The sequence below is a fragment of the Crotalus tigris genome, unplaced genomic scaffold (assembly GCF_016545835.1).
Source record: "Crotalus tigris isolate CLP2741 ecotype Arizona unplaced genomic scaffold, ASM1654583v1 scf7180000024339.11422700, whole genome shotgun sequence".
Lineage (NCBI taxonomy): Eukaryota > Metazoa > Chordata > Lepidosauria > Squamata > Viperidae > Crotalus > Crotalus tigris.
Window position 1 is genome coordinate 2,909,146 of NW_024100509.1, and position 129,937 is coordinate 3,039,082.

The 129,937-nt window shown below is 40.1% G+C and overlaps 2 protein-coding genes across 10 annotated transcripts; both read right to left on the reverse strand.

The window, feature by feature from the left end:
- Nucleotides 1–2,842: 2,842 nt before the first annotated feature.
- KIAA0232 (KIAA0232 ortholog) lies at nucleotides 2,843–86,902 on the reverse strand. 9 transcript variants are annotated; one of them, XM_039326053.1, is made up of 13 exons: nucleotides 86,748–86,900; nucleotides 86,192–86,270; nucleotides 53,019–53,060; nucleotides 47,008–47,145; nucleotides 44,041–44,107; nucleotides 42,771–42,855; nucleotides 37,625–40,865; nucleotides 36,280–36,388; nucleotides 9,313–9,411; nucleotides 9,007–9,081; nucleotides 8,556–8,654; nucleotides 6,567–6,664; nucleotides 2,843–5,447 (listed from the first exon to the last, which is right to left on the reverse strand). In XM_039326053.1, exons 4-13 carry the CDS (start codon nucleotides 47,053–47,055, stop codon nucleotides 5,268–5,270), a joined length of 4,101 nt encoding a protein of 1,366 aa, XP_039181987.1. In that variant the 5' UTR covers nucleotides 47,056–47,145; nucleotides 53,019–53,060; nucleotides 86,192–86,270; nucleotides 86,748–86,900; the 3' UTR covers nucleotides 2,843–5,267. The 9 variants fall into 9 exon arrangements, with proteins under 9 accessions (XP_039181987.1, XP_039181984.1, XP_039181981.1 ...); XM_039326050.1 differs by having other exon boundaries at nucleotides 86,146–86,270; XM_039326047.1 differs by having other exon boundaries at nucleotides 52,554–53,060; nucleotides 86,146–86,270.
- A 9,910-nt stretch (nucleotides 86,903–96,812) lies between these two features.
- Nucleotides 96,813–111,870, reverse strand: ECSCR (endothelial cell surface expressed chemotaxis and apoptosis regulator). The gene is made up of 7 exons (XM_039326079.1): nucleotides 111,198–111,870; nucleotides 109,428–109,475; nucleotides 105,268–105,390; nucleotides 104,506–104,604; nucleotides 102,283–102,319; nucleotides 99,099–99,181; nucleotides 96,813–98,901 (listed from the first exon to the last, which is right to left on the reverse strand). The coding sequence occupies exons 1-7, from the start codon at nucleotides 111,253–111,255 to the stop codon at nucleotides 98,891–98,893; spliced, it is 459 nt and encodes a 152-aa protein (XP_039182013.1). The 5' UTR covers nucleotides 111,256–111,870; the 3' UTR covers nucleotides 96,813–98,890.
- Nucleotides 111,871–129,937: the final 18,067 nt, after the last annotated feature.

Sequence of the window (129,937 nt, forward strand, 5' to 3'; positions counted from 1 at the left end):
TTCAGTTTCTATTCAGGCAAGGAGATGCAGAATCAAACTCCATGTAACGTCACCAAACAGCAACTAGCTATGTAGTAACACTAGCCATTCACACTAGCTTGTGTACTTTCAAGTATCACTGCCAAGTTAGCACTTGCAGCTATTTCTCTTTTCTGTCTACAAACATAATTGTTTATATTATTCATAGACAGAAACTGATAATCACAAAAAATTTTTAAGGTGCTCAATTTAGTGTGAGAAAAGGTGGCATGAAATTAGCAAGTTTTATTTTTATGCTCATTTTGGACTGCTTTGTAATTGACACATGTAAACTGTTATGATTCAATATGAGACAATAAAGGATGCAAACCACAAAATTAACTGCTATGACCATTCAGGTTTCCTAGACGCTTTGAACCTTTTTAGTTCTGTCTATAAAACCTCTTTAATACAAGATATCTCAGTTTGGGAACCGAGTTGTGTTTTTTTTAATACTGAAGTGTTTCTTGATTTTCTTGAGTTAACACAAGCATAAGGTATGTGCATTTGGAAGTAAAAGAAATAAAAGGAACTTTTCATTTATTTGAATGCTTAGCTATTCTATATACTTCCTTCCCAAAAAAGCATTATCAGCTTCAGTTTCTATTCAGGCAAGGAGATGCAGAATCAAACTCCATGTAACGTCACCAAACAGCAACTAGCTATGTAGTAACACTAGCCATTCACACTAGCTTGTGTACTTTCAAGTATCACTGCCAAGTTAGCACTTGCAGCTATTTCTCTTTTCTGTCTACAAACATAATTGTTTATATTATTCATAGACAGAAACTGATAATCACAAAAAATTTTTAAGGTGCTCAATTTAGTGTGAGAAAAGGTGGCATGAAATTAGCAAGTTTTATTTTTATGCTCATTTTGGACTGCTTTGTAATTGACACATGTAAACTGTTATGATTCAATATGAGACAATAAAGGACTTTCACTGAACATACAGTGAGGGAAAAAAATATTTGATTGTCTGCTGATTTTGTACGTTTGCCCACTGACCAAGAAAAGATCAGTCAATAATTGTAATGGTAGATTTATTTTAACAGTGAGAAACAGAATAACAAAACTATCCAGAAAAACGCATTTCAATAAAGTTATTAATTTAATGAGTGAAATAAGTATTTGATCCCCTAACAATTAGCAAGATTTCTGGCTACCAGGTGTCTTTTATACAGGTAAAGAGCTGAGATTAGGAGCACTCTCTTAAAGGGAGTGCTCCTAATCTCAGTTTATTACCTGTATGAAAGACACCTGTCCAAAGAAGCAATCAATCAATCATATTCCAAATTCTTTACCATGGCCAAGACCAAAGAGCTGTCCAAGGATGTCAGGGACAAGATTGTAGACCTACACAAGACTGGAATGGGCTACAAGACTATCGTCAAGCAGCTTGATGAGAAGGTGACAACAGTTGGTGTGATTACTCGCAAATGGAAGAAACACATAATAACTGTCAATCTCCCAAGGTCTGGGGCTCTATGCAAGATCTTACCTTGTGGAATTTCAATGATCATGAGAATGGTGAGGAATCAGGCCAGAACTACATAGGAGGATCTTGTCAATGATCTCAAAGCAGCTGAGACCATAGTCATCAAGAAAACAATTGGTAACACACTACGCCGTGAAGGACTGAAATCCTGCAGTGCCTGCAAGGTCCCCCTGCTCAAGAAAACACATATACAGGCCCGTCTGAAGTTTGCCAATGAACATCTGAATGATTCAGAGAACTGGGTGAAAGTGTTGTGGTCAGATGAGACCCAAAATCGAGCTCTTTGGCATCAACTCAACTCGCTGTGTTTGGAGGAGGAATGCTGCCTATGACCCCAAGAACACCATCTCCATTGGCAAACATGGAGATGGAAACATTATGCTTTGGGGGTGTTTTTCTGCTAAGGAGAACCTCCTTCCCTCAGTCAGCGCATTGAAAATGGGTCATGGATGGGTATTTCAGCATGGCAATGACCCAAAACACACAGCCAAGGCAACAAAGGAGTGGCTCAAGAAGCAGCATATTAAGGTCCTTGAGTGGTCTAGCCAGTCTCCAGCTCTTAATCCCATAGAAGATCTGTGGAGGGAGCTGAAGGTTCAAGCTGCCAAATATCAGCCTTGAAACCTTAATGACTTGAAGAGGATCTGCAAAGAGGAGTAGGCCAAAATCCCTCCCAAGATGTGTGGAAACCTGGTGGACAACTACAAGAAATGTCTGACCTCTGTGATTGCCAACAAGTACTTTTGCCACCAAGTACTAAGTCATGTTTTGCGAAGGGGTCAACACTTACTTCACTCATTAAAATGCAAATCAATTTATAACTTTTTCGAAATGCCTTTTTCTGGATAGTTTTGTTATTCTGTCTCTCGCTGTTAAAATAAACCTACCATTACAATTATAGACTGATCATTTTGTTGTCAGTGTACAAATGTATAAAATCAGCAGGGGATCAAATAATTTTTCCCTCATTGTACACTATCGCAAAAATTTGATTTTACAAACCAGTTTGGGGTAAAGGTTGTCTGTTAAAAATGAATTTAACTGATAATTTATATTACTTATATAATTTACATAATGTGCATAGTTCTGTTATAATTATCTTTGTGTTTTGTTCAATTTTTAATTATTATTTTAAAAGGAATTAAAATAAATTAAAAAATTAGGGAAGTGTTGAGAAACCAAAAACAAACATTTATCTACTTAATTTAAAGGCAACTAAAAAGTGGTCCATAAACTTGAGGTTTGCTGTACTGTACAACGTTCTCTATTTGCATAGTGCTATTTAAAAAGAAATTTTGCATATTGAACAAAGAAAACACAATTTAATTATTTTTTTATTTTTTTTATTTGGTGTTAAGTAACTCCACAAAAAAACAAATTCAGTTACTCTGATGTATGTGAAATCAGAACGATACACCACTTGAAGCGAAAAGGTAGAAACAAGTTCAGCCCAGGAATGAAAAACTGATACTTCAGTGCTATGGATATGCAATGTGCTTCATACCACAGTGCATTTCAGCATTTCCACTTTTAAATTATCCTTGCAGAAAACAGAAACACGAACTCACACATCCACTTTCTCACTGAAAAGCTTCAGAATTTTACCCATTCAGTTATGAAACAAATAAATATTATTTGTTATTGCCCACACATGTAACATACACATTTTCAAAGGTGTTAGAATATTGAATCATAATAAAATGAGCCATCCTTTCACTGAGATAAAAGTCCAAATAAGCTGAATTTTTGAAGTGTGAGTTCTTCCCTCCCCAAATATTCCCATTTGGCTTTTCATATTTCTAACAATAATTCTTTACATTAACCACTAAGATTTATCAGTTTTGTTCTTTGCTTTCATACTGACAATAATATCCTTAGTGCATGTGCCTATATAACATTTTAAAGGAAGCTCCAGAAGAAAGTAAATATTTAAACACATATCCAAAATTTCAAATAAGAAAAAAAAACCACCGTAAAGATTTGTAGTATGGATGCTAAAATAAAGTAGCTTAAAAGCCATTATTAATGTTATTAATGACATTTCCCTGGAAGGTACAAACCAAGCCAATGGAGTTGGAAGTTTCAACTGAAAGGATGAGATACAACCCGTACCCTAGATCTTAAATCTTGTACTATCAATTAAAAAAAAGGCAAAAAACTTCATTCAATTCAATTAAGCTCACTAGCACAGAATAAAAATTTAAAGCCAGTTCAGCTTACCATTTGAAACAACTATAATTGTTAACAAGTTTCTTGCCTATTAAAATTAATGGCTTAGCATTTTCAAGTCAACAGTAAGCTTTCTGTTCTTTCTGGTGTCTTAAACATGCTGCTATTGTATAGTTTTTTAAAACTATGAAATGGTATAAACCAATATTGCTCCTCCTGACATGATTTGCATAATACATTATTAGCACAGGGAGTTGATAGTCTTGCACAGTTACATTTTGACAATGCATTGACTATGTTAAAATAAATGTTAAGAACAGGTCACATAAAGCAACAATCACTACTGCAATCACACATGTAAATCATGTTCCCATTCCCTCCCACAACACACAACTTACTTCTAACATTCTCTCAGGACACGAAGTTAGCTACAAATTTTACTAAATTACAGCTATAATAGTAGCTAACTGCAGGAGCCATTGGATTTGAGTGATATATTAATTCTCTGCATAAAAAATATTCAACATTGACTCTTAAGATTTCTTTTGTTGTTCAGGCCAACTATATGAAGCTCTTTACGAAGTTCACTGTTCCATAATTTCCCGACAATGCAATCCTAAGTACACTTACAAGTATGAAGTAAGTGTGCTTGGTTCAGGCTGTAGTGTCACTTGTTGAATCATCTACTTTTCAACACTGAGTCCTGAAAAAGAAGAAAATACTAAGCCCTGAAAACAAGAGGGGGAAAGGGGGAATGGTCATTTTTCTTCCTCCTTATCCCTGCAAAAACGCGCAGCTTTCTCAGTTAGTAACAAACAATTGTTCCAACTCTGTTTCTATGCATGTTAGGAGAAGAGATTCTAGAATTGAAAGTACAGTTTCTGAAAGTCTCTAAAGCTCAGCCCTAGTATTTCTAATCCCAAGTTGTAAGAGCTTAAAAGACAGGACAAGCCATACATGCTTTCCTCTCACATTCAGAAAGGCACTGATAGATTACAGCAGTGTTTCCCAATCTTGACAATTTTAAGGCATGTGGACTTCAACTCCAAGAATTCCACAGCCAGCAAAGCTGGCTGTGGAATTCTGGGAGTTGAAGTCCACATGCCCTAAAATTGTCAAGATTGGGAAACACTGGATTACAGTGTTAAGTATTTATCTCCCAAATCTTAAAAGCCTAAATGTGCTAAAAGATAAAATCTCTGAATAGTTGTAGACACTGCAATGCTAGTAGGATAGTAATACTGATACAGCTGCAGTTGAAAATAAAAATAACTGCAACTAGGATGCAAAAGAGCAGTGATACTATTAAGACAATCACATGCACATCCATTCTTGATTTGACAACACAATCTACTCTAGGTCCAAATAGCCAAGGAGCTAATAGTTTGGAGAAAAAGGGGAAAAAAAGCTTCTAGCGGGGCCGTAACCCACTATTAAAAATAAAATACCAAGAAGAGAAAGATAAATACACTTCTGAATCCATTATATGAAGGAAGAACTCAATTTGTTGCTGAGTTACGAGCCTTCTGGAAGAGTTTGCCACCTCATGTTATTCTTCAAGCCATCCTTTTATTCTATAACTTTATAAGTGAGTTCGAGAAAAAAGCTCTTCTTCACAAGGATCTGTCCATCCATTTCCACCTTCTGATGCTGCACCTTCAGAACTGTCACTGTCACTGGAGTATAACTTCTTTCTAAAGCCATTTGATTTTATTTCAGAATCTCTAGGATCTGCACACCTTGCTTCATGCATGGAAGAAATCTATAGGATTACATTTAAAAACATTATACATTACAATTTTGTAAAAGGAGAAAGTATTTAAAAATCTTAAAAATCAAAATCATTCACATTTTCATATTGCAATTACAAAAAAATGGATTCAAATTTATAGTAAGCAGACTTCTGTTGGCACTAGAGAAAAGGGAGGAAGATGGCATTCATAACGGCTCTTTTCCGTGCAGCCCTTAGTGCCAGTTTGAATTTCTACAGAACCCTCTGGGACAATGTGGTGAATTATTCTGTCAGAAAGGGAGAGAAATACCTCCCTCATCTGTTAGAATTCAGCTCATCCACTCTGGGAAAAGGCCTTCTTATTCAAAGGAGCAAGGATGGGTCTAATCCATGGGTCTTCAAACTCGGCTCTTTTATGACTTGTGGACTTCAACTCCCAGAATTCCTCAGCCAGCATGCCTGGCTGAGGAATTTTGGGAGTTGAAGTCCACAAGTCGTAAAAGGGCCAAGTTTGAAGACCCCTGGTCTAACCTACTGTTAAACCTGCTTTCAGGTTTTGATTTATCACTATCAATCCTGAAATATATACAGTGAGGCCTTCTATCTTAGTCTGTTTTTCATTAAAGCACCTTTGCTCCTCTAAAGGGCTATGATGAAAAGAACTATAAAAAAATCTGGCCCTTTAGTCTGGGCTTTTCGTTTGGTTTTGTCACAATGATGAATTGTAAATTCATGAGTTATTTGATTGTTTGCCTTTAAAATAGAGATAATCCTTGTTTAGCAGCTGCCTCATTTAGCAACCATTTGTGTTATGATAGAGATAAAAAAAGTACTTTGTGACCAATCTTCGCATTTACGATCTTTGTAGGTCTACAAAGCAAAGGAAAGCTAAAATAAGATTTAAGCATAGTCACGATTTCACTTAGTAACCTTTCGGTTAATGAATGAGTCACTGGTCCCAACTGTGCTTGCTAAACAGGGATTATCTATGTATCTCTATCAGAAGATTTAAAATTAAAAACTGTACCCAAATTCAGACCTAATTTTCTCACAAACTTAATAAAGAATCATAACATGTCTTCTGTTCTTTAGCAGACATTTACATATTTTAGATGAATCTACCTTACCTGGTATGTTTTTTCAACTTACCATATTAAAATCTTGAAGATGCTCTTCACTGTGTAGTAATTCTTTCATATCTGTGAATTCTTCATCACTGTTCTCCCTCTTGATATTTGTATAGCATTCTTTGAAAGTTTGGTTTCAAAGTATCAAAGCAAGGATGAGGGAGAGAAAAAAAAGACTTTAAAAATTAAATTCACAAGATCTAAGCAAAAAATCTCTAGTTATAATATTTGATAACCAAAAGGAAGCTCCAGCTGGTGAAAAAAACAGTTTCAGAAGTCAGGTTAATTTATTTTAGACAATTAAACTTTTATACATATTATTTTTGGGGGGAAATTAAGTAGATGAAGAGATTCTTTGGTAAGTCAGCCCCAAGATTCTCCTATGACACTGCTTTTACTTTCTTCCTATTTACTATTCACTTTGCTCTCCAACAAGTATTTTTAATGTTCTGAAACTAAGGCAACCTTCATTGGTGTAACACCCTCAGATGTTTTATTGTAAATTCAGATTACCTTCATACTGCTAACAGAAGGCCCTATGTTGGGGAGATTATGCTACATAATTTACGCAACTCGTGTGTCTAATATTTTTGATCTGATTCTGAAAAAGTTGTTTTCGAACAGAGAAACAGAAATGCAACATGTGCAGTGACTCAATAAAGCAAGTGTGTTTACTTCAAACTGCGCTTATTCTATAAGGTCATTCAAATTCCATATGGTCCAAAGAAACTTTTTGACCTGAATTTAAAATGTATAGCCCAGTAGGCTGTGTGTACATTATACTGGTATCTTTATGACCTTCATCTTGAAAGAGACTTGGTTAACACACTCTGAAATTGTTCCATAGCAAAGATCAATGCAGTGGTTAATAGGAAATACAGCTTTAATTTCATGGCTGAATAAAGAGCAAGTATGGAAGTTACAATGCAAAGACAATTCTTTGAATGTAGACAATAAATACTTTGGATGTATCTTAATTCTGTAGCCACAGGATTAGACAAAAAAGCAATTCATTATGAAACAATTGACCTGTAGGGTTAGCACAACAGATATTCCCTTTCCACCTATGTGAAGAAACTCAAGAAATCCCAGCACCACAGCCCAACAGAGAAGACCTTCTTGAATAGCTGTGTCCTAAGTCTGGGGTCCCCAGATTTGTCTGTTCATTACCCTCATGAAATTTCAGATTGTTCATCAATCTCTCCCAACATTCATTATATGAAAATAATTTAATAAATACTACTTTAATAAATAATACTACAAATAACATTAACTCCTTGGATAGTCCCATCAACCTGTTGGATTGATACTGACCATTCCAGGGAATCTTGAAGAACAGCACACTCAGGATATATAAGAGGACATAGTGCTATCTTGACATGATAAGCTGGTAACAGCCTACATCCCCTCTCCTGCCCTGTCATCCAACTTAATACAGCCACTTAAACAGACACTGATTCTTGAGCATTTTGCCTAACTCATTCCTGCCTAGGTCACAAATTGTCATGTTTATCTTCCACATTCAGTTCATAGCAGCTTATGTTCTTTTTTCATGTTACTGCATTAATTCTGCTCAATTTATTGTCTTAGCAGTAACTGAAGAAAGAGGAATAAACACATGAGATTGTTGAGATCATCTCTTTGACTCCAACAACAAAGCTCTGAGAAACTTAATTCACTTGGCTCTGGTCATCTATGATGAATAACAGTTGTTAACAGTTGTAAAGCAAGGGAAAAAGTCACCACATTTATTGAGAGTTTCAATTGTGGAGAAAGTTTAGACATCATTACAGGGTAAAAATGGCTCCTACTTGTTCAAAAGGACAATTGTCCTTCTGAAAGTTGCACAAAAAAGGAGCATATTGATGCAGTTTTCCCTAACACTACATTCATGTGCCATGAACAGGTGCCCCTACTGCCCCATGTACTGTATCTTACAGCTTTTAAACAGACAAAAACCCTCTTGGAACAAAATGGTGACCACCCCATATAGAAACAGTTGTTTTCTCACTGGCAGCTGCTGAAGCTGTAGATTTTCCTTGTTGTCTACATGACAAGCTGTGAGAAGAATATCCTTTCTTCTGTGTATGTTGAATGTCTGCCTGGTTACCTGTGGAAAAAGAAAAAAAGGCAGATATTGTACAAGGTCTGATATATATAAAACACTTCTCTGTAACTTAGTCAATGAACAGTAAGATGTAAGAAAAAGAGCCCTCACTTAAGAGGCTTCCAGTCCACATCTTCTCCCATTATCCCAACAAGTATGCATTCTTGTGGTTTGGGAGTATGAGAGGTATTGTTACTCTGGATCAGGGGTGATAAACTGCGGGCCCACGGGCCGGTTTCATCATACCGGAGCCGCGTCCATCCCATTGCCGGCAATGGCAAAAAAGCTCCAATATGTTGCGCGACGTCACGTGACGTCGTGAGTTTGACATGTCTGCTCTGGACGGAATACTTACTCGTCAAATGTAGGGAATCGCACCGGAACTCTTTGTCCAACAGCTGTTCTGTTCCAACATCAACCATTTCTGATTCTGAAAGAAAGAATATGTCACAAAGTTTGGCAAATACAGTGTCACTGTCATGTTCTAAAAAGTAGCGGGTTGTTATTTAGTTAATACGGAGTTTCTGAAGTTTTCAGAAGTAATGGGGCAAAATAGTCTATGAATACATTGCTTATTTTGAGAGCGCTTAGAAGGGGAGTTTCACGTACACGCTTCCCTAGTGTATACTCTTCCCTAGTGTATAGCTCCCCATTTGATTACCTATGTGAGGTGCCTTGTCTTTTAATCCCCAGTTACAGCAATGGGGTTCCTGGTGCACATGCATGCCTGGAGTCCAGAAGCAGAGTACCTGTAAGGGGTCTAAGAATACAAAAATTATTCATCTGCTATTCTTGTATTTACTGTTAGCCTTGGCTATTTGTGATTTACACAAACTCCTCCTTTGATAAAAATTGCCAAAGCCATAGCTTTAATGAACACATGATATAGATATTTATAGAACACTATTGTCTCCAAACAGAAAATGTAACCATACATTTATGCCATATTTTAAGCTAATTTTTCATAGGTGTAACACTACATTAGCATAAGGGGAAGGAACAATGTTCAGAGAGAAAAAATCCAATCGTCCTATTTCTCCCCTTCTACCATTTCAATTCCAGATGGTGGCACTGTGATGCAGATGAAACACTATTCTGTCATCCTTTTCTATTGGTTAAAGTGACAAATTCTGTCCTCCAAGTATTTATAGAAACTGCACTTTCAAATCTATCCTGAACAAAAAAATGTCCAAGTCCAGTGCTTTTTGGAATTGTGCAATGTAATCTTTATATCTCAAAAATTGCTTATATTAGGGAGAATTGCAAGAAGATACACTCTAGAAAAAGGCCATAGAATATCTAAGAAATTCTAGATCAACTTTTATTTTACAAGCTCAAAACTATGCAAAAATACACTAAAGGTAAACAACTGAGAAAATGAAAATGAATAAAACCATGATAGGTTTCTCTATCGCTAGTAATCGTCTTTCAATAAAAAAGGAATGTAAGCATTTGATTAATCCCTACAGCTAGCCTTATTTCTATTAGCACTGAGATATATTACAGTAATTAATTTACAGACAGAGAACAGAAAATGCTTACTGTCCTACCATGAAAGTAACCTAGTCTCAATACGTGTCTTAATTCCAAACATTAACTGTTTCTCAAAATTCTGATTATTCTGTGGTGGATGTCAGAGAATGTGGTTAGATTCCAATTAAAAACTCATGAATTACTAGAACTTGCCCACATTCTCACATTCCTTCCAAACATTCTGCCCCATGCTCACTGTTATCTTTTCCTACTGTAATGAGACTTTTTCATTATAGCTCACAAAGAGGACATCAGCATACTCATGAGGTATATCTCGAGATTCTCTTAATAATTAATTCAATCCCAGGTGAGAAAAGTGACTTGGCTGAACTGAAACATACTGCACCTTAAAAAAATCTTTTCAAGCACCTTTTAAAGTTGCATTTTTCTTTGTTCCTACAGCCACATTCTCCAACAGGTTAAATGTTCACAACACACAAGATAGAAAGTTTATAAATTTACATTAATAAAAACTTAAGATCAAAACAAAATTGAAATAGGTGTAATTAGAGAGTAATTTTTGTTTTGTTAGAATGCATATAAAGGTTAACAAATTATGTTCTTATAATGAAAGCAGGTGCAAAGCAGAGAACTTGGAGCAACAGCTATGAGAAGGAGAAAGCAGCCATCAGATGATGGGGAAAAGAAAAGGCAATAAAGATCATAGTACAGACAAAAGGTATCTAGTAACTCCTCATGACACACTAAACCATCATTTCACAATTAAGTATAGAGTAGTAGTTTTGTTGGTATACCTGTTTGAAAAGAAATAACATATTTGGGCTGTGCAAAGCATTTTAAATAGGTGGTTCGGAAGGTGCGTTAGCAGAAAGCACCTCTTCCAGGCAAGGCTTGCTCAACTGCTTGGAAGGCTGTCTCCTCATCTGTGTGCATGCAGAGCCACCACACGCCACTGGTGGTCCCAGGGTCTATGCATGCTTTCAAATTCTAATTGCAGACAGTCGAGTTTAGCTAAAAAATGAACCTCTGTATCTTCATCAGATAAGTTTTCAGTTTACTATATAAGTCCAAGTAACATTTTAAAAATGGAACATGTATATCTTCAGGAGAACTATATATCTTATCATCCCCATCTTTTTCATCTCTTTTTTATTTTCACTTCAAGCGGTTTGCCAAGATCCTACCAGGTCTGGATGGATTTCCTGTGGAATGGCATAAAACATTTATTGATATACTTGCTCCTAAAGTCTATAAACCATACAAAAATGGTGTTTTATCTTCAGTTAGTGAAGCATATATTACAATTATATAAAAACCTGGAAAAGATCATACATTATGTTAACTGCAATCCTACTTCACTGATTAATTAGATATTTTGTTTTGGCTAATAAATTTCAACAAGTAATTTTTTCAGTTGTCAAGTAGGATGAAATGGGCTTTATTATACATGGATCACATAATATTTGGTGATTTGATTGATTTGAACAAGAACAAAAAAGACAAAGCTGCAATTCTGTCACATTATGAAAAAAAGCTTTTGATTAAATGTGTAAAACGTATATGTTACTTTAGCCAAAAGAGGATTTTCAAAGGATTTATAAAATAGGCAAATACTCTATGCAATTCCCAAATCTAAAGTGAAGATCTTTTAAATCTACTTTCCAATATTGTGTTGAACAACATTTGGTAATTAACTGTCAAAACCCCAAAGTAATAGTTGCCAATAGATCCAAAGTCCATATAGAGCAGTGGTTCTCAACCTTTTTAATGCCACGACCCCCAACCGGTTGAGGACTACTCAACCGGTCGTAAGTCGAGGATTACTCAACTGGTGCACCACCATTTGCAGAATGGGACTTTTGGCAGGCTCAGCAGGGCAGAGACAGCCTGGACAATTCCTATTGGCTTTTGAAAGCCAATAGAATTAGACTCTAAGGAAAAGGGGAAAAAAAATAGCGGACTGCATTGTTTGGTGACCCCCGTGAAATGGTCGTTCGACTCCAAATGGGGTCCCGACCCACAGGTTGAGAACCACTGATATAGAGACTATTAAAACCACCATTTGAATAAAAAAATATATATAACTTGGCACTGTATTTAAAAATAGGTGGATCACATTGCAATGCCACCAATTGTTTTCAAAAGCATTACAAATACAAGTACAGAAATCACTCCTAAGCATGTTCCAAATACTGTTTTCAGTATTTACCAGAGCCTGGATTGTTAACTATAACGCATCTTGGTGGACTGCTTATACATTTCAATCCACTTGGAAGAAAGCCCTAATGGAGAAAATGGTGTATCTATTCAGTTGTATATTTTATATTGGGACCAGGCTAAAGAACTGATACAATTCTAGACGCAGTATAGTTAAAATTTACACACATATTTGATTTCCTAATTTTTTTCAAGGGAGAATAATAGTCTTTATATATGACCCAACCTAATTGTAATTTTGCTTTGACGACGATGTGCACCAGCATCTCTTATCCATATTACTGCGGGGTAGGTCTGCTCAAATTCCTATAATGCACAAATTGTGCATACAGTACATGGAAAAGGTTGTATAAAATATATAGAGGTTTTCTTGTCTATGGAAGTCCTTAAACCCTATCCTTGGAATACATAGTTTCAGCATGAATGTAATTCTAAGTTATTTGATATTTTGTAGTTTTAGTTTCCTGAATCTTGACTTATACTACAGGTAATCCCCGAGTTATGAGCGTTCACTTAATGCTCGTTTGAAGTTACGTGAAAAGCGCCTAGTCTTTACGAGAAAACCCCAAATTTATGAATGTTACAGCACCACAGCAGGGAACAACGAGCTCCTGGATGCTGTGGTATCGCACAAGTTCCAGCTCCCATGCTCTTTTGCAGAGAACGGGTACCTGAACTCTTGCAAGATCATGGTCCCCAGAAACTTTCATTTTTGGCACAAACTCTATGCCTGTCTCCTGCTCATCCGCCCAACTCCTTTGGTTCCTGCGCCCTGCCGACTCCAATTCCACGCTTTTCCCCATAGGCAAGGAAATGAAGTAATCAGTTCCCCCCCCCCCGAATGGAAGCTTCTGGGGGCCATGATCTATTTTGATCTCACACGATATTATAGCACCTAGAAGCTTCCATTGTCGGCGTGAAAAGCTGACTCTCCTCTCCCTCAAAGGCCGCAGCAGAGAGGATTTTTGCAAGGTAAGTGAGTCCGGTGCGGCAGGAAGGGAGGGGGAAGCATGAGGTATCTTAATGGGTCGGGGAGGCCTTGGGGGCTAGTTCCATCACTAGGCCCTCCATGGTCTTCCCCACCCTGAGATACCTAATGTGCACTTAACAAGCCGCATGCATCTTAATGAGCAGGGAGTGATCTCGTTCGAGGTATGAGATTCACTCCCATGAATTTTCAAGTTAGGAATGGAATGGGCAAGCTCCATTCCATTTGTAACTCAAGGACTACCTGTATTATATATACTTTTGACCTAGTACCAAAATTTGGATATGTTCATTTTAGCATAAATTTTATTTCCTATTTCTTTGCAATATTCAAATGTGAAAACTTTCATTATTTTGACTATTTTGACTCAAAAATATCTTATGTCATTATCATAACAAACTGAACACTTTGATATCTTTTTTTAAAAATCATACTTGATCTCTTTTTCTCATGCAAATTAATGCTATGGTGTAATTCAGACCTTAATATTGAGAGAGATATTATAAGGAAAATCTGGATGGAACCTAACATGTTTAGTTTACAATGAAGAAAAAATTATTTGATCCACTGCTGGTTTTGTACATTTGTCGACTGACAAAGAAATGATCAGTCAATAATTGTAATGGTAGGTTTATTTTAACAGCGAAAAACAGAATAACAACAAAAAAATTCAGAAAAACGCATTTCAATATAGTTATAAATTGATTTGCATTTTAATGAGTAAAATAAGTATTTGATCCCCTAACAATTAGCAAGATTTCTGGCTCCCAGGTGTCTTTTATACAGGTAACGAGCTGAGATTAAGAGCACTCTCTTAAAGGGAGTGCTCCTAATCTCAATTTATTACCTGTATAAAAGACACCTGTCCAAAGAAGCAATCAATCAAATAATATTCCAAACTCTTCACCATGGCCAAGACCAAAGATTGTAGACCTACACAAGGCTGGAATAGGCTGCAAGACCATTGTCAAGCAGCTTGGTTAGAAGGTGCGATAATTTGCAAATGGAAGAAACACAAAATAACTCTTAATCTCCCATGGTCTGGGGCTCCATGCAAGACCTCGTGGAGTTTGAATGATCATGAGAACGGTGAGGAATCAGGCCAGAACTACAGGGGAGGATCTTGTCAATGATCTCAAGGCAGCTGGGATCACAGTCACCAAGAAAACAATTGGTAACACACTATGCCATGAAGGACTGAAATCCTGCAGTACCTGCAAGGTCCCCCTGCTCAAGAAAACACATATACAGGTCCATCTGAAGTTTGCCAATGAACATCTGAATGATTCAAAGGAGAACTGGGTGAAAGTGTTGTGGTCAGATGAGACCAAAATCAAGCTCTTTGGCATCAACTCAACTCGCCGTGTTTGGAGGAGGAGGAATGCTGCCTGTGACCCCAAGAACACCATCTCCACTGTCAAACATGGAGGTGGAAACATTATGCTTTGGGGGTGTTTTTCTGCTAAGGAGACAGGACAACTTTGCCGCATCAGAGAGATGATGGACAAGGCCATGTACCATAAAATCTTGGTTGAGAACCTCCTTCCCTCAGCCATGGCAGTGAAGATGGGTCCTGGATGGGTATTTCGGCATGGCAATGACTCAAAATACATGGCTAAGGCAACAAAGGAGTGGCTCAAGAAGAAACACATTAAAGTCCTGGAGTGGCGTAGCCAGTCTCCAGACCTTAATCCCATACAAAATCTGTGGAGGGAGCTGAAGGTTCAAGCTGCCAAACATCAGCTTCGAAACCTTAATGACTTGGAGAGGATCTGCAAAAAGGAGTGGGACAAAATCCCTCCCAAGATGTGTGGCAACCTGGTGGCGAACTACAAGAAACGTCTGATCTCTGTGATTGCCAACAAGTACTGTCATGTTTTACGAAGGAGTCAAATATTTATTTTAATCATTAAAATGCAAATCAATTTATAACCTTATTGAAATGCATTTTTCTGGATTTTTTTAATCTCTCGTTGTTACAATTATAGACTGGTCATTTCTTTGTCGGGGCAAACATATAAAATCAGCAGGGGATCAAATATTTTTCTCTCTCACTGTACATCTATTTGATGACAATGATTTTTATCATTTTAATCATTTTCTTTCTTAAAATCATTTTCTTTCTTAAAAGAACAATATTATTTGTCCATCACTATCCACTGGCAGTATTTATAATATTTAATGACATCTCAGTGGACTAGAGACATTTTCAGCCTCAGAGTTACCTAAATTGTTAAAAGTGATCCTACAATCCTTGGATAGATAAATCAGTAAGATATACAATTTTAAAGATGGAATCGAATAAGGAATTGAGGTACTCATTTTATCTGAACAAATAGAAATTGTTTTAACCTCAGTATCAAAAACTTTAGTACATTTTATATTGGACACCTTATGCAATGGAAAAAGATGTTTTGGAATTAACACATCCAACTGCATTTGCATAGAAAATATGAATACATGAATAAATCCTCATGCTATTGGAGATGCTTTGACATAAAATGTCTCGGTGATCATCTGATGTTAAATTTTAGGAAGAAGTAATTACATATTTTAATTTGACATTCAGATAAAATTTAATATCCATTACGTTTTGAAATATTACAATGATGGTTGGACAATTGTGAATTTGCTAAGAGATTTAGTCCTTCAGCACAGGAAAGGTACATTTTATGACCCCAAACACTCAATGAATTTAATTCCTCGTGTTACTTGTGACAGAGTTGCTCATCAAGACTATCGGGTAAAACTGTGTATGTGTGTGTGCATGGGAGAGAAAGGGAGAGTCTCCTTAATTTATTTTGCTGTGTTCCTTTTAATTTTGCTTTGCACAGTCCCATATTATATTACATAGAATATATTATGTACTTTTTATTCATACAAAAAGGAGGTGAGTAGCAGGATAGAGACTGAGCTCTGTTCTAATTCACTATCTTTATTAGGAATGTCTTCTATTTATATCACCTTACTATTTAAATGATATATTTACAATATGTGCTATCACTGAATCTGACAAGAAAGTACTAACAGGAGGCACTACAGAGACGGGAAATAAAAATAAATTTAGAAAACAAGGCAGGATAACTTCTAAAAAACTATTGAACAAAGTGTAAAAAACAGTGAAAATGAACTTTTGCTGACATTTAAAGCATTCGTAAATATCTGGAATAATTTAAATTTAGGTCCAATAGTCTATTATTAAAAAAGCAAGCTGAACACAGATACAGTTACAGTAATTATAAATTAGTCTCTGTTGCAACCCAGAGAAACTATGAGTGATTTATTCATATCTAAACAGTGCCTTGTGCTTTCTATTTTTGAACACACAGATAATATCTACAACAAATAGAAGAACTAAAGAAACCTTTTGATTTAAGCATTCAGACAAGTACAGAAATCACCTAAAAGTCAGAATCAGAACAAGTTTGGCGATACAAAAAGTAAAATGCTGAGTGACTTTAAAAAAGAAAGCCAGAATAAAAAATTCATAAAAAAGAGGAAAGCTAGAAGAGAAGAAAGAGCAGAATGATATCAAGCTCAAGGTGGTAATGAACCTTATCTACCCAATTAAACTTCCTTCAGGGCCAGCCTGGTAGCACCTTTTAATTAGTAATGAAGTGAGTTGAAGCTCCCAAACCCTTGTGCTTTTAATAAAATTTGTTAGTCCAAGAAGATACTACCAGACTCTTCTAATTTTTTGCTACTATAGAGTTACACAGCTCTTCTCCTACAATATTTAGAACAATTCAGGTATTAAATGAGTTTTCCAATAACCAAGCACCCCTGCAAATGAGAATATTAATAGAATGAAATGGAGCTCAGGTAGAGCAATTCTAAATTGGGACAACTGATGTAATCCCAAATCTACCCTGTTGATATGGGGTTTATATAGAATGGTTGTCATTTTACTGTGATGGTATCAGAATTATAATAGCATTTAAGAAGGCTATCTTTTTTCAATGCTACCTGGGAAATAAGGCCGGAGGAAGTGGAGGAAGGGGGGAGGGAGGAGGAACCAACAAGGAAGAAACCACTGTTACATGAGCTGCGCAGGCTGCTCATCTGCTTCCAGGTCCAATTCAAGGTGTAGATTATTACCTTTAAAGCCGTCTGTGGCACGAGTCCAGGATATCTGAGGAACTGTCTTTCCCCAGTGAGATCAGCCCACCCCACTCCTTCTGCAGAGGAGACATATTGTGGACCCCATCAGTCAAGAAGTTTCAGCTGATAGGGTCCAGAAGAAGAGCTTTTTCTGCCGTGACACCCAAACTTTGGAACATCTTGCCTCCAGAGGCGAGATCTGCCCCCTCTTTGGCCTTCAGAAAAAGCCTTAAAACTTGGCTATGCCAGTTGGCTAGAGGTGATCAGTGCAGAAACAGAATGTACTACCACTGCTCCATTCCAAATCTGTGGGGTTTTTTTAGTTTGTTTTAATTCTTTGTAACTTTTATCTGTTTTTATATTTATAATAATTTTTATATCTATATGTTTTATTACACTCTAAGCCTCTCAGAGTTGCTTTGAATGGTGACATAGGGGACATATAAATTTAATAAACAAATAAAGCATGCCATTTTGAAATGCCTGTTTGCAATTAGAAAGTCATCCTCTTGCGGACAATTCACTGGATATAGCCACTACCAAATCAAAAGAAATTAACAGAAGCTATTCTCCAAGAAAAGCTATTCCACAGATGCTATTCTTCAAGAATTGAAGAAAGGCCATCTGACCCCCCCCCCCAAGACAGAGAAGTCATTATCACAAAAAGAGATGGCTGATCCTCAGATTGCAGGAAGCTGATAACTGCTTTCATCTCACTCTCCTTCCTCGCTGCTCTAGAATACCACAGGATGGAGAGCTATGGTAAGAGATCCAGACTGTATCAATCTTATAATTAATTTTGATTTTATCTTTTTACCAGAAAAATGGATGAAAGAACACCAACATAATTTCATTGGGCTTCTGTTGGGAAAACAGCCAAATAAGAGACAGACTATACTAATTTCCCCGAAACTTAAAATAAACTATAGCACAATAGTGCCATTCAAAGCAATGGCAACAAGTTAATTTCAAATTGCATTCTCTTCATATTATGTTTACTTATTCCACTAAGCATAAAATCTCAGAATAACAACAAAAATACGGAGCGTAGAAAATTATGCTTCCAAGTTGACAACTAATCAACCTCAAATTCACGCGATGCTGGTTATTAATTTTAAATGCAAAATTAGGTTCAAATAATCTGGCCTTTTGTACCACCCCCAACTCCAGAAAGTAATTTGTTTCTACCATCAGAGTTACATTAGCTTTGGGATGGAAAATGCAAGTATGCTGAACTTTGCCTTGCATAGTGTATTGCTAAAATAAATAAAATATAATAAAATATCATATCTTAAATGGAGCAACCTAGGGAAACAGACTAATAAAATTTACTTTCTAGGCAGATTCCATAGTTAATACAAATAACTACATAGCCTTTTCATGAAGTTTCCTAAAGCAGACATGTCAAAACAAGGCCCGGGGCCAGATGCGGCCCGCAACGTGGTTTTATGTGGTCCACAAAGCCATCCTGGAAACAGTGAGAGAATGGCCCCCGCTACCTTGGCCCCAGCCCAGGTCACCCGGGAGCGAATGTACAATTTTGTAGTGGCCATCTATACTGAAACCCATTCAGGCCGTCTGGAAACAGCAAGGGGCCGGCCCCTGCCGCGTTGGCCCCATCCCCTGGACATGCACTAGGGAGGTGTCAGCCTTTGTGAGGAATGAAGAAATGCACCATCACCTGGAAGTGGCCAGCAAATGGCCCTCGCCTACTTCACGTATCCGGCTAGATGGGCTCCGGGGGAGGGGTTTCAGCAGGCAGTGGGACGCTCTCCTCACAGCGCCGAGACGCTGAGCCAGGCGGCGCGAATCCAAAAAGAAGCATGTCGCCACTCAGCCCCCAACCTGCCCGATTTCAGCAGGCAGCAAGGTGCAAAGCTGGTGAGCTTCGCACTGCCAGGCTCAGCCTCTCGGCACTATGAGGAGAGCGCACCACTGCCTGCCGAAACCGGGCAAACTGGAGGCTGGGTGGCGTCACGCTTCTTTTAGGATTCGCGCTGTCTGGCTCTGGGAAGCCTGCGGCACCATCCAGCCCCCCCTCGCATGGCCTGAGAGGAACAGTGAGGCTCTTCCAGTGGACCATGCCTTGGTGCTTGTCCTGGTCCCACCCCCTTCTGCCAGAGACCCTCAGATCTGTCCCACTCCTGCCCAGGCCCCCCTGACGTGAACGACGAAGAGCTGGTCATGCCCACCTAGCAGGCCACACCCACTCCAGCCACACCCACCAAGTAGGCTGCTCCCACCCTGGCCACAACTACCCCCCCCGAGGACAACCGCAATGCTGATGTGGCCCTCAATGAAATTGAGTTTGACACCCCTGTCCTAAAGCATCTGAAAAAAATTACAATTATTACTTTTCGAAGTTATGCATGACTCTGGAAGGACTTTCGATTATCCCCAACTAACAACAGGTCGAAATGGAGATTATCTTACACATACAAATACACTAACCCATGAAATAACACTCAGGGTTTATGAGTATACAATATATTCTTATTTAAAGGGAATACTCTCCCAAATATAGCAGTGATTTATAGACTCAACTCCAAGGAAAAAAAATCTTTGACACAAACTTAAATCCTCCACAACAGATAGATAACTCATCATCCTCTTCTATAGGTACTCAACGTATGACCATAATTGAGCCCAAAATTTATGTTGCTAACTGAGACATTTGTTAAGTGAGTTTTGTTCCATTTTATGACCTTTCTTGCCACAGCTGTTAAACAAAACATTGCAGTTGTTAAGTCAGTAACACGGTAGTTCAGTGAACCTGGCTTCCCCACTGATTGTTTCTCAGAAGAGCACAAAAGCTGATGACCTGACCCTGGGATATTGCAGCCATCATAAATATGAACCAGATGCAAAGTATCTGAATTTTGATCATGTGACCTTGGGGATGCTGCAACAGTTGTAAGTGTGAAAAATGCCGTTGTAACTTTGAATGGTCACTAAATGAACTGTTGTAAAACAAGGATTACCTGTATACATTTCATAGGAACAGCAAACTGTAGGTGAGATGCAATTCACCAGGCCTCTCTAAGAGGTACTGCCAACTAGCAAAGGAATTAAGCAAGGGTATATACAACTACTACTTCTTCCTCTTCTTCTTCCTCCTATTATTGTTATTGTTGTTGTTATTATTATTATTATTATTATTATTATTATTATTATTATGTTGTTGTTGTTGTTGTTGTTGTTGTTGTTGTTGTTGTTGTTGTTGTTAATCTTCAATTCATTTCACTGTCCAGGACTGGTAAAAAGGTAACAGTTCAAGTCCTAACCAAGGAGTTAAGAGCTGTTAAGGTAGCGTCTGAGTATATAGGCAGTTCCAAGTAAGGTGCAAAGTCAGGATATTCAATTCTAATAAATTCAACATTTCCATGTATCCAGGCAACCCTTTGCGTATTGCTCCAAGGGCTTCTATTACTATAGGTACAACCATTGATTTCTTCCTCCAATTTGCAAATCATTATATTTTGTTATTTTTTCTAGCTGTTTCTCTTCAATTCGTGCATCACCTGGTATTGTAATAACAATTAACCAGCCTTTTTTCTTTTCCACAGTAGTGATGTCAGGCGTGTTGTGGGCCAGATCCCACAGGATCTTTACTTGCTCATTTTCAAGAACTTCGTCAATTTGGTGTTCCCAGTTAATTTTTGCTGCGTTTGAATCCAAACCTCTGGCAAAGCTTCCAATGTATGATTTTGGCAACTCAATCATGGTAATCAGTCTATGAGATTTTGCTGCACCCACTGATAAGCTGATCCACTGTTTCATCTTTCTCGCATAAGCAAAATTTGCTGCTGTTACTGACATGTTGAATTTTTGCTTTCATGAAATTGCTCTGCAAGGCTTATTCTTGGGCAGCCAAAATGAAGCCTTCAGTTTTTATTATTATTATTAATTATTTTTTTTAATTTTAAATTGTAATATTGTAATATATTTCTGAACTGTAAGCCAAGCAGAATCATTGATTGAGATGGGCAGCCATAAAAATGGAAAAAATAAATATTCCTAAGGAACCACCCATAGCTAAAGGTGGGCTGTTGAGGATTGAGACAAATGGGTAGCTATTTTCAAGTACTAGCTAAAGATTAATCTACAAGTTGAAGGTTTCTCATCTCTTATCTTGCTAGGCAAATTCAAATCCATCTAGATATAGTAAATTACAGAGAGAGTTTAAAAACTGAGTTTTGCACCAGAGACACAGGGACAAGATCAGACTATGGCAGTTCTTAGACAAAGGATATTGGGTTTAGAACTGCAAACACTATACAGCAAAATGCCAAAGAACAACTGGGATCTAGTAAGTTTCACTTCAAAGTGGCCTGGCTTATGAATAATGAATTTCATAGGGTCTTTACTCAGCTGCATGTTGCTGTATTTCACAAACTACACTGGTCAAAAGACTGAATAAAAATCAATGGTGCCTATTTAAACCACTTAAGATTTGCAGATGACATTCTCTTCTCACAAGACCCAGAAAACTTAGAAAGATACATACAAGAGCTGCACAAAGCAGGAGAACCATTTGGCTTAAAAATAAACCTGAAAAAGAGCCAGGTTATGTTTAATAAATTCACCAAAGAAAGAAAAAATATATATTTGGAGAAGAACTAGATGTAGTAGACCACTACAAATATCTTGACCAACAGATCTCAATGGAAGGTGATACAATAAAGGAAACAGAACAGTGTGTTAAACGTGGTTGGCAGGCATTCGGCAAGCTTAAGTTTAATTTTCAAGAACCTCCCCCTATGCCGGAAGAGAAAAGTTTTCAATCCGTGTGTGCTATCTGTTCTAACATGGACACTAACCTCACAATTGATACAAAAGCTACGAATGGCACAAAGAGCCATGGAAGGGGCGTTGTCTTACTTGAACGCCTTTTCTCAGCACGGAGATGGATAATCCACCAATGGGTTTAGGCTGTGTTCCTGCCCAATCAGATCAGTCAGTCAAAGTTGCATCGCCTGTCCTGGGCTAGCGTCTCCCAGTCTCGACGCAGGCGAAGCCCTGACTGACAGCAAGACGTGTTGGCTCATAAATCTAGCCCTAGGCCTAAGCAACGTACAAGGGCGGGAGTGGATTATCCATCTCCGTGCTGAGAAAAGGCGTTCAGGTAAGACAACACCCCTTCTCCAGCACTGGAGATGGATAATCCACCAATGAGACATACCAAAGCCTATTATTCCTGAGGGAGGGGAGCAGGCCGGTCTGGCGTCACACTTTGAGTTATGACCTGCTGGAGCACCCTCCTACCAAAGGAGGCTTCTCCAGAGGCAAACCTGTCAATCCTATAATGCCTTATAAAAGGGGATGGTGAAGACCATGTGGCTGCTCTGCAAACGTCCTCAATGGACGCCTGAGTGGTCCAGGCTGCGGAAGTAGCTGCGCTACGGGTTGAGTGTGCCATTATCCGCCGTGGAACTGGCAATGATTCAGCCTGGTACGCCCCCGCAATACATGCCCTAATCCACCTACCAATCATGGAAGAGGACACCTTCCGACCCTTAGAAGAAGGATGGAAGGAAACAAAGATGGCCTCAGAGTTGTGGAAGGCAGCTGTCCGTGAGATGTAATAACAGAGTGCTCTGCGGACATCCAGAAGGTGCCATTGCCGTTCCAGGGCATGAGATGAGTGAGGACAGAAGTCCGGCAGTACGATTTCTTGAGCCCTGTGGAAGAGAGAATTGACCTTCGGGAGGAAGGTAGGATCCAGATGAAGGACCACTCGGTCCTGATGAAAGAGGCACAAGTCATCCCTGACTGAGAGTGCCGCCAGTTCCGATATCCGTCGTGCAGAGGTGATTGCCACCAGGAATGCGACCTTGTGTGATACATACCGTATATCACATGTCTTGAGGGGCTCAAAGGGCGGTCTACTTAGAGCCCGGAGGACTCACGGTAGGTCCCAAGACGGAAACCTGTGCACTACAGAGGGCTTGGTGTTAGTAGCCCCCTTGATAAAAGATCGGATCAAGGGATGATGACCTAGGGAAACCGCTGAGTCACAGGTAAGTACAGTGGAGAGAGCGGCGACCTGTCTGCATAATGTGTTTCAGGCCAAGCCCCTCTCAAGGCCCTGTAGAAGGTAATTCAATATGTGTGGAATTGTCAAGTCTGGAATGGTCAAGTGATGGGTCGAACACTACAAACAGAAGTTCCTCCATGTGGAATCTGGTTGGTAGAGGACCAGCAGGAGGCCTGGATTATGGTAATGACCACAGGTGAGCAATACTCCTGTGACAGGATCGAGCGCTCAAGTACCAGATGGCTAACTGGAGCCATTGGGGGTCTGGATGAAGAAGGGTCCCCTGGCTGAGTGAGACCCACTCTGGGGGAATCCTCCATGGGGCCCCTAGAGAGAGGTTCACTAGGTCAGCGAACCATGGTCTCCGTGGCCAATACGGGGCCACTAGAAGAACCTCTGCCTGCTCCTGAAGAAGCTTGCAGACAACCACCAGAAGAAGAAGAAGAGGCGGGAAGGCATAAAGCAGTCCCTTCGAAGAGCATCTGCTCGTTCTGCCCCTGGAGACGGAAAGTGGGAGAAGAATTGCCGTAGATGAGCGTTTGTCGGAGAGGCAAATAGGTCTAGAACTGGTAATCCGAAGCAATGGCAGATCTCCCTGAATATCCTCGGGTGTAGGCACCATTACGAATGGTCCACCGTCGCCCGGCTCAGGAAGTTGGCCTAAGTGTTTGCTTCCTCTGAAATGTGGTCGGCCTTGATGGAGGCCAGGTTGGGTGCCCCCTTGCCGGTTCACATGTGCCTTGGCAGCCACGTTGTCTGTGAGGACCAACACATGACGCTTCACTACTGTGCTGTGAAAGTGGCGCAGGGCAAGGTGTACTGCCCTGAGCTCCAGCCACTTGATATTGCGCCGAAGGTCGGAGTGGGACCAACAGCCCTGGGCCCACAGTGAGCGAAGGTGTGCTCCCCAGCCTAACAGGCTGGCGTCGGTTGTAAGGGTGAGTCGATCGGGCTCCTTGAAGTAAGACCCCTTGAGCATGGCCGACGAGAGCCACCATGTGAGGGATCGCGAGACCTGAAGCAGAAGTCTCACCCTTCGATTGGAGGAACTGATGTTCAGTCTCTGGAAGGGAAGTAGGAACCACTGGAGGTTCCTGGAATGGAGCCTGGCCCAGGGTACAATGCAATGGCCGAGATCATCTTCCCCAATAATTGGGAGAGGCTGGCCAACGTTACCGTTCGACCCCTGCGGAATTGAAGAATCGACTCCCTGATGCTGTCCTGGCGTTCCTGGGATAAGTAGACCCGGCATTCCACCGTGTCTATAATGGCCCCTAGGTGCAACACCCTTGTTGTGGGGATCAAATGGCTCTTGGGGAAGTTCACCGAGAACCCATGATTCTGGCGCAGCATTATCACTAGTTCGAGATCTGCCTGAGCAACCTGGATCGACGATGACTGGATTAAAATGTCGTCCAGGTAGCACTGGACTCTGACTGGCACCAGTCTCAGGTGAGCTGCTAGAACCGCAAGATCTTGGTAAAGACCCTCGGAGTCGAGGATAGGCTGAACAGCCCTGTACTGATAATGGTGTCCCCTGTGGGCGAATCTTAGAAACCGGCGGTGGGTGAGAGAGATGGGGATGTGGAGGTATGCCTCTGTGAGGTCGATAGACGTCAGGAAGTCACCCCTTCTTATGCTTCCCAAGATGGACTGGAGTGTTTGCATCTTGAATTTGCGGTATGCAAGATGATATTTAATCCTTTTAGATCCAGGATGGCTCTCCATCACCCAGACGCCCTGGGGACGACAAAGAGGATGGAAAAAAATCCCCGACCTCTCTGATCCAATGGCACCGGTTCTATGGCTCATATGTTTAAGAGGTGAACAATGGCCTCTCGCATTAGTTTTTTCTTTGCTGGATTTCGTAGTTGGGGACAAGAAATGAAGCGATTCGGGGGTTTGGAGATGAACTCCAGGGACAGTCCGTGACACACAGTGTTTAGGACCCATGCGTCCATGGTGGTGGCTTCCCACTGGCGTGCAAAGAGGGACAGTCTGCCCCCGATGGGAGGATCCGCCTGAGAGTTATCTGGATTGGCGGAATGGGCGGCCGCTCCCACGAAAGGGCCGTTTGCCCTGAAATTGTTGTCTGCGTCTGGAAGCCTGTCTATCCGACTGTCTGTCCTGTCTGATAGGGAAAGAACAGTTGGGCTGGGAGTAATTTGACCTGGCTCCAGTGCGAAAGGGCTGTCTCCGTGAATAGGTATTGGGACATTTGTCCCACCGTTTAAGGAGGTGGTTAAGTACCTTACATTTATCCTTATTTTCAGTGAGGTAAGGATTCAGAGCTTATCCAAACAATTTCCCTCCCTGATAAGGAGCTGCTGACAAGCGCCATTTGGACTTGGCATCAGCGTGCCAGTGTTTCAACCAGAGCATACGGCGGTCGGTAACGTTGGATGCCATGGCTCTGGAGGAAAATCTGGCGGCCTGGAGGGTGGCGTCGGATACATATTCCGTAGCCTCCACCATCTTACTTAGATCTTGATGTGTGCAGATGTCATCCTCCGGTATCCTGGCCTGAAGCTGTCTAAGCCAGCGGAGAGCAGACCTGTTAAAAAAGGATGCAAAGGTAGCTGCTCTGATAGCCCATGCCGCGGCTTGATGCATTCTACGTATAGTTCACATTTATGGTCCTCAGCCTTGAGGGCCTCCGACACATCACCAGTAATGGCAGTTGGAGACACAAGGGGTCCTAAAGGTTCATCTACCGCGGGTACCTCCAGAGCTGCCTCCAGGTCCTGGGCCACGTTATAAAGTCTTTTTTCATTACTACTTGGAAGGGAAAGGAAGGCTGGGATACCCATTGCTTTCGGACCGCGTTGAGAAACATGGGGGGACAGGGAATCTGGTGTTGTGTTGTTACTGGTTCAGTGAAATTCGGATCCGCCTCCGAGTCTGGAGCAACTGAAGTTGTCGGCATGGAAGGATTGGGTCCAAGATGTGCCGTGAAAGTGGCCTTGCGAAGCAGAGGAACAAAAAAGGCAGGGTTAAAGAGACCTGCGAGTCCATAAAGTGATGGTGTCTCGGGGGGGTTTCCTCCTCCTTGGAATCGGAATCTTCAGGTCAGCCTCGTATTCACGAGATGACGAGTTCTGCGAGTAAATGGACTGCGACGGGGAAGAAGGCGCGTGATAGGACTCAGTAGCCAGCTGGTGAGTGGGTTGAAAGGTGACCGCAGCTGATCTAGTCGCTTGAGACCTGGTCTCAAGAGCGCGCTCTACCGCCTGTGCGATCATCTGAGCCAGGCAGTCCTCCGTGGGGAGGGGAACCAGTTCACTTGGCCTAAGCCCGGCTGCCGTGGGGGTGAAAGTAGCTTTGGGGGCCACACGTTCAGCCCGTGAAGTGGGGGGCTGAGTGATGGGATGAACCCTGTCTGTATCCCCCGATGCGAGAGATGGAACGGGTTCCTCTGTTGACCATATCCCCAGTGGAGAAGCACAGGGCCCCAGGGGCAGATCAAAAGAAGACACTTCGGCTTGTGAGGTCTCCAGTCTGGCTAGCTTCTGTGCTTTAGAGAATTCCTTCTCTAGGGCTTGGTGTCTCCTGGTGGCCTGTTCTTCGGCTCCCTTGGAGGCCTTTGGGGTAGATTGTGCCTGGGCCTTTGCCGAATTCCTACCTGCAGTCTCTTGATTAGTGGATTTATGGCGTCTGGCAGTCGAGGAGGACGGGGGGCCTAGTATCCTCCATTCTCGGGTAACAAGGGGGAACAATGGGGGGTCCCTGGTATCCGGAGACTGCTATTGGTTGGATAAGAACAGGCACACTATAGGGGACGCCTGGTATCCAGACCGAGTTATTTGTGTGGATAAGAACAGACACACGATAGGGGGTGCCTGGAATCCAGATAGGGTTGCCGTGTGGATAAGAGCAGGTACATGACAGGGGACGCCTGGAATCCAATTAGAGCTATTAATATGAGTAGGCCTAGCATCCCAATGGGGAATCCTGGCTTTCAGGAAGACCTGGAGACACCAAAACACCCAGAAATTGAATCCAAGGAAGTTAAGCGCACTTGAAAGAATGAACAAACCATATAGAGACAGACTAGCTATGAAGGCTGAGAAATGGGTATAGCACAGACCAGAGTGACTGTGGAGGTGAATATTAACTGAGGCCTGGGAGGCCTGAAATAGAGTTTAAGGTAAGAATCTGAAATGTGGTCCTACATAGGGAATAGAAGCCTATCAGCTGTGTGAGTCACAAAATGGCCACCCCTGAGGAAAAAGGGAATATAAAATGACAGCTGCTATAAAAATGGCGACCATACACTCCCTGAAAATCTCCCCTAGATTTCAGCCCCCTGAGTGCTTTAATCTGGAATCTCTTGGGATGCTAGAGAAACGAACTGGAATGCTTGGGGGAAATGGAGGAAGGAGTCTCTTCCTCTGTTGAGTTCGTTTGCAAGCTCTTCAAAATGGTGGCCACATGAGGGAAATGAGGCAAGACCCGAGCGCAGGAGAAGTAATACTGAGGCCCTGCGGCCCAGAACGCAGCCGGCAGCAAGCTTGGGGTAATTAGATGCTAACGATCTCTCTGCGCCGTTCCTTGGCGAAGGAGACTGCAACCCCCCTATTTTTTGGCGCACCTCTTCAAATAGCTGCCGCACAGCTGATTTGCGGCCACCCGAGGGAAGCTGCGATCTCGCTTAAGAGACTGTAGCTAGTTAACTCCTACCAGTGAGGCAGCAAATAAATGGGCTGTCCTGATGTCCAGAGCTGCAGCTGCAGCTCTGGAAAGCCAAAAAAGAGGAAATATCCAAAAAACGGAGCTTCCGGATGATGCCGGCTCCAAAGGGCTTCCCTCGCCTGCGCACACGTGTGGGGACCGGAGCTGCAGCCGCAGACTCCGGTAGGATTAAGGGAAGCAGAAGGACGAGTAACAAAAGAAAAAAATCTTTTGGGGACCTGGAGCAGCCCTGATCCCAGAGCTGTTCAGGAATGAGCAGGGAATGAGGGGATGGGGGTGGGGAATATTTTCCTCTGTTTCGAAATGGCACGAGGGGAAAAGGAGAGAGGTTTTCCCTCAACCAGGGTAAATAATAATAATAATAATAATAATAATAATAATAATAATAATAATAATAATAATAATAATAATATCATCCCAGGTCCTGGGTAAGGACTCGATAGGTAGACAAAATGCCAAATCCAGTCTGAACATCTGGCTGATTGTGCGATGATCGATAATAATAATAATGAAATGGGAAAAGAAACAGAAAACTGAATACCAGCGCTGATTTCAGCGCTGCTCAGAAAACTGTGTCTATAATGGAAAAATCCACCAATGGAGACTATACCTGCCTAAGAGCCAAACTTGCATGTCTGTTCTGGGCAAGATCAGTCGAGACTGGGAGACGCTAGCCCAGGACAGGCATTGCAACTTTGAATGACTGATCTGATTGGGCAGGAACACAGTCTAAATCCATTGGTGGATTATCCATCTCCAGTTCTGGAGAATGATACATGCTCAGAATCACAAGAGAAGATAGAAAAACCTGCACATGGATTAGTGAACAAATGAAAGTATACAATATCATCAGCAAATATTGCGGACCCAACTGGCAAAAGAAAGCTCAAGACTAGATTGGTTGGAAACAGAAGACTTGATCCTGCAGTGGATAGAATGATGATGATGATGATTTCCCTATTTTATTGCATTGTAAGCTGTCTAGAGCTGCTCTCAAAGTGAGATAGGTGGCATATAAATTTAATAAATAAATATATTTTTTTATTTGACTGAATTCTATTTTTATTGCTTTTGATATGCTTGGTGCATCTGCGACTTAAAATAAAGTATTTCAATTCTGATTTCTCTATATAATGTTATTATTAAATTTGTCCTCTTAGTGAATACAAGAAAAAAAATCACCCCATCCACATCTAAGGTAAGGAAAAAGGTTAAAAAAACACAATATAATGTACAATCAAAATTCTATATGTAAAGTTTAGTATCGTTTTGGGATAACGACTACAATGATTGGAATGGGAATGTGTGGTTTGGTCTATTCTATGCATAGTATTTATGTGGTGCCTGGTTATGTGTGCTTTAGTTGTTGATTAGGGTATTGATGGCTGGCTATTAAATCATTGGCTGTTGTTTCCCTATGCTGCCAAGTCCTTGGCTCCTAAATACCTGATAAACTGATGGTAAATCAACACTTCTGTGGCCTGGCAAGGATCCTGTTTCCCAGGCTTCAATCATTTCCCATTCTGGTAGAGGAGAAGTTCCCCAAGGATGGGCTCCAGCATAAGTCCGAAAGCTCGGAAGATTAAACCAACCCAGACTGGATGTGAAACATTATCCTGGGACATATATATATTTGCCCTCATTAATAACTAAGTTCTGAAAGGATATTTATTGTTAAATTGACTTGAAATAGATGCCAGATTTATTCAAAAATCAGAAAAGGAAATTGATATAATTTTGCAATACCAACCAGCTCAATCATTATATTTCACCATTCATCATTTTTTTTCCTAATAAATTGTGGTTTCAACTTTAATTACTGCTACACTAACATCTTAATCTAGATACTTATTTTCCTAAATATTCTACATGGCTGCAGATTAATTACAAATTAATGTATATGTGATATTCATCATTTTGTAATTAGGTTCTTTGTGGACAATTTTTTGCAAAGGAGTAGCAAATGCTCAATCCTTCTTTTGCCAACCTGATTTCTTGAAAATGCCTTTTCCTAATAACCCAGGCTCCATTCCAACCAGGAATGGAGGGTTAAGATCTCTTTTTTAATCTTACATATATAGAGTTAATCTCAACTGCAAGTGGGAAAACTATGATGGGTACTAAGAAATTAAGGAGATATCAGGACAATACTTTTCCTAAGGAGGTATCAGGACAATACTAACACCTGAATGCAATTATTTTCCTAGCACTTCAGAATGACCTTTTACAAATGAACAAACAAAAAAGTGAATATACTTGTTTTGCTATGGGTAGGAAAAGGGATTAAGACAGTGGTAGCTAATGAGTTCTATATACTCTTAAGTAAAGCTGATTATAGTTTCATGTTAATTGGCTTTCATTCTAGTTTTGGGAGAGAATCTGTCAAGAAGAAAGATGGAGCTAATCTAACCCTGTTGTTTGATTTGGACCTCTCAGTCTCATTCAGTAACATCTACTAGATTTTTGTAAATAAGCTGGTCTCTGTAAACACCAATTTCTTGTTGGAAATTTCTCTTAATTTCCAACAAGCTCTCTGGCTATTCAGAATTTTATTAGAGTCCTATAAAATATTCTTATATAAGAGTATTTAAATTCATACACAATGATAAATGAAAAATTAACCTAGAGTAAAGAAAAATACTAGTCTCTAATTTGCCAAAAATGATTCTGGCCTTCACATAGATTTGTATGTTTTTTATCTAAAGTATCAGCCCAAATAAAATACGTCTAAACAATAATCTGGAAAACAAACATGACAGAATGCTGAAACATGTATCTTAATTATTTATATTCAAATGAGCATGGTATATTGAAGAATTGAAAATAGTCCCATAAATGTTAATATACAAGAAGCAAGTGAAGAAAATGAATAACAAATTATGACAGAATGTTGAAAAATATTAAGGTGGACTTCTGGGGAAGGTGAACTTAAGATGGCACTCAAAAGTGGAACCAAGAACAATGGCAAAGACCAAGGAACCAGTGAGTAGACCAATTCTTTGGAATCTTTCCAGATGAGGACAGCTGCTTCTTGTGAGAAGACCACAGGATACTTTTTTCTCACAGGTTTGAGTACCAGGAGACAGTGAGATAAGCCATCTTGCTTGCAACCTTGGCAGAGGCTTTTAAATGCTCTTTAAACTCTAACCCTTTTCAAAGATCTCTCTCTCCCCCCCCCATTCTCTTCTCTTTCTGTAAGTATAATTTGTATACGTTTTTACCAGTGTAATTAAAATTCTTAATAAAAATATTCAAAACACAAATATTAAGGCTGCAGATCATGCAAGTGGAGTAATGTTAAGTTATAGATGTGTCTCCTTTAGCTGTGTAATTTGTGTCATTTATCTGTGAAAAATAGCACCTGTGCCCAAAGAACAGAAGATATGTTATTGCTTCCCTATGGAATAGGAAAGAAAATGAATGCAAATTTACAGGTGGATTAGTTAAGCATGTCTATAAAGATATTTAGCAGAATTCTGATGAAAATAAAATAAAAGATGCCAACGAGCAAAAATTTAGAAGTACAATTCAGCAAGTGATTGCAAAATGTATGAATGTATGAATTATTACAAATGCATGAATGTGGGAAGAAAAATTATTGGATGTCTTCTGATTTAGAGAAAGCACATAAGCAAATTAATTTACTTATAGAATGTTTAGGTAAATACAAAATTCCGAGTTGTTGCTGAATATGACATGAGAGAATGAAGGTATTTTTAAATAAAATGGAATGTTTCTGATGAGAGAATTGTCAAGTTTAGGGATGTAAATGTATGTGTACTTTTGCTGACAGATGATGTTGTATTGATTCCTAAGAACCTAAACTATATTTGACAAATGTTTGATTGTATAATACAACAAGTATGGAACTGAAAATTTATTTATTACAGAAAAAAGTTGTACTATGTTTCCCTGAAAATAAGACCTGGTCTTATTTTATTTTATTTTTTGTATCCAAAAGAGGCACCAGATCTTATTTTCGGGGGATGTCTTACCTGCTTACCTTAGGACCACCATAGCCAGGCCTCCCACGCCACGATACCTGTTGTGCCGCTGCCCGAGTTCTTCTGTGGCCACATGGTGCTTTATGCTGGTGCTGCCGCTCGTGGTAGGACGCCACATGGCTCATCGTGCTGGTGCTGCTGCTCATGGCAGGAGGCTGCATGGCTCGTCACGCTGATCGCACCAGTGTTGCTGCTTGTGGCAGACCGTGTGGCACGTCATGCCATGCCATGCCGCCAGTACCACTGCTTGTGGCAGGCTGCATGGCACAGCACGTGCGAGTGGCAGCATCAGTACAATGAGCCACAGGGCCTGCTGCAAGCGGCAGCACCAGCACAATGAGCCAAGTATCGTGCGGCTGAAAGTGGCCAAATTCAGGCAGCAGTGTGACAGGTGCCAGGGCGTGGGAGCCTGGCTGCAGCAGTCCTAAGATAAGCAGGTGCGGGGCACATGGAGCAGCTCCACCCCTCACCCCTGTATGCGCTTCGCCCCAAAACTAGGGCGTATTTTGGGAGTAGGTTTTATATTAGGCACATACGTAAAAATCACGCTAGGGCTTATTTTTGAGATAGGTCTTATTTTCAGCGAAACACGGTGTCTGAAAGGGAAAGTAGAGTTATATATAAAAGGCAAAACAACTCAGACCAAATAAATTAATTTATATACTTTGGTATCCGAAAGGTGCTTTTCCACAAGGCAAGTGGACTTTCTTTTTTCTCTTTGAAGACATTTCACTTCTCATCCAAGAAGTTTCTTCAGCTCTAACCGGATGGTGGGGAATGGAAGAATTTATTCTCCTTGCAGACAGCTGATCATTTGCATTATTTTAGAGAGTCGTTGATGTCACCTGGAGGCTAATCTGTGCCCTCAGGGTCACCTGAGTAGTGCAAATGGATGTGCAGCCTTCTTGGAACTGTTGAAAGAACTGTGTTGGTTAGACTGAAGATAGATGATGTTGTATCCCTTCCCTTCTGTTGAGAGGGCTGTTCAATTTTGACATAAATGACCTCTTTGACCCCTCTTTCAAACCAGCGTCCCTTTCTGTCCAAAATGTGGACTTTGTCTTTTAAATGCAGATGGACCGCTGAATCTCGTCCTGATGGGTTTGTTCTCCTATGTTGTGCCATACGTTTTTGAAGTGGTTGTTTTGTTTCCCCAGTGCAGAGATCTGCACATGGCTCACTGCGTTGTACTGCATATACCATGTTGCTCAGCTTGTGTCTGGGTGTTTTATCCTTGGGGTGGACAAGCTTCTGCCTTAGGGCATTCTTGGGTTTGAAGTGTGCATGTATGTTGTGTTGGCTGAAGATCCTCCTGAGCTTTTCGATATTCCTGCAACGTATGGAATGACTATGTTGCTTCGTTTATTGTTTTCTTCTTGGTCTTTTATGGAGGAGCTCCTGCTAGGTCTTTTTTGGGATTTGAATAAGGCTCACTTGGGATATCCACAAGTTCTGAGGGCTTGCTTGATGTGTTTTGTTCTTTTTCTTTTCCATCTTTGCTGGTAGGCAGGCCTTCAGCTCAACAGTGTAGGGTTCTGATAACTCCCATTTTGTGCTCCAGTGGGTGGTGAGAATCAAAATGTAAATATTGATCTGTAGGGGAGGGGGTTCTGTAAATTTCAATGTTAAGGCTTCTGTCTTCCTTAATATATACTGCACAGTCCAGGAAAGCACAGTAATAGACAAAGAAAAAAACAATACACGAAGCAATGTAGTCATTCCATACGTACAGGAATATCGGAAAAGCTCAGGAGGATTTTCAGCCAACACAACATACTTGCATACTTCAAACCCAAGAACGCACTAAGGCAGAAGCTTGTCCACCCAAGGATAAAACACCCAGACACAAGCTTAGCAAAGTGGTATATGCAGCACAATGCAGTGAGCCATGTGCAGATCTGTACACTGGGGAAACAAAACAACCACTTCATAAACGTATGGCACAACATAGGAGAACAACCCATCAAGACAAGATTCAGCAGTCCATCTGCATTTAAAAGAAAAAAACCACTCTTTTGAAGATGGCAAAGTCCACATTTTGGACAGAAAGGAATGCTGGTTTGAAAGAGGGGTCAAAGAGGTAATTTATGTCAAAACTGAACAGCCCTCTCAACAGAGGGAGAGGATACAACATTATCTATCTTCAGTCAAACCAACACAGTCCTTTCAACAGTTTCAAGAAGGCTGCATACCCATTTGCATTACTCCGGTGACCCTGAGGACACAGATAAGCCTCCAGGTGGCATCAACGACTCTCCAGCTGCCTGCAAGGAATATAAATCCTTCCATTCTCCCCATCCGATCAGAGCTGAAGAAGCTTCTTGAATGAGAAGTGAAATGTCTTCAAAGAGAAAAAACAAAGTCCACTTGCCTCGTGAAAAAGTATTTTTGGGGCAACCATGACCTGGATGACTGAGAATCTTCATAGACATATACCTTCGTATGTTAACATATTTACTTAAAATGGGAAAATGGAGAAATTGTGGGCAGAGAGATAGCAGGTATTATCTGGTCAAAGGTAAGAAATGAAAGAATTAAAAGGGGCCATGTTTCTACCCATATTACATGAAAATGAGAGTTGAGTATGGCAGGAGAAACATGAAGTGGAATATGGTGGAATTGAGACACTGTATTTAAGCAAAGTTAAAACAAGAGAAGCTTGCGTCAGAATAAACTGATGGATAAAAAATTGAATACAAAAGTGAATGATCAACAAGAAGGAATTATATCAAGTGTATGTGGTCATACAGGGTGAATGAAAAAGAACTGAGTTGTGAAATAAATAAGAAAGAAGAATGAATGGACAAAAAGGAAAAGATCAAGAAAGTCATAAATGGATAGAGTTGATGCAACCCTGAAAAAGAGAGATTACAACTTTTAAAAAGAAAAGGCAAGATACAAATCTGCGTACTGATGTAATTAAAAAAAGGAGAGTTTGCAAAGGCATAAAAATATGAAATTATAATGAATGGTGTTGGTATAGTTTTTAGATCATTTCCTCATAGTTCCCATGATCCTAAGGAATCCCAAAGGTTTGGGGATGGTTCTTAGAGCTTCTCCAAGACCTGTTGCCAAGTTGTAATGTTTAATATGGCAGAAAAATGCAAATACTGCACCATGTTAGATATAATGCAGAAAGTATACTTAACTCAAAATAATACTGCACAATCATTAACGTGGATTTACTGTTTGATCAGATTGTGCCTATGCTTCATTAGCTGTGCTTGGCGCAGCCCAGTTCAGTTCCTCATTCAGAATAATTTAATCTTAAAAGCTGTACAACTTGAATATATCAGACATTTTACTCCATATGCCTTTGCCTAGAAAGATATTTTTAGCAGTGGGGCTCATGTTCATGCAGTGCATTTTGAAAAAGGAGCTTCATTCTTCAGAGACTTTTGGCAACCTGTGAAAGTAATCTCAAAAAGGTTGTCAAGTTACTAAAAGTCCATGAACAATGATATCTTAATCAATGCAGGGACCTGCTGGTTTGACTTTATGCAAAACAAGTTAAATGTTTTTTTCACATTTGAGCTGGAAAAGGAGAGATGGGAAAGGAAAAGCAGCCTTCAAAGGTTGAAAAAGAAGATGGCTATTTAAATACTAGAATGAATCACCTGTTAAATGTTTAAACCTATTAGAACCAAGAGTTCATTGAACAATATTTTTACTGATATATGCATGTAATATTAGAGTACCCAAGCAGGACTACACTTCACAGCTGGCTAGCAGAAACTAATGCAATTAACTACAGCTCATTCCCTGCCTGCAAAGCCCAGAATCCCCCACACAGTAATACTGCCACTCGTATTTCTCAATTGTCTTATTCCTTTGCACACCAAAGGAATAATGACTATTTGATAATAGTTAAGAAATAATTTATCAAAGTGTATCCATAACCACTTGATTAATTAGCATCCTCCTGCCATGGGGAGAAACATGGTACTGATGAGAAAACAATGGAAGCAAATGAATGGGACAATTTTTCAGATAATTAAGTGGCTTCCATTTGGAACATCATCGCCTGCATTCGTCTTTTATCTAACTCAGCTGTAAAGTTTCAGTCCATTACAAAGAGGTCAAAGATACTGCTACCTTCATACTGTGATGTAGGAAAGAGTGGAGTATAAAGAGCTTTCTCCCACCAGCACTGTTTTGCTTGATTGTAGCTTATTTTCTGAAGATCATTACTCAATACAGGAAACTGTTTTGAGAAGAGTTGTGTTTTAGTTCAAAGACAATAGAAAGTAACCCTATACTATGCTACTTATTCTAGAGAATATGCATCCTAACAAAATGTGATATTGTTTCAAGAAATTACTAAATGCTTCCATACAAACAGCTGGTTTATGCAAAGCATAAACGTATATGTTTAAGTCAACTAAGGTAAGTCTGCAGGGAGCTATTACTGCAGTATAAAAGTTTAGTTTTAAAATTTCTAATATACGATTTCCACATAAACATTAAATATTACGTAAGTATTATCTTCTTGTACATTTTATGTTCAATAACCTCTTTTTCATCTTTCCTCTGAAAATTAAGTATTAATGCCTATTTTGACTAGGGAAATAAGTGCAACAGGGACAATTGTTACACATCCCATGGACTGCAAAAATCCAAAACAAGTCCTAGACTGAGCCTCACCAAAATATCATTCAAAGCCAAGATTGCCAAATAAAGGCTATCATATTTTGGCCAGGTCATGTGAGCTGACTCACTCAAAAGTCAATCATGCTGGGAGTGATCAGCGGAAAAAGGAGGAGGGGATGCCCTAACACCTGCTGGGTGGACACTATAAAGCAGTGTTTCCCCAAACTTGACAATTTTAAGGCATGTGGACTTCAACTCCCAGAATTCCACAGCCAGCGTTGCTGGCTGTGGAATTCTGGGAGTTGAAGTCCACATGCCTTAAAATTGTCAAGTTTGGGAAACACTGCTATAAAGGATGACACCAGCATGACCCGTGGAGGTGTGAGACAAAGGGGCATGGAGAGTGCTAATCCACAGAGTGGCCAAGACATGACTGAATGGCTGACGACACTGAATAAGTGCATAAAAGCAGCGATATATTTTATTTGCAAGAAAAGGAGGAGGACTCAATGTAATATAACCTCTACCAGCTAAAAAATGTCTCCTCCATAGAAACTACTGGCAGTTTCTCTTTTGCCTCCTATGCTCATTTTCAGAACAGAATTATATCAATTTTCCCAGGCACCTGAGGGCAGATGCTCAGTTAGAACACTATTTTGTTTCAAACATTAATTTTTGTGCAGAAGAAAAAAAAAATTAAGATTGCACAGTAGCAACTTGGATTGAAAAAGGTTACTAATTCTTGTGAATTCAGGAATATATCTTCCTGATATATTTTAAAGGCATTAAAATCCATTGAATTATGTATCATTTCACCTATCTATACAATGTACAATTCTCAAGGACATACCTCTTTCAGTTGCACCGATGAGCTTTCTTTACAACTGCAAGACTTGTCTTCCTCTTCTTGTGGCTCCACAACAGTGCAGCTAGCTTCAGAATTTTTCACAGCCATTGTATCTTGCACATCTTTCATGCCGCATTCTAAGCAAGAACTCTCATTTTCTACCAGCAATATTCCAGATGATTCTTCCTGGGAATCCAGAGATGTCTGCGCACTCTTTTCCATCCCGCACTTTTTTAATGTAGGAAAGAACTTCCCAGACTCAAGTTCTAATTTACCATAATAATGTCCTTCTTTTTCTGCATCCTCTTCCAGTGGTTTGAGATCTGCTTGTGGATCATCAAAGGATTCAGCTTGAGCAGAGACAAGACTAGTCCCCTCATCTTTCTCAGATTCAAAGTCAGATTCACTTCCACCACATGGAGAAAGTTCAGAGGCAGAAATGGGGCGAAAGTGAGTCCTAGGAGAAATCCGTATTGCTCTGTACTGCGTCCTCCCAGCACCACATATTCTAGGGCGAAAAGCATCTCTGTCAGAATCAGAGCAAAGGATTGATTTGGGTTTAAAGCAAGGGCTGAAGGACGTAATTCCTTCTGGTTCAAATGTACATTCGACATGAAGAACTTGTGAAAATGGATTATTTAAATCAAAGGAAGAGAAAGAATATTCAAGACCAGACTCTTCACCTTGAAAATTACTGCAAGCTTCTAACAAGTCTTCGTGGAAGATAAAAGAAAAACCTCTATTTAATCCATGATCACATTTCAAATGCTCACTCTGCTCAAATGATACGAAAGGTCTCCATAATTGTCTGTGACCAGGAGTAAAGCTATTTCCTGGTGTCATGAAGACATCTGTACCAGCTATTGTGACTACATCAGAAGCTGCACACTGTAGTAAGTTTCCTTTTGGGTGATTTGGGGGCACTATGGCCCATTCTGCATCACTGTTGAATGTTTTCAGTTCCCCGTACACACCACCAAGAATAAATGAATTTTCTTTATCTTGGTTAACATCCCACGATTTGGAGGGTGTAGTATAATCTCCACAATCTACTTTTGATAAATTGGTTGAAGCAAAGCCTCTTTTCTCTAAATTTTCTTTCTGACCTTCCCAAAGATGGTATTCTGATCTTTGCACTGCTTTGTTTGGACCTTGAAGAATTTCTACCTTTGCATCATTTAAGCAGCAACAATAATGATTTACATCAGTTGGAAACAGTTCCTCTTCTATTCCTTCTATTTCTACAATTGCTGCAGAATTTTCATCTGTCATATTTGTCCAGATATCTTTCATAACTCCCGAGCCATAGTCATCTTCAGGCGGACTACTGTCGCTACATACTTGTGGAGTCTCATATTCTTTATCTTCTGTTTTTTGTTCTAACTGAATACCACAGAGAGATTCTAATTTTGACTTCTTTGTGAAAATTAAAGTAGGTATTTCTCCTAAAGATCTCGTCTGTTCTTGGCAGGTTTCCTCCTGCAAAAAATCTACAATTTCCTCATCTATATAACTTGAAGATACCCTAGGAACTATATAATTAATATCATCAGAGTTAAATTGAGGGGATTCTTCAAATGGAATATTTAAAGTCTCATTGTCTGAACGTGTTTCTTCAGAATATGACCATGGACTACAAGTTCTTGTTGACAGATTAGAACAGTGTTCATTTTCATCAAAGGCACTATTTTTGGTCCATATTAACAATCTTGACTGTGTTTTCCCAAACATACCAACATTGCTACTAGAATCTGTATTTTCATTTCCCAAATTTAGTTTTTCAAAAGAAAATGGTAAGACAGAATTACTGCATTGCACTTCAAACACTGAAAAAGAATTTAAACCAGATCCTTCATTAGTATCTGAAAACAGCTCTTGATTGCCTGCAAGCATGTATGAATTAAGCATTGTGCTGTCTAAGGTAGGGGAAAGTCTAACAGGAGAATCTCCTCCAAAACTTTCCCCATCTGCATCGCCAGAGCTAGAAGATGAACAGCACTCCCAAAATTGAGCTAAATTACTAAGATCTTGCAAGAACCACCCTTCAGCACCAGAAGTGGCCGAATCTGCCCATATTGCACTTTCCCCTTTCAATTCCATTCCATCAAACACTATGCAACATTCTGCCTCAAAATCAGTTCCTTCTCTGCTTTTCTGCCGAATCATATTCAAAATCCGACTTTCTCCTTGCATCTTGCCTGAGGCACCAGAATCCAACATGGATTGATCAATATCCACTTCATAGAAGTGTGTTAGTTCTGACAGATGTACACCATCTAAATGTATATCGTCCTCTGGTGGAGAACATATTGAGGTCCTAGTGAGGCCGATATCCTCATTTAAAACTGCAGGCATTTCCACAAAATGACCATCAATGAAAGTACCTGCTGCGAGGTATGTTTTATTAATATTATTGTTGTTACTAATGCAAAGACCTTGCACTGATTCAGCTAATTCTTCTACAACCTCTGATGTTGCATCACATACATCTTGCTTGTTGCGGTATGTCGTCTCAAGCTTACTTTTTCTACTCAGGGGAACAAAATATTCTGCAATTGGCTCAGTATACCACAGAGGCTCCTCCTTATACTCAGTTTCATTCCTGCTATCAAAATATAGCTCTTTTCTCTCGTGGTTTCCACCTTCTTTTCGTCTAATTTCTTTTAATGGCCGTTTACCTCTTTTACATAGTTGCTTGATGGATCCATTGCTGCTGCCAGGAATTTTCCTTTCAGTTTTTTCACCAGCTTTTGGCAAATACTTACTTTGTCCATTCCATCCTTTTTTACCCCGAGCCTCCCTTGTTTTATGCCTTATTTTTACATATTTTGTAGCTGCTTTTAATTCACCATGATTGCCACTAGAATTTGAACCTTCTTCACTGGAACCAGAAGACCAGGATCGAAGACGTATCTTCCCCTCAGATTTATGCCGGACTTGCTTTTTGTATGAAACAGATTTTCCTTCAATACGGTTTCCAAACTTATTCTCTTTTTCATCTTTGTCATTCTTTTCTGTGGCTCTCTCCTGTATAGGTACAGATGCTTTGTTACTATTTCTCTCTTTGGATGCTTCATTTTCACTAATGCAATCCTTTGGAGATGATGTATCGGTGCTAGTTGCTGGGACAGTGGAAGATGAGGAGGTACTGGAGTAAGAACACATTTTGGATTTATTCCACACAGTCATGATTTCTTGTAGGCAAACTGGTTTCTGGGAAAGAGGTGGAAAAGCCTCATAATACCTGAGAGAGAAAAAGATAAACATGCAGTGTCATGTTTTGGAGAATCAGACCAAAAGGCAGTTTCAAGACCAACTAAGCATTAATGATTTTAATATTAACATTAACTTTTATTAGTTTTTTATGACCTAATGTTTTAAAACACGAATCATATCAATCAATATATTCTTTAGCTCATCTCTAAGGGAAAAAACTGTACTTCAAAAACTATTAAGTGGTTAATGTTAAATATTGCATTGTAATTAAAATAAAACAAAATATGATTAAAATAAAACAAAATAAAATAAAATATTTACTTTTTTCAGTAAATATTAATACACAGTTGAAATATTCTATCTTAGTTTGCTATCTGGGGATAGTTAATTCAACATTTCTATTGGATGCCAAGTTGGGAAAGACACTTTTTCCTCCTTTTATATAAAAATCAACTTGGTGGTTGTTCAACAGATAAACTATAGAATTTTAACAACTATTTTCAAATTGACCAAAAGGCCCTCATGGGCAGGACAGTGTTGGTTTTTTATAGGGACCTGAGAGAGACGACAAGATGCATTAATAAAATAGACAACAGTGTTGCTCTGCAATCTGCTAAGTTTGTTTGAACAGGTTCATAATAACTAGTTTGATAGAGGGATAAATAGTTTCTGCTTCCTCTTACTTTGGTGTTTTGTACTGGGATCCTGTCAATGACTGAGGTGACTGAATTGTTGGTCTGGGACCAGAGCTGCGTATGATGAACTGTTGCATCTCTCCACAAATTGGACTGAAGGCCTCAGGATTCAGAGCTGGCTGATTCTGGAGTGATATTTCTTGATCTGGCTCCATTTCATTGCTTACCAGGTTAAAATTTTTCAGTTGTTCTCAAGGTTTCCAAATGTTGTAGTAACATTATACGCTTACATTGTTAAAGTTTTTGAGGACTGATTTGATAATGTGCTTGAAACATCTACTAACTTTTGGTATGGTCAAGTCCATGTCAACAAGCTCATTATTAAAGCAGTGTGTCCCCTGGTTCTTATTGATCTTAGCAGGGGATCAGTAAAATTAATTATACTAGTAAAATCATCTCTCACAGAAGGCCTTCCTTCCAGACGCAGTACTTGAGGCGTCAGCTATATTACATTACATTACAAATCTGAGCTTTTTCTTGTTCAGCCATTAGTTGTGTCAAAATGTCCTTCCCAAATCAGACTCACACTGAAATTATTCTACACTGGAAGCTGGGCATGTCAAATGTACTAGAGTTACTGTCATGGCAAACTGCTAGCAATATTGTCTTAACTGACCATACAAACTTGTGTATTGTTTATATTGTATACTCTAAGCAATTCCATCTGTTCTCAGATTCATGCATAAAGTAACAGAACCTTAAGTTATGAACATTAACTAAAGTCTGTAATTGACAATGCCACAATTCTGCCCTGAATAAAGCATGTAAAATAAACATTTTTTTTTTCAAGAGCATTTGTATTACTTGCATTCTGTATATCCCTTTTCCTTGAATGTCTAGGTGTCTCCATAGAGATGACAAGATGTCAGGACAGTATGCTGTGGTGTTTCTAGGTTGTGATACGCCTCTCTACTCCCCCAGATTATGACTCTGACTCTCATTATTTCTCTCAAAAACCTAATTTTACAATAAAGCCTGAAGATGTAGGTTACTGTTGAGGATAAAAATCAATGTTATCATTCACCAAACAGAAAATAAACTATATTGGAATGAAAAGAGTTCATCCAAACTAATACTTTTTTTTAAAAAAAGTTTAATAATCAATAAAAACATTTTAATAGAGAATGATAGCTTGAATTCATTATTTCATGGCTAACACCATTCCAGAAATCATGTGTCCTTTTCCAGTTTAGAAAAATAAAATAACTAAGAGGGTGTTTTTTTAACATACAACATACATTTCTACTTGATCTTTTGCTGCAGGAGATAAATCTATTTCAGAAGGCAAAGAGTCCTCAAGTCTTTTTGAAATCTTCTCCTCTGCTATTAAAAAAAAAGCCAGTATAAAAACCTCATCAGACTCAATTTGAAATAAATACAAATATATAATAATCAATTCCATATTCTGGCCCATAAGCTTATTGTAAGAATTTATACATTGAATTTACAAATAAATTAATTACATTACCCATATTTTTTAACAGTAAACTATTTCATCTATCTGGAGATTAGTAGGGCAGTTATTAAATTAGTGAAGCTCACACACACACAGTTCTAAACTATGAGTTGCGTTATTTAGTTTGTTGAAAAAGTACACAGTATATACTTGAATTAGTCACAACTACTTTACTCAAAAAAATCCAAACAGGATGAAAACAAAGTACTATTTCATTATCTAAGGTAATTCTGAGTATAATTAAATTTCTTAATTGGTGTGTGGTGATGCAATGGTTAGAATGCAGTATTGCAGGTTAATTCTGTCAACTGCCAGCAGTGCGATCCTGACTGGCTCAAGGTTGACTCAGCCTTCCATCCGTCTGAGGTCAGTAAAATGAGGACCCAGATTGTTGGGGGCAATAGTAACCATTTCCTTGTATTGAATTTACTTAATTTTAATAATTTAATTTTAATATTTTACCTAGCATAGGGTTCAATCTAACACAAAAATAAAGATACACAGTCTTTAGTTGCAAGAGCTAAACTAGCCCCCATTTCTTTAGCTTCCTTCAAAGCTTTATTATTTAAACAATTAATCATGTCAGTGATTGATGCCCCCAAAGTATTAAATACTTTCCAAGCATTTCATCTTACATCCCCTGACTGCCCCCCCCCCATTATTACTTCAGAAATCCACAATCTCCCAAATCTAATAAAGAGATTGGAGGGGACTTGATACCAGAATGATAGTGCCGTGTATCGGTATCATTTTTTTACACATATAAATGATTCTATGCAGATCTCAATGAAAGGAACCACTCTGTAAAATCCCTCTTTTTAAAAAGGCATACAAGCTTAAGCTAGGTAAATGCTGCCCAATCATCCTATAAGTATAACAAGCAAATTATATGCCAAACATATCTGTGAAAATCTAATGGATTTGGCGATTCAGAGAAAAAATTCTAACCACAGAACAAACTGGCTTCAGGCTAGGATTTTATATTTCTCACGAAGGCGCCACACTCCAGCTTAACATGTTCCAAGAAATCTCATCCCAAAATGGAATCTCACCTTGTTCGCTCTGGAGATCTTTTAGCCTGGAACAAAGTTCCTCAACTAATGTCTCAATCCCAGAACTCTGCAATTAAAAAAAAAAAAAAACTAAACTGAATTATTTATAGTTGAACATTCATAAAATGCATGTCTGGTGATTATTTACATTATCAAAGAATAACCCAAAAAGAATTTGCAATAGTCTATCTTTCTTTATGCAGTTGCACTAAAATTAAAATGTACTTTTCCTCAATTCTATATCACTTATTTCATCTAAATATACAGAATTATTGATCTCTAAATAATAGGAAGATTGGTCTCAAGGCTGAAATAAAACAAATGAAACAAGAGAGCCTATTGTTCCAAAGGTGCTTTTAAAAAAGCAACTGGACTTTTTAAATTTTTCTTGAAGACATCTCATCAAAGAAGCTTCTTCAGTTCTAACTAAACTGGTGGGGAATGGAAAAGATTTGTAGTCTTTGCAGTCAGCTAGCCAGTTAACACTGGGGGTCGTTGAAACCATCTGGGAATAAATCTGTGTTCTCAGTGCCAACAGAATCAGAATGCAATGAGTGTGGAACTGTGGATTGAAAAGACAAGTGGTATTGTATCCCCCCCACTCTCTGTTGAGAGAGGGCTGTTCAATTTTAACATAGCCGCTTTCAAGCCAGTTGTTCTCTGTCCAGAATGTGAACCTTGCAGTCTTCAAAGCAGTGGCCCTTTTCTTTCAGGTGCAGATAGACTGCTGAATTCTGTCCTGATGTGTCGGTTCTTCTGTATTGTGCCATGCATTTGTGTAATGGTTGTTTACTTTCCCCAGTGTACACATCTGCACATGCCTCATTGCATTACTGAATATACAATATTGCTCTGTTTGTGTCTAGCTGTTTTGTCCTTGGCGTGCACTAGCTTCTATCTTAATGTGTTCCTAGTTTAAAGTGTGCATGTATGTTGGGTTTGTTGAAAATCCTCGTGAGCTTTTCCGATATTCCTGCAATGTATGGAATGACAATGTTGCTCCATTTTTTGCAAAAATATCAGAAAAGGACCATTAAAATTTTAATGTGAGATTTGCTTCAATTCTATGTCAATTTCACAAAGGCAACTCTAAATCCTTCTGCCTGTATTTTGAATACTAAAAAATTAAGAACCAAAGTCATTAATTAAAATATAGGAAGAATACAGTTAAAAACAATAGTCTTGTGATTATCTGTTAACACATAGTAGCTCCATAAGTAAAATCAAATTTACTGTACTATATTTTTAATCTATAATGTATCAGCAAACATAAAGCTTCCAAATAACAGGTAGTAATTGTTCTACTAATTTGTTATTAGTCTGATCCCACTTTGAGTACTGTGTCTAGTACTGGGTAGCACGCTTAAGAAGAATTCAAGCAAACTGAAACAAAATCTGAGAATATCAGTGGAGATTATTAGAATATTCGCAACTTAATTCTTATGAAAAGATCTGGAAATATTTAGCCTTCGGAAGAGAAGCCTAAGGATAGAGATGATAGTTACTTAGATTTGCCCAACATAAGCAGCCTAAAATATTTGTAAATAAATACTGAAAAGCCGCCATATTTAACAGAGAGGGAGAAACCTGCTCTTTTATCATGTCAGAGGAAGGAATAATAGGTTTATGTTACAGGAAGGCTCTGATTGAATATTACAAATAATTTCCTAATATTTACAATAAATAAGCTATATCAATGATCCCCAAACTTTCTAACTCCATGGACCGGCAGCAGTGATGAAGGGGGAGGGGGGAGGATATAGTTTTGTGCATGCAACTGGACTTGCTGGCCACTTGCTTAGCCCATGGGTTGAGACCTCTGAGCTATATACCGTAAATGCCGGCGTATAAGGCAACTTCCGCGAGCGCTGAAATCGGCGCCAAAGATGGGGGTCGTCTTATACGCCGGGTCGTCTTATACGCCGGAAATACTGGTAGTTTCCGGCGTATAAGACGACGTTCTAGGAATGCGGCCCGGCGATAAAGACGGGGGTCGTCTTATACGCCGGGACACCTTGTACGCCGGCATATACGGTAATCAATTATCCAGAGAGGCAGTAGCTCTCTTTTACTGGATATACTCAAGAAAAGGCTAGCGAACAGTTAATGTTGGCTAAAGTTGATGACATATGACCACAACTGAGCCCAAACTTTCCGTTGCCAAGCAAGACAGTTAGTGAGTTTTGCCCCATTTTATGTTTTTTCCTGCCTGAGTTGTTAAATGAATCACTACATGGAATTGTGAATCTGGCTTCTCCATTGACTTTGCTTTGTCAGAAGATCACAAAAGGTGATGACCCCAGGACACTGCAATCATTATAAATACATGCCAATTACCAAGTAAGTGACTTTTAATCACGTGATCATGGGGACGCAACAACAGTTGTGAGTGTGAAAAATTCATAAGTCACTGTTTTCAGTGCCGTTGTAACTTCGAACAGTCACTAAATGAATGGTTGTAAGTGAAGGACTACCTACACACATTTTTTTTAAACAGTTTCTTTGAATCAGTATTGACTCCTAGCAACTGCTAGACAAGTTCCTATACTTTTCTTGGCAAGATTTCAGAAGTGATTTTCCATTGCCTACTTCCTAGGGCTGAGAGAGAATCATGGGCCAAAGGTCACCCAGTTGACTTTATGCCTAAGGTGGGACTAGAACCGATGGTTTCCTGAGTTCTAGCCTGATGCCTGAGCCACTACACTAAACTGGCTGGCTGTCTTACAAATAAATTTTAAAAACTCAAAAATTATTCCTCTTCTTATAATACACTTTCCATAATTGAATACAAGAAACGTGTTCACATTAAATACAGATTCCATTTGACATTTAATTATTTTGAAAAGGACACCCCCAAAATAACAATTTCAACTAGATTTTTAAAAATGAACAAAAATTGTTATTCTGTTTTACATCACAATTAAGAATCAGAATTTAAACATAATTGACCATGTTGCTAGTCCTTACTTCATCAGAAGCAGAGCGAAGACATTGAACAGCAGCCTGTTTCTTCATTTCTTCTAGTGTAAGATCAGAGCACTTTTTCTTACTTTTCCCCCATTTCTTGTAAGCTCCCTTTTCCCAGCCCAGGAAGATGTCATTCTCCTAAAAAAATAAAAATAAAAAATTGAAAATCATAATAACGACAATATTTCCTTGCATATTGTCTTTGGAATACTTAATGACTTTTAAGGAAGACACTTGGGGGGAGTATGACTCTGGAAAGATTAACTACAGATATATATTCTGTGGACCTATTTACTACAACTCTTGGTTTTATTATATATTTGACATTCCATACCCAATCCTTCCAAGAGTTTTTTTTCCAATTTTACTACTTTTACTGTTCAAAATGCAATGTAACATTAGTAATATTTATTCAAATTAGTAGCAGCAACATTTTGAAATAGCAGATAATAAAAATAGGTAAAGACCAAGTTACTGACTAGGAAAATTAAATTGACTTCATGCCAAAATGACAGTAAAACAGGAACTATGCAGATTGTATTCCATTAACCAGAATATTAAAAGCCAAATAAAGAAGTTAATAAAACCAGCAACCAGGGACACAATGTTCAAGTTAAATGTACAAGAACTGGAGAAAAAAGGACACAAAATAACTGAAGGCAAAAGTGGGGGAGGGGAGATGAATACACTTAAGTTGTCCTTAGAGTCTCTGGATAAACAGATTTTGCCTGAAACGGAAAGACACTAAGGCATAATATAATCCCAACTGAATATTTTACTTATCCTGAGGGGAGAATTAAAAAACTCCCTTATCCATGTAACAGAAAATATCAGCAATTTTCAGCTGATTATGTCACAGTTCGTATGCTGCCACTTGGTGATTGACTGCTTCTGCATGACAGTTCAAAGACTGTGGCCCTTCCCCCCCCCCCCGCCATGGTCTCAAGTTGATAATTTTCCACAGTGAATAAACACATATAATGTTTTTGACTTATGTGCTTCACTGAGTTCTCTGTACTGCATCTAGTTTTAGAACTTGCAACGAGAACAGATTATGCTTTGGGACATATTTATATTTATGCATAAATATTCAAAATTCAAAAGATTTTACAAACTTTTAAGCACCAATGTAGGCTGACCTTGCTAGTGAATACGAGCGGTATCATATCGAAGATACACAATTCAACAGAAAAATCTCATCTATACTTCCTCATCATCCAAACTACTGGCTCTCATTAGTTTGGATTATTTCTTCTATGCTTCAATCCTACTTTAAAAAAAAAATACTTAGTATACAATTGTATCTTAAGTCCTTTCTTCTTTCTTTCCCTTTTTCTCTTGCTATATTTTAGCAAGTCTCCCATTTCTTCAATGTACTTGAGCAGAAAAGAAGCCATCACATATCAGATGCTTGCAACATAAACTGTAACAGAAATATTGCTTCTACCACAAACTAGGTGCAGGAAATTAAATTATACTATTTAAGAGAATTAAAATAAGAAATAATATACTAGAAAAAGGTTAAACAAAGCTATATTAAAACATCAGAAAGACATATAGAGAAAAAATGATAAAACAAAGAGTTCTTTGGCATTTGGCTTTCAAGTTTCAAGCTTTCAGAAATATCTATTTCCATTTTATTCCGTGATATAGGTAGAACTGATCTAGAAAAGGAAAGTAACAATAGATTCTCTGCACCTCATTTCTCATAGACAACAGCCATTTTATATATAGAATAAACATGCCAAATTACATCTCAGTACAGCAATAAGCATCTCTATAGTTACAAGTAAGTCTGTGTGTGTGTGTGTGTGTGTGTGTGTGTGTGTGTGTGTGTGTGTATAACTTTCTGCAAAGTATAATGCAATTGAAGAGGTGGTTCCTTTGAGGAACAAAAGTTAAGATTTCTAGAAAGAAGAAGCAAAACAAACATAATTTCTTATATTTCAATACCCGCAAAAGCAAGCAGTGAGCCATATCAACTGAAATCCTGGAACACAGAATATGCATATGCATGTACCCCAAATAAAAAAGCAAAAGCACATTTTGCAATTTGTATTAGTTGGCAATGTAGCCTATTTCTTCAGCATTAAGCTGTGACAAGGAAGACACTTTCCTAGACTCAAAACAGGGCTATGAGATGAAAGTAATTGCATCACTACTCAATACCTAAGAAAAAGCTCTACCAAAAAATTTCTGCAACACTCCCTTAGCACTGCAGAACTCTTCTCCAGGAAGACTGCAGTACAGAAAGCAAAGATGAACAGGGAAGGGGGCAGAGAAGATATAGCAGACAAGTGACATGTCATACAATGCCTAAGCAAATATTTCCAAGACTATCTGGAATTAAAACATGAACTTTACAATAAACCAACGTTTAATTCTTTTCTACAAAGTATTATGAACTACAGAAAGTAATGGATGTGCTGCCCTGTTAGGATCAGAATCTAAGCCTTAAGAATGATGACTGCAACACTGTATAATAATGAATACATGAGTGTAGCTTTTAAATATGTTTCCCAGCCATGATCTCCTTTTTAAGCATGACAGCAAAGCAATAAGGGCTAGGTCTTTAGGCCAATGGGGAGCTTCACAATCGGAATGAGACAATGTGCCCTGATTGACTCACACTGGAACAACTCACTATGGGACCACTCGCTGTGGCCAACTCACTCAAGAGAAGGACAAGTAGAATTGCAACTCACCCTAGCCTCAAGGACTTCTAATTTGAGAAGGTTCAGGCCTAAAGCATGACAAGGCCTGCTGCAATTCACTTGTCCCTCTCTTGAATTATCCTACGTTGAATTGTCCCGCGGTGAGTTGGCTGGGGTAAGTCGGCCACTGCGAGTTGTCCCTTCACAACTCAGGTACTCACAAAACATTACCTGATGAGGATCACATAAAGGATGATGTGGCAAACAATCCTAATATCAGCCAATATAGTGATAATAGCATTCCTATTACTTTTTTTTTTAATATTTTAAGGAGGAGTGATTACTCCCATAATACTGTAACCATAGCTTTTCTAGACCAAGTCGTAGGTTATTTATTTATATGAATGGTCTAATAAATGAATATTTACAAAGTTCCTATACACATTAAGAAACAGAAAATGAACAAAAATAATACAAGATCATTAATATAGCATAGTAAGGGGGGAAAGCATAATTCTGCCACCCCAATACAGAACATACAATTTAAATAACTACAAAGCATAATAATATTTGGGACAAGAAAATGTTTTAGCTTGCCAATTAAAAATACCTGGAGATTTCATTAGCAAAGTCTCTTTGCTAAAATGCCACCAATCTCATTTCACTTGAACAAAGTTTCAGTTCTCCCAGTAACTAGTTTTCTACACCATAGATGGGCAATCTTTAGCTTTTGGTCTAACTTTAGAAGTTCTCGGCAATTAACCATTCAAGACTTCTACCAACTGGAGAAGAAAAAGCCCACCCAGCTCTGAATTCAGCCATCCTGACTGGGGCATGGTTCCCAATGGAAAAAAGGCTTCCCAACTGTGTTTCACAACGTAGAACAAAGTACTTAACCTAGCTTCAGGACTATACTATTCATTTAATATTTATTTGAGTAGAAATGCATATTGTAGAGCTTTTAAAATGAACAGCTTAAATGAAAAATACAAAATACAAACCAAGGATAGTGGTTTTCAAAACATACACAAGTCTATTCATTATTCTATAGAAGTGTGATTTCTAGCAAGCTAAGAAGCATACATATTTTGAGATCCAGTGTACAAAGCACATTCCCAAAGTAATTTCAGTTGCCTAGTCCAGCCTTCTCCTACTACCAGTGAAATTCAGTCAGGAGGGAACTGCTGGAGTGTCTATTCAGATTAAAAAAATAAAAAGCTGAATATGCATACAGAAAACACGTTAATATGTATGCTCACTCACCTTGATACATGCACATGTTAATGTACACACAATATTAGATAAGATGGGGAGCAAAGGAATCCAATTAAAGTGCTGTATGAAAGCTGTATGTTATAAGACTGAAATAGAGTAAAAGCGTTTGCATTAAATGAGTATAAATAACTAGAAAACACATGGAAAAGTAAAGTACAGCTGGAAATGAAAGAACACCAGGAAGGTTTTGGGGAGCTAAATGAGAGCAATGGGATGAGGTAGAGAGTGAAGGGAAAATAACATACCGGTAGAATGAAAAAAGAAGGGGATATCAGCATTCTGCAGAGTACAGCACATAGTGTGGAAAGAAAGGAGAGAAGCTAGGGATGGTAATGAAAATATGGCAAAAAGAGAAGTCAAGGAGGATGGGAAGGTGTACCAGGGAACAAAAGAATTCAAAGAAATGGGAGCATAGGAGGGCATTGGGGCATTGGAGCACAGCAAAGTCAGGGACAGTAGGACTGAGTTGTAGCATAGTAGAATGGGACAAAGAGAAAGAGAGGCACACCAGTGGGAATGTGGCAGGGCATTGGATAAAGTCAGTTTCTGCCCATGGTTTCTAAACTCTTAAAATTAAAGCATGATTTAAAACCACAGTTTAGTTTAGTGAAGGTAGACGTTTCTGTTCTTTAAAGTTTTCTTTTTTAAAAGGAACTAAAAAGATTTAGCATAGTTCATTGCAAACTTTTAAAATACAATGTCTTTCCAATAAAATACAGGTAGTTCTCAACTTACGACCACAATAGAACTCAAAGATAAATAGGTTGCTAAGTGAGACATTTGTTAAGTGAGCCCCATTTTATCTTTCTTGCTACAGTTAAGAGAATCACTGCAGTTGTTAATTACACAATTGTTAAGTGAATCTGGCTTCCCCAATGAATTTGCTTGCCAGAAGGTTGCAAAAAGTGATCACATGATCCTGGGACAGTGCAACCATCATAAATATGAACCAGTTGCAAAGCATTCGAATTTTGACCATGTGACCATGGTGATGCTGAAATGGTCATAAGTGTGAAAAACAGTCATAAATCACTTTTTCAATGCTGTTGTAATTCTGAAAGGTCACTAAATAAATAGTTGTAAGTAGAAGACTACTTGTAGACATAGTTCTACTTGCTAGACCAGTGGTTCTCAACCTGTGGGTCGGGACCCCATTTGGGGTCGAACGACCATTTCACGGGGGTCGCCAAACAAGGCTGTCTGCCATTTTTCCCCCTTTTCTTTAGCCACGCCCCTGGCACCCGGTGATGTATAAGTGGTTGGGGGTCACCACAACATGGGGAACTGTATTATGGGGTCGCAGCATTAGAAAGGTTGAGAACCACTGTGCTAGACTTAAAAATCATGTTTCTTAAAAAGTATGTCCCATCTTCCAAATTGTATCAAATTATTTTTGAAATTGTGTTTTACAAAGGCCTTCTGTGATTTGTCAAGATGATTATTTTACCAGTCAAACATCCCACTGAGTATATCTAAATTTTGAGATATGCTTCAAAAATCCCATGTTTGCTGCTCTAAAAATATGAAACTATGATGCATTATTTATTTTAATAGCATACACAGATAATTTAAAACATACTTATTTTTCAGTCAAGCACATCTAAAATATGTAAATACCTGTTCCTGCAGATCGTAGTCATAATTATCATGCAGCAGAAGACTGAGGACATAGCGAGTATAAATCATGGCATCAATGCCACATTTTTCTAGCTCTTGTCCCAGCCAGGTCTGCACAGGGCCCAAGGCCTGAAGCAGAGACATTTCTGAAACAGATACAGGACCCAGACAGGAGCTTGAGGAGCTTTCAGATGGCAAACCATCCACAACAACTGTATAGACTAGGTGCATGAATCTAGGTGGCTTTCATCCTTAGAACATGAAGCATTTTCTGTAGATGATATTCCGTGGGAACCTGGAAGTGGGTATTTTCACTCCAGTACTGAGGAGACACGCTTGACATCTATAGGATCATCATTTATATTTGCTGGCAGTTAACAGTCTAAAGACAAGACCCACTCTTCAGGCATAACCAGAGTATACTAAATCTTAACAGGAAACACATGTTTATGTGCATTTTTCTACCTTAATTTCACATTGAAGCCAGATGTAAATCCCCAGCAGGACCTATAAAAAGGGGAAAAAAGAAATTGTGACTTGTATTAAGAAAACAGGTACCAATTAAGAACACATACACACACGCACACTGATGCACTGCAGTAATCAAACTTGGTTTCCTATAAATGGACACATACAATAAAAGACAAGCCTCACAGAAAGAATTAGACATGCATCTGCTTAGAATGCTGAGAAGTTATAATTTTAAAAGACTTGAGGAGCTTCTTCTAAAACAATTTTTTTCTCTTTTCAGCGTTTAGAAATATAAATCTATGTATGCATTCACTATTTTGGAACTCACTAATAACTTAGTTTTCATGCACTATTTTTCCACCCCGTTACATTAGCAGTAAGCAGTGAACATGCTTTATCTTATAACAGATGGAATCTGAATAGAATTTTAGTACAATGGCAGTGCCTTGTTACTCAAAGGAACTACAACTATAATGTGAGAAAGTACCAAAGAGAAAAAATGCCAATTTAGTCAAAATATGCTGATTAATTAATATAGTTTTAGAAATATTCATTTATATAAAAATTAAAAGTTAGTTAATGATTGAGAACACAGATAATTATGCAGCTATGATTCCCTAACAGAATATGAGAATTAACTATGTTATAGAATTGCATGCTCCACTATGCTAGACAATAATCTCATAATCCTAGCTATCAGAAACATAGTAATGTGAAACATAATACAGCTCATCCAGAAAGCACATTGAGGGTAGTTGCTAGTAAAAAAAATTCTAAGGCTCTGCAACATCAGATATGTAAAAGTTACAGTTTGGGGGATGGACCACTCTGGTAGAACTCTAGAATGTTCTTTATGTCCTTTGTATTATGTCCAGCACATCAAAAACCTCTTCCAGGTTGGAGGGTTAGTATAAAACCTCTGAGCCATCCTGGAATGGAGAGACTGGCATGGTCTGGAGGAGGAATTGAATGCTACAGTTTTTTTTTTTAACTTCCTATACTTAACTTTTTAATAATAATAACTTTTTAATTTATGAGAAAGTATGAGAGAAAGTAAGACAAGTCCAGCTTTCCACTCTGAATGAACATTGAAATAAAAGATGGGGCAGATAACTAGTTATATTTTAGGATTTTAGAAATTGTCACATCATAGAAGATATCTCCCCTTTATGGATTACTGCCTTGTCATGGCGAAGGGGCTTGCGTAACTCAATGAAGCTATAAGCTATGTCGTGCAGGGCCACCCAAGACGGACAGGTTATAGCAGAGAGTTCTGACAAAATGTGATCCACTGGAGAAGGAAATGGCAAACCACTCCAGTATCTTTGCCATGAAAACCCCATGGACAGTACTAAAAGGCAAAAAGATATGACGCTGGAAGATGAGCCCTCAGGTCGGAAGGTGTCCAATATGCTACTGGGGAAGAGCAGAGGGCTAGTACTAGTAGCGCCAGAAAGAATGAAGCGACTGGGCCAAAGCCGAAAGGACGCTCAGCTGTGGATATATCTGGTGGTGAAAAGAAAGTCCGATGCTGTAAAGATTTTTTCTCCATAGGAACCTGGAATGTAAGATCCATGAATCAAGGCAAGCTAGACGTAGTCAAAAAAGAGATGACAAGACTGAACATCGACATCTTAGGAATCAGCGAACTAAAATGGACAGGAATGGGTGAATTTAACTCAGATGACCATCAGGTATACTACTGTGGGCAAGAATCCCTCAGAAGAAATGGAGTAGCCTTCATAGTCAATAAAAGAATATGAAAAGCAATACTGGGATACAATCCCCAAAATGACAGAATGATCTCAATTCGAATCCAAGGCAAACCATTCAATATCATAATAGTCCAAATCTATGCCCCAACCACTGGTGCTGAAGAGGATGAAATTGACCGGTTCTATGAAGCCCTACAGCATCTGATAGAATTAACACCAAAAAATGACGTCCTTATCATCATGGGGGATTGGAATGCTAAGGTAGGAAGCCAAAAGATAACCGGAATAACAGGCAAGTTTGGCCTTGGAGTACAAAATGAAGCAGGGCACAGGCTAATAGAATTTTGTCAAGAGAATACGATGGTCATAACAAACACTCTTTTCCAACAACCCAAGAGACGGCTCTACACATGGACATCACCAGACAGTCAACATAGAAATCAGATTGACTATGTGCTCTGCAGCCAAAGATGGAGAAGAAACTCTATACAGTCAGTAAAAACAAGACCAGGAGCTGACTGTGGCTCAGATCATGAGCTTCTCGTTGCAAAATTTAGGCTTAAATTGAAAAAAGTAGGGAAAAGCACTAGGCCACTCAGGTATGAACTAAATCATATTCCTGATGAATATACAGTAGAGGTGACAAATAGATTTAAGGAATTAGATCTGATAGACAGAGTGCCTGAAGAACTATGGATGGAAGTTCGCAACATTGTACAAGAAGTAGCAACTAAAAGCATCCCAAAGAAAAAGAAATGCAAGAAAGCAGAATGGCTGTCTGAGGAAGCTTTGCAAATAGCTGAGGAAAGAAGGGAAGCGAAAGGCAAAGGAGTAAGAGAAAGATACACCCAATTGAATGCAGAATTCCAGAGAGTAGCTAGAAGAGATAAGAATGCCTTCTTAAATGAACAGTGCAAAGAAATAGAAGAAAACAACAGAATAGGGAGGACCAGAGATCTCTTCAAAAAATTGGAGATTTGAAGGGAACGTTTCATGCAAAGATGGGCATGATAAAGGACCAAAATGGCAGGGACCTAACAGAGGCAGAAGAGATTAAGAAGAGATGGCAAAACTACACAGAAGAACTATACAAGAATGAGCTTAACGTCCCAGATAACCACAATGAGATGGTCACTGACCTCGAACCAGACATCCTAGAATGGGAAGTGAAATGGGCCTTAGAAAATCTGAGCAACAACAAAGCTAGTGGAGGTGACAGTATTCCAGCTGAGCTATTCAAAATCTTAAAAGACGATGCAGTAAAAGTGCTACACTCAATTTGCCAGCAAATTTGGAAAACTCAACAGTGGCCACAGGATTGGAAAAGGTCAGTTTACATTCCAATTCCAAAGAAAGGCAATGCCAAAGAATGTTCAAACTATCGCACCATTGCACTCATTTCACATGCTAGTAAAGTTATGCTTAAAATCCTACAAGCTAGACTCCAGCAGTATGTGGATCGAGAACTACCAGAAGTACAGGCAGGATTTCGAAGAGGCAGAGGAACTAGAGATCAAATTGCCAACATACGCTGGATCATGGAGAAACCTAGGGAGTTCCAGAAAAACATCTACTTCTGCTTTATTGACTATGCAAAAGCCTTTGATTGTGTGGATCACAACAAATTGTGGCAAGTTCTTAAAGAGATGGGAGTACCAGACCATCTCATTTGTCTCTTGAGAAACCTATATGCGGGTCAAGAAGCAACAGTGAGAACCGGACACGGAACCACTGATTGGTTCAAAATTGGAAAAGGAGACTGGCAAGGCTGTATACTGTCGCCCTGCCTATTTAACTTATATGCAGAGCACATCATGAGAAAGGCAGAGCTAGATGAATCAAAAGTTGGAATTAAGATTGCCGGGAGAAATATCAACAACCTAAGATATGCAGATGATACCACTCTAATGACAGAAAGTGAAGAGGAACTAAAGAGCCTCTTGATGCGGGTGAAGAAGGAGAGTGCAAAAGTTGGCTTGAAACTCAACATTAAGAAAACCAAAATCATGGCATCCGGCCCTCTCAATTCCTGGCAAATAGATGGGGAAGAAATGGAAGTAGTGACAGATTTTATTTTTCTGGGCTCAAAGATCACCTCAGATGGGGACTGCAGCCAAGAAATTAAAAGACGCTTGCTCCTGGGGAGGAAAGCTATGGCAAATCTAGACAGCATTCTAAAAAGCAGAGACATCACTCTGTCAACAAAAGTGTGTATAGTCCAGGCCATGGTTTTCCCAGTTGCAATGTATGGCTGTGAAAGTTGGACCATAAGAAAGGCTGAGCGCCAAAGAATTGAGGCCTTTGAACTATGGTGCTGGAGAAGACTCCTGCGAGTCCCTTGGACTGCAAGGCGTTCAAAACGGTCAGTCCTAGAAGAGATCAACCCTGACTGCTCTTTAGAAGGCCAGATCCTGAAGTTGAAACTCAAATACTTTGGCCACCTAATGAGAAGGAAGGACTCACTGGAGAAGGGCCTAATGCTGGGAAAGATTGAGGGCAACAGAAGAAGGGGACGACAGAGAATGAGATGGCTGGATGGAGTCACTGAAGCAGTAGGTGTGAATTTAAATGGACTCCAGAAGATGGTAGAGGACAGGAAGACCTGGAGGAACGCTGTCCATGGGGTCGCGATGGGTCGGACACGATTTCGCAATTAACAACAGAAGATATCTGTAAGGACCCACTCCACTTTACATCTTAAGAAGACAGAACTCTAGGAATATCTCTTCCAACAGGCATCTTTATTAAGAGAAGATGGTTGCAGGCATTCTAGACAGGATCTGAGGAGTTCTCTCCCATCCTTCAATGTTTTAAGTGTTCCCAAGCAGCCCCCCCATAGTTCTTCCAGCTCATCCTCTTTTCCCAGATTCCAGGTGTTGCCTTGTTCCCCCCATTTTCCCTCTCTGACGGCAAAAGGAAGACTTCAGAGAGCTGAGTAAATGAAAGGCAATGGCCATATTGTTATGGTGAGTCCTCTTGATGGGAATCAATATCCAGTCCTTTTGTAGTTTACTGAAGGAAGTGTGAGCCATAAAACCCCCCTGCTTATCCCCCTTCCCCTTCGTAGTATGACAGAATCCAGAGAGGGCAGAAATGGGTTTTTTTCCATAGTAGATAACTAGAAATGAAATATAATTGGATTCTGACATCCTGCCCCCTTAAAAATAAAATAGATCCACAGGTATAAAAGTTAGTCTGGCTTGTTAGGGTACTCTGTATGAAACTTCTTTAATAACTTCGGGGCTCTGACATGACGTTTATGGACCCACTCGTTTTGTGAGGCAGGGAGGTGTTTCATGCCTCATGCCACTGAGTTGCCCCATGATATCTCCTAGAATCTAGGATTTCCTTTATCTCAAAGTGTTGTTCGCCTTCCGCCATGATTGGAGGTGGTGTGGGGAGATGATTTTTGGCCGTAAAGGTGACTGATGTTCTCTTTTCAGAAAACTACAGTGAAAAATTGGGTGTATTTACCTAAGATTTTGGGGTAATTCTAATTCTACTGTTACTGGGTTTATGATTCTTTTAATTGGAAAAGGCCCTACATATTTTGGTCCAAATTTTTGACAGGGTTGTAGGGATTTTAGGTATTTTGTAGATAAGTACACCATTTCTCCTATGATGAATGGTGTAGGCTCAACCCTTTTTTATCGGCTTGTGCTTTGTATGCCTGCCTAGCTTCATCTAGTGCTTTTCTAACTATTGGCCAGGTGTTTTGTAATTGTTCCATTCATTCTTTCAGTGATGGGATCGCCGGTTCGTTTGGGGTTAGTTCTGGCATGGGGTTGACCGGTAGCTATTTGAAAAGGAGTGTAACCTGTGCTGGAGTGGACTGCATTATTGTAGGCAACTTCTGCGAAACTGAGTAGGTCAGTCCAATTCGTTTGCTAGAAATCAATAAAGCATCTTAAGTATTGCTCAAGTACTGAGTTACAGCGTTCTGATTGACCGTTTCCTTGAGGATGATGACTAGATGACAGTCTCTGAGTGGTCCCTAAGAGGGATAAAAATTCCTTCCAGAATACAGATGTAAATTGCACTCCTCTATCAGATATGATGCGTTGGGATGCCCCATGCAATCTGTAAATATGCTGCACGAAAAGTTTCGCTAAGGCTTTTGCGGTGGGAATCTTTTGGCAAGGGATAAAGTGCATCTGTTTGGAAATCAAGTCCGTGACCGTCCAGATGACAGTATTCCCATTGCTTTCTGGTAATTCCACTATAAAGTCCATGGCTATTTCCCTCCACGGGGCTGAGGGATTTGCCACTGTTTGTAACAGTCCGGGCGATTTCCCTTGCAACCTCTTTGCAGTTGCACATTTTGGGCAGCTGGCCACATAACTTTCTATGTCCTTTTTCATGAATGGCCATCAAAATTGCCATTTAATTAAGTGTAATGTTTTTATAAATCCAAAATGCCCTGCTGATTTTGTGTCGTGGCAAAGCTGCATGAATGTGACTCTTTGGGTTGTTGGTGTATATAACTTTTCCCCCACCCAAGGCAGCCCGTCTTTCATTGTGCACATGTGTTTATTTTTCTGGAACCATTCATCTGTTTCCAAACTTTTTCGGAATTCAATTCCTGTTTGGCTACCCAGTAGTGGTTTTAATTTAGCTTGGGTCTGGTGGTTACTGATGCTGCCAGTTGTGATCCTACCATCATCAGTTTAGAGTTGGTGGCTTGCGTGCTGTTATATTGGGGCATGCGAGGAAGTTCTTTCCCCTCGGCAAATGCTTGAGCGTAAAGTGGAATTGGTGAAAGTGCTGGGATCAGCGGGCTTGGTTGGGGTTGAGTTTCCTGGGTTTTTCAAGGCTCCCAAATTTTTGTGGTCTGTCCACACCTGGAAAGGGATTTTATTGCCTTCAAGGAACTGGCGCCACGTGAGTAATGACCAATGTATCCTGTATGCCTCTTTTTCCCACACGGGCCAATGCTGTTCCGTTTCGGTGAGTTTCTTGGATGTATACGCACAGGGTTGCAATACCCCTTCATCATTTTCTTGTAATAGTACAGCCCCCACTGCCACATCACTTGCATCTGCCTGTATTATGAAAGGCTTATCCATGTCTGGGTGCCTCAGTACTGGTTCGGCTGAAAAAAGTCTCTTTAATCTCTCAAATGCTGCTTGGCATTCCATTGTCCATTTTAGTGGCTGGCTAGGTTTTACTGAGGATGCTTCCTTTGTTTTTAGTAAGTTTGCGAACCCCAGGAAACTTTGCAGTTGCTTTCTTGTGCGAGGCGGTGCCCATTCTAATACTGCTCTGACCTTCTCTGGGTCCATTTCAATGTCCTGTGGGGATATGTGATAACCTAGGTAGTCTATCCCTTCCTGGTGGAATTCGCATTTCAATAGTTTGGCATATAGGTGGGCAGCTTGTAGTTTCTTTAAAACTGCTCTGACTAGATTGACATGTTCCTTATCCTCGATGAAGATAAGGCTGTCGTCTAAGTAAACCAGGACCCCCTTAAATAGGTGTTCCCTTAGAACTTCATTGATTAATTGCATAAATACTGCAGGCCTCCTTGTAATCCAAATGGCAAGACTTTGAATTGGTAGCACCCCATTGGGCAGTTAAATGCGGTCTTCCATTCATCCCCTTCCTTAATTCTCATGCGATAGTAAGCTTCCCTTAGATCTAGTTTAGTGAAAATTTTCCCTTTCATGTGACAACACGTCTTTCATGAGGGGCAGGGGGTATAGGTTGCTTTCACTGATTGCATTCAGGAGCCTATAATCCACGTATAAGCGTAAAGAGCCGTCTTTCTTCTCTCTAAAGAAAACCGGGGCAGCCACTTTAGGCTTGGCTGGTTCAATGAATCCCCTTTCTAGGTTATTCTTTATGAATCTTTCCATTTCCTCCTTCTCTTTTGGGCTCATGGAGTATAATCTGGGCTTTGGGAGTTTTGCCCCAGGTTTGAATTCAATGACACAGTCCGTGGGTCAATAGGGGGGAAGCTCATCCGCCCTCTCCTCGCTGAAAACTTCAACAAGATCTCTGTATTCCTCTGTATTTCTGGTAGCCCCTTTTCCTCTCCCATGGATACTTTTTCCGTTCTTAATTTTGGTAGCTCCCCTTGGGATTTTAAGTCCATGGGGTCCGCTTTTGGAAAATTGATTTCTGCCTTCCTCCAATTCACCCAGGGGTTCCATTTCTTTAACCATTCCATCCCTAAGATCATCGGGCATTCCATGCCTGGGGTCACTACAAACGTTATGTCTTCCTCATGTTTGCCCAGGGAGAGGTGGATTGGTAATGTGGCTAGGGACATTACCCTTAGCTATGGACCCATCTAACTGGCCAAATGAGATTGGTTGTTCCAGTCTCCTTGACGGAATGCCCAGGTTTCCCACTAGCGTTGGGCTAATGAGGCAGCAGGTGCAGCCAGAGTCTTTTAAGCTTTACAGCTTCGGGCATGGGGAGAATTAATATAGTCACTGTCTTGAGGATGGGTGCGATGGGTTCACTTACCAGGGGTTCGCCCTTCGAGCTGTCATCTGAGGCGTCCACCGGCCCTGTGGTGTAGGCTGGAGTTCTTTCCCCACGATGGGCAGAAGTAGGGGATTCCACAGCCTCCATCACTCTCATGGCAGGTTCTTTTGGCTTAGCTCAATGTTTCCCAAACTTGACAATTTTAAGGCATGAGGACTTCAACTCCCAGAATTCCACAGCCAGCAACGCTGGCTGTGGAATTCTGGGAGTTGAAGTCCACATGCCTTAAAATTGTCAAGTTTGGGAAACACTGGCTTAGCTGGAGACTTCCCGGATCTGCTGGCCGGTGATCTGCCTGGGTTGTGCTGGGGGGCTTTTGAGCGGCATTCTACAGCCCGATGCCCTTCTCTCCCGCACTTGAAACACCCCATTTGATTCTTGGCCTTAGCCGATGGTTTCACTGCTTCACGTGTCGACTCAGGCAGTGAGTGGCTCCATTGTTTTCCTCGGCTGTGCCTCTTCAGTAGGTCGATCTCTGCTTCCTTTGTCAGGACATACCATTCATCAAGTTGGTGTGGGTCCCCTCGGGGCAGGCAAGCGTCATGTAGGTCGTAGTTTAGTCCATCTTTGAAATGGCTAAGGAGGATGTCTTCCGGCCAGTTCAGTTTGCAGGCAATGGCCCGGAATTCTTGCGTATATTCGGCTACCGGGCATTTGCCTTGCCTCGTTTTTATCCTTTCGTGGGCTTTGTGGTCAGCCAGGGGGTCCTCAAATTGCCTTCTCAGAGAGGAGATGAAACGGTTCAAGTCATTGAAGCTCTGGGGCATTGGAGTCGTCGTGCAAGTTCACCACCCAATCTGTGGCCGGCCCATCCAGAGTAGATTGCACGATCAGGATACGGGCTTTATCGCTGGGGGTGTGCCGCCTGTATTCCTCCATGTAGCTGAGAACTTGGGTTAGGAAAAACCCCAAGCGTGTGGACTCCCCCTTGAATCTCACGTCCAGCGGCGGGAGTCTTTGAATGCATCGGTGCCTTCGTTGTCGGTGGTAGTGTCTTCCATCCAGATTGCCATCTGCGGGTTGGCGGGGAGTGGGGACTACTGGATCAGTGGACGTCCCCGGGGCTGCAGGTTCCACTTCCCTCTCGGTGTTTCTCCCTTTGCGGCTCCAGGAGCTGGGGCAGCTGTAGGGCTCAGAATTCTCCTCTCCTAGGGAGCTGAGGGTTCTCTTCATCAGGTCGATAGCTTTCTCTAGGATCCAGCCCAGGTAGGGTGCCCAGCTCCCTTCCTCTTCGCTTGCGTTCAGGGATTTCCCCATCTCCTGCTTCCATTCTGGTTGGTTGCCCCCCCCATCTCAGGGTCACCTTTCTTGATTTCTTTTCCCACTCGCTTTTCTTTCCAACGCCCATTGATCACTGAGGTTTGTGGTTACGTGTCTCCACCACCTCTTCTCCTGAGGAATCTGACTTCTCAGATCCCAACATCTGGCAAGTTTTTTGTTAGGGCAGCGGCTCCCTCTCCGGGGGGTTTTCTCCCTTCCCTGCTCCGTCATCTAACGTGGTAATTTTTGCAAAGTCCCCCGGCAAGGTTCTCCCTTCCAGGTGGACTAATTTTGCAGATCCTATCTAATGTAAGGACCCACCCCACTTTATATCTTAAGAAGACAGAACTCTTGGAATATCTCTTCCAACAGGCATCTTTATTAAGAGAAGATGGTTGCAGGTGTTCTAGACAGGATCTGAGGAGTTCTCTCCCATCCTTCAATGTTTTAAGTGTTCCAAGCAGCCCCCCCCCCCCAATAATTCTTCCGGCGACGATCACTCATCCTCTTTTCCCAGATTCCAAGCATTGCCTTGTTCCCCCCCTTTTCCCTCTCTGCCGGCAAAAGGAAGACTTCAGAGAGCTGAGTAGATGAAAGGCAATGGCCATATTGTTATGGTCAGTCCTCTTGATGGGAATCAACATCGAGTCCTTTTGTAGTTTACTGAAGGAAGTGTGAGCCATAACCCCCCCCCCGCTTATCCCTTCCCCTAGTATGACAGAATCCAGAGAGGGCAGAAATGGGTTTTTTTCCATAATAGATAACTAGAAATGAAATATAATTGGATTCTGACAATATCTGATGTATGAATTTACAAAAAGGCTATATGGCCAATCATCTATCCAGAATAAACTGCTGTTGCAGGACGATCTTGGTAGGATCACTACTGATGACTTAATGAACAATGTCTTCAACACTAGGGAATGGTAACACTAGGGAATGGTAATCAGTTCATTATTCCCTTTGCCCTGAGCAATCATCTCTGGAGTTTGATAGCAACACTAACTATGGCAACAGGCCTGACATCTACTAAAAGGATTACACCAAAAGGGGTCACTCTATTGTGAGAGACCAAGGAGACTGGCCAGTCAAATATTTCTATCTCCAGTAGAGGGAAGGGCTGAGGTATCAAAAGGGAAGCTGGGCAGGGAAGATCACAAGTCACTGGGGTAATCTCCCACACTTGTGTATCCCTTCAGCTCCTCTGTGATTACCTGCAGCACTTCTTATACACTCCTGTGTACTCTCCCCAACCTGCACAACACTTAAGATACCCTTGCAACCTCCCTAACCTGAACATCTTGTGTACACCTGTGCACTTTCCTAACCCTGTGTCTCTTTCACATGCTCATGCATCCTTCCTGGCCTTCCCCCACATCTCTGCACACACCCTTGTTTCCTCTCCCACCCAGCAATATCCACTTACTTGCCTACAGGTCTGGGACTTGCAACTGCCTGCTGGCTTCCCCACTGGCTTTGGTTGTGGAAAGCCAGCAGAACGAAGTTGTCTTGCCTAAAGGCTGCACAATTCAGTTAATGATGGCAACTGGAACTGTAGAATTGCCGTCATTAAGTGATGTGTTCGTTCTTTATGACTGTATCACTTAGCAACTGAAAGTATGGTCCCAATTGCCATTGTAAATTGAGGATGGCCTATACATCACAGAGCATTTACAAATTATTTTCAAAATATTTCTCAGTTCTGGAATTGTGTACATCTATTAATTCCAAAGAAATTTACTTTTTTTCTGAAGCTTTATTAACTTAGGGCCAGGGAAAGTACTGTCAGAGAAAGGATAGTTAATCTTTTCCAACCCTTATGCTGCAATCCACAATTTTCTCATTCTGACATTATTTTTTTAAAAGAAATCTATTAGCATCAATAAAAGCTATTTCTCTAAGCTTAGCTACCATAAATGTATAGAGAGGAGATCACATGCCCATATGGGAGTGAAGTGCTAAATTTCTCCCCATGTGCTATCATCCTTCTTAGATACAAACCAATTTTCTCAGTATAGGTAATCCTAGAGATCTGACATGTCATTTAATAGATGTTCTAAATTACAACCGACCCCTCAAAAGTTACTTAGGACCCCATTTCAAAATTACAACGGCTGCAGCGGGCTGCGATCATTCATCCATACGAGCCACTACAGGGTCACTGCAGCACCCACCCCACCGGAAGCCTGCAGCATTTGGGCCTCCTCCCCACACACCATCAAACCCACACTTACTTTCTGCAAGCTCTCAGGACTTCATGTTATGGAAGGAGGGGAGGCCATATGTCTTGGGCTGCTCTGCAGGGAGTCAAATATGATCATTTTGTCCCCATGCACAGATGGATAGGGACAAAATGGTGGCTACCAGACAGACTACTTCATTTTGCTGCCTTAAGAGAGATCTGCACTGGGCTGCAGAAAGCTTTTGCAGCACAATGCAGAGCTTGTTAAGGCAGCAAAACACAGCAGTTTGTCTTTGGGCCGTGCAGCAGCAACCCAAATATGGCTGCCATTTTGTCCACGCCCACAAATCTACCTCCATTACCATAGTCTCAGATAATCTAAAACAACCTTCAATTTTAATGGTATATAGAACAATCCAAATCTTTCTTTTAAATAAATATAGCATATGCAAAGATTTATGCTAATACACAAAGCACCACTTAATTTTTATGTAGCAATTTTCAAGCAAAGAAAAACCCAGAAAATAGTCTGAATGATGAGGTGAAAATTGGGGAAAGTGATGGTCAAATTGATATGGAGTTTAATCTTACTACAGGATTTGCAATCCTGGGGATACTTCATGTCATTTATTAGTGAAGATATAAATATTACTAGCATAATGAACGTTTAACTATTGAGGCCGTAATGTCAGCTACATTATCTTCTGAATAAAATATCCATTCCTATGGAAGTGAGATGAATATAGGCTGCTTTTAAAGATTATTCAGCAAGACTGGTCTACCCATGAAATGGACTAATAAAATGTTCTTGTGAAAAATTAAAAAGAAAAATGGACCATGGCCTGTGGTCTAGGAACTGAGGCAAGACAGCAAAGAAATTCAACATAATAGCAGGGGAGGGAGAATTCATTGGAGTGCCAGTTTTTCTGGTGCTTATTATTTTCCTACCTGTTCTTAGCCCAGTTCTTTGTCAACTTTATTGTGCCAATGCTAGAAGTCACAGTGATTGCCTAGGAGTCTAGAACAGTGGTTCTCAACCTTTTTAATGCCGCGACCCCCAACCAGTCGTAAGTTGAGGACTTTCCCTGCCCGGGAGCGCCGCGCATGCGTGGTGCTGCCCCCTGCGCCGGCCAAGGCGTAGCTGGCAAGCGGCAGAAGGCGCAGGCCGACCACCAGCTGGGCCACCAGCTGGCCCAGCCCAAGGGAGGTAACGCACCTGCCAGGCCCCACGCGTACCAGCAACCCTCCCTGCGCCCGCCGGCCTCCCACCTCCCACCCCTGGCCCTCTTTTACTTATATTTTTAGTAGTTGCTCAGCAGGGAGGGGTGGAAACTTCCAGACAGCTCGCCTTCGCTGCACACAACTTGCAGCACCGATTGCAGAATGGGACTTTTGGCGGGCTCAGCAGGGCAGAGACAGCCTGGACAATTCATATTGGCTTTTGAAAACCAATAGAATTAGACTCTATTCAAGAGAGTCTATTCTATTGGCTTTCAAAAGCCAATAGAATAAAAGGGAGTAGCACAGCTAAGGAAAAGGGGGAAAAAAGGGCGGACTGCATTGTTTGGCGACCCCGTGAAATGGTCGTTCGACCCCAAATGGGGTCCCAACCCACAGGTTGAGAACCGCTGGTCTAGAAGCTGCTTCAGAAATTTGAAGCTGTCATTTGAAAAACATAACAGATCTGACTTTGAAACTGGTGATTTTGGCATTGTGCACAGCTGTTTAAGGAATTGACAGAGGGCTCATGGTTCAATGAAAGTCATAATTGCATAATATTGGAACTTTACACAATTTTGAAGGATAGCTCAAATCTCATTTCACCTTCAGAGCCTGCAGGTACAGAGGCATGCAAACAATTATTTAAATGACTAGATGCACAATTCAGTAATCTATTCAGTGCAAAACAGACACTTAATTGACATGTGCTGGTGGAGGTGCGGGGAATCTACTAGAGCTCAATCATTTCCTAATAAATAACCAATGGTCATAGATCTCGGAACCTGAAGATGAAATAGAAAATTTTTAGAGGGTTTGAATCAGTAACTGTCAAGCTCCAAAAAAACAAGACAGACAGGTTGACATTCTTCTAAGCAGTTTCCTTTATTGTTCCTCACCTATAGACAGAAATCTTGCCAAACTAAAGCAGCTTACTTACACCATGAAACATATACTCTGGGAACCATTAGGGAGGAGCTGTCCTCCCACATGAACTAAATCTAAATTGAGCAGTCTCCTGCTATTCTGGAATGCAGTTCCTCCATCCTAGGAAGCTGGGCAACATTCCATCCCAGAAAGGAAGGAAGTTAGCTAGAAGTGGACAAACCACAAAGAAACACTCCTCATAAGTCAACATGATTGAAAGCAAGAACTGAGAGGATTTGATGGGAAGATGCATATTGGGAATTAATACAATGGGACTGCTAGTATATTTTTATTATTTTAATGTATGGTTAGCTGCCCAGATCATATTCACAAAATTGATTGATTTAATAAATAATAAATTGATTTAATAAATAAAAATAAACACAGCAGTCTTCCTAGTACTGATTTTACTCTTAATAGGGGCTATAAGAGATTTTTCAGAGTGCTTCACTTGAACCTTCACTGAAGCAAAGTACCCTTTCAAAAATTGTCAAAATCCTTTTCACTACTGCTTAGCACCATAAATATGAGCTATTATGAGCAGGATCACATGAGCATTCTGGATAGCCACTCCCTGTGGATAGAGACTGTAGGAATCAAGGTCTCTCTGGTTGACATATATTGAACAGCTAGGAGTCAAAGGATGCCATCTAAGCTCACAGATGTAACACAGCCTTTATGGAGCCTCATTTAATTTTTTCTGTATTTGTCCCAGATATTCAATAATTATTTATTATTGCATAATCTCTTATAGAAATAGTATGCAGGCTGCGAGACCTGGCCTTTCCACAAATACAACCAAATCATAAAGAGATATAATCCATTCTGAATTTTATTTTAAGTAGCTAGCGTGATAACACAATTCAAAGTTTGGAAGTGCTAATCCATCTTGGTCATTCAAGCCTTGTAGAATCTTGAATTTAATCCTTAGTCTTTTACTGGACCACATATTTTTCATTAATTGCTTGTATCACTTACTATTTTGTTATCAATGTGTATTTAGAAACATTTGAAAAATATAATGAATATTGATAAAATATTCATTTTAGAGTTGCAATTCTATCCAGTCAAAGAAATGGCTAGGTAGCACAATTTAGTTAAGCAAACGAAAGCTGGCTAGCTTGAAGGAAGGTAGCCAGAATGAATTTTATAACCAAAAAAAGGCAAACTGAACTCCAAAGATTTTACCAACACAGTAGGAACTGGTAAGCTAGTTAAATAATATCAAGAACTGAAGCAAACTGAATCAAAGTCTACAGGCTCCCTTGGTGCTGATTTATTTAAAAGGTCTGCTAATACATTACAGACTAATTTAAAGCTGTTTTACTAGCCTTTCTTTAAAGTGAAGGGGCGTTGTCTTACCTGAACGCCTTTTCTCAGCATGGAGATGGAGACTCCACCAATAGGTTAGCTCTGTCTTCCTGCCCATTAGACCAAGTCAGCCAAACTTGCCAAGCCTGTCCTGGGGTAAGCCACTCCCAGTCTTGACAAGGGTGAAAGCAGCTGATGACAGTCCGACGTGTTGGCTCCCAGACTCCTAATATGGCCTAACTGACCCTAAGGGTGGGAGTGGATTCTCCATCTCCGTGCTGAGAAAAGGCATTCAGGTAAGACAATGCCCCTTCTCCAGCACCGCAGATGGAGAATCCACCAAAGGGACATACCAAAGCCTCACTGTCCCAATGGGGGGGAAACAGAAGAGGCCGGAGTCACGTCCCCAGTGGCCACCTGCTGAAGGACCCTCCTTCCAAAGGAAGTGTCTGCAGATGCAAATCGGTCTATCTTATAACGCCATATAAAAGGGGAAGGCGAGGACCATGTCGCCGCCCTGCAAATCTCCTCGATAGAGGCCTGTGTGGCCCATGCCGTGGAGGTTGCAGCACTGCGAGTGGAGTGTGCCATGACATGGTATGGCACTGGCAGGGAAAGTGACAGGTATGCCTCCGCAATGCAAGCCTATGGTTGAAGCGGACACCCTCTGTCCGCTAGAGGCATGGTGAAAGGAAACGAAGAGGGCTTCGGACTTGCGGAAGGATGCCGTTCGCTTGATATAGCAGCGTTAACGCCCTGCAAACCTCCACTGTGTGCCACTGATGTTCCAAGGCATGGGACGGATTAGGGTAGAAATCCGGCAAAACAATTTCTTGTGCCCTATGAAAAGGGGTGTTGACCTTGGGAATGAAGGTAAGGTCCAATCGGAGGACATCCCGATTTTGGTGAAATGTACAGAGGTCCTCTCTGATCGACAGAGCCGCGAGCTCAGAAATGTGTCTGGCTGATGTGATAGCGACCAGAAAGGTGACCTTGAGAGACAAGAACCTCAGGGTACAAGTTCTGATAGGCTCAAATGGCGATTTTGTGAGGGCCCGTAGGACCCATGGCAATTCCCAAGAAGGGTACCTATGTACCACGGGTGGTTTTGTGTTGGTGGCGCCCTTGAGAAAGGAGCGTATCCTGGGGTGCTGGGCCAAAGGAACTGAATTGGCGCAGGTGAATAAGGTGGACAGGGCCACAACCTGCCTGTGGATGGTATTGGGCACTAAGCCTGTTGAGGCCTTCGAGCAAATATTCCAGGATGCTCGGGATTGTCAAGTCCGAAACATCTAGTAGTCACCTTTTGCACCAACTGCAAAATTTCCTCCATGTGGAGTCATAGATGCGATTTGTCGCTGATCGGCGGGAGGCCTGAATCATGGAAATTACCCTTGAAGAGTATGATTTCCTGCTCAGGATCCGGCGTTCAAGTGCCAGGCGGCTAACTGCAGTCACTGGGGTTCTGGGTGTTGTAGCACTCCCTGGCTGAGAGACACGTGACCCGGGGGAATCCTCCATGGGGGAGAACTGGAGAGATTCACTAGGTCGGCGAGTATAACCTCCGACCGTTCCTGCAACATCTTGTGGATGGTCGCCAGAATCAGAGGGAGAGGAGGAAATGCGTAAAGCCGCTTCCCCGGCCATGGGCATCAGAGCGTCCACTCCCTCCGCCCCCAGAGATGGGAACTGGGAGAAGAACTGCGGGAGTTGGAAATTCATCGGAGAAGTGAACAAGTCTAGGACTGGTTGTCCAAACCGTTCCGTTATTTCCACGAAGAGGTCCGAGTGCAGGCACCATTCGGAGTGATCCACGGTTGACCTGCTTAGAAAGTCCGCTTGTCAGTTTGCCTCCCCCAAGATGTGTTCGGCCCTGAGGGAGGACAGGTTGGTCTCTGCCCAGGAGCCCAATGCCTGGGTCTTGGTCATGAGGGACCTGGATTGGGTACCCCCTTGCCAGTTCACATGGGCCTTTGCTGCCACGTTGTCCGTGAGGATTAGTACGTGTTGCCTCGCCACCCTGTTGTGGAAGTGGCGGAGGGCCAGGTGTATGGCTCTGAGCTCCAACCAACTGATATTGTGTTTCAGGTCTGCTTGGGACCATTGTCCCTGGGCCCATTGAGACTGCAGGTGTGCTCCCCAGCCAAACAGACTGGCGTCTATCATAAGCTTGAGCCGGGCGGGTTCCTTAAAGTATGACCCTCTGGCTACCGCTGGCGAGGCCCACCACTGAAGAGACCACAGGGTCTGATGGGGAACCCTTACCCATTGGTTGGAGGAACTGGTGCCCAACCTTTGGAAGGGGAGGAGGAACATTGGAGGTTCCTGGAATGCAGTCTAGCCCAAGGGACTATCGCAATGCACGAGACCATCTTTCCCAGGAGCTGGGAAAGCAGCACCAGTGGTACTACTCGTTCGCTGTGCATCCTGAGGACCAGAGCCCGGATACTGTCCCGATGTTCCTGAGACAGGTACACCTGACAGCTGAGAGTGTCTATGACGGAGTTGGGTAGAGGGGACGGTCTGACTTTTCTGAAAATTCACTGAGAACCTGTGCTCCTGAAGGACCCTGATCGACAACGTCAGGTCCAACCGGGCGGCTTGAAGGGAGGATGACTGAATGAGAATGTCGTCCAGATAGCACTGGACGCGCACTGGTACCATTCGTAAGTGTGCGGTCAACACCGCCAGGACTTCGGTGAACACCCTTGGGGCTGATGAGAGGCTGAACAGAAGGGCCCTGTATTGGTAGTGATGACCCGCGTAGCAGAACCTGAGGAACTGCCGGTCGGGAAAGATGGGAATGTGGAGATATGCTTCCGTGAGTTCTATGGATGTCAGGAAATCTCCGTCCCTTATGCTGCCCAAGATGGATTGAAGGGTTTGCATCTTGAATTTTCGATATGCTATATGGTGATTCAGGCCTTTGAGGTCTAGAATCGCCCTCCATCCCCCAAAGGCCTTGGGAACCACAAAGAGGATAGAGTAGAATCCTCTTCCCTGTTGACCAACCAGCACCGGTTCTATGGCCTTTATCTCCAAAACGTGTTGAATGGCCTCTCGCATGGGTTCCTTGATAGGGGGCAAGGGATGAAGCACCCAGGGGGACTGGACACAAATTCCAGGGACAGATTGTATCGAATGGTCTGACTGACCCAGGAATCTGTGGTGGTGGCCTCCCACTGGTGGGTGAAGAGTGCCAGCCGGCCACCTATGAGGGGGACCGCTCGAGAGTTACTTGGATCTTTTATAGGGGCGACTCCCCCCTCAAAAAGGCCACTTGCCTTGGAACTGTTGTCTGGGTCTGGGTCCCATCTTGTCTGATGGACGATCCTGTCTGGCCGTGAAGGGGAAGGGAGGCTGAGAGGGACGCCCACCTATTTGTGGCCGAAATGATTGCCTGCGAGCATACGGGTTAGCACGCCTGTCGGCCCGCCTGCTGAGGTGGGCCAACACCTTCCGTTTATCCTTATTTTTGGTGAAATAAGGAGCCAAGGCCTCTCCTAACAGCTGACCACCCTGATAAGGGGCCGTAGCTAGGAGCCACCTCGACTTTGGGTCAGCTTGCCAATGTCTGCGCCATAGCATTCTACATGCTGAGACGTTGGACACTATGGTTCTAGATGAGAACCTGGCCGCACATAGTGTACTCTGTTGCTGCAACAAGCTTGCTCAGGTCTTGTTGGGTACGTACCTCCTCCTGGGGAAGTCTGGCTTGAAGTTGGTGAAGCCAGAGTAGGGAGGTCCTGGCAAAGGAGGATTATGGATTCTACATCATCATGCTGAGAAAAGGCGTTCAGGTAAGACAATGCCCCTTCTCCAGCATGATGAGTGTAGAATCCACTGGTGGGACATACCAAAGCCGCTCATGTCCCTACGGGGGAGAAAGAGTCTAGGTTTGTGTCCATTGAGAAGAAACTACCTGTTGTAAAATCCTTCTACCAAATGAGGCATCCGCCGCAGCAAATTTATCAAGCTTGTAATGCCTTACAAAGGAAGAGGGAGAAGACCAAGTCTCTGCCCTACAGATCTCAACGGAAGCCTGGGTAGACCAGGCCGCTGACGTGGCCGCACTGCGTGTGGAGTGAACGGTGATGTTTGTAGGGACTGCGAGAGACTGTGACTGATAAGCGCGAGCAATACATGCTCTAATCCATCGCCCAATGGTCGAAGAAGAAACTTTCTGACCCATGGAAGAGGGTTGGAAAGACACGAACAGGGCCTCTAACTTATGAAAGGAAGACGTCCGCTTAATATAATGGTGCAAGCCCTGCGCGCGTCCAATTTATGCCACTATCTCTCCAGATGGTGTGACGGGTTAGGACAAAAGTCAGGAAGAACCAGATCCTGGGATCTATGGAACCAGGTGTTGACTTTCGGGATGAAAGAAGGGTCCAATCGAAGGACCACTCTATCCTCGAAAAAGGTGCACAGGTCTTTCCTGACCGAAAGCACAGCCAGCTCTGAAATACGTCTGGCCGACGTGATGGCCACTAAAAAGGCAACCTTCAGGGACAAGAATTGAAGTGAGCAAGACCAGATGGGTTCGAATGATGGAGATAATAGAGCCTGCAGCACCCTTGGCAAGTCCCAGGAGGGATAACGGTGTATTGCAGGAGGTCTGGCATTAACCGCTCCTTTAAGAAAGGAGCTCACAGCTGGATGTTGCAACAAAGAAACCTGATTGTCGCAGGTAAGGACCGTTGACAAGGCTGCAACCTGCCTGCGGATGGTACTATGTGACAATCCTTTACTTCAACCTTCCAAAAGATAGTCCAAGATGTTAGGGATGGTGACCAACAACGGTCTAAGATTCTGCTTAATGCACCACATGCTAAAGTTCCTCCACGTGGCATTGTAAATTCTATTGGTCGACGGGCATTTCGAGGCTTGAATCATCAAGATCACCCCAGACGAATGGGACTGCCTAGTTAAACTCTCCCGCTCAAGTGCCAGACGGCCAACTGGAGCCACTGGGGATCTGGATGTTGGAGATTCCCTTGACCGAGGGAGACACGATCCGGTGGAATCCTCCATGGCAGAGAGAGGGACAGGTCCACAAGGTCGGGAAACCACGGTCGCCTTCACCAGTGTGGAACAACTAAGATGACTGTTCCTGCAGAACTTGCGGATGGTTGCCGGTATCAAAGGAAGAGAAGGGAATGCGTAAAGCAGTCCCCTGGGCCACTCGTTGCGGAGAGCATCTGTTCCCTCCGCCCCCGGGGATGGGAATCTGGTCAAGTACCTGGGCAGCTGGGAGTTTGTCGGGGAGGCAAACAGATCCAATTGTGGTTGCCCGAATCTGACCAAGATTTCCCTGAACAGGGCCAGGTCCAGGCACCACTCTGAGTGGTCGACCGTAGCCCTGCTCAGGGAATCTGCTTGTCGATTCGCCACTCCAGATATGTGTTCCACATAGATGGACCCCAGATTGGACTCTGCCCGCAGACCCAGGTCCAAGGCTTCTAGCATGAGAGACCATGACCTGGTCTCTCCCTGTCTGTTGACGTGTGCTTTGGCTGCCACGTTGTCCATTAGTATTAGAACGTGCTTTCCCACCATGAGGGCGGAGAACTGACGGAATGCCAAATGAACTGCCCTGAGTTCGAGCCAATTGATGTTGTGGGTTAAGTCTGACTCGGACCACTGACCCTGTGCCATGTGAGTTTGTAGATGGGCGCCCCAGCCAAACAGGCTGGCATCTGTTGTCAAGGTGAGCCTGGGAGGCTCCTTGAAAAGTGACCCCGTGGTCATTGCGGACAAAGTCCACCAGAGGAGAGACGACAATGTGTGGTGTGGAACCCTTACCTTCCTTGTGGATGCACTCATATTCCGTTTCTGGAAAGGGAGGAGAAACCACTGAAGGTTTCTGGAATGTAGTCTGGCCCACGGGACGATTCCCAGACAAGAGACCATTTTTCCCAACAGCTGCGACAGCTGTACCAGAGGAACTACCTTCTCTCTCTGAACCTGGTGGACGAGGTTCCAGATACTGATCCTGCGATCCTGAGAAAGATAAACCTTGCAAAGACGTGAATCTATTATTGCCCCTAAGTGAAGGAGTCGAGTCGAGGGGATTATGTGACTCTTCTTGAAGTTCACGGAGAACCCGTGTTTCTGAAGAGTATTGATTATGATTTGCAGATCCGCTTGAGCTGAACGGAAAAAATTGGATTGGATGATTATATCGTACAGATAACATTGTACGCGCAGCGGGATCAACCTGAGATAGGCTGCCAAAACCGCTAAGATTTTTGTAAATGCCCAAGGAACTGAGGAGAGACCAAAGGGTAGAGCCCTGTACTGGTAATGCTGGTGCGCGTAACAAAACCGGAGGAATCTGCGGTGTTCTGGGAGGATCGGAACGTGAAGATACACCTCCGTCAGTTCTATGGAGGAAAGGAAATCTCCTTTCCTGACGCTGGCTAGAATGGATTTTAGGGTCTGCATCTTGAACCTCTTGTAAGTCAAGAAGTGGTTTAGACCCTTCAAGTCCAATATAGCCCTCTATCCCCCCCCCCGAGGCTTTTGGGACCACGAACAGGATGGAGTAAAATCCCTGTCCTCTCTGTTTCGGAGGTACGGGCTCTATGGCCTCTATCTCTAGTAGATGAGAGATGGCCGTGGATACCAACTCGGCCTTGGCTGCGTTTCTTGAGGTGGGGCACTGCATAAAGCGGTCTGGGGGATTGCGGAAAAACTCTAAGGCAAGACCGTGTCTTATGGTATCTCTCACCCAAGAGTTGGTGGTGGTAATTTCCCACGCATCGCTGAATAGTGACAAGCGACCGCCTATAGGAGTGTCCTCCTTGGTGTCACTTGGTCTGCCTGTAAGGACGATCCCCCCGATCCCCAGAAGGGACGTTTGGACTGGAATTAACCCTTGGTTCCAGGGTTTTGGCGGTCCTGCTGCCGATCCTGCCTAGGGGGAAATGATTGAGAACCTCTGGGCCAATCCCAGGACTGCCTAGCCCGAAAGGGCTGCCTCCAATCCCAGGTATCTCCCATATGAAAGGGCTGTCTACGAAAGTCCTGTTGAGGCCTCCTATCCGACTTCTTAGAGCGGTGCGCCAGAATCTTGTGCTTATCTTTCCCCTCTATAAGGTACGGTTCAAGAATTGCGCCGAATAAATGGGTTCCACTATACATGGCTGTCGAAAGTTGCCACTTGGACTTCAAATTGGTCCGCCACTGTTTCAACCACAGTTGTCTGCGAGATGAGACTGTGGCCACAATGGACCTGGCGGAGTACCTGGTTGAATGAAGTGATGCATCTGCCATGTATTCAGACACTGCAACTAATTTTCCTAACGTCTGGTATGCTCGCACCTGGTCAGGAGGAATGAGGGTCTGTAGTTCGCTGCCTTAATTGCCCATGCAGAGGCCTGGTGAGCTCTACGGAGAGAAAACTCGAACCTCTTGTCCTCTGCCTTTAGAGCCTCTGCCATATCTCCTGGAATTGTTGATTTAGAAAATAAAGAAGTTAGTGGAGTGTCCACAGTAGGCACCTCCAAGAGGGAAGAAAATGACAAGGAAACATTGAAGTTTCTTTTCTGTACTATTGGGAGAAGGTAGAGTGGCCAATGAAGACCACTATGGTGCGGAAGACATTGGGACAAGGAATTTGTTTCTCCTCCACCACCTGCTCTGAAAACAAGGGATTCGATTCTTGTGTAGTGGAGGTAGATGGCTTAGGCTCCTATTCAGGAGCCAGGCTGGCCGTGGTACAGGCCTTCATGAGTAGTGATCTGAATAGAGAAGAACCGAAGAGACCAGATGTCGGTGCCGGTTCCGGTCCCATCTCTTCGTCCTCTGACATAGGCACGTCTACTGTCTCAAGGTCTACAGACCGCTCCTCACCCAACTGAGAAGAAATCTCAGAGTTGCCAGAGCTGGTTAACCGCCCTGTTTGAGGCAAAGATATGGGTGGAGGAGGTGATACCTGCGAGGGACGTTGCCCCATGGAGAAGGCCACAAATTGTGTGAACGCATGGTGCAGAATGCAACTGTTCAGACTATATGTCCTCTTGTCTGAGCTGCAGTGGGAGTATACATGGCAGTGAAGAGAAAGAGAGAGGGGGACCAACTTGGTTTCCCCCTGAGGAGAATGCGACTTCTGCTTCCCTGGACATGAGCCTCTGAGCTCTGGAGAACTCTTTCTCCAGTGCCTGATGTCTCCTTGAGGCCTCTCGCTCGGCTGCTTTGGAAGTCTCTTTTGAGGCTGGGGCCTTTGTTTTGGATTTTTTCTTTCCCCCCGCTTCCAATTCAGATGATCTGTGCTTTCTTTGTGCGGGGGGAACCTCAGAATCCTGAGATGCCTGGAGCAATGCACTGTCTGTCATTGCACCCTGGATATTCCGGGTAGGAGATGTCCAGAAGTGGGGGGAAGCCAAGACGCAGATCTGGTTGTCAGAGAGGGAAAATCCCGCGCTCTGAACAACAGCAATGGCAAACAGCCAGACAGTCCACTAGAACTGTCTGTCTAGGCCTTGCAGCACAGCGCCACAAACTAATTGGAACAGGTGGATTCTAGTTACAATTCCCCCTCGCAGATTTGATATAGAAGGAAATAGAAGATGTGATATAATAATGAATAGGATCAATAAATGAATTGCAAATGGTGACCACACCCTTCTGCCTGGTTTCCCTTTGATAATGCAAGGAATTCTGGTCAGAAGGAACTCAGAAGAGGTCCCCCCTCTAGAAGCCTGATACAACAGGCTAAAACAAGTTGTAAGGCAGGCCCAACAGTACCCCTGAGATACAGGAGGCCCCTTCAAAATGGCGGCCGCGCCTGTAATTGGTCTCAAAATGGTGGCCGCTGATTCCTCCTCGCCTCCAAAATGGTGACCGCACCAGGAAACTCGAAGGTTATTTATCCGATAGAGGAGGAACCTGAAGGAGCTAATTTTAGTTAGGGCCTTTGTTTCCCCGTTCTCTAAAAGAGGCAGTAAAACTTGAGGTGGAGTCGCGCAGCCTCCGCTGCGATCCGGAGCACTGCCTGGATCAGTGGAGACCTTGTGGCAACGATGCAGTTAGAATGAGGCTGTCCGGCCTAACCAAGCTCCGAGGAGTCACCAGCACTACCAGCCTCTTTCTTTCACACTGATCAGCTGGCCCGGAGCTGAATCTGCTCCGATGATCCGGAAAGATTGAATTTCAGCTTGTAACAAGCTTGCAAGGCTCATAGGAGCCGAAAAAAAAACAATCAGTACCTTGTTAAATTTGGAGCCAAATTGAACGAATAAACAATTTCCAATGAGTATAAATTGTAATGCTAATACTACTATCTACTAATCATTTCTGAAAGAACAACTAACTAATTTAACCTAGTCTAAAAGAGGAGCCAAGTAAATTGCATCCTACTGAGCTGAGACTAAGTCAAAAACTGGGAAGGCACACCCAGAGGGAGGCGTGGCTAAAGTTCTAACTTAGTCTCATCTGAGCAGGAAGGCTGAGATTATCCACCGGTGGATTCTACACTCATCATGCTAGAGAACCTGCTTGCTCGTAGATCTCCTGATCACGCTAAAGGGGTGGTCAGGGCAATGAGTTGCACCAGAGAGTGTTTGGAGCAGAAGTTTTGAATTTTATGCAATATGATTTTATGATTATAACATACATACATACATATATACATTAATTTTAAAATGAATGAATTATAATATTATGAATTATGGCCCCAATGGGCTGGGCCTGACAACGTGGGCCCAATGAACTAGCCTGCCGGGACGACCTGGTTGTGAAGAGGGAATGGGGGGAACGGCTGTCTGAGATGGGAGCCGCTGGCAACAGCCTCCACAGGAACGCTCAGGGTCTCCCTTCCCTCGGAGGGGACAAGCCCAAACTTGGGGATCCTCGTTCCTGGGGAGGCTCAACCCTCCACCAGGAATTTCTCTGCTTACTTGGCTGCCGCGTTTGTCGCAGCAGCCAAGATAGCGATCGCAGCAATTGGTGCAAAAAAAAGGAGAAGTAGGTCGCTTGCAATTGGCGGGCGAGGACAGCTTCTGCTCTGATCGGCGGGAAAAACAATCAGCGGAAATGCCTTCAGGTGCCGCAGCATGACCCGGCGCTCAAAATGGCAACCGGGGCAATCTTCAATGGCAATGAGGCGATCTCCCTATTGAGAAGCGCAGCAGCTGCTGGGAAAAAGGAAACAGCAAAAAGGAGAGACGACGAAGCCTCATGGGGAGTGCAGCGGCTGCTCGAAGGAACAAAGGGAAAGCCGGTAATTTCAGCAGTTGAATCCCCTCCGGAAGGTCCGAAAGAGTAGCGGTTGCCAATCCGACGAGACAGGGAACCTAGTCGGTTCCTCAATTTACTGAAAGGGACGAGGGAGGAATCTCCATCCCTCTGGAAGTTTAGGTAGGCTCTGGCTGCAGCGCTGATCCCAGCGCTGAGCAGCTGAGGGAGCTTTCCATTGGGAGAGGGCTGGTGCCTCAGCGAGAGCCCCAGAGAGCTGGGAAAGGGGGGGGAACACCACCCCCGAGCCTCCAACAGACTATTCCACACAGCGTTGATCCCAGTGCTGTTGAAATGGCTGTGGGTGACAAAAATTAGAATCCACCAATGGAAGTAAGCTCTACTACCTGCCTTAGACTGGGAGCCAAGCTTGTCACGTCCGTTTGGGCTGGAGACCAAGTCAAGACTGGGAGTGTCTTACCCCAGGCAAGTTTGGCTGACTTGGTCTAATGGGCAGGAAGACAGAGCTAACCCGTTGGTGGATTCTCCATCTCCGGTGCTGGAGAACAGATACTTTAGGCAAAAGAGCACTACAAAAAGCCTCATACACACATACACTTTAGCTGCACTTGCACCATAAATCAGCTTTTTCAATATTCTCCAAACAGTACTGTATTGTGCTATTCTCCGTTTATAACAGCTTTCCATTTTTTAAAACCCAGTATCAAAAATAAAAGTCCTAGCTTAGAAGCAAAGATTTTTAAAGACCAAATCTAATAAAACTAAGTTAAATTGCACTATTTTTTCTCACAACAGAGTATACCAGCCCAAGACAGTTAACTTTCCAGCTGACCCTATTCATGTATCTTACAAAGTTTAATGATTTTCTATTCACTAAGCATTTACAGGACTTTAGCTTAACTACAGCCAAGGGAAAGATTAATGTATAGTGAAGCTTCTTCTTAACAGATTAATTGGGGGCAAAGAGATATCTACTTTTATACTTGATATCCATTAAGTATAAAAAGATGTCACCATGATGATTTACAGCACTTTCATGGTGATATCATACAAGTATCATGGAAACTTAATCTCTTGCCTTGTATTGTGGTCTGGTGAGTCAATGTTTCAGCGTTCTCTCATGTTTTAAGTGATCATTGAACTATACTACTCTTTAGTAACACATTGTAATATACAGTGACATTTTTCATCATTAGAACTAAAAATAGGCAGCTGGCAGGTGATTTTTTTTTAATCATCCCAGTGCTGTCCTCCTATCCCATAGATCCTCAAAATCTCCAGATGAAAAGAAATTAAAATTTCAGAATAATTTAAAGGATGCAGATAACAAGTGGGATATAAGGAGGAAAAAACATTCTGCATTAACAGCCCTCTATTACTACAAAATGGAATTTGGACATTTAAAAATGCTTTCAAGTAATATATTTCTATAATACATGCTATAATAATGCAAAAGTTTTAGATACAATAACATACAGTAAAAAAGAAGATACAGTAACAGAAGAATAGAAAAATGTAAAGTTTTGTAAAATATATTAGGCATTATATATATCATACTATGCTATTTTAATTATTTCTTCTAATTTTGTATGATATTACCAAGCCCTATATTTGTGAACCACAAAACTCTTAACAATTATTTAACAGATAGTCTATTGAAATATGTTTCAATGTATTGGATAATGGTTAGACTTACTTTACAACAATATTTTAAAATTAAACAAAAGAGGTTACTTTTTAAAAGAAAATTTCAAAAGGGGATGAATAAATCTAATGTCCAATTAGCAAAATCTGAGATATAAAATCCATAAAGCAATAACCAATCTATTAAAATTGCCATTGACAAACAACTGGATTAGATTTTCATAATTTAAAAGGCTGAGGGAAAACTCCAATTAGTTAGTTTCCAAATTGCTATTGGACAGGGCAGTGCTTGAATCACCGGAGGAAGACAATTTCATGCTAATGGGACATCAGGGCCTTGCTTCCATTCATATGAAAAACATATTGGCATTGCCATACAGAATGAACCAACTAGATCAGTGGTTCTCAACCTTTCTAATGCCGCGACCCCATAATACAGTTCCCCATGTTGTGGTGACCCCCAACCACTTATACATCACTGGGTGCCAGGGGCGTGGCCAAAGAAAAGGGGGAAAAATGGCGGACAGCCTTGTTTGGCGACCCCGTGAAATGGTCGTTCGACCCCAAATGAGTCTCGACCCACAGGTTGAGAACCACTAAACTAGATAGATGGCTCCTATCTGAAACATGTAGGATAGGATCTGAGCAATGTAGAATAAAGTAAAATTATTACTTTTTATGATTTTATAACCATACTAAGGTTGCAACTGTACATTTTCACAGTTCCATCACTCTGTTGACTCATGCGCTCTGCACTCAACTATTATTGCAAGATCTTTTTCTCACACTTTTATCTAAATCTGATTTGATTTCTTCCAAAGCAAAGTATCTGTTTGTTTTCATTTTTTATCAATCAAAATTGTCTTTCAATTACAGGTAATTCTTGGCTTACAAGCATTTGTTTAGTGCAGAGGGCCCCAACCTTTCGGGCACCAGGGACCGGTTACATGGAGAGAGGTTTTTTTGTCGGCTGGAGGAGGCGTGGTTTTGTGTGCTGCCTGCATCCTGTGGATAGGGCTTTGCTTGTTTGTGCGGACTGGTTGCTGGCATGCCGCGGACCGGTACTGGTCCACGGACTGGGGGTTGGGGACCCCTGCTTTAGTGACTGTTTGAAGTTACAGTGGCACTGAAAAAAGTGACATGATCATTTTTCATTTATGATTGTCGCAACATCCCCACGGTCATGTGATCAAAATTCAGATGTTTGGCAACTGGCATATATTCATGATGGTTGCAGTATCTGGGGTTATGTGATCAGATAATGGGGTGTCAGATTCACTTAACAACCATGCTACTAACTTAACAATTGCAGTGATTTACTTAACTGTGGCAAGTTAGGTTGTACAATGGGGCAAAACCCACTTAACAATTGTCTTACTTAGCAATGGAAATGTTATGATCACAACTGTGATAATAAGTTGAGGACTACCTAGTATTACTAGATATAATTTTGTATCATAGCAGACACCTCTTAAGTCATATATAGAATGGAAGGACTAGCACTAACCCTTGTGGCATCCATACAGTAAATATTATTATGCTAAATAGAATTAGTATATTAATTAGAATATTCTGTAGTCCTTTATGAAATATTTTGCTGGAATCAAGATACATTATGCCTACAACATTCCTGCAATCTATTAAGTTACCTGATCCAATAATTAGATTGTCAACCTGGTAAGACTTGTTTCTGTCAGATACATGTTGAGTTATTCCAAACACCTCATTTTCATTCTGCTCACTTTATTATCTGTTCTAGAATCTACCATGTTATGAAGGTCAGATTGTCTATCTCCCTGTGTCCCCCCATCACTACAATTTAATACTCTGTGAAAAATCTGCAATTTTTGTTTCTGAACTATCATCCATATCTCCTTGGATAGTTGCAAAAATATTGTTTATTTGTTCCTTCATTTACTTCAATCTACATGCCCATTAGAGCAATGTTTTATCTGAAGTCTTTTTTTTTCAAGGTTTTCGTCTCCAGCCATCACAGAATTAATTTTAAGGTTTTTCTAAACAACCTCAACGTTCTTAAGATAAATGTATTTTTCCTTTACAAAGTATACCTTATTTCTTGCCAACAGGTCTTTCTTTCAATAGCTTTGTCCAAAAACTAAATATCCATAACACACTTTGCGGAACTCTAACATTCCCTTACAATATTCTTCTTTCATGGGCCAAGAATACAAGGAGAACACCAAGTGACTTCTCAGAATTTTTCAACTTCCTTCCTCTAAGACTATTATGACATGGCTACAACTGTTTTTTTTTCCTTAGTTATCATTCTAAATAATTATTTTCTCCCTTTCTCTCTCTTTTTTACAGACAGTAGCTTCCTTTGTTGCAGCATATCAGCTAGCAGCCTAGCTGAACTTAAAAATCTTCGTTCTTGGTTATGAGCTGGACTTTTGCTATTCTGATTACTTCTTCCATCACCAGAATAAGTTTGCATTAACTGAAAATATTTCAAGAGTGCAACCATGTTCAAGTTATATCAGGACCTGTCCATTCTTTCACCAGGCACTATTAGGAGAAAATTGTTTATATCTTTTTTTTAATCTCAGGCTCCCATGTTAGCCAGGGATTACACTATAGATAATCCTCATTTAGCGACTACAATTGGGATCAGCAACACAGTTATTAAGCAAAGAGTTTATGAAAGGAAAAATCATATGACCATGACCATGCTTACAATTTTACCTCAGCTTTTATTTTAAAGTGTCAGATAAATCCCAAACAGCCAGGAGGATTTCTGGAATTCAGTTCAGAACAAAGCCAGGTAAAAGGGGAAATCTTATAACTCTTTTTCACCTTCTTCCCCATCCTTTAAAATATTCCCCTTGATGCTGGCATAATTAGCAAGAAGAGAATTGAGGTTTGTATTTACATTCATTGGGGAGGAAAGGATTACAAGAGTGTAGGCAGGCACACAATAAAGAATATATATCAAAAGCAGCCTGCTGATGCTTTTGAAGCAGGCTTAGGAGAAAAGAAAAGCCTTTACAGGTAGTCCTTGACTTACAACCAATCATTTAAGAGCCATTCAAAATTATGATGGACTTTTAAAAAGCTACTTACAATCTGTCTTCAAAGTTATGACTTTGCCCTCCCTCCCATCAAATTAATTTGGGCACTTTGGCAATTGCCCACATTTATGACCAGTTGCAGCATTCCAATTACATGACTGTGATTTCCAAAACTTTTTGCTATTTTCTGCCAGAAAATGGCAAAAAAACTTACTATATATGCTAGATTTGCTTAACAACCACAGATTTGCTAAATGAGTGTGAGTTGCTTTAGAGCCATTGTAAAAACAATTGTAAAATTGAGGCTGGTCACATGCCTTGACTTTACAGCTGTAACAACTTACATCCAAAATTCCAGACTTCATTATGGTCATAAGCTGAGGACTTCTTATAGTGTGAAACTGATTAGAGTTTGTCAATTTCAAGTAGCAACTACAAGAGTACTAGTTAAGGTCACAGATCCCAACTTGCTCTTAATATTTTTAGGGAAGGACTCCACTACGCTGGAGAGAAAAGCAACTCTGGAAGAGAGCTTGCTTAAATAATCTCTACATTCTGCAAGGGGAAGGGGGGGGGGAGAAAAAAAATCAAGGCACAGGACAACATGTACCATCTGATTATAATGGCAAAAGTGTGACAGAGAAAGAGAAAGAGAGACATATTGTGAAGGACGTAAATGCAGGCAGTAGTTGCAAAGTTACTTTTCATCACCATCATAACTGCAATATGATCACTGCCAAAGGAAGTCACTAAACAAGAACTATTTGTACTGACATAGTGGAGAAAAATGTTAGTCTCCCTATTAGCTATCATACCATGGAAATATTCACAAATGTTAAAGATTCATCTCACTCTAGCCTTTCCCCACATAAACTACCAATCATTGCTAACAAGCAATTGCTCAGTTCATATATTATGCTATAACATACACCACATAAAGAGTGATCAGGTTTACACAGTACATAACCTACAATAGATTAAAATAGATTAGAAATAAGAAACTATGTTATACTTTTCCCATTAAGTATTTTGAGTATTTGTAGTTTTAAAAATTATCACATTCTTCCCACTAATATGTAAGCACTTTTTTCTACACTGAATTACTTGATGGTAGAATATCCTTATTTATATTGCGCCTTTATTTTGTACAACTGAAGGCAGCACCCAGCCTCCTATAACAACAAAGTGCAAGATGTGTTGGGCTAAGAGAAAGTCACCCAGCCACCTTTATGCGTAAGGGAGGACAACTCATAAACACCTAGTTTCTAATTCAGCACCTTAACTACCACACCAAACTGGCTCTGTAACTAAATTGTTATACAATATAACCGGTGTCATTATGAAAATCCTCTGCCTTCATCTGTCTTACCACTATTTACAATATTGTGTGTACAATACAGGAGGGTGGGAGGGGACTTACAAAAGCAATTCTACCAAACAGAAGGAACATGAACAGTAGTTACTACAGGAGATGCCCTCCGGCATAGCAAAAATAGGAATTGGGTAAGTGAATGATGTTGAACCTGTTAACTTTGACTCTAATGAAAATTAGGCATTAAAATATTGGCAGCATTATTAAAGATGTAGAGAATCAATGGTGAAAACTCATTGAAAGACACTTGTGAGAAATACTTTTCCATGACAAAAAAGCAGAACCTGAAGTGCAACTGCAAATCCATTGAGAGGGAGGGAGGGAAGGGGAAGGAGGGGGAGAGAGAGAAAGTTCAAATTGTACACTTGAATATAAGTCGAAAATCTGATTTTCTGATGAGCATTCATCATATATTCAGAGACTGTTTATTTCTTGAAAATGAAGGGAAATAATGTAGTTCCATGAAGCCAGTTAGCTGTTGTATAGTCACAGAAACTGTACTTTATTATACTTAATAATTTTCAGGATTGAAAACTAACTACTGATATATACCTTGAGAATAAATTGCACAAGGTAATTAAGATTGCAACATATGTATGTCCTGGTTCAATGAGGGGGGGGAGGAGAGAATGAAGATTCTGCTTTACAACTGATGTACACAATCCACACAAATATTTCTTAACTGGATGAGTAATTCATTTTAAATAGTTGAAACTCCTCCTTTGAATATTTAAAATAGGTATCAAATCCTGCCTTTTGATGTTTTATTTTTAATTTAGGATAACATCAAAACTATTTTAACCTCCCTTAAACTCCAAGATTCAGAAGTTGAAGAGTTTGAAAAAAAAAAAAAAAGCTTTTTTTCAGAGTAGTCTGATTTCAAGTCACATACTAAACTTGATCTATTAGGAATTTATAGTATATAGTTTCATCATCTTAACACTTGTAATACCTTTCAGACAAATAATTGCTTTCAAGTATAGCTATAGCAATACTATGATCATTTCAATTGCAATTTAACAGGTAATTCATCAAAATACTAATATGCCACAGATGAATAGGCGATTGTGAGCAGGAAAGCTAGTAATATGTTCCTTAGGCTTGATTCAGATGTTCAGCAATGTTTTTATGTGAAAACTAGTGTTATCAACAGTTGCTTAAGCCAGTCTTAATTGGTAGTATTCAAGGCTTCCTCATACTCCTATGGTGATCTAGCAACTATATAGGAGTGGTTTGTCATTACCATCTTTGGGGATTTATTTTTTACTTCCCAGCTTAGACCCTACACTTTAAATTTCCTAATGGTCTCCCCATCCAAATAGTAACTAGTCTAACACAGCTGAAGTTTTTCAAGATCAACCAAGGTCACCTATCTATTACTGGTAATACATACCTGGAACAAAAAATAGTTAAGAACATTTGGTTCCTACATTCATCTGACACTATTTATACCTAAATTATATGCCTAAACCGTCTTGAATACATTTAGCATCAACCAAGGTAACCTATCTATTACTGGTAAGCCAAGACCTGGAATGGCTAGTTAAGAACATTTGGTTCCTACATTCATCTGACACTATTTATACCTAAATTATATGCCTAAACCGTCTTGAATACATTTAGCACAAAAACAGTTAATAAATGCAGTAAATACCAAAGCCAAGAAACTGAATGGCTACTTATTGAGCCCCACGGTGCAACCATACTATTCAGCAATCCCATCGAGTCCAAGCCAGCAAAACCTACAGCAGTCAAACAAGGTGCGAACCTGCAGCAGCCAAGAAAGATGCCCACTCAAAAGCAGCGCTTCTCACAGCAAAGTCTCTGGATCTTCTACACCCTCTTGCAGTTCAGCACCGCAGTGCCGAACCATCCAAGGACGAAGAAACGGATCTGAACAAAACCACAGGGGGATTGTTAAGAAACACGCCTGTTATTTGAGGAGCGAAGCAGTTTCGATAACTGCCTGCCTTCAGAACTCGCAAAAAGCCGCTGGTCGAAAAACCTTTCACGAAGGCCGTAAGTAGCCTTCCATCCCGGTCGGCGCGACCTACTCCCTGGGCAGCAGGCCGCGGCGCGGAGTTTTACTGCCTCTCCTGCAGGAGGCAGGCGGAGGCTGACAGGCCGAGGGAACGCGAGCATTCTTTCCCTGAGGGGGCGCCCCGCTGCCCCTGCGCCGAGTCAGCCGTGCCTCTGGATCACTCGGCGGACAGGGCCGCCAGGCCAAACCAGGCTAGGCCCGCCTATCCAGTCCGTTCTCGTCTTACAGCGCCACAGGCCTCAGCAGGCCGGACAGGCGGGGGTAGTGGAGGGATGCGTGCAGCGCTGTCCGAGAGAAACGGCAGCGGCCTCCTTCAAGGTCGCCCTTACCTGCCGGGGCTTCTGGCGACCCGTCCCAAGTCAGGCGGCGGGACCAAGCCGGAATTCGCCAGAAGAGGCGTTACGTAAACCGGCACCGGCCCCGCCGAGGGGAGGAACGAAAAGGCGGGGCGCCCTCGCTGGCCACTGCGCAAGCGGTTTGCTGTCCCCCCCGGCTCCGCCCCGCTCCTTCCGCCCGGCGTCCGCGCGCGCGGGGAGGGGCTGTGTGTGTGTGTGTGCTGTGGCGCCTCTCGTCGGATCCTGGCACGGAAGGGCGGGGTGGGGGAGGGGGCTTCTTTTGCAAGCTGATGGACGGCGGTCGGGCTTTGAACCCTGCAACGGAGGGTCGTGCTACAGCGCTTTTTTCTCTCGAGTTAAAATGTGATAAAAGTGGCGGTCCAGTATAACTGAAATCGAACGTGTTTATTTCTAGACAGCATTTTCCGTCTTATCACTTTTTGAATAGAGCTTTTTTTGCTGATTAATGCCCAATTTTAAATTCAACTGACAAGAATGTATGGATCAACTTACAGTTCAACCTTTCTATTGAGGAAGAAATGCTTAAGATAAACCCATTGAAATGGACCAATCCTTAATAGGCTTATCTAAGAGCCTTATCAGACTTAAGAATGAATTCCCAATGGCTGAACTCGGACATAATGTGAAACTATAAACAAATTAACGATATTATGGCTTTGTATAATTTGGAAACAGAGCTGTGGTGGCTTGGGTTATATATTATACAAAAAGCTATGTCATAAACTATGGTTTATAGGCACCATGACTGTCTTATGGCCCTAAATGTAAACTAAACATGATTCATACAGTATGCTAACCATAGGCATCTCTTCTTAAACACAATAATGGCATATTGATGAAATAAGTGTTAATGGTGTCACACCTTAAGATGCGTCCTTTAGTTTTTGAAGCATGTCACGTAAGTATGTAAAAAGTGGAATTTATGCTAAGCTATAATGTAGCTTGTTTCATTTTTATTCTCTTTAATGTATGAACATAATCAGTTGTGTTTTGTCCCCCATGGTTAAGCAATCCATGGTTAAACGCAATCTTTGAAACAACAATATAGTGTATATTCTTATTCTCAAACTTTTCTTTACTCTTAGCAAACACTAAGTTATCATAATTTTTAATGGTCTGCTTTTGTCTTAGCATGTTAAAATGATGGTTTATGCATAATTGTGGTGTAAACATGTCCCAGTTCAGCCATTGGGAATTTATTCTTAAGTCTGATAAAGCTCTTAGATAAGCCTATTAAGGATCGGTCCATTTCAATGGGTTTATCTTAAGCATTTTTTCCTCAATACAAGGGTTGAACTGTAAGTTGATCCATACAAATATTCTTGTCAGTTGAATTTAAAATTGGGCATTAAATCAGCAAAAAAAGTTATATTCAAAAAGTGACATTCAAGAAACTGAGGCTGGGTTCATACAGCATATTTATGTTTTATTAAATTAACTCAATTTTCTGGGTTCTCATCCCAGAAATGTGGACTACATTTCTACATTAGGTTAAATTTTTACTTGATTATCTATGATCTGACAAAAGAGAAATTACCCACCTATTGTTGTAGTGGTAAAAAGTTTGTTGGGTGATAATAACCAAAGTGATTATAAAACTAATGAATTGGCAACCAAATGATAAATGCTGATCAATTTCAGGAACTATAAAACGAATACTGGGGCAAAGACTCCTAATGTCACTTCCACATTAATGAATGATCTGAGCTAAGCAGGAGAAATCATCTTTGTGACTCTGAATAGCAGGCTGCAGCAACTTTAAAAAAGCAAATTTCATGCTATGGATAAAACTTCTAACATTGTGTAATGCCCTTAAATGTATGTATGCTTCTGGAATATTGCATACAACTCTGCATGGTTTATTTGAAGATGAATGTTACATATACAAAAAGTGTAGAAAAGGATAGCTAAAATAATTGGGAGGCTTGAAGGCTTCTGTATAAGAAATAGGTAGAATGTTGAGAACGTTTTAACTTTAAAAAGTTAATAGAGGCCTTATTGTTGTATTATGCCTGGATGCCAGAAGTAAACAATTTTTTTCTCTCAAAACACTAGGATCAGATAAAAGAAAGAACTTCTTCATATGGTGTATAATTAACACATGGAATTTATTACCATGGGATGTGGTGGTAACCAACTTGGCTTTAAGATATAGATATGAGGATTGGACTGTTAGTTCTTATGAGCCAATGGTGTCTATGGCTTGGAGGTAGCATGCGTCTAGATACCAGCTACACTATGGCTTAATGTGATATTTACTAAGTATTTATTTAAAGGTTCATTTTTCAAAAAAATTTCAAGGCACAATGAGAGCTGCAGTAAGGTTCCAACTCAAGCAAAAATCAATAATTTTATCTCTTCTGCAAGTGTGAGAAAGCATATTAAAGTTCTTTATTTCACATGTAAATTTTGTATAGTTTCTGCTTCTCTCTGGTCAAACTATTTTTTAACTTTCAAGCTAAGCAGATAATACTGTCCTCGGTTATTTTATTTGGAATTACCATGAATAATTCAAATATCAACATTTGATTGATTTATTTTTTTACCATGCTGGTCCACAAACACTATTTGTCAGGATTACTCAGGCATAGTTTACTAACATGCCAAATCAATAAATCACAGAATCATAAGATCATAGGGCTGGAAGGGACCTAGGAGATTTTTTTAGCCCACCCCCCTACCCAAGGGAAAAGACCTTAGAATCTGACATGACTAGACAAGGAAATGTTTATCTTTAGAAAACAACAAAGCAATTCACTGGAAGCCAGCATTAGTTTGTTAAAACAAATCATGCCAGGCAACCTTATTGCCTTATTTGATAAATGACTAAATTAATGGATCAGGGAAATGCTGTGGGTATAGTTTACTTGGGAGTTCAATAAGGCATTTGACAAAGTAGACCACAGCCTACTTCTTGGTCAGATAGAACAATGTGGGATGGACAGTACCACCACCAGATGAAATTGCAGTTGGTTGATCAACTGCACTCAGTGTGCAATCCTGAATAGAACTACATTTACATAGAGGGAAGCATGCAGTGGGACACGTCAAGGTTCTGTCTTGGGCCCAGTGCTCTTCAACATCTTCATAAATGATCTCAATCAAGGGATAGAAGAGGAATTCATTACATTTGCAGATGATACCAAACGGGGGGGGGGGAGAATTGCCAACACTTTGGATGACAGACTCATGATTCAGAAGGATCTTGACAAACGTGAGCCCTATCCAACAAAATGCAATTCAGTAGAGAGAAAAGTTGTGAAAAAAGCAACATCTTGCATGTAGGCAGGAAGAACCAAATGCACATATATAAAATAGATGGTACCTGGGGCTCAACAGTAGTAACTGTGAGAAGAATCTTGTCCTAGTCCCCAGCCTGCCCAGTTTCAGCAGGCAGGAAGGTGCAAAGCTGGTGAGCTTCGCACCACCCGGCTCAACCTCTCAGCACTGTGAGAAGAGCGCCCCGCTGCCTGCCGAAACTGGGCAGGCTGGGGGCTGGGCGGCGTCGCACTTCTTTTCAGATTCATGCCGCCTGGCTCAGCCTCTCGGCGCTGTGAGGAGAGCACCCTGCTGCCTGCTGAAACTAGGCAGGCTGGGGGCTGGGCGGTATTGCGCAGGTAACATTGACTCTCACGCTGCTCATGGCATCCCCTCCCCCAGAGCCCACCAAGCCAGATATGTGAAGTAGGTGTGGGTCATGTACTGGCCACTTCCAGGCAATGGTGCATTTCTTCATTCTTCGTAAAGGGTGACACCTGCTCAGCTGCGTTTCTTGCCTGTTTTTCTCCCTCATCTCAAATATTTTCCCACCACTCTGTACTTAGGAAGGAAGAAAGGAACGAAGGAAAGAAGGAGAAGGAGGGTCTGAGGGAAGTCCTGCCTGAGTCCTGCCCTGCTGACCTTTTACCATCCCCTTGCCCACTCCTCCTGGCCTATCCTGGAGGTCTCCATCCTATTGCTAAGGAAGCTTTGGATACAAAGCCGGGTCTCCTCCCATGGAGAGGGAGTGGGCCTCCCTCTGACTTTGCCCTCATACCCATCATGAGCAACCTGGCTAAGGAGAGCAAGCACAGCAGCAGCAGCCTTGAGGAGGAGGTAAGTGCAGCTGGGCATCCCCTTGGGGAAGTGGGGCTGGGCTTGGTGCCGCAGGTGCTTGAGGGCCAGGCTGGGTGTTTGACCTCTGCTGCCCAGGGCTCCTGGCAGTCTGTACCACCATCCAGACCCCCAGCATGGCCTGAGAGGAACAGTGAGGCTCCTCTAGTGGACCATGCCTTGTCACTTGCCCTGGTCCCACCCCCTTCTGCCAGAGACCCTCAGATCTGTCCCACTCCTGTTCAGGCCCCCACAGGCACCCTTGACGTGAACAATGTAGAGTTGGCCATGCCACCCAATAGGCCACACCCACTACATCCATGCCCACCCAGTAGGCCGCACCTACCCTGGCCACACCCACCCGGCCCCCCGAAGGCAACCGCAATGCTGATGTGGCCCTCAATGAAATTGAGTTTGACACTGGAATGTGCAGAAATGAACAGACTAACAATGACAAAGATAAGACAGAGTCAAACTGCTATGAAATCTGGGGAACTTTTTATGATTGGCTGAAAAGAGAATACGGTTAAAAGATAGTTAACATCAATTTAGATGGAAGAAGAAGGAGCAGATAAGGAAGGAGAGCCAAGTGACACAGTATTGAATAACTGGAGGTTGTATAAATATTTATAGAAGTATATACCGAGAAGGTTAGATAAATAGAAGTATTAATGTAACAGAAAATTAATCTTATTGTATATAATACAGATAGGAAAATTTAGAGAGAGGAGTTGCTCAGACATTACCCCTGAATTGTATCTGAAGAGGTATGCGAGGGAAGAAAGGAAAGGAGAGAGAAAAGAATAAAAGAGGGGAGAAGGAAGTAGGAAGGTTGGAGGAGAAGAGGAGAAGTGGGGAGAAAGGGGAAGAGAGTGCTGAAGGAAAGAGAAAAGGAGAGGAAGAAGAGGGAAGTAGGGAAGAGAAGAAAGGGAGAAAGAAGGTAGAGAAGAAGGAGTGTGGATGCAGTGAAAGGGGAAATGGGCAGGCAACACCAAAAGTCATGTGTATGTATTTATTTAATTTTATTAAAAGTATCTTATATATAAACATAAAAAGAATGTATGTTAACATCTGATAAATATCAATGGACGCTTAAAGTGTCAAACTTAGCAGAAATGGCTAAGATTTCTCCTTATCTGAAGGATTATTCACAAGAAAGATACATTTCGATTTGGAGAAAATGGATAGATTATATTCAGAATAAATATGGGACTAAAAAGTTCCATTTATTTTATGAATAAATTTTAGATTATTATTACTGTTATTATTATTATCATTAATAGTTTAGTATAGTGGAAATTTTATGATATTGTGTTGTTTAGATATTAGGATTTTAATTTGTTTATATGATTAAGTTTATTTTTAAATTGTTTACTTTGTGTTAAAGGAGAGTTAAAGCGCATTATATTTGTTTATCTATATAGTTGGTTAATGTTAGTTAGACTATGATTATTATATTTATTACCCTGTATTCAGCTCTGGGAAGTGGGGGAGGGGGGTAGGGTGGGTGGGTTTGGGGTATATTTTATAATTTTTTGTAAAACTTTACAATTAAAAAAAAATCTGATAAATATCACGGTATATGTATGGGGAGAGTTTGGAAAAATAAAAAATTATTAAAAAAAAGAAAGAAATTGAGTTTTGACACCTCTGCTCTAGGGCATATTGATCATCTCCGTTTCTTGGCTAAGAGAACCAGTGTTGTCTGAAGACATTTTCTGTGATCATGTGGCCAGCATGGCTATATGCCAAAGGCGCACAGAATGTTGTTATCTTCCCACTGAAGTGGTACCTATTTATGTATTTGCAATTGCATGCTTTTGAACTGCTAGGTGGGCAGGAACTGGGGCAGGAATGTGAGCTCAACCTGTTGCTTGGTGCTCGGGTCTCAAACCAGGGCTGTCAGCTTTCCAGCTGACAAGCTCAGCATCTTTAATCACTGAGCCATCATACCCAAAAATCCGCTGCTTGATTATCTTTTCTAGGATTTCCCCAGGTATTGATGTCAAGCTGATTGATCTGTAGTTTCCTGGATGCATTTTTCCCTTTCCTGAAGACTGAAACCACATGAGCATTTTTCCAGTCTTCTGGCAGTTCCCTGGTGTTCCAGGAGCTCTGAATTTTTTTGTTTAGCTTATTCAATATTTAAACCATCTGGTCCTGGTGATTTGAAATTGTCTGAAGTAGATAGGTGTTTTAAACCAATTTTTTACCTACAGTAGTGGCCAAAATTGTGGAAACCTTTTGGGAAAAGTGTATTTTTGAGGTTTCATGGCTAATGACACCACTTTGTTTTTTGGAGTAGTACCATAAAATTATATATTAATGGAAAGATAATTTAATCAGGAATGTAATGCAACAAAGTTTGTTCAATTATCTGTACTGTATCCTATGAAAAGTTATAGCCAAATAACCAGAAAAAGGAAGCTCAACTTGCTTAGGTTGATATCAGGTAGCTTTCCTTCATCTGATTGTAGCCAATGAGCATGAGTGTTTAGAGAGCCAATCAGGTGTCACCTTGTTTTGGCAATGAGCCAATCAGTTCACAGTAGGATTAGTTATTAATGTCATTACTGAAGCTGAGAGGAGGACATTTGTCAGTGTGTTATGTGATCACTATCAAGTTGGCTGGGTTTTTTTGTGTTCTTTCATTTAGTGAGCTTGTAAAACATGATAAAATTAAAGTAATGGTGCAAAGACTTGACTGGTCGCCCAGAAAGCGATGTAAAATAGTATTATTAAGTGAACAAGGCTACAGTTATAAAGAAATTAGAAGAAAAATTGGTGGAAACTTAACCAAAGGTGGCATTTCTATTGTACACTTTTCCCAAAAGGTTTCCACAATTTTGGCCACTACTGTACATTGATTTCCTGTTCTGTCTACCATTGTGCTGCTTTTAACGGTTGGGCTATTTTTTTCCTTTTGCTTAAAGATAGATGCGAAGAAGGAATTAAGCGGTTGTACTTTCTCCCTGTTGTCTGCCACCTTCTTGCCATCTTCTCTCTTTAGTGGATTGATCATTTCCTTGACTTTTTTCTTGTGCCTTACTTATTCAAAGAAACTTTATTTATGTTGTTATTTTTGGTATTTGTTAAAAATCTTAGTACATTCTGAGCCTTAGCCTTTTTGACATCATCCCTTTAGATTTGGGCTATTTGCTGGTATTCCACTTTAGTTATATGCCCTGATTTCCACTTTTTATATTTGTCCTTCTTATCCTTCAGTTTGTCAGAGAGTTCTTTGTGCAACCATGCTGGTCTTGTCTGGTATCTTTTGTTTTTCTTTCTCTATGGCACTGTTTTTGATTGGCCCTTTAATTTTTCTTTCTTTCAGAGTTTCCCATGTGCCATGAACTGCTTTTCGTTCTAGGATTTCCATTCATGGAATCCTTCCTAATATCTCTCTCTCAAGTTTGTTCAAGTCAGCTCTGTTAAAGTCTAAAACACTGGTCTTACTTGTTCAGTTGCCTGGAACCTACATAATGGTGAATTTTAGTATGACATGGTCGTTCTCCCCCAGAGTTCCTACTACTTCCATTCCCTCAACTATTTCATCTGAGTTCATCATTTTAGCCATTGTTTATCCATTGCAGGATAAAGGCCTCTTCTGCACATTTCCAACCCATGTGGTCCTGAGCTTTCTTTTGCTAATTGGGCCGGTAATACTTGTTAATGTCATCAATCCATCTTATTTTAGGTCTCTTTCATGTTTCATCTGTATTAGTTAGGATTAAGTACAGTATAGCTGACCATCTAGTACTCAGCTAGGTGTGTCAGAAACCTGTTCCATGTTCCACTTGCTACAGAGTTTGTTTCCCAGTTGATATCAGGATAGTTAAATTCCCCCATTACTACAGAGGTGTGTTTCCTGCAGACCGTGGCTAATGGAATAGAAAAGAATTCATCTATTTCTTCCAATTGGTTGGATGGTCTATAGTACAAAATTATGGCAATGTCATTTATTTTTCCTCTGATATTCATCCAAATACTTTTAAGAAGGCTTTCATCCCTGGTATGTCTGTTGAGGTGTAGACACTCTTTACATACAATGCAATTCTTCCCCTCCCCTTTTTGAGTTGGTTCTGTTTCTTTTCAACAATTTATATCATTCTAGCAGCATGTTCCAGTCAGGGGTTCCAGCCCACCAAGTTTCAGTAACAGCAACAATATTGTATCTGCCTTCATGTACTAGGACTTCAAGTCCTCCCTGTTTGATACCCAAACTCTGAGCATTACCGTATACATTGTATAGGCATCTAAACTCAATACAGTTGACCTTGCGTTTGTATCTTATGTTTCCTGAGTTCCCCTTCCTTCTCATTACTCCTTTTCTCATGTTTGGTTGGTTGTCTTGTAGATTATACTAGGGGTTTGGTTTTAAAGATTGGTCTCCCTCACCTTCCAGTCCCAGTTTAAAAGCTCTTTGGGCGAGCCTAGCTAGTTGTTTTCCAAACACAAATTCTTCTCTGACTTTGTGAAATGTAGCCCATCTCTTGCCAGAGGCCCTTCCTGTAGGTAATGGTCCAAAAATCCAAACTTTTTTCAGCAGCACTCTCCCTTGAACCATGGTTTACTTCTAGAATGCTCTGTTCTCTCGTTGTATATTGACCTTTCTTTGGAAGTACAGAGGAGAACACCACCTGTACTTCCAGATGTTTTGCTTTTTTGTCTAGTTGCTCATAGTCCATTGAAATTGTTTTCAGGCTCTTAATTGTATTGTTTGTCCCAACATGAAAGAGAAAGAGATAATTAAGGGCTAAGCTATTTTAGCATTTAAGAGTACCACGGTAAGCCAAAAGTAACTGGTTACTTTTTGCTTTATGTGGAGGCTGAACCAGTCTATATTCTGAGATGGCTGCTGGTGGTGAGCCTAATGTATGTGATAGAGACCTTTCTAGGGTACAATATGAATGGGTTGTTTGTGGTGCTTTCATGTTTATTCTTTTTTTTTGTTAAAACCATTTGTATGTGTCTGTAGTGAATGCCAAGAAGGATTATGGGACTTCTAGGAAAAATTAATTTACATTATAAGCTGGAATAATGGAATATGAATAGGAAGCAGAACTCATTGTGCAGAATTTATAGTTGGGTTCTTATACTTCAAATGAATTTTTTTTCTGGTTGAAAATTTCTTGGCGCAAGAACTATATCCTGTCTCTTTGTCATAAGGACTGCTAGATTTTTAAATTTATCCTGTCAGGACTAGAGCCTAACAAATTAGATTAATGTAGGGTGTTCCATCTGTTGATGCTCTATAACTCTATATCTTCCTTATGAGACGGGGCAAAATAGAGCCTAGAAGGTTTATGGTTAAGGAGCTTGGGGAAAGTAGCTATTACTTAGCTAAAGGTTAAAAATTTAGCACCCCAATATTTTGAGTTATTGACATGTTCAGACTTTTGAGAAACAACCTCATAAAATGCTATCAGAATAGGCATGGCCAATCCCCTTTACCAGAATACAAAACTAGTCACCTTATTCTCTAGTCTAGGGCTAGGCTAATGAGCATCAGGATACCTGTTTTGGAGATGCAATATAGTGGTGAATAGATTTCCAAGAAGAGGTCAAAGTGCTCATTTTGGCTTACAAAAGCTACAATATTTAGGAGCATCTACTCCAGGGAGAATCTGTCTGCCTTATCTATGCAACTCAGCTGGGAGCTAGGAAGTTCCTTCCCACTTTGTGAGGTGAAATGGATGAAGCACTTCAGCTCATATTTTTCTTAGTACAGCTCCTCTCATCAGTATCTGGATGGCCCCTGCCTGGCTTATAAGTCAAAGGCTGTACAGCAGGGGCCTTGAAGCCTCTTTTCCGTCAAGGTTCCTGAGTATTTTGTTTCATTCTGTTTTTTAAAAATTATTTGATTATTTTTTAATAATCACATTTCTGCATTTTAATTATGAACGGCCTGGAGGGTTGTAAAGAAACAACATACAAAGACACAAGTACATAAATAAAAAGTTTATATTTCATTTCTAATCTTTGACATAGTGATTTTCATCCTGAAAGGTAATAGTTACAGATAAATTATCTCAATGTCAACTGAATGCTGCCCAATTAAATGTCTTCCAAAAAAGAAAAAAAAATCAAGGTTTGAAATTAATTCATAGGGCAAATTGATAATCTCTTCAATTTCTATGAATTTTAAAATCAAGGCAGTTCCAAAACTTCATTGAAATACTGTGTTTTATCTTGTTTTTACTGCCTTTCGAGTTCTGCTAAAAGACAAGCTACAAATCTTTATGTCAAAATAAATTATTTTTAAAAAACTATAATCTATTTTTTCCTAATGAAAATACATGGTGGCACATACATGAACCAGAGATACAATAAAATCAGAAACTAATCAGCTAAGTATAAAATCAGGACCTCAATTAAAAGCCAAATTAAAAAATACATATAAATATTGCCAAGTTATTTCTTAAAATAACTCTTTATAAGTCATGTATCAGTCCTTTAAATATCTTCTTAAACAGAAAGATTTTTAAAAAAAACTTTAAAAGGACAATAAGGCAAAATATATATCCTTGGGCATGTATACTAAACACTTGATGCAGGAAAGAAACAGACAAAAAAACCAAAAACAGACTATATCATGAGCTGGTAAGGGAGGCTTCTATTCTTTGCTTTAGTGGGATTGCCTGGGCTTTGTTTGGGGCAGAGGGTCAATTTGGGTCTGATAGGATTAGGCAAAGAGAGGAGTTGGGTTGGACCCTAGTCATGAACAAAAGACAGGAAGAGAAAAGGGTGCAGCAACCTCCATTTTGTTTATTAGATTTATTTTCTCCACCACAAACTAATGATAGGTGTAACAAGTAGTCTTAAAATTAATACCATAGTAAAGATATCAAATGTGGTGAAAACTTCCATCATTTAGTATCCACCAACCAACAATAAATGAACAAGCAGTTAATAAATAATTTGCAGACTAGTATCTGGTAGAGCAACTATAAAGTCCTTGGAAAAAATATGCAGAAATTCTGATGTATCTATAAAGATCAGAATAGTGTAAGCAGTGGTACTTCCTGTGATTTTTACTTTGAAGAAGCACATTAAGAAGAATATTGATGCTTTTTGAGCTTTCAAGATTTCAAGGACAAAGCTTCTTACATAAGCATGATGTAAGAGAAAAGACGCTCTGATACAAAAAGACCAGGGAAACTCCATCCCTATCTCCTGAAGATATTCTTTCAAAATCAAGTAGAAAAATATCTGTAACAATGACCGGAATGTAAATAAGGCAATGGCCCTCAATAAGATTTTCATCTCAGAGATAAATGGAAATACATCTTAAGACATGCTACATGTTTTCAGGAAACTAAATTGAAATAGTTAGCTCAATCTAAAGAAATAGTTTGTGACAGAGCAAAAGGAAATGTCCTCCTATTTTTTTATGGCCCCTTGAATTACAGCCTACTCCTTTCAATAGGTGAGAGCTTTTGAAGGGGCTGGAAGATATTTGGGGAAGGCATAGAAGTCTCTGCTTCCACAGTCCTTATTATACTGCTGTTTTCTGCATCCAAACCTCAACAGACAGTATAGCAGCAAATAATAATAGCCCAACAGTAAGATGCAACAGGAGTCCTGTATACGTCTTCTATAAATTCAGATAGCAATTATTAGGAAAGTCTGCCTAGGGCCCTGAATGCTCTTAAGTATACAAAACTGGACCATTGGATCCTGCATGTCCTTTGAAGCATGTAGGAGTATGACTGCAGCACGTCTTAAAACCATGTGCATCTTTTCCAGATTGCTAGCAGCTGCAGAAGACCCACATATGATCCTGTAGGAAGGTCTGTCTGCTTTAAACAATTACAGATACAAGTTATGTCTGTGCACCCCCAGGATCCAAACCACCGTTTTGCATTCAAATACAGTATGTAACACTGATTATAAAGTAATTCAGATAGTTATATTCCAAATAGTAACAGCTTAATGCTTTGCTGAATTCTCTCTGCATGAATACATACAATAAAAATGAAATTGCTGGTGTTTAGTTCTTCCTATTCTTCATGAGCAATTACCTACACAAGATCTAGGAAAAAAAAACAGGCAAAATTAGTAGGCCACTGGCCTAAGTAATTGTTAACCGAGAACACTAATACTCCTAAGATACTTGTGCTGCATTAAATTTTGCCATTCTAAAACATGAGCATGTTACATTTCTCTGAATTACTTGAACAAAAGAAAAACACTTGAACAATATTTGGGACCATGTCCCCATCCTCTTACTTTTGCTGCTGACTGCATTTAAGTCCTTCATAGAGACCAACAAAGCATTCTTATTGTCAACTGTAGTATCGGCATCAGAACAGCTATCAAAAAAACAAAAATGCATCACATTATTTCTCTGGTTCCTTCATGAGAAAATATGTAAAGTAAAATAGAAGGAACTAGCCCAGTAAACTAGGAATTATATACAGTATGTTCTTTTGTTTTAATATTGTTCTGCCATCATTATGGTAGTATTTAAAAAAGAACAAATTCATATAATATAAGTGCTATATTAATATCACAAAGTAATGAAAATAGGTCTTCTCTCTTTCTGAAATATTGACAATGTTTGGCTCAAGAAGCTTGATCCAAAATTTTAAAAGTGCTTTGGTTTTAAAACAAAAAACATGATGGGGCAGATTATGAATTATATGGTGGTTAAAGGGATCAGAGTAGAAACCATGAGATGGTGAGTTCTAATCCTGCCTTCAATATAAACCAAGCTGGGGGACTTTGGCCCAGTCACTCTGCCAAATCTAGGAAGAAAGGCTGGACAAATTACTCCTGAAAAATGATGCCAAGAAAACTGCATGAATTTGTCCATGTAGTTGCTAGGAATACATACATGCATATTTTGTTTGCTTTAGGATTAACTATTTTCACTTATTTTTTTCTTTAAGTAAGCTATTCAGCATAGATTGGGGGGAAATCGCTACACATGTAAATAAGAAGTAATTAGAATACCTGGAACAAAAAAATTCTGGCAGATAACCAAACTGCTTTCAGACCAGGTCAAGGAGATTTGGGTCAGGAGCTGATGTCCTCTGCTGATCTGAGAGATATCTTATCTCCTTGGACTGTGCAGCAGCACTTTGGATTGATTGTGTACAGTTACAGCACCTGTCTGCTACTCTTTAACATGGCTGCATCTTTTCATTAGATCAGATGTCTCCCCTCAGTCCCTTTTTGAAATTGAACCCTAAGCACGATACAATTCAAGTATCTCCCCTGCAACCCCAGAGGAATGTCCCTTACAATACTTTTGAACCCTGAATCTGCTTTGGGCTTTGGCCTAAGGATAGATTTTGGGGGAAACATGAAGAATCCTCAACTGAAAAGCAGTTGTTGAACTGCCAGCTATTTTCTCATTTTTTTATTACAATAAATGAACAACCAAAAATAATACAGTTCAGTACAAAATAGAAATTAAGATATAGATAACATTCCCTAACAATATATTTGGTCTGAGTAAATCCACATAGACAGTTTGCCAAATTAGATGAACTCTCTAAATTGACAACATTTAATGGGAGGTTTTTTTTTTTTTTGTAGCAGTCTGGACAACAATGTCCCATAGGACAGTCTAACAATTTTCTTTGATTAAAAAAGTCCTATGATAATTAAGGTTGATGAGTGCAGGTCTACACTATCCATCTTCTGTTCTATTTCAGCTATCTAGTATGAGGATTTATCATGGAAAATCAGAAGGATAAGACCAGACTGTTGATATTTCAGTCTGAGAAAATAGGTAATTTTCACTAATCAAGCTCTTACCATTCACAGTTTAGTTCTTAATGCAGTATGGGGGGCATACCTAAGCCCTCCAAAATTGTCTGCAAGAGCTGAGCTTGAATTCATTCCAGGTGAGCAATAGTCTTTGTGGTATGGAATTTCAACTGGGCAATTATTTTCCCTTTAAATACTTTAATGGCCACTGGAATATAATTGCTGCCTGTACTAAAGAGAGAAAAAAAGGAAGGGGCACTGCCATGCTGTTCTCTCTTGATTGTTATATGCATTAGATGGGATATCCAGGAAACATGTTGATAGACAACATCCAGCTGCTCGTAATTAACCAATTACATTTCCTTATAATTACTTTGGAAGACCAGAATTCTGCTTTTTATCTAATTTCAATGTCTTGCTCTGACATAATAGTACCTAGATGGAATTAAAAGAACCTTGCAAGCATTTGCCTCCTTTTTGTTAAGTAGATTTTTAAATGGGAATGGGACAACTCACGCTGGTCGATTCGTTCTGGCCGACTCCTCTGGCCATCTCACCCCAGCTGACTCACCCTGGCCGACTCTCCGCAACTTACCATGGAACAACTCAATGCGGCATAACTTAAGAAAGAGACAAATGAATTGCAGTGGGCCATGTCTTGCTTTAGGTTTGAACCTTCTCAAATTAGAGGTCCTCAAGGATGGAGTGAGCCTAAGTGTGGAGTCCCAATGGTCTGTCAGCCAAGGTATGCACTCCATTGGCTAACCTGTGGAGCAAGTGCAGCACTCCCAGATAGTCCCTGAATGGGATGCAGACTCAGGGCACAGTGCGTCTATGAGAGGAGGCCTGCTGCCCCTGGTTTTTCCTGGCACGCCCAATGCGACGGTCAGCAACTCTGCTGACATCCAGCTATCAGTCCCGCCAGATGGCTGCAGCGAGTCAGCTGGGGTGAGTCGACCACAGCGAGTTGTCCTGGACTCCTTTCAAATATCAAAAATCCAAGGCATGATAACCTTAAAGGTCAATGTTACCTGTCATGCCATTTGAGATGCTAATTAAAATGATTATTTCTCTAATAATTAATAAATGCTAGAAGTAATAAATATAAAATGTTCCATAACAGTCAACCAAAGGAAGTAGAAAGCTTTTTATTCCAACAGTTTTCATTTTCAGCAGAATGTTGAAAAGAAAATATGCCAATGGGTTCAGAATTCTGCCAATGGTCAGCATGATAACTCTCCAGAACCAAAAAGGAACAGATCTAAATTTGGTGTGGTAGAAGAAGCCACACACACACATACACACACAAATACTGGGTCTGAAAATGGGTCAGATCTCACTACTGGTGGCAATGAAAACAATTTTAAAAAATCAGCAATCCATCTTTGTAAGAGAATAGTCCCCAAATCTGTATTTTAGGTAAAATAATTTTCTCAGTGAACAAACATCCTCAGTATCAAATGTTTCATGATAGATTTTTTTATTTACTGCTAAGATAAATAGATTGGTTTAAAAGATAAAATTATCCAATCTCCAGGAAAAAAAAGTTAGATTTGTATGAAAAATGCTGCATCATTCAGAGAGGGACAGAATTGAATTCAGAAAAAAAATGAAAATAGAATTTATCCCAGTTAACATCATAATAAAGAAATGTCTTTTAATCAGAAAGAAGAAATTACGATATTAAGAGATGTACCTGTATGATATTATAGAATGTTGAAGTTTTTGTTTATCTGATAAGAAAAGAAAAATATATTACCATTTTATATTAGAAATTAAAGATATGTACAAATAAACACTCTTCTGTTTAGCAACAGCTCCTCCAACTTTTCTGGATTGTATTTTTTCAGCTCGTTCTCTCTAATCCAGCCCATTATCAAACTCAGGCATGTTCACAAGTACCAATTGATTCCTGGAACTGGATAATAAATAGATTCCCCATCTACTCTTATGTTATGAGAGGCCAGGAAAGAGTCTACTGTTACACAAACACATGTACAGCTTTGGATCATTCACTCACACACAGCTTGCTTGTCAAGACACACAGATCTCACAGCAGCCCTTGCTTCCTACCTGTGTTTTTCTGATAAATATGGCTAGAGCACACAAATAAGTAGGAAACAAGTAGGAACACATTAAATCAGTTTCGTATGAGCACTGAGTCACATAAGTTTCAATTAAAAAAAAATGTTATTAGTTGCAATGTACATTTGTTTTCTCGCACTCTCACATGCTTATCCCCACTTGCCCACATCCTTCTCAACTGGCCTAGACTGTGCAGACACTAGCTAAGGGAATGGAAGCTGCCAGGTCCGGATCCAGAGACTCAAAGGTTGGGTGGGCTCCAGATTTTCAAAGGAAAGCCCAGCCCATTAAATACAAAATGCTGATGGAGTCATAATGTAAAAAAAAAAATAATCTCAGTGGAACAGATGGATACAAACATTCTCCTAGGCAATTCCCTAATGAGGGAAGTTTTGATAAGGATACCATTCATATAAAAAAGGTTTGTTTAAACTAAAGAATGGCATGATCAGGGCAACTTGAACCTTCCAGGGGGACACTATTCCAGAAGATAAATGTCATGTTGGAGAAGGCATGCCATTTATATCCCATCGAATGATACAGTTTTAAAGATGAAACCTGGAGTGTGTGCACTGGGTTAAATATTAGTGCAGTGTTTCCCAAACTTGACAATTTTAAGGCATGTGGACTTCAACTCCCAGAATTCCACAGCCAGCGTGGAAGTCCTCATGCCTTAAAATTGTCAAGTTTGGGAAACACTGTATTAGTGGATGGTCAGAAACAATGGGCAATGAAACAATGATCACCCATGGGCAAAATGGGTGATCCCTCAGTTAGTCAGGCCCTGTGCTATAAAGCAGAGGCCCACAACCATTTTTGTGCCATGAGCTGGTTTCTGGGAAAACAATTTTTCCATGGACTGGTGGTAGTGGTGGTGGTAGTGAATGGTTTCATCCACTACCTTGATCCCACACATGCATAGATGAAGCTTCACTCACACGGCCCAGCTCCTAACAGCCATGCAATGAGTACCAGTCCGTGGTCTGGGGGTTGAGGACCCCTGCTATAAAGAGCTTTATGGATCACAACCAATATCTTAAATTGCACCTAGAAGCTTACTGGTGATCAGCAGAAGTATTACATGGACATATTAAGATGTGCCCATAATTGCCTGCATTGCTGGCTTTTGGACCAGCTACAACTTTCAAGTGATCTTCCAGAGCAGCTCCACCTGCGGTATATTGCAATAGTCTATATGCAAGGCATCAAACAGCACTGTACTAGTCTTGAAATTTTCCACAGAGGTTCAGAGCTCTCTTTGATGCCTCTGTCAAGAGATCAACTGTGATTGAATGCCTAAGAGACATGGATGCAGAGAAGTTAATGAAGTAAATAGCTGAATGAAGTATTCTGTACCTTGCTTTCCATTTTGCCCCCAAGACATTCTGATTGAACAAAATGTGAATATCAAGGGTCACTCTGATTTGAGGATAGACTGTCAGTCACTGAAGCCAATATTTCCCCTCCTTTCCCTTCAACCAAAATATTTACAAGAGCAAACATTGATTTTTCAAAATTCTGTTTTAGTGTATAACAGAGCTCCTCAGATACATATTGTATTGGAGGCAGATTTTCATGGAGGATTTTGAATCAGAAACAGAACATACTAGAATTTTCCATTCTATTCTTAACTGCTTTGAACCAGAAATAATAGGAAAGAAGAAACATAAAACAAATACTAAGATGAGTATCTAGAGTCAAGGAAGCAAATAGGAAAAACAAGGGTGTTGTCAATAATTTCAGTATGAAATTAACTAGTTAAAATGAAATTAGCAATCAAGTATGACCTACTAACCTGGATGATACTGCAACAACATTGAACACTATTACATACCTGTTACCTTTTTGCAATGATGGCAATTGAATTTTATGCTGACCACGCTGACAAGGATTATTACAATCACCACCAGAATGACAATGAAAATGATGATACCTAAATAGGAGTGGAAAATATCCATAATAACCTTTCTATTGTATTTAACAATGTCAAAGATTGCCAATACCCCCTCCCCCAGTGGTGGGATTCAGCCAGTTCACACCACTTTGGCAGAACCAGTAGCTAATTTTTTGTTGCTCAGGCCCAGAATGGACTTCTGGAAGCGGTATCCAAACAGAGAACCGGTTGTTCACATATTTGAATCCCACCACTGCCCTCCCCTCAAAGGGAACATAACCAAAGGTGACCTGCTCAACAATTCTGTCCTAACAAATATTATTATGATTGCTCAAAAGGGGGGAAGGGAGAATATTAGTTTTAACATGCCCAGCTTCTGAGATGTCATGCTCAAAACTAAGCAATATTAGAGAAGGGTACAGAACTTAATAGTGTGAGCTAAATGAGACCAGAGATGTATATTGAATTCTAATTTGTCCCAGGAATCAGTTTTAAGGTTTTATTGCCCTAGAAAGCTTAATCTCCATGAGATCTAATGGCTTAAAGGACCCCCCCCCCACATAAGATTTACTTATACAAAAACTGATAGGTGAAAGGTTTACAGGGGAAGAAACAAATAAATCAAATCAATGTCAGTAATATTAAACTATTTCCATTAATATTTCTAAACAAAATGAAACTTATGCTGCCATGTCTACTCACTTAATGCTACCACTGTTAATGCTGCAGATCTCTCTTCTGTAGGATAAGAGGTAGTAGGAAAATCTGGTTTTTCATTCTGGAAATCTTTTGTGAGAATCATCCGTTTAGATATACCTGTGGATACTTGGAAAAAGAAGATATAGAGCAGGCATGTCAAACTCACGATGTCACGTGACGTCACGTGACGTATCAGAGCTTTTTCACCATTGCTGGCAATGGGGTGGGCGCGGCTCCGGTATGATGAAATCGGCCCGCGGGCCGGCAATTTGACACCTCTGATATAGAGTAATAAAAAGAGAAAACAAATATCTCTTTGTTTATATGTGAAACAAAGAGAAAGTAAATCCTTCCATTATTTAGACAGATTTGAAGTTAAACCATTGTCCATGGAGGTGCAACTTTGGGGAATAAGTGAATTGGCCTGCTATAATAAATCTCACTCTTCAGCTGGAGCTGAATCAGCATGGCAATGATTCCCTTTTAGATCCACCATTCAGCAGAATACCTAACCAAGGCAGAAAACCTTAAATGAAGATTTTGAACCTTGTTCAATTATGTTAAACTAGGATTCCTAACTTGTTGCTTTCCTTTTTGTTGTTGTTCTTGTTAGTTGTGAAGTCGTGTTCGACCCATCCAGAAACAGAACTTAAGACTTATTTTTGGTTTTAAAATGTTGACTTGTTAGAAGAGCAAAGAGTCATGAATTTTCTTCAAAAATAATACACTAAACAAGCAAAGTGGGACTGACTAAGCAGTGTAGACCAACAATGCTACTTTGTCCTAGTAAGTAAAAGTGTCAGGGAATACTGATTTATTCTGACACACACCAGATCAAGATAATTAGCTAGTTAAGAAAATATTGTATGATTGTGCTGCAGCAGCCTTGCTTGCTAATCATCCACTTCTTCCTATGCCCAAGATGCTAGAGATGAAATGTACAGCATAACTTTAGTTGGCACTAGCAACATGGGACAAAAAGAATCTAATAGAAAATCAATAATTACATTTTTTCTACTAGTGTTGTCTCACACGCACAAATATACTCATAGACACAACATATTGGAAAATAATTTAGATGCAAGCCAACATCAATTAAATTAATTAAATTGTTTGACTCCTCCTCAAGATGGCTGCTGAACAGTAAGGAAATCTTTCTCTCCTACAACAATCTGCCGATTTTTCTCCCTAAGCTGGCTCAATGGCAGTGCTGCTCCCTAGATGTGAATGGGAACATTTAAGAATGACCCAAGATGACTTTTGAATGGCTGTGAACCCATTTGGGAAGGGGAGTTTTGAAGATTTCAGCTCCCTTTGAGAGCTGCCTAAAAGTCATGGGCATCAATATTCCTGTCTGGCATTTCAGTTTTGTTTTTTTTTAAGTGTGCCTTGGTCCTAATTTCACTTTTGAAATTTGCTTTGCTTTTTATCTTTAAAAGTAGACTTGCTGAATGCTGATTTGTTTCAATCCCCCATTGAACTTTAGCTGTTCTCTCTTTTTTCCTTTGATTTATGCTGTTGTTCTAAATAACTTTCACTTTAACATGGAGTGCTTGTTGATGGTGAAGTGCTTCCATTTGATTTATATTAATATTGGACTCTCACCACAGGGTTTTTGTTATCTTTTTAATTTGCAAAATAATTAGTGTATTTTTCTTTTAATCTTGAACCAAAATATCCAGAAAATGCCTTTTCTGTTTTCTTCTGCTTCAGCTTCTTTATTCTCTGGTTAAATTTCATAGAGTAGCGGTTCTCAACCTATGGGTTGCGACCCCATTTGGGGTCGATTGACCATTTCACAGGGGTTGCCAAGCAAGGCTGTCTGCCATTTTTTCCCCTTTTCCAGCGGGTGCCTTACCTCCCTTGGGCTGGGCCAGCTGGTGGCCCAGCCGGTGGTCGGCCTGCTCCGTCTCTGCCGCTTGCCAGCTACGCCTCGGCCGGCGCACGGGGTGGCACCACGCATGCGTGGCGCTCCTGGGCAGGAAAAGTCCTCAACTTACGACTGGTTGGGTAGTCCTCGACTTATGACCGGTTTAGTCCTCGACTTACAACCGGTTTAGTCCTCGACTTATGACCAGTTGGGGGTCGCGGCATTAAAAAGGTTGAGAACCACTGTCATAGAGCATATATCTAAATATATATTTAGCTAGACAACAACTGATAAAAAATAGTATCAAGAATCAGATGTGGATATTTGATCCAGGATGAATTATTCTTAACTTTTGGAATGATTTGGGATAGATAAGATAGATAGGTAATTTTTCTATAAGTTGATTACAGCAACACTTTGTTAACAGAGGGTTTGGAAACTTTAATCTTATCCTTTTCATTATTATTGTTCTTCCTGTTAACTATGTTGTCATTAATGTAGCATAGAGATGACAATTCTATAGCCTGCAAATGGATTTACTAGTTTGAAAAAATGGGGGCATTGTTTTGCAAGGGGTGGGAATTAATATTGTAGCAATGTATTAATCAGTATTCAACGGGGGAGATAATATGTATATATTTTTCTTTTTTAATGCACTTTTTAAAATGTGTTGTGCGCTTTGTGTCTTTTGTTGTTGTTTTTAATTTTTTTTGGAGTTTTGTATTTTAACTTTTCTTTGAATAAATAAAAATTATTTAAAAAAATAATTAAATTTGTTTCCCCTCTTTCTCTCCTGAAAGTAGAGTACTTTTCCAGTTGGTTGGCAACTGTTAAAGTAGCTATTTTATGTAGTCTTTTGGATGAAGGATGCTTAAACAACTTTCACTTTGCAAAATAGAAAGCTGTTCAGTTATCAGTTCACCAATAATCACTGCTGTAATATATAATAACAATAATAAAAACATGCTGCATGTATAAAGATTTTATAAAATTCTTTTAATAGTGTGCATGTTAATTAATATGTTGGGGGCTGTCTAAAGGCAGGGAAAAGCAGTTTTTAAATGTATACATAAATGTTGATTTCCTATTTTGAATTATTGTCATTGTTTATTGCTGTCTTCTTTTGCTCCATTTTTACTAGAAAAAAACTGGGGAAAATAGTGTGGGAAACAATCCTGAAACAGGATTGAAGGAATTTGACCAACCATATAACGATTTTTTTTAGTTATTTTGATAATAATCTAAATCTCTTAACGTGCTTTTTCTCTTATAAACCAAACTAAAATCTTTTAAATATCATAGGAGAACATTGATTCTTCAACACTGTCGCAGAACTTGCTTGGAACTTAGTATAATAGGCTTTGCAAATAAAAAGGAAGATATGAAGATTAATGTTTTATTTCAAAGAGAAAAAAAATACATTTCAAGCTAATTTTTAACCATTAGGTTAATATATAAGACTTTGTTTAGTTTTTATTTTATTATTATTAAAACAAATTTTATTGATTTTTTTAATTTTTAAGACAAAGTGCTCGAGACACACTTGGGGTAATCAAAAATCCAAAAACAAAACCTATGTAGATAACTTAATCAATACATCAAATATTCCCTCTCTATTTCACTCAAATAGCTTATATATTTAAAATTAATTTCTATTAATCCTAAACCTGTTTTACAGCTTTATACAATTACAAGACCATAATCAAATTTAACTTTAAATAAGCACATTATCAATTCAGGTATCTCTTCCAAATATATCCTAATTCTTTAATTTCATCATAAATCTTATTTATTCCTCCTTCCACTACTATCTCCCAGTTAAAATAAAATATTAATCTATCCTATACATATCTAATCCATCAATCAATCAGTTTCTTTAGGCTAACACAATAATATCAACCTTAAATCATTTAAGTCCATTAGACAAGGTTCTAATTTCATCCAATTAATTATCAGACCCAATAACATCGATATTATCAGATAAAACACATCATCTTATTAAAATAATATTCAATTCATTATTAGTTCAATCCCGATCTAGAACACCTCTTCAGTTTTCTTCATTCCATTATATAATAATTTTCATACATATAAATGTATTATTCCAAAACATACATTCTTACTTTATTTAATATATATATTCTAATAATCACCCATTTTTCTTCTAACACAAGAGCTTAATCCTTAGATCAATCCATAATTCTAAAATGCCTTAAATCCAGTATATATAATTTTAAGTTTCTATTTTCAGTCTTATTGTGTTGTTTAATAAATAGTAGCAGCTGTCCTCTACCTGCCAAGGACGGAAGAAAGACACTGCTGTTCTCCTTAGATTCAGGACCTACAAGCAAAATGAAAAATGAAAAGGATATTTGAAGGAAAGTTCTGGTTTTCATAACTGTATGTACTTAAAGCAAAACTGATCTTCTCTCTCCTAAATATTGAAATGGCCTATTTCAATAATGCCCACTTCTTCCCATTCATTAGCTACTAGTACTTCAGTTTCAGACTACCGTACTTCACTTCTGGCCCTATCGACAAATATTTCCCATTATCTTGAAGAGAACGTCTTCCGATGTGGCATGCCCAAGCTCATTTCATATCACCTCCCTTCAGATTTCCATAAACAGCGTGGATCACCATGCCCATATTGATACCTCTTTCCCATATGGTTTGCTTAATTTTTTATTTCCCCCCATATTTTTTAACAAATTCAATAAACAAACATGCTACATGTGCATTCCGTTTAATACTATTTTTGATATGATGCTTTTGAAAATAAAATGTATTGTTTTAATTTATTTAAACAACTTTCTTTTGCATTAAAAGGAAATTTGTCACTGAACTCTGATTCAGTTGATGTAATTGTTATTTGATTTCTTTGCTGGGAAGATAAGGCAGGTCATAGTTTCCCTGATTTTGAGAATAATAAGACCATTAGTATCCTAATTTCAAGAAGCTAATATTCAAGAGTGGATTAAAGGAAGAATAGAAGCAGGTCAGTTCAGGACACAAAAGAGGTTTGGTTATCAACTCCTTTAAGAATAGTCTTACAATAATAATTACTCTAGAGAATGGAGCATGATTTGAGAGATACTATACTTAATTTATGTTTTTCTGAAATATATATATCATTTGTTCTTCTTTACTTTTTTGTCCACTAAATCTATATCTCAGCTGAAACCATCAATATTAAGACTGGAAAGACAAAATCAGTGGTAGTGAGAACAACAATAGTGACAGTTCTAGGCTGAACACAAGTGGTCTTCCAATCTTTCTGGCTTTGTGATATCTTGCTGAGACTTGATACATAATAAGGAAGTTTTTCAAAGTTATTGTCTCAGCTACCTAGAGCAGACGTGGTGCATATGAAGTCATATCTGTGCCAGCCTAAGAAAAAGTATTTGCAGATGCCTCACTATGAATTATAATTTGCTTGAGATTTGGGCATCAGATATGCACATAAAGTCATTTTTGGTTCTATCTGTAAGTTTGTAAAAAATATGTTATTTATTTATAAATGTTATACATTAATTTAATTAATTAGACAATTAAGTTACCTGAAATATTATTATTGGGGATAAATAAGCCATTTTCCCCCACCCCTTCCAGTCTACTTATGTATAATGAGCCAATTTGTAATGTCAAGATTCAGAATCTCTATTTGTAGTACAATATGAATAGCAAGAGATTTCCAACAACTAACAACTCTTTTGACCATTCACAAATAGAGAGAAACTGCTTTAGCTTATTTCTCGAAAATTTATGAAGCTGATTTAAGAACTGTAAAAATAACATAGTTGAATCTAGCTCAGCAGCATCAACAACTCTCCAGTGACTCAAGCAGAAAGAAGCCTTATCTAAACAAGTTAAATTAGACATTTTTTAATTGTAGCTGTCACAGAAAAAAAAAATATGCAAGCTAACCATCTACTCTATTGTTGAACTTTGATCTTCTATCTAACTGAATGCAATTAAGGCTGCAATTGTTCTCTTGCTTATTAAAGAACTTCATGAGGCTTACTAGTGAGTAGACATATGATTGGTCAATATAATACCTTACCTTGGAGAAGAACACAGTGACATATCCAGAAAAATATTAACATTTTTAAAGCTAACATATTTTCTTCCACTTGTCCGTCCTTAGTTCCTTACTGTTCGATTCATTCTGTGGTTGGAAAAAAAATGGGGTGAACTTTGACTGTGTGAGCTGATTGTCCCAGGGCTTCCTGTTAAATAATAGAAGGAAGCAGGCTCAATCAACAAGAGGACTGACGCTGTGGAATTTCTCTCTTGCCTGTTATAATTTTGAAGGATATGAGACAGAATTAATCAGTACAAAATAAATTTAAGTCTACATACTTTCAGAGTACCTGTTTTCTGAGGATATTATGTGGTGTATTTAAAAATCACACTTAAATATGAGGATTAGATTTTAAAATGAAAATTTCCCCATTCTGGTCCTAGAAAAAGGCTGTGAAAAGGTAGGTTTGACTGACTTCATAAGAAAAGACTTGTGAAGAGTCTCATACTGTTCATTTCATTTTTAGGTGATTAGCTAGGTACCATCAATTTAGGCCAAAGCCTCAGATGGACAAATGTCTGTAATCTGCCTTCAGCAATAACCCCTAATGCTTCCAAGGATATTCCAATAATATCCAATTATCCGCCTTATCTATTTCTTCCCTTGCTATTTTCTCCCTCTGGCCAGGAGAGTCTGCCAACCTACATCTGCTCTTGTCCTTATCCGTAGTAGTTTGACTTTGAATGTGATGTTGGCCTTTGATGCCCTAAGGCAGTGGTTCTCAACCTGTGGGTCGGGACCCCATTTGGGGTCGAACGACCATTTCACGGGGGTCGCCAAACAAGGCTGTCCGCCATTTCCCCCCCCCTTTTTCTTTGGCCACGCCCCTGGCACCCAGTGATGTATAAGTGGTTGGGGGTCACCACAACATGGGGAACTGTATTATGGGGTCACGGCATTAGAAAGGTTGAGAACCACTGCCCTAAGGCCTTCATTATCCCCATAATAATTTTTTATTGAAAGCTACTTGTTTCTTTCCCTTTTTGAAATTTTGAGAAACTTTCTTTTGCTTTGATTATCACGTTCCTTTCACATTTTCCTTTGTCTCTACCATAACTCCTCAGGTTCTCTACTGTATAACATTAAGCATACCAAATCTGTTCATTATAACGATCTCATATACTAATTATATTATCCAGGACAACTTCCTCTGGCTTATTTCTTAACTTTAATTTTCTAAGTTTATTATATATTTAACATCAATAAGTAATAATCTGTCTTGCAACCTAAACCTTGGATCTTCTGCTTCTTGTTATAATAGTTGATTTTATTCTGATGTCCATCAAATGATGTTACGCATAAAGTTTGCATTTATGTTGCTTGAGGGAGTGATGGACAAAGAACAAATATCTTTAAATTATGTATTAACATATAATCTATATTTCCATTTGTCTAATCCAAATATTCTTGTAATTCTAGGTTTGGCCATTTCTCCAGTTGTTGCAATTTTTTTAAATTTATACATTACATTTTTATCCTGCCCATCTCGCCCTAAATGAAACTGGGCAGTTTACAATCTATTTACATTTTACCATTTACACCCATTTACATACACTTTATTGCAGAGGTCTCCAACCTTTTTGATTTGGCAGCCCAGAAAAGGAGGCAGGCATTGCTACGTGCACGCATGCAAATGGCCCATGTGTGAGCACCTGCAAAAATGAGCTCTGGGCACATACATACAAATGCGCACACACAAATGGCCGCACGCAGGCACAAATGCTGCAAATGGGGCGATGCTAGTGCTGGCGGGACACAATGGGTGGCACTAGCGGCGGTGGGACACTTGGGTGGGGCAGCACTAGCGCCAGCAAGATGCTTGGGGCAGCACTAGCATTGGTGGGACACTCTGGAGTGGGACGGCGCTAGCACCGGCAGGATACTTGGCGGGGTGCTCGGGGTGGCACTAGCGTCAGTGGGAAGATTGGGGATGGGGCAGAGCTAGCACCGGTGGGACGCTCAGGGTGGGGTGGTGCTAGCGCCAGCAGGATGTGGGTGAGTGTAGGACAAATGTGGGTGAGTGCACTGACCATCCCTTCACACGGCCTGGTGGCCATGCAGCCCACAGGTTGGGGACCCCTGCTTTATTGTTTACAAAACATTTATATTTCATGGTTTACCATACACTTACATTTTGTCATAACATTATTTAAGTTCTTCCATCATTGCATCTAAACTAGGAACATATCCTTACTGAAGTTGTCTACGCGAATGACTAGTGATGGTGGTAGAGGTGGGAAACTGCCAAGGGAGCGGGGTCAGATAAGAGAGGACACAACCCAGAGCTGCATAATGGGCAAAGAAAGAAACTCAGAAGAGTTTTTCACTGTAAAAAAAAAGCAGTGGAAGATTTGTACTATCAAACTTATAAGATACTATTAATGTAGCCTTTCAATAAAGTAGGATTAGTTCATCGAGTCATGATTCCTATCTGATCTACCTGGGAAGGCTGATAATTATATATCACTGATTATTTGATTACCGTATTTACTCCATTCCAACTCTTCCTGAACAATAGACATTACCTTGCTGTGATTGCCTGCCAGTAATTGCTTCTCTGAGTTTTTGCAAGTTCACAAATTCTGTTCTTAAGAAAGTATCTAACCACCTTGTCTTTTATGGCTTCTTTTTCTATCACATTTGATTTTTCTAAGCAGTACAATCTTCTAACTCTTCCCCTCCAAATAAGTGTCCAAATATTTAAGTTTCACTGTGCTTTCAGCAAGTAATATAATTTTACTTCATCTAATAGTGAAATTTGTCCTTTCAGTTCTAGTATTCTCAACAGTAGGCATGAACTTAAATGGACTCCAGAACATGGTAGAGGACAGGAAGGCCTGGAGAATCGTTGTCCATGGGATCACGATGGGTTGGACACGACTTCACAACTAACAACAACAAAATTCTCAACAGATTGCTCAGCACCATAATTTTCAGGAAGTTTTTCTTCAACCATCCTTTCTGATGGTTGAGCTTTCAAAGGTACCAAATTCCCGTGCCAAGCAATATTTAAATTATTGAGCAATTGCAGTCATCTCACATGCTATATAAGTTGATTCAGAAGAAGCAAGAACACAAAGATCATCCAATGGATAATGGAAAAAGCAAGGGAATTAAAAAAGAGATGTTAATTAACTAGCTAGTTACTTTAATAAAGATGATTGTGTAACTTATTGGAATATAATCAAGCACACATGTGTGAAGTTGTTTCGAGGTACCATTGCTATTCCATTTCTTTATATGACTTCATGCCCTGGACAGTATATAATGTAATTATCTACATTGAAACAGCAGTGTTGTTCACCTAAGTTTACTTATAACTAAAATGATTTTAGTACATTTGCAACTTTTAACAAGTTTTCATTTTGTGACATTCATGCTTTTCATATTCCATTTTCCTATGAAATGAGGAATTTCTTATTGAAAGAGAAATGCTTCTTTTAATACTGTCCCTTCCCAAGGATGAGATTTCCTTTCGGCACATCCAAATCTAGAATCACAGAACCATAGTTGGGAAGGACGTTGGAGGGCGTCTAGTCCAACCCCCTGCTCCAGTAGGAGACCCTATGCCGTTCCGAACGAACGGTTGTCCAATCTCTTCTTGAAAACCTCCAATGATGGAGCACCACAGCTTTTGGAGGCAAGCTGTTAATTATTCTCACTGTCAGAAAATTTCTCCTTAGTTCTAGGTTGGATCTTTCCTTGATAATTTTCCCTCCTTTGCTTCTTGTCCTGCCCTCATGCACTTTGAAGCAGTGGTTCCCAACTTTTCTGGCTCCAAGGACCAGCAGCAGCAGCAGCGGTGATGGCAATAGCATTAACAATAGCACTTAAACTTATATACTGCTTCACAGTGCTTTTCAGCCCTCTCTAAGTGGTTTATGGAATCACATATTGCCCCCAGTAATCTGGGTCCTCATTTTACCAATCTCGAAAGGATGGAAGGCTGAGTCAACCTTGAGCTGGTGAGAATCGAACTGCCAAACTGCAGGCAGCCAGCAGTCAACAGAAGTAGCCCGTAGTACTGCATTCTAACCACTGCACTACTGTACCACCGTGGGTGGCTCATGATGGCAGCGATAGGAGGAGGGGATGGTTTCATGTGCACAACCTAGCTCCCGTGTGTGCGTAAATGAAGCTTTGTGCACTCACCCACCATTTGCATGGACCAGTTCCCAATGGGCTGTGGAACGGTATTGATCTGCAGCCTAGGGTTGGGGACCTCTGCTTTGGAGAATAAGTTGACCCCCTTTTCTCCGTGATAGTCCCTTAAATATTGATGGACTGCTATCATGTCAACCCTAGTCCTTCTCTTTGTTAGACTAGACATACCCAGTCTTGCAACTGTTCATCACATGCTTTATCCTCCAGCTCCCTAATCAACTTTGTTGCTCCTCTGTGAACCTTTTTTAGAGTTTCAATATTTTTTTTTGTATCACGATGACCAAAACTAGATGCAATATTCTAAATGTGGTTTACCAAAACAGAACAAAGTGCTATTAGCACTTCATATGACCTTGATACTATCCCTCTGTTGATGCAGCCTAGGACTTCTTTGGCTTTTTTGGCAGCTGCGGCACACAGCTGCCTCATATTTAAGTGATTCTTCACTAGGGCACCTAAATCCCTCTCACAGTTACTGCTGTTGAGTCAGACACTACCTATTCTATGCCTGTGCATTTGGGTCCCTTCCCAGTGTAGGATCTTACTTTTCTTACCATTGAATTATGTTTTGTTGGATAGAACCCAGTGTACAAATCTGTCAAGATCAGCTTGAGATCATCTGCAACTTTGACGAGTTCCCCTTCTAATCCCTAATTATCTCATTTATGAAGATGTTGAATAGTACTGGGTCTAAGACAGAACCTTGAGGAATCAAACTGCATGCTTCTCTTCATGTAGATGGAGTTCCATTACAGATTACATGTTCAGTGCGGTTGGTCAGCCAGTTACAAATCCATCTGGGTGTTGGTACAATCTATTCCACATTATTCTATCTTACCAAGAAGTGGGCTGTGGACTACTTTATCAAATACTTTATTGAAGTCCAAGGAAACAATGTCCACAGTATTTCTCTGATCCACTAATTTAGTCACTTTGTCAAAGAACGTAATCTGGTATGATCTGTTTTTAACAAAACCAATGTTGGCTTCTAGTAGTAGTTTTGCTCGTTTCTAGGTGCTTGCAAATCCATTGCTTGATCATTTTTTCCACTGTTTGATTATCTTTTCTAGGATTTTCTCAGGTATTGATGTCAGGTTGATTGGTTTGTATTTTCCTGGATCCATTTTTTCCCATTTTGAAGATTGGAACATCAGCTTTTTTCCAGTCTTCTAGTATTCCCTGGTACTCCAGGTCTTTGTAAGATTTAGTTCAGTAGTTCCCAAAATCTTGTCTGCCCACTCTTTCAGAACTCTGGGATGTAATCCATCTGGTCCTGGCAATTTGAACTTGTCTAGAATAGATAGATGTTCTCTTACCATTTTCTTGCCTTTGTTGATTTGTATTCTTAATCTGTCTTTTGCGGTATTGCTCTTGATAGGTCTTGCTTTTTTCCTAATAACTAGAGGAACTAGAAGTTGGTGTGTCAAGTGTGGTAGAATATCATCACCTGGTTTCTAAGATTGATGTTGCATCGGGATCCTTACTATTTGCATGGCAAAAACATAGATGTTATTTCCTATTTCTTTTTCCAGCTTTAGAGCTGGACTCCTCCCCACATTCCTTCTTCTAGGTGTATTTGAGTCCTTCATATCTGCAAAGTTCTACCTGTCCCTCTTGCCACCAATAATGGATTGTCCTTAGATGTACCCCTTCCTTTCAGCTCTATAGGCAAGAAGGACTCTATCAGGAACTCATGCTCTTGCTAGCATCACTCTCATGATCATGTTGGTGCTATTGAACTCCTTCCCCCAATAGCAAGGAGAGATTTTAATTCTTCAAAGAGGTTGAAATATTATTTCTGAAAAAGGAAAGAATCACAATCTGAATTAAAATTTAGTATAAGCTGAATATCTATCTATGATAAGGAGAAAGCAGCCCTATCCATTGAAATTTGTCAGTATTCTTGGTTAATCCTTCTGTTAATCCACTCCAGAATGAGTTTTTCAGTTAATGGGTCAATCAAGTTAGTCAAGTATTTTTTAACAATTATCTTTCTTTTTATGCCTCCTCCAAAATACCATCCTTCCAAACTAGCACTTTGGAGGACTAAAACTAATCAAGATGTCCACCACTTTTCTTTTTTATTGCTAGTTTTTCTAGCTGCAGTCTTCTAAGAACAGCAGGAAGGAGCCACCCACCTACTTTGATTAGGCAATTCTACTTTCTTAGTCAAACAAATGAAGTGGTTTAAATTTTGAATCAAGTCATCAGCACGTAACAAACATTTATCTGTAAAGAAGTCAAAGTTATAATAGTGTAGAGTACAGAAATTCCTACTCTGAAGTTAGAACAAATAGCCTGTGTGTGAAAATATATTTGAACTGCCCTTCTTATATACAATAAGATGACCATTTTAAACACTTTATATTGTCTGAGCACCAGAATGTTCAGAAAAGCAATCTAAAGTATTCATTTCTGAAATATTAAGTTTGTCATGTGTGAAGTTGGCAACAACTGCCAGCAGTAGTCTAAACTCGGCACAAAGAAGAAGCAATGGGGTAAATAGGAAGTAGTTTAAATTTTTTAATACTTGTTTTGGAAAAAAATACTAGGTAAAGGAAACACATATTTAATTCTATTTTTAGTGGTTGAAGATTTGTTGTTTTTAACGATTCTGGACAGTACCCAGATTTTTGCTCTGGTAATTTGTTTCGCAAGTCCCTCCTTGGTGACAAACTGATAATAGCAGGAAGGCTCAGTGTTAATGGGAGTAGATGGGTGTGAACAGTGGGGAAAATAGCCATGTGCATACTGAGCATCCGGTTTGGAGTCAAGAGTCTGCCATTAGTGAGGGCATGGTTTGAACTCTAATGCAATCTCTCTTTAAGTCTCTGAGCCCTACAGGGCAAAAAAGGATTAAATATTTCAAAGACTTCAAAGGAGAAGGGATGCATTCTAGGATAAGTTAATAGTAAACTTCTGAGGCTTTAGGAAAGCTGCTGGAACCAAATGGTAGCAACAAGAGTTATCTAATATAGTAAAGGGTGAAGGCAAGGCCAAGAAAAGAGCTAAGAAGGCTACAGAGATTTTAGTTATCTGCTGGGTGACAAACTTTTCCAAACGGGGACATCCAAAATATTGCTGACTTGTCTTGCTAAGAACTTCATTTTTCTGAGGGTAAAGAAAGTCACAAAGGGATCAACTAGCCTTGATTTGATGCAAACCAATAATAAAACATGTATGGGCAGAGTGAAAGTAGTGTGAACTGCAGGGGAATGTTGGAATTTTTGACATATTGGGAAATTAAATTTTAAAGTAATTAAACATATACTGTGAATTAACTACACACACCCCAGCAGATTTTAATTATTTCAGAGCAACAATAAACAGGAAGAGAAGGATGATCTAGCTCTGTCACAGAAGCACTCTGAGCAATCTGACAATACTTAAAAGCTCATCTTTTTTTTCAGATTGTGACCCATTTATAACTCAGATGTAGCAAAATACTGTGCAGCAGCAATGAAAAATAGGTGTCAGTTGATGAAAAATCTCCACAGGTGTAACATGCTCTTATTTCAACTATTATTATTCTACTTATTTAGTGATTTTACATGTTTTCATTATACCTTTTATCTCTGCCCTTTGACTGTAATGAAGAGTTGTTGCTGGATGGTGTGTGGAATTATACACTCAATCTAATATCAGTATTGGGAAGATTCTAGAATAGATCACAGAATGATTGATTTATAAACTGCTTGAAAAGTAATTACTTTAATTCAGGATAGATCTGTGTAAAACAAGGTTTGTTAGACAAATTTTATTTCATTCTTTGGGATTAGGGTAAGTGAAGAGAGCCACATTTGTTTAGTGGTTAAGGCACCAGGCTAGAAACCAGGAAACTGTGAGTTCTAGTCCCTCTTTGGGCATAAAAGATGGCTGGATGACTTTGGACCAGTCAACCCATGACATCAGGCTTGAGGAACAAACCAGTCAGCCACAACCAATGGATCAACACTTGGCTGGACTGAAAAAAGTGGACTTGCAGGAAGATGCTAGCTAGGAAGAAAGAAAGAAAGAAAAGTTGAACTGCTTTGAACGTTATGTGATTTTAGCAAAATATGCATATATTCTAATTTAAATGCTATTTAACTCAGAGGGAATAAACTTTTTCTTTTAAAAGTGAAGAACAATATGGATAGGGAGGTTCAATATTCAGTTCATCAATGGACTAGATGAAGATATAAAGAAAATGCTTAATAGCTTTGTAGATTAAAAAATGGGATGTAGTAGTAGCTAATATGCAAGAAGATGCTGCTTAGAAAGTTCTTGAAAAATTAGAATATTATCCTTCATATATTTCATGTTTCTGACACATTTCTCTATGTTTAGCCTTGAAAAAAGATGGAGAAAGATGAATGTAATAGGAAAACTGCATAAAGTTAGAGCAATTTGATAATGAAGTCAGTTCCCCAGAAAGATGACCAAGTCCCCCTTACTGGATTCATTCAAGTGTAGGCAGATCTCAGCAGTGCTTTAATTTAGTTTCCTATACTGAGCAGAGGATTGGGCTTGATAGCAAAATTGACTTCATCCAAATTTTTGATCTTATGAAATAGAGTTAAATAAGACCTTAAAATTGAACTGTTTGTAAAACTGAATTTCTGCTCTAAAATCTCTGGCAGATAAGATTACCATGCTTAGCATTATAATTACTGTAATAATGTGGCAAACACAGATTCTTTATGATTATTAGTCTTAAAAGCAAATAAAAAGCATACAAAGGCTAGAAAAAATTAACTTATATGGAGAATACAAAGAATGCAATGATCATAACAATTTACCTTTTCATACTTTTCCAGATACAGAGAGTGATAAAAATGGTTGATCTGGAAGTTACATTTACTAGTTATATAGTGTTGAGACTGATGGATAATGATTTTGGAAGAGCACATTGCACATCTGGGATAATATTCTAGGATGGATGAATACCAGGGCATCATTGCCATCTTGCAAGCTTTCAAGGAGAGAGGGTGTGAAGCACTTTAAAATGTGAGCATTGTAAAATTTAAATGTGCAGCTATTCTGGTTTATTGAGGTAATTGCCATGCAATAAAAGAAAGCTTTTCCATCCTTAATGCAAATGTTCCAGGAAGGGGACATTCTAGTTTCTTGATGATTAAAATATTAGATTTGGACCAATGAGTCTCATGTTTCAATATTCATTTGACCAAGGAACTTAATTCTGAGTTTGAAGCAGTCATTCTCTCCCAGACCAACATATCTTATAGAGTTGTTATGAATAGAATTAGAGTGATCATCTCAGGATGATCAGAGTAGAGGCAAGTACAGGTGCAATACAATCATTGATGAATTAATTATGTGCCATCAATTCAATATTGACACATAAATTGACTTTCTCCATAATCTGTCCTCAACCTGGCTGTCAAGCTACGAAGACTGCTTGTGCTAGGACAGCCATGTCGCTTCTAGCTTGCCAACAGTTAGGAAGGGGAAGGGGAGCTTATGGAATTAACAGGTGGTTTCTGTCCATTGGGAAGCAAGGTCCCAGAAGAGATATTATGGCGAGCAGAGATTTTTTTCTCATAACAACTGCCTGAAGAATAATTGGACAATGTGACCTAAACTGTCAGGGAGGAGAGGGAAGGTTTTACTCTTTTAATTATCTTTCTGGCGCCAAATTGCCAGAGCTGATTTTCCATTCATCAGTACCAATATGCTGTACTCAATAAAGTTTTGCATTAGAGATTGGAATGTCTCAACTGTGCTTGCTTTGTTGGGATCATCAGTCGGAATCTTGACACTGGCCGTTCAGGTCTTCCAACCATCATCCAATACCCCTGTAGTTGAGTCTATTCAAATAATTGCTGATTGTTCTTGTTTCTTTCACTTTTACCAGTATGACAGACTTCTCCAGAAAACTAAATCTTATCTGAGCCTATTTAAATTTTATAAATATGGGACAGCTAAAATGCTAATTTATCCAAGGTTTGAAGTCCCATATATTTCCACAGCAGCTGGAAGTCAAGAGAATCAGCATGATAATGAACAAAATGCTTCAAAGATTAGAGCAACTTCAACATAACAAAATCACAGTTAGCCGTCTCCTATAAGATTTCTGATAAGATTTGAGTAGGCAGCACAAAACACCTTTTTATGAATGCATTTTTATGTAAGACTTAATGCTATATACTTATTGAAGCACTAAATGAGGATATTTATTTGTATAAATATAAATTTAATAATGCCTTCAATCTATTAGGCATTAAAAACAACAACAAAAGACATCTATTTGTTACAAAATTATACTCAAGGCTCCCATTACCCTGATAAGAAGAGATCTAAACAAAGTGGACTTCTCTTGCCTTCATGGAGACACTCATGTACAAAATAAGTATTATTCATGTTTTTTGTTAGCTTGATTAACAAAAATATTATTTTCTATGCTAAGACTGAGTTTGTTAGTTTATACTAGAAGCTGTAAACAAAAAGAGATTTTCTTTTCATGCTAATATCTTCATTAATGCTTACTTTCAGAATTCTTACTTTTAAAGTTAATGAATTAGGTAACTGTTGTAAGAAAAATCTGGTCCTGTTCCAAGTCGGAAGGATGCTGTAAATTAAATGGAGCCTGACTGCTTAGGAAAGAAAGTCTGTTTATTGATAAGCAGAACCAGCAACAGCATGCAGTTCTGGGACAGTTGACAAAATGGAGTTGAGAGTAGGTGGGTTTTTATACATTCTTTGGGGCTTTGTGTCTGAGATGTCTGTTGTGAAATGTACTTTGACCTGTGCTTGAGTGTGCCCTTTTGGTATTCTAATTATTGTTGCCTGACTCACATTATGGCTTGGAGGCCATGTTCTGTCCTTGGAGCTGGGTGGGGAATGTAGATTTTAGGAGTCTTTTTTTTCTAATCCCATCAGCTCCAGCCTTCTGTGGGAGCTGTGGCTGAAGGCATTGTGCTTATGAATAGTGTGACCCAGTCTTTCTGAATGGATTACAAAATCTCCATTTCTAAAGATTGGCCTCCTCTGGTTTCTGCTTAAGGCAGGGAGACTGGGGCTCTTTCTGCCTTTGTTAAGATGTTTTTTTCCATTTCTCCTTCAGGGGAAATATTTTATCCTGCCTCTTTTAATATCCCCTAAAATATTTCATTCTCGGGGGGGGGGGGGACTTCCTAAAAGTCCCCCATTTTTACTAAGTGAAAACTTCCTGAATTCTAAATGTAATGGGGGGGGGGGAACTGCATTATTCCTTTGTTTGCAGGGAATTCCTGGTTTAGATGAGAATTTGTTGCCTGGTACAGTTACATTTAGGCAATTTGTAATACTTACTGTACAATTCTGCCACCTCATGGTAAAGATAATGTAATGAACCTATAAAACCATTTATCTATGTGTTAGAGCATATACTGATGGAAAACAAATTAAATATGTTGCATATATTGTGAAACTTTTTTATCAAGCTAATTGAAGAGAGGAGGTCCATTATTCAGGATGTCCCTTAAATACAAACATGCATCATTGCACAATGTATGTCATTTGCATGGTTTATGTCATTACACAAATGATGCAACTTAATGCAAATGATATTGTTACACAAATGATGTGAATCATTCTGGCAATTTGTTCTATCTGTATGGAAATTCCATTGTACTAAGGTCCTAAAAATCAAAGCTTCTCTGTATTGCTCAAAGTTAAGCATACTAAATTCCTGACCAAGACTTTAGATATAAGGTAGTTGGTTTGTTTATTCATCAAACAAAAATTACAAATTTGAATAAACAAAATGAAAGAACTAAAATGTGATAGGGACGATAGGCACGTTAGTGCACTTAGACATGCCCCCTTAGGAATTTCTTAAATAGGGATGAGGTCCACAGAAATTAAGTTGGAATTAAAACTGTGAAAATTAGTAGCTGAGACAACTGGGTAAGATACTCCAGACTTTGTCAACTTTGTACAAAAATTGAATTTTTTACAATTAAGCTTAAAGCAATTCTTCACACGTTACATTACAATTGAAACTAAAAAAATCATTTATAGATAAGATGTTACTATGTACAATTTTGTATATAATACCTAAATCTGACTGCAAGTGTCGCAGTTCTATGGTAAACCAAGAATTTCAAGCCTAGTTGCATTCTATTATGGATAGAAGATTGCAAGATTTTTCTTGTAAAGTATTTCTGAACTCTCTCAGTTGTATTAATGTCTGATATGTGGTAAGGATTCCAAACAATTGAACAATATTCTAGGATTGGCCTAACATATTTTTTGTAAGCTCTAGTGAGCAATACAGTATTTCCAGAAAAAAAAAACTTTGTAGAATTGAATTCATAACTTTTAATACTTTTTTAGCAATGCTAAAATGCCCAGTTTTTCTTGATAGCCCCAGGTCTCCCTCCCCCAAGCAGAAGCCAGCTCTGTACAAATGCAGATGTAAACCATCAGGAAAGTTGGAGCTAGAAGCTTAGGAAGACAAAGACCTAAAATCTGCATACCCCACCTGAGACAGGACATGGTAGGATTAACTCACAAAGGCCAAAGGGCATACCCAGACTCAGGTCAGAATACGTGACACAGGAAATACAAAGTCTGAAACAGGAACAGGAAACTATTCCAAACAAAAGGTTTCAGGGGGTATAAAAACCTTCTTCCAACATGTGCTCACCCCTTCTTTTCTCTCTTCTTTCCTGCCAGAGCCATCTTTCGGTCTGGCTCTTCAATAAACTGCAAAGTTCTTTCTAAAGCAGTCGCCATGTTGTTTATTTATCCCCGGCTTGGATGAACCAGGATGAAGACTTTTTTTTTCAACAATTTGGCCACCTCAAGATGGGACTCTAAGCTAACCTCACCAATGGTAAGACTGGTAAGCCCCATTTTGCCGGCAGCAGACTCCTTGTGCCTGTGAATGGGTTTCCCGGGCTCTGCCCATGTGGAGCCAGGGTAGTAAAGGGAGTTTTGGGTTTGAGCTCAAGGGCTGCTTTGGAAAGAAGGTGAAGGTGAGTACCTCTAAATTTTAACTCTAAGGCCCAGGGGAACAAAGGAAATGTGTGTATGTCTGTATGTGTGAGTAAGAAGATCCTTTTTTCCTGATCACAGTTGGATTTTGCTCCCTCTGGTCTTTTCTAACCACAGAAAGGATCTGTTCAAGTGGCAGACCCTGGAAAGCATGGGGGTTTGGCCAGAGTGCAGGACCTTTTGTTAGGGAAAAGGGAGAGGCTGTATGAAAATGGAATGGAATGAGTGAATGAGAAAATTGGATTTGGGCAACTAGCTGGTAAGGGCCTGTAAGCAAAGCCCACCTGTAGGAAGGGCCCGTACTAGTGCACAAAGCACAGGTCTTCCCAGACTTCTCCTAAGTCTGAAAACTGACAGGCGGTGGTAAGAGAAGGAGGCCGGATACCAGGTCAGAATACGTGACACAGGAAATACAAAGTCTGAAACAGGAACAGGAAACTATTCCAAACAAAAGGCTTCAGGGGGTATAAAAACCTACTTCCCACATGTGCTTTACCCCTTCTTTTCTCTCCTCTTTTCTGCCAGAGCCATCTTTCGGTCTGGCTCTTCAATAAACTGCAACTTTCTTTCTAAAGCAGTCGCAATATTGTTTATTTATCCCCGGCTTGGATGAACCAGGATGAAGACTTTTCTTTCAAGAAAATGTTATCTTATTTTATCTTATTTTGATGCTTTTGATCTTTGGAAAAGATGCCTGAAAATATCGTGGTCAGCCTAGAAAATAAACCATTGGATCTTTAAACAAATGTTTCCAGAATTCTCACTCAAGCACAAATCGCCAGACTCAAATTATCCTACTTCAGACACATTATACAAACACGTAGCTCTCTAGAAAAGGCTGTAATGCTAAGAAAAGTGGAAGGAAATAAAATAACAGGGTCACCAGCAAAAAGGTGCTAGACTATTATTTATTAAATTTATAGGAGGTTGACCCCAACCCTCCTATCTTTTCGTAAAGGCCTAAAGACATGGCTTTGCCAGTCAGCTTGGGGCCCCAGTGAGGGAACAGCACAATGGAAGTGGCTGATTGAGTAAAAGTCCCACCTCCCCCTCCCACTCTGCCCCCCCACCCTCTCCATGTGTCTTCGTTTTTAATGTTTGCTTTTAATTTTTTATGTTTTAGCTTATATGTAACTATAAGCAGCCCAGAGTTACCCTACGGTAAGATGGGCAGCCAATAAATTTTATAAACAAACAAACAAATAAATAAATATGCCACTCATCTTGCTATGCATAGCAACTCTGGGTGGATTCAATTACGAAGTAATGAGTGTTATACGGAAGACCTGAAAGACCAGATTAAGGACAGATCATCTTTGCGAAAATCTATCTGTGTGGTTAAAGATCAACAATAACTTGATGCATATAATAAATAAATAAATCATATAAATCCTAGCCAGAGACTGGAATAAAATGCTAAATTCATGTACTGACAAAAGCAACAATTCTCTTTTCCCATTTCTAAAACATTTCACTTTCACAGATTAACTGGTTTATACTTATTTGATTAAATACAAATTTAGAATATACCAAATTATAGAGGAGTTAACTTCTTCTATTTCTTCAGGCACTGTAGGTATAGTGGTTAAGGAGCTGGCCTATAAACCTGAAGATCATGAATTCTAGGCCTCCCTTAGTCATGAAAGATAATTGGGTGATTTTGAACCAGTTACTGTCTCTCAACCCAATCTACCTCACAAGGTTGTTTTTTGTGGGAAAAATAGGAGGCAGAATAATATATGTGTTCACTGCCTTAAATTATATATAAAAGATGCAGGATAAAATAATAATAATAATAATGTAATAAAAACACAAACAGAATGCTGGCAAGGAAAAGCATGCTAACGTTCTACAAAAGATTGAGGGGAAAGTGGGTACAGATAAATCCTGGCAAGGATTTATAACTGGAACATTAAAAAAAAAAGAAACTAAGGGTTTGATGTTGGCTCCTCAAGAGCTAACTATTCAAACTATTGCAATCAAGATCAGAACAGAAAAATCATTGAATGATTCAAACTGCCGACTGCACAAAGAAACAGAAAAAATAATAAATCATATTCTTAGTTCAGGCAAGAAGATCACACAAATTGATTATAAGCAAGGACATAATATAGTTGCCAAAATGATTCATTGAGATAGCAGTAAAAAATGTTATGTGCCAATAATGAAAATTTGGTCAAAATATTGTGGTATTTCCAAGTATAAATAGATAAAATGTTTGGTTCATAACATAGCAGATTTAACTCTGGTTGAAAGGGAGTAAATTTGGATAATTGATATGGTAATATCAGAGACAGAAGACAAAGAATTGGAGGAGGTCAGAAAATATCAAGATCTGTAAATCAAAGTTGAAAGATTATGGCCAGTGCTTATTGGCATACTAGGTGCCATACAAAAAAAAATATCTTAGAAAATCTGCACATTGACAAAATTTTCATCAGTAGTTATAAAAGGCCACATGCTGCTTGGATCCACATATATACTACACTGATACATTACTACATCTTAGGTTCATAGGAAGAATTTGATGCATATGCCAGCCTAAATATCTGACTGATTGTGCAACCAACCAACCACAACAACCAGATGCTACTGTTTTACCACAAATTAGAAAATATGTTGGCTCCTTTTCTTATTTTCTTTTCTTTAGTTTATTTTTCGACTGCCAGGTGGTTAAGGAACTAGAATAATATGTCTGGGTAAACTTAATTCAGACACAATTTATAATATAGTCTGGGATGCAATAAAAGTTACCATGACATTATGTTGTATCAGTTACATTCTCATCTAAATGATACCTCTTCCAGGAGGAAAAACCTACAGACTACTTTTTGTTTCCAGAAGCCAATCATGCATGCCTATATGCAGATACATAGCTAAAAATACAACATGTCAGAATATTTTAGCCACATTAAATCACGAGTCACATATTGAAATATTAATGTCTATATTCTGTCACTGAGAACCAGTTCCGTGTAGTAGTTAAGGCAGTGTATAATGCTGTGGTATAGTGATAATGTATAGGTTTATGCCATGCGTTTAAGTAAGTGGACATTGGGAAAGATGGAGTATATGAAATTAGTTCAGCACTAGTTCAGGAAGATTTCACGTTATGAAGCACATGAATGATTATTTTGAAGAAGACATAAGATACAGGAAATATGGTGTTCACAATAAATGGTTGCCAAAACAACAGAATGTTCTCATGTGCACTGAATGAATGAACAATACTCTTATGAAAAATTACCAGATGGTGGGAAACAAGTGCCAAGTTTGATGAACTAGTCAAGCTTTGTTAAAAGATATAAAGATAGATTGAAACCATTACCTTGAAAGGTAGTCCAGACAAGAAGCACAATAAGGAGTACTAGATCTGTCTTTATTATAAGAATATGTTAACAGTATCTTGCAAGACTGAAAGTATTTCTCCCCTCCCTTCTTTTTATTTTCCAGAAAATGAGGGAGGGTCCCTTCTGAAATATAGTCCATGCAATCCCTCCTTCTGCGGCCTGAGGTATCTTTTACATGCCCATTGTTCAGCCTGTATTCTCCCTCTTTCTCCCAATGTCATTGCCACATACCACTACATAAAGTATAGTCTTGTGGAACCATCACATGAAAGCAGGAATACTATTTGTGATGGGCATCCTGCCATAATTCTTAAGGAAGTCAAACTGGCTGGTCAGCTACATGTTCTGCTTGATCCAGGACCAGGATGTACCATTAAACATCTGGTAATTGGGTAATAGTGGCCTGTTTTCTGTGGGTTTTTTTCCTAAAGGGGGAAAATTTTTCTCTGCTGTCCCAACTGATATATTTCCCTGTGCCTTTAACCTGTTAGGTGTGTGGGAGCTAAAGAGAGATTTCCCTCTTAATGTAAAAACAACTGTGAAAATGTGATGGCCATGCAAACAAGACTTCCCTCTATGAGCTCTAGGGCTGATCATTGTGGAGGAACGTTCAAGTCAGCTGGAGCCAGGAGAAGAGGAGGAAGGGGCTGGATCCAAGATCTACTCATGACCTTAGGGCACACAGAGCTGAGTACAGAGCAGGATATCTGCCCAGCAAGGGTGTTTCTGGCCTTGATTGCCTGTCCCTGATGATGGAGGCTCTATTTAAGAGTTGTCCCTGCCCAGCAGTTCTCTGTTGGGAACAACCATTCTGTTTCCCGAAACTCAGTGCATTTGCCTTCTAAACCAGTTGCTGGTGAAATTTCTGTTCCTTGGAACCTGGACCAGCTGACAACCCCCATTTGGACTTTTGGATTTCTAGAGTTTAAACTTGGCTATGCTTTCACTCCCCCTCCACTCTGCTTTGGACTCTGGCCATTTTGGAACTCAATGCAGGCAAATGCTCTATTAACACAAACCTGATCTTATCATTAACTCTATGCACAACTTGCTTATCACTTAAAATGCAAGTGCTACATGCTAGTTGAAGAGCCATTTGAGCCAAATTTCCCCTTTGAGAAAAAAAATTATTTCCTTCCCCAAATATTTTTCTCACCTTCAGAAAAAAGCATTTAGGGGGAGGTAGTAAATTTAATAAAATAGGACCAAGCTGGAATGTTTATCACATTTGGGTTAAATGTTGCTGCGTTTTCAGTGCAACTACAGAGAATTGCTATTGTATAGTTGGAGTTTGAGAGAAGATTGGTGTTATATTTTTCTGTCTTTTCTGGTAGGTATGGCAGCAGTGAAAAAATGTAATTCTTATGCAAATTCCTGTAAAAATTGCAGTGAATCTGCCTTTGATATCAGAGTTCTAGTATTCTGGACAGGGTGATAGCTACAGTGAGATGCTGTCATTCAGCCTTTGGAAAACTGTCATTTTATAAATAAATTTTGCCTGGCCAAAGCCAGAAACTAAAAGCAAATCTGGGGCAAGGCCAGAACACCTATGTTTCTGGTTCACAGCTGATGACTATGGTGGGAAGTTGTTGTCCGGGAATATCAATGGACCTAATCATTATAAAAGTCTAATCATCAGCCAACATATTAAGACTAATTGTCCTTCCCTTGCTTCTGTTTTGGGCATTACTTTTGGAGCCTGAATGCTGTGCTGAGGAAGCTCATTGGAGCCATACATGTGGATGTGAACAATGTTGTTTATTCTTGACTGCCTTTTTCTCTCCATGTAAAGTTCTACCTGGGGTCTACATGAATTTGGGTGAGGTTTAAGCTCCTGTTAAGCTTTGAAATAATCAAAATGGACAATGATAACAAAGTGGAGAATTGTGTTCTTGGCATAAATGTTACCTTCCATTACCTGATGGTATAGAACATGGGTCGACAACTCGCAGCACCAGAGCCACATGCGGCTCTTTGAGCCATCCCCTGCAGCTCCGGAGCCTCGTCTGTCATTTGCAGAGAGACAAGGAGAGAGAGAGAGAGAGGCACTTGCGCTTCCCCCCCCCTCTCATGCAGACTTGCACCCTCACAGGGTTCTTGATTGGCCCTGCGCCCGGGTGGCCCGCCCCCTGGGAGAAGGGCAGCCAGGACCTTCCTTTCCCGGGCTGGCCCCTTCCCAGGCTCACAGGGCTGGGGAGCCACGTGGGGAAGCCCCGGGATCCC

Bases quoted from the DNA above. Each gene is read 5' to 3' on its own strand.
- KIAA0232 (XM_039326046.1), bottom strand. From the start codon at position 52,784: ATGCACCTAGTCTATACAGTTGTTGTGGATGGTTTGCCATCTGAAAGC. The intron at 47,146-52,553 runs GTATTTACATAT...TTATTTTTTTAG, and splicing joins ACTACGATCTGCAGGAACAG to GAGAATGACATCTTCCTGGG. The intron at 9,412-36,279 runs GTAGCAGTATCT...TTGTATTCTTAG, and splicing joins TCCTACATCACAGTATGAAG to ACCCCTTACAGGTACTCTGC.
- ECSCR (XM_039326079.1), bottom strand. From the start codon at position 111,255: ATGTTAGCTTTAAAAATGTTAATATTTTTCTGGATATGTCACTGTGTT. The intron at 102,320-104,505 runs GTATGTAATAGT...TTTTCTTATCAG, and splicing joins TCATTGCAAAAAGGTAACAG to ATAAACAAAAACTTCAACAT. The intron at 99,182-102,282 runs GTACATCTCTTA...TTTTTTTGATAG, and splicing joins CATTCTATAATATCATACAG to CTGTTCTGATGCCGATACTA.